At 42.5% G+C, this 143,726-nt stretch overlaps 3 protein-coding genes and 1 non-coding gene across 5 annotated transcripts; 3 read left to right on the top strand and 1 right to left on the bottom strand.

Moving 5' to 3' along the window:
• Positions 1–7,984: 7,984 nt before the first annotated feature.
• Positions 7,985–50,730, top strand: Hat1 (histone acetyltransferase 1). The gene is made up of 11 exons (XM_038337034.1): positions 7,985–8,054; positions 9,676–9,780; positions 27,236–27,311; positions 30,511–30,631; positions 36,038–36,217; positions 36,454–36,575; positions 37,075–37,179; positions 37,523–37,629; positions 41,866–42,017; positions 46,188–46,304; positions 50,382–50,730. Exons 1-11 carry the CDS (start codon positions 8,048–8,050, stop codon positions 50,547–50,549), a joined length of 1,260 nt encoding a protein of 419 aa, XP_038192962.1. The 5' UTR covers positions 7,985–8,047; the 3' UTR covers positions 50,550–50,730.
• Positions 50,731–62,803: 12,073 nt separating this feature from the next.
• LOC119820076 lies at positions 62,804–62,909 on the bottom strand. Its single transcript, XR_005286349.1, has one exon. It is a non-coding gene; the product is annotated as a U6 spliceosomal RNA (small nuclear RNA).
• A 3,359-nt stretch (positions 62,910–66,268) lies between these two features.
• Positions 66,269–134,662, top strand: Metap1d (methionyl aminopeptidase type 1D, mitochondrial). Of its 2 annotated transcripts, XM_038337756.1 has the most exons (10): positions 66,269–66,386; positions 115,761–115,918; positions 118,456–118,605; positions 120,033–120,181; positions 120,739–120,781; positions 124,245–124,408; positions 131,769–131,866; positions 133,116–133,163; positions 134,041–134,119; positions 134,230–134,662. In XM_038337756.1, exons 1-10 carry the CDS (start codon positions 66,347–66,349, stop codon positions 134,306–134,308), a joined length of 1,008 nt encoding a protein of 335 aa, XP_038193684.1. In that variant the 5' UTR covers positions 66,269–66,346; the 3' UTR covers positions 134,309–134,662. The 2 variants fall into 2 exon arrangements, with proteins under 2 accessions (XP_038193684.1, XP_038193685.1); XM_038337757.1 differs by lacking the exons at positions 131,769–131,866; positions 133,116–133,163; positions 134,041–134,119; positions 134,230–134,662 and adding an exon at positions 127,213–128,010.
• A 4,646-nt stretch (positions 134,663–139,308) lies between these two features.
• Dlx1 (distal-less homeobox 1) lies at positions 139,309–141,973 on the top strand. Its single transcript, XM_038338159.1, has 3 exons — positions 139,309–139,654; positions 140,311–140,510; positions 141,719–141,973. Exons 1-3 carry the CDS (start codon positions 139,342–139,344, stop codon positions 141,971–141,973), a joined length of 768 nt encoding a protein of 255 aa, XP_038194087.1. The 5' UTR covers positions 139,309–139,341.
• Positions 141,974–143,726: the final 1,753 nt, after the last annotated feature.

Here is a 143,726-nt window from a genome sequence, read left to right as displayed (position 1 = left end):
AGCATAGGGATAGATTGGCAGGCCTACTGGCCGTGGTCCCCAACCTGTGTCCTTGCTCTAGTTCCGCCATGCCCCATTCCCTCCCAAAATAAGCTCGTTTTCTTTCTTTCCTGTTTTTTTTTAAAGAAGATTTTACTTATTTTTATTTTATATAAATATATGAGTACTTTGCCTGCCTGTGGGGGCTGGAAGAGGTGATGGGATCCCCCGAGAATGGAGTTACTGATGATTGTGAACCACCATGTGGGTTCTGGGAATTGAACCAGGGTTCTTCCAAGAGCAGCCAGTGCTATTTTAACTGCTGGGCAGCGAAGGGGGAAGTTTTTAATTAGTCTAAGCTAGAGTTTAAATAACTTTAAAAACTAGAAAACTGTGCAGTCTATAGGGTGTGTGATTGGGAAGGGATATAGTTATTCAAGATGACGTAGAGGCAGCTCCTCCAAGGGAAAGAAAAACTTGCTCTTTCTGCCTCTACCAAGCTCATGTTCTTTAGTAACCTGGCCACAGAAAAGCAAAAGTAACACCTAGTTTATTAAGTCATGTTAAGTGAATGAATGAATCAGACATTGACATATATTCACGGCAAGTATGTGTGCCCACTAATCTGAATACTTTAGACAAAGCGGAGTCCAGATAATTGGATTATTTCTGAATCACAAATTCATGTGAGGTCATCACTGAGCAGATATCTAGCCAGATGTACTATTTTACTCCTTTCTACCATTTATTTGTTTAAGGTTTACAGTAAGTTCAGCTGATTGATGATTGCTTTTCGTAAACCTACCTCGGATGATAGATTCTTGGCTACCCTCTGTGAACATATAAATTGTGGGTGGGGTTTTTTTTTTGTCACTGTTTTTCAAAGATTAACACTCTAGTATTTCAAAGAAGCAGACTGAATCGTGTTTGCTCAGCTCCTCGCCTTTCCATTAAAAATTGAATATTATGCTTGGCTTTTCCCGTTATTAGCAATCGTCGCAGTTTGCAGGGAGTCCGTGCCTGTAATTGTTAATCGTGCAGATATTTCAGGGAACACGTCTTTGAGCAATCTATCCAGTAAAGATTCTTCTGGCCACCTGATGTGAAATCATCTACCCCAACCTATTCTATTTCCAACTCCAATTTGTGTGTGGTGTGTGTGTGTGTGGTGTGTGACACGTGAGTGCATGTGTGTGGCAGTTGGAATGCACATGCCTGCAGAAACGAGAGGGGAATTTTCTATCACTCTCTACCTCATTCACAGGAGACAGCATCTCTCACGGAACCTGAAGTTCGCTATTTTCGCCTAGGCTGGCTAGCCAGTGCAGCTACCCACCCATCTCTGCCCTCTAATGATGAAGTTATACGCATGCATGACCGTGCATGGCTTTTTAGTTTTTACACGGATGCTAGGGATTAAATTTAGGTTGTCATGCTCAAGCAACAAGCATTTAGAGCATTCTCCCCAACCCTTCCAATTCTCTCTCTCTCTCTCTCTCTCTCTCTCTCTATATATATATATATATATATATATACATATATACACATACATACATATATATACATACATACATATATATTTATATATATATATATATGTTGTAATATTTGGGTGAGGACTCTCATTTGTGAAGTCTTCTTTCCAGGGTGGAAGGTTTAGGACAACAGAACAAGTTAAAATTTTCCTGAAGGTTCTTCATCTTTCCATCCTGGACAGAAAATTAGTTGCCATCTAGAAATCATCCAGACTTTTAGCACCAGACTGACTGCCAAGTCATCCAGATACATGGACTTCTCGGTTCTCAGGTTTTCCAAAATACAGATGGCCATTGTTGGTGTCCTAGCCCCTTTTGAGTATGCCAACCTGTGGTGGTTTGAAAGAAAATGGCCACCCCGCAGGGAGTGGCACTATTAGGAGGTATGGCCTTGTTGGAGTAGGTGTGGTCTGGTTATAGGAAGTGTGCCACCATGGAGGTGGGCTTTGTGTCCCATGTATGCTCTGTGGCACCAGTGCCACAGAACACTTCCTGTCACCTGCACGATGTAGAACGTGCAACTCCAGCACCATGTCTGCCTGCACACTGCCATGTGCCACTATGATGGTAACGGACTAAACCTCTGAAGCTGTAAGCCAGTCCATTAAATGTTTTCCTTCATGAGAGTTGCTGTGATCATGGTGTCTCTTCACAGGAAGAAAATCCCAAGTCCCTGTCTTAATTAGGGTTTCTATTGCCATGATGAGACAGCATGACTGAAAAGCAAGCTGGAGGGGAAAGGATGTGTTTGGCTTACACTTGTACTGTACTCCATCACTGAAGGAAGCCAACAGGAACTCAAAACAGGGCAGAACCTGGACACAGGAGCTGAAGCAGAGACTGTAGAGGGGTGCTGCTTACCGGCTTGCTATTAATGCATTGATCAGTCTGCTATCTTATAGAACCCTGGACCACCAGTACAGACAGCAATGGGCTGGGCTGGGCCCTCCCCCATTAATCTTCCCACCCAACTATTTAAACATCCTACATGCTTGCCTACAGTACAATCTTACGGAGGCATTTTCTTAATTGAGCTTGAATAAAGCCCACCCCCACAGTGACATACTTCCTCCAGCAAGGCCACACCTACTCCAACAAAGCCACACCTCCACCTGTGGGAGCCATTTTTTTTAACCACCATATTCCACTCCCTGACCCCCAACGGGTGATAGCTGTATCATTATGCAAAAATGCGTTCAATCCAACTTCCATGGTCCCCATAGTCTAACAGTCTCAAACTTATTTAAAAGTCAACAGTTCAAAGTCTCTTGAGATTCATACAATCTCTTACCTGTAATCCCCTGTAAAATCAAAATTGAAAAGCAGATCACATAGTTCTAGCATATAATGGCTCAGGATATACATTACCATTTCACAGTGTAGGAAAGGTAGCATAGTGAGAAAATACTGGATCAAACCAAGACCAAAAAAGAGCTGGCCAAACTCCAAATTCTGCATCTCTTGTCTGGTATTAAAATGCTCGTCAGATAACTTTGGCTTGTGTCAAGTTGACAAAAACTATCCAGCACAGTCCTCTTTTATAATTTTTATATAAATTCCATTGGTCCAATTCCTCTAGAGAATTTCGGCTAACACAGGAGTATGTAACTTGAGAGTAGAGAGGGTCATGATTCACAATTAACCTAAGGACTGTAGCACAAGTTCTAATAGGTCTTAATAATAAAAGCCAGCAGTCAGATATAGTGAAAATGCTGATAGATCAGAGACAAAGGAGCAAACCACAGCCACTTTACCTACTCAACTTTCCAGCCAAAAAGTGACCGAGCTCCTGTCTCCTCCCACCTTATCACTTCCTCTCTCCACTTAGCCATATCACTTCCTGTGTCTGTCTGTACAGACCTCCAGACCTCTAAGGTTAACTAGTGGCTAGCTCCACCCTCTGATCTTCAGGCAAGCTTTATTCGTACAAACAAGATATCACCACAAAGGACAGATCAGGAAGATAGGCATTCCTTCTGCGAGCAGCAGACTTTCCTTAATAAATCAAAGCATTAGGTTCTAGAAATAGCTAGCCTCAGTGAAGCCAGCTGTGGAGAAATAGACCACACAAAAGCCTCATGTGAGGTGAAATGTAGCACTGACTTTGGGATATATGGTCTTATCCTTGCTTATGGGAACCCAGAGACAAGAGGGGCAAGAGTCAGGACTGGTAGCTCACACTTTTTGACCCAGCACTCAGGAGGTGGAGGCAGGACTTTACGAGTTTGAAGCCAGTCTGGTCTACAGAGAGAGTTCCAGGACAGTCAGGGTTATGCACAGAAACCCTTTCATGAAAAACAAAACAAAACGAGTAGAAAGAAAAAGAAAGATTATATTCAAAAGAATATAATATTACCTAAGTAAACAGGAAGTACATTGTAAGCAACTTCCAAAACTCTAGAAATGACAGATACATCTTGCTGCCTGGATGGTCACCCAAAGTTCCTCTGTACCGTTGGCCCATAGTATCCAGCCTATTGGCCCATAGTATCCAGCAGACTCTTTCATGAAGTAGAAAATTTCAAAGACACTTCAGCATATATTGGCAGTTTGTCAGTCACTTCTTTTGTGTCCTGCAGAATGTCTGGTAGACTCTTTCATGAAGCAGGAACCCCAAAGGACCATCCCACCACCTTTAGGCAAGTTCAGCAGTCAGTCATTTCTCTGTGGGTCCTGAATGTCCAGTTAAGAGCAGTTTATTGTTCAAATGGCTAACCAACTCCATAAGAAGCTTCTTCAATGCCCGTCTTCCTCTTGAAGTAGTTTGTGCTGCCAGGAGCAGATGTGTCTCACTGTCATAAAAAATCTTAAGTTCTTAAACATTTTAAATGCCATATTCTGAAGGTCTCTGAAAGATTTGAAGAATACCTATCTCACTTAAATATATCTCTATACATCTAGAAAATCTAACTAACATGACTACAAGCTTGACTATTATAGATGATTATGTATTAACCTTTATTTTTAAATTATACATTATATTTTTAATTGAGATACACAAACACGGAAATTAGTGCCCATGTGGCCAACTAAATCTATGTAAAACCTGGGAGGGTTTGAAAAGGAATTCTAGACAAAAAAAAAAAAAACATAGAGTTTAACACAGCTTCTTGCTGTTAGTTGGTGGCGTGCCGAAGCTCCTTTAAGAGAGGTTTTCCTGACTCAGCACCAGCAGCAGAAAAAAAGACTTGCCATATTGAAATGCAGGTTTTCTGTGATATGCTGCCAGTGCAACCTCTGGCTCTTTCAGGAGACCAAGTATTTAGATGGAGTTTGTAAGCAGAGCGCTACAGTTTGTTTGATGGCAACTTAGACTATTTATGTGCCTGGAAGTGGGAAAGTGTGCATGGCTCAGAGGCGCAAGCATCTCCACCACGCTGGACTGGGTGGGGCACACAGGCAGTACCTTATTTGACCTAGTAATGTCGCAGCTTAGATTCTTAAGTGCTTAACATCTTAAGAGGTGCTTCTGCTCAGAAAATAAATTACAGATATGCAGTAAAGACAAATCCAGATAAAAAAAAGACCTCTAAATGGGCCATAGTGTTGGGTAAATGTATGTAGGCTTGGGAGAGAGAAGAAAAAGGGCATAGAGAGTTGGAAAAGAAGTAAATCATTTAAATAAAGTCTTTAAAGAGACAGAGTACTGACAGTCATAGATTAAAAGGAGTAAAGAAAAATAAGCCATGTAAAGATGGAATATATAAAGAGAGTCTGAATTATGTATATTATTGTGTTTTCTTTGAATATTTTTGACTGTGAAGGAGCTAAGTACAGAGAGACATTTCATTGTATGGGCTGCTAAGCTAAACCAGCATGTATATTATAAAGGTTTCTTGACTTCAGAATTTGGGTCTAAGGATATGGTGTTTTGGAAAAGAGGTTCTTTTGTCTCCACAGAGGATGAAAACCTGTGGATTCATTCCAGGCTAATATGGTTTGATGTACCGAGACCCCCCTGAAAGGTTGCTGTGAACACCCCCACAAAGAAAATACTTCACCCAATAAACAGCAGGAAGCAGTTTGGAGAGAAACAACTATGCCCATATTCCCAAATATTATTTATAATTGTTTGTTTACATTTAAAGGGGGATATGCTATAGAGATTTGCATTGGTATTGATACAATTTTAAGGTCAATCTTGTTATATGTATATTTCTGCTCTTAATTAAGGTATTGTGATTGTGTAGTTCATTTAAAAATGTAATATATAATTAAAAACTGTAATTCTTGCTTGATAACTGTTTTGTTATATGCAATTTTAATATGTTAAAAGTTAAAGTCCTCTTTTTTATTTAAACAGAAAAGGGGAGGTGATGTGAGAGTCCCCTCTATGTGCTGTGATTACCATTAATGGATAAAGAAACTGCCTTGGCCTGTTGACAGGGCAGAACTTAGGCAGACAGAAACAACTGAACTGAAAACTGGGAGGAAGAAGGCAGAGTCAGAGAGGGATGCCATAGATCTGCCACCAAATACTGACATGCTGAAACTTTGCTAGTAGGCCATGACCTTGTAGCGATGTACATATTAATAGAGATGGGTTAAATTAAGATGTAAGAGTTAGTCAATAAGAAGTTAGAGCTAATGGGTCAAGCAGTGTTTTAATTAATACAGTTTCTGTGTGATTATTTCGGTTCCGGGTGGCTGGGAACAAACAAGCGGCCTCCTTCTACACACATGCACACAAAAAGAAAAATGCTTTTGACAGATGTTTTACTATATTCAATGCCATGTTATCAGTTCATATTTACATGGCATGTCAGAGTTTACAAGGCTCCGCTATAAATATCCATTTGGTTTTCCAAAGAACTCAGTGTGGTGGCTGGGAAGGTATTATTATCTCTGTATAGTAAAAGAAACAAGGTCAACCAGAAAATAGGAGTAGAACTGGACTCATAGGTCACTGAACATTCTACTTGGCTCCATGATCTTGCTCACATACAACACAACAGCATAGGTTTTTTTTTTTTTTTTTTTTTTTGTAGAAACTCATTCTGCAGTTTTATCAATCATATTCTCTTTTTTTTTCTTTTCTTTTTCTTTCTTTTTTGATTTTTTGAGACAGGATTTCTAGCTCTTGTAAACCAGGCTGGCTTCAATCTCACAGAGATCCACCTGCTTCTGCCTCCTGGCGTGCTAGGATTAAAGGCGTGTGCCACTACCACCCGGCTCAATCATATTCTCAAATCCTCTTTAGGCTATGGTAATATATACATTATTATATATAGACCAAAATTAATAATTCATGAAATTAATAACTATCAATATATTACCTTGTTCTAAGATATGGAAGATGATAAATCTTGTCATTTTGAAAAAAACATTTTAGAATTTTTTGTTTTTTTAACTTTTAATGAAATTTATTTCTTTGTGTGTTATGTATCAGAGAGGTCAGAGGACAACTTACAGGCGTGGATTCCCTTTTTCCACTATGTGGGACCTGGGGATCAAACTCAGGGTGTCAGGCTTGGCAACAGGTACCCTTACCTGCTGAGTGATTTCATGGGTCCTCTCTCTATCCTGGGTTCTGATTTACAATTAATAGCATCGACTTCAGTTTTCTATCTGAACATTATGACTGAAAAGGTGTTATCACCACCTTTTCTGATCTTCATCTTTAGGAAGGGCATCTTTATAAAGCGTTTAACATTAATACGAGGTCTGAGTATCTGGAGAATTGGGCTCTTCAGAGACTGTAGAAAACTGAGAATGAATTTGGCAATTTTGCTTCCTTGGTCTGATTCTCTTTCTTTCCTTTCCTTCTTTTTCTTTTCTTTCTTATTTTGGTTTTTTTTCGGACAGGATTTCTCAGTGTGGCCTTGCTGTACTGGAACTCACTGGTAGACCAGGCTCCCCTTGTACTCACTAAGATCATCCTGCCTCTGCCTGAGTGCTGGGATTAAAGGCGCGCGCCACCACCGCCCTCTCTGAGTTCTTTAACACGACACTCTTACCATACTGAAATCATAAGGGAGTTTGTAATAGGCCAGTGTCAAAACGTTTTGCCCAGCATAAACATGACTGGACTGAATACCCAGCTCCGAAATACGAATAAAATACACAGAGAAAACGTGTATTTAAAATGGGCTTATGGCAAAAGTGGAAACAAGTAAAAAGTTTAATAAAACTTCGGAATGAAACCTCCACCTAAAAACTTGCGTTCGGGTCAAAGGGAAGGCTTTTCAACCTCTGCGAGGGCGTGGGCAAAACCGCCTTAAGCTGTCCGAGAGTTAACGCTCATTCCCACGACAGTCTCCAGCCGCTGGCGAGAGCGCCGGCTTGGGTGCCGAACACCCGAGCGGTGATCTGCGCATTCGCGGTGGCTAGGCAACCGCTCGCGCCTTCTCACGGTCCCGGCCCCGCCCCCCGAGGCACTTCCGCCGCCGCACGCCCCGAGTTTCCTCTCCTCATTGGCTCGTGCCTCGCCGAGGATGGGCGGGAGGAATGCGTCAGTCGCTGCGGTCACTTCCGGCCCGGGAGCGCGCGGGTTGATTTGTCCTTCCTCAGCCGCGGGCGCTCACAGCTCGGAAATGGCGGGTAAGTTCTAGGGAAAAGTTTAGCCGGGGGAGGCGGCGGGCGGTTCTGGGGAAGAACGTCTAGGCGACTGTGACAGTGGCCGCTTGGAACTTTCGCGCTTTCGCCAGAGTTCTAGAAGGCCTCTCCGTGTCGCGGGGCACCGAGCGTCCGAGGCTGACCCCCGGTGGGCCGCGCTCGGCGCCGCCGCCCCCAGTGCTTGCCCTCCGCGCCTTCCGTGGCCCGCTGGGCCCTGCCCGAGGGTAGGCGAGCCCGGGGCGGAGCACGGGCCTCCTCGGGGCCTGTTTTGCTCCGTTCCACTTTGCCCACTGCTGTCCCGTTCCCGCCAGCTGATCCTCCCAGGGCCCTGCCCACCTCCGCCGCGGTCAGCTTCTGGGCCAGCGCAGTACTGCACTGATATGGTGCTGGGCATAGTCTGGGTCTCTCACCCGTTAGGATCCCCGAGGTCATTTCTGGATATCCTGTGGGAAAGACGTTTCTGCACTGCCACACTTCTCTTTGCGAGTGGGACTTCTGTACTGTATGTAGTATTGTCTTATTCTGGTTCATTCGCTTGAGTCTTCCAGTCTTCAGGGTTTAAGAATGTTTAAGTTGCCAGGCCTTGGTGGCGCACGCCTTTGATCCCAGCAGCCAGGAGGCAGAGGCAGGAGGATCTCTGTGAGTTTGAGGCCAGTCTGGTCCCCCAGAGTGAATTTCAGGACAGCCAAGGCTACACAGTGAAACCCTTGTCTTTATAAAACAACCAAATGGGGCTGGAGAGATAGATGGCTCAGTGATAAAGAGCACTGACTGTTCTACCAGAGGACCCGGGTTCAATTCCCGGCACCCACATGGCAACTTAGAACTGTCTGTAACTTCACTTCTAGTGAACCTAATACCCTCACACAGACATACAAGTAGGCAAAACACCAATTCACATAAAATAAAAATTAATTTAAAACAAACAAACAAAAAGTTTGAATTGCCATTGAAGTGTTTTGATGGAGTTTCCCTTTTACAGTTAGCTATCTTTTGAAATAATGGGTAGATTCTTGTCATTTTCCCCAAGTGCCTTCACACTTTGTCACTCCATTGTTAAGCACCCCTCTTTTATAGTTAGGCAGTATTAGTAAACTGTGTAGTTTGAAATTTGCACGTGTTTAAGGCAGGATTGTTCCACCGGATGAAGTTGTCCAGTAGGGTATTGGGGTACCCTGGGACCAAAGAAGAGTTGCTGTATAATGAGAATTACGTAAAATTCAAATTTGAGCTCCACCACTGCCTAGTTTGGTGCCCATCAATTAAACCCCTTCCTTAGCCTGAGTTATTGAATGAGAAATGGGGCGGATGCAGTACATAGTTACAGGTAGTTTCTACAGCAGAGATTACTTGGAATAGATTTATAATCATTATGCAGGTTACACTGGCCTCCTGCTCAGTCCTGTCTTAGCCTCCTGCATGGTGGGATTAGTCTTGTTTTCGTTTTATGAGGTATTCATATGCAGTATATTTGTTGAAAGGTTCATGGAGAGTGATCTGTACTGTTGTAGCCTGTTTCCCAGCTCATCCTTAGACCACTTCAGATAAAAATCCTGCTTGTAGGTATTTAAGTCACTTTCAACCAACCTTTCAACACCTCTTCTAGGATTTGGTGCCATGGAGAAATTTCTGGTAGAGTATAAGAGTGCGGTGGAGAAGAAGTTGGCCGAGTACAAATGTAATACCAACACAGCGATTGAACTGAAGTTAGGTATGTAAGTCATTCAGAATGCCTTCATGTGTGCAACTGAGTGTGTATATAACAGCCTTTTAAATTTGAAATAAAGTTTTATGTTAAGAATAATGATTTAACTGGAATTTCCTGCGTTTGTGAAATTGAGATTTTCGGCAGTCTCGAGTTACACTGTGGAATGGGTAGGCAGAAGATGGCAGTTTAGCACACGGGAAAGATACTGTGGCAAAGTCACAGGTATATGTAGTCTCAGCTTCTTAAAAATAATCGCTTGCTTGCTTTCAAAAATGATAAACACCAAAATTACACAGAGAAATCTGGTCTCAAAAAACCAAAGAAAAGAAGAGAAGAAAGTGATAGACAATAACAGGTGTTGGTGAGGATGTGAAAAAAATCATGCATTAGTGGTCAGTATAAGATAATAACTTAGTTTGGTAGATCTTTAAAAAACAAGCAAAAATTACGTATATGAGCCAGCAGTTCTCTTAAGTGTCTGTTCAAGAGAAGCGAAGATGTTGTTCATCTATAAGCACATGAGTACTTGGTAGGTGTATTATTCCCAATAGCCAAATGGTGTGAACAGCTCAGATCAAACACCAGTTGATAAGAAAAAGTGTGCTATAGCTAGTCAATGGAATACTCTGACAGTAAAAGGGAATGACGTCCTGATTCCTGCTACAATGTGGAGAACATGCTAAGTAAAAGAAGCCAGGAAAAGTCAACAGAGTGTATGATTCCATTTGTATGAAATGTTTAGAAAGGACATCCATAAAGACCAACAGTAGAGAATCATTGCCTAGGCTAAATGTAGGGACAGTAGGCGTAGAATTTCTTTTGGGGCACAGTGGAAATGTTTGAAAATTAGTTTGTGGGCCGGGCGGTGGTGGCGCACGCCTTTAATCCCAGCCCTCGGGAGGCAGAGGCAGGCGGATCTCTGAGTTCGAGGCCAGCCTGGTCTACAAGAGCTAGTTCCAGGACAGGCTCTAGAAACTACAGGGAAACCCTGTCTCGAAAAACCAAAAAAAAAAAAAAAAAAAAAGAAAGAAAATTAGTTTGTGGCAAAACTAAGTTTACTAAAATCATGTACTTCAGTAGAAAAAAAATAATGTTTGTGAATCCTGAATATTACATTGCTTTCCATATCTTAGTTTCCTCCTCTCTAAAATGTAGTTATAAAGTTAGGAACTTTAGTTATGAAATTCAGTGCAAATACACTTAACATGTAGGAAATACTTAGTAATTGCTAAGTTGCTCATCTTTTTTGTTTTTTGTTTGTTTTGTTTTGGTTTTTTGAGATAGGGTTTTTCTGTCCTGGAACTCACTCTGTAGACCAGGCTATCCTCGAACTCAGAGTGCTGGGTTTAAAGGTGCATTCTATTTCAGTATTTGTGATTTTTAAAGGAACTGCCATAACTGTTTTCCATAGCTACTGTACCATTTTAAATACTACAAATAATGAACACAGTTCTAATTTCTTCATATCCTTGTCAACATTGATTTTGGTTTAATTATACTTTTGCTATTGTGTAGTGGGGTGTAATCAGAAGTCTTTATGTTTGTACATATACACATGTGTGTCTATGGATGCACATGGAGGATGTTTATGGAATGTTCTACCCTCATTGCTCTCTAACATTCCTTTGAGGCAGGGTATATCTCTATGTGTGGAACTCTCATTTTTTTCTGCTAACCTGGCAGCCAGCAAGCCCAGTTATCTTCCTGCCTCCATTTTCCAAAACGCTGAGGTCACAGGTACATGTAGACCACACAGCTTGTTTTGAGGGCTCTAGCATCCAAGTTCAGGTCTTCATAGTCCTGAATTAACATCTCTCCAAAGAGCCCTAGTATTCATTACATGTGTACGTGGTGCCCTTGGAGATCAGAAGAGAGGGTTCGATTTCCTGAAATAGATGGTTGTGAGCTACCATGTGGATTCTGGGAAGCTACCTAGGTCCTCTACAAGATCAACACATTGTCTTAGCTGCTGAGCCATCTCTCCAGCCACATGTTAATCTTGATAATTTGTATTCCTCCTATTGCTGAGCTACATCTTCTAATCCAGTGATTCTCAACCTGTAGGTCACAGCCCCTTTGGGGAGGTTGAATGACCCTTTCACAAGGTCAAATATCAGATACCCTGCATATCAGATATTTAAATTGTGATTCATAATAGTAGCAAAATTATATTTATGAAATAGCAACAAAGATAATTTTATGGGGCTGGAGAGATGGCTCAGTGGTTAAGAGCACTGACTGCTACTTCAGAGGCCCCAGGTTCAATTTCCAACACCCACAAGGCAGCTCACAGCTGTAACTCTAGTTCCAGGGGATCTCACAGTCATATCAATGCACATAAAATTAATTTTAAAAAAGATTATTTAAAAAATTTTATGGTATTAACTGTACTATTGTAACTGTATTAAAGGATTGCAGCATTAGGAAGGTTGAGAACCAGCGCTCTAATAATCCTTAGGTTGACACTTGTGTATTATTGGGATTATAGGTGTGTGAAGCCATGTCCAGTTTCTGTGGTACTAGAAATCAAAGCCAGAGCCTTACACATGGTAGGCAGTCTACCAACTGAGCTGCATCGCTATCCTTGAGTTTATAACTGTTATAAAATATTTCTCCTCCATCTGTAGTCATAAGGACATCTCATCTTTGTTGTCCCCTCTGTAGCTCATCTTGCTTTATATTAACATCTACTTTATCAGATACTAATCTTATCAGAAGATATTTTTTTTTTTTGAGACGGGTTTTTCTTTGTAGCTCTAGCTGTGCTGAAACTTGCTCTGTAGATCAGGCTCCCTGAACTCACAGAGATCCATCTGCCCCTGTGATACTAGGATTAAAGGTGTGTGCCACTACTGCTTGCTCCCTGTAAGATAATTTTTAAAAAGATTTTTATTTACATGGATCTACGCATCTGAGCACATGGAGGCCAAAGAAGGGTGATTCCCTGGAGCTGGATTTACAAGCAGTTGTAAGCAGCCTGATGTGGTGTGCTGGGACCAAACTGCTTAAGAGCAATAAGCTCTTAACTGGCCTCTCTAGTGGGACAAGATTTAAAAGGTTGGAGGAAAGGATAATGGTATGCTCATATGTTGATACCAAGAATATCAGACAAGGGAAAATTACTGGGAGAAACGGGTACTTAAAGATTTGATGTCTTTGCGCATATAAGGGGAAAGTACTCCCATTTGTCAGTGGATTAGTCTGCCTTAGGTAGTATCTTAGTTACTGCACTCGTATAGCTGGAAAGAGGCACCATGACCAAGGCAATTTGTAAGAGAAAACATTTAATTGGTGGCTTGCTACAGTTGCATGGTGTTAGTCCATGATCATCATGCTGGGGATCATGCCAGCAGGCGGGAAAGTATGATGCTGGAACAGTAGCTGAGCACTTACATCTGATCCACAAGCAAGGGTCAGAGACAGACTGGGCCTGGCATAGACTTTTGAAATCCCAGAACCTACCTCTGCTGACATACCTCCTCCAACAAGGTCACACTGATTCCTTCCTAAACAATCCCTAAACTAGGAACCAAGCATTCAAATATATGTGCCTGTGGAGGCCATTCTCACTCAAATAATTAAATTCCACTCCCTGGCCCCTATAGGCTTGTAGCCATAGCATAATGCAAAATGTATTAGAGTCTAACTGCAAAAGTGCCCATCATTTTTTACAGCCTCAACCCTAAAGAGTCCCAAAATTGTATCTTTTTAGACTCAAGGCAGTGTCTTATAGTTCCCTGTAAAATCAAAATACTTAAATTACATATTTTCAGCATACAGTGGCACAGAATATATTTTACAAAAGGGAGGGTTGGGTAGGTATAGTGAGGAAATACTGGGCCAAAGAAAAAGTGAAATCTAGCAAGGCAAACTCCAAATCCTAACGTGTTTGATGTCACAGGGTTCTTGAGATCTCCCACTCTTTTCAGCTTTGTTGACTGCAACAAATGTCTGTCTTTTGGGCTGGTTCAACATCCTCTGTGCAACTCTCCTTAGCAGAAGATATCTCATGGCTTTTGCATCTCCAACATCTTGGGGTCTTCAACATAATCCAGGCTTCATTTTTATAACTTTCGTACAATGACCTTTCTGGGTCTCAGCAGTATTCTTTAACCTTTAAGGACGTTCCATTCCACAGCTTTTATATTTTTGTTGAGGAAGCCAGAACACTTCACTAAAGCTGCTAAGTTCTGCTGCCAGGCTGGAACTTGCCCCCCTCCTTGAATTATATTTGTATAAGCTTTGACTTGGTGCTTTCCTTTGTTGACTAACATGTTGGAAGCTTAGCTGGGTGGGGTCTTGTCCTGGGTGCATGTTTTAGCTAGGGTATCTATTCCTGTGAAGAGACATAATGACCATGACAACTCTTATAAAGAAAGCATTTAATTGGGGTGGCTTGCTTACAGTTTCAAAGGTTTTAGTCCATGATCATCATGGTGGGGGGTGTGGCAGTATACAGGGCAGACATGGTGCTGGCTCCATTTTGGCTTGCAAGCAACAGGAAGTCAACTGAGACACTGGGCAGTATCCTGAACATAGGAAACCTTAAAGCCCACCCCCACAATGACACACTTCCTCCAACAAGACCCACTCCAGCACAGCCATACCTCCTAATTGTGCCACTCCCTATGAGATTATGGAGGCCGATTACATTCAGACTACCACAGGGCACCACTTCTTCATTCCATTTCTCCTTAAACCCTTTCTTAAAGTTCATATATCTCTGAGCACAGGATTTGACTCCAACATTAAAATTTCATGGTATTCTTTTCCCCCTCAAACTACATTTTTTTTGTCCCATTTTCTCTTTTTCATTGTAGATCTGCATAATCATCACTAATAACCATGCGACATAGCCAATACTAGGCTGTCTTGAAATCTCTGCTATTGCCATTAATCAAAAACCTCTTCAATTTAGCCTCCAGCAATCTTAAGACAATGGCAAAATGAAGCCACGTTTCTTTGCCAAAATATTACAAGAATAGTCTCTAGCCAAGTTGCTAATGTTGGTCCCTTCAGAAACCTCTTGAACTGGGGCCTCCATATTCTACATTGCTCTCAGCACCGCTTTCTTCCAACTCTTCCGTTAGGATGCTCCATTTAGCCCTGCTTAAAGCAGTCAACAACTTTCTTAGTTCAAAGTCCCAGAGTCCGCATTGTTCCAGCAAGCAGCATGGTCAGGCCTGTCACAGGAATATCTCAGGCTCTGATATCAACTTCTGTTTTAGTTTCTTTTCTTTTGCTAAGAGACATCATAACCAATGTTAGGCAGCTGTGGAGATGCTGGATGTTTTAAGAGGCTTAGTCTGACCTTAGGGGACCATGTTTATTCACAGTGAGGAAATACTGTCACCCATGTGTATGGATGGCCAAGATAGCAACAGAGGAAGATGGGATGGGCAGAAATGATTTCTATAGTCTGCAAGGGAAACTGGGAAATGTCTTTCAATGGGAAACTATCATTTCTAACTCAGAAGATATTGAGAATGTCTGGCAGGGGGCAGGGGTGTTGTAGCTGTTTTTTTTTTTTTTTTCGCTGAGGAGGGTCTTTGTCAGTGGTGGGAATAGATCTGAGTCCATTGAAGAAGGGATCCTCTGGTAATGTACTGGGGGTTAACTTGATCGGTTGCAGTGTGCCATCTGTCTGTGAAGAGATTTGGAAAGTTATTATTAGAGAACTATAAGCGGATGATTTGGTTACAGCGTACAAATGAGATTTGCCAGGAAGGTTAAGGAATGGGAGGAACAGGTGGGAGAAAGTAGGCAGAGTTGACTCGGAATGACAGTGGCTGCTCCTATTGCCAGGTGAGCTATGGAAGTAGTAGGGAGCTACAGAACGTTAAAGGAAGGGAACAGGAGAAAATAGAGGACTAATCAAAGAATTGCATCTGGCCTGAGGTGAAAGGGATGAAGGACCCTTTCAGCTAGAGTTTCCCTATAGCATCTACAAGATCTTTTTGCTGGTGTATTAAAAACATGGAACTGTTGAGGGGTACAAGCTATTGGAAAAACTTGGATGGAACATTTTGCTTGTTTTCTTTTAACCACCCAGCTCCCAAATAAATATACACGAAGTCTTATTATTACTTAGAAATGGCTGGCCTTAGCTCGACTTGTCCCATCCCGTCTCCCTTGTTCTCCCACTCCCCGTTTTTCAAGACAGGGTTTCCCTGCATAACAGCCCTAGTTGTCCTGGAACTAGCTCTTTAGACCAGGCTGGTCTCAAACTCAGAGATCCGCCTGCCTCTGCCTCGTGTGCTGGGATTAAAGGCTTGCTCCACCACAGCCTGGCCTGCTTGACTTGTTTCTAGCCAGTTTTTCTTATCTTAAATTACCGCACCTACCTTTTGGCTCTGGGCTTTTCCTTTTCTTACTTGGTAGGTGGCTGGCCCCTGACATCCTACTCTCTTGCTTTTTTGCTCCTCCTTTTTTCCAGAGTTCTCCTTCTACTTATACTCTCTGCCAGTCAGCCCTGTCTATCCTTGCTCCTGCCCTGCTATTCTTTATTAGACCATCAAGTGTTTTTTTTTTTTTATTTATTTATTATGTATATAACATTCTGCCTCGATGTATGCCCGCACGCCAGAGGAGGGCGCCAGATCTCAGTACAGATGGTTGTGAGCTACCATGTGGTTGCTGGGAATTGAACTCAGGACCTCCAGAAGAGCAGCCAGTGCTCTTAACCTCTGAGCCATCTCTCCAGCCCCCGACCATCAAGTGTTTTAAACAGGCAAAGAATCACAGCTTCATAGAGTTAAACAAATACAGCGTAAACAAAAGCAACACATCTTTACATTGTTAAACAAATGTTCCAGAGCATAAACAAATGTAACACACCTTAAAATTATACTCTACAACAGGTAGAGGATGTAGTTCAGTAAGTAAAACATTTAAAAGACAGAGTAAAAATGTAAGTATGAGGATAATGAGGAGGAAAGGAGTGAGCAAGAGGATGAACCAAAATGGGAGAGAACCAGAGCCCATACATAGGAGACTTGTGGTTGAAATCTGGTCCCTGTCTGTAGGCCCCATTTCAAACCAGTTAGGATGTGTTGGTTTGGAAGCAGCATGTTCATGGAGGAGAGCACAAATCCCATCCCAGGAGTTATATCTGGTCCTTTTTAATTGTGGAGTGCTGCAGCAGTCAAGGAGTTGAGCTGGTCCTGAAAGATGTTAAGCTGATCTGAGCTGGTGAGGGGAGTAATTGATGCAAAGAAGGCTTCTGTCCAGCTGTTTTAGTTCTGAGTCCCCAAAACAGTGTCCAGAGAGGCAAGAAAAGGGATGAGTTGGATGGCCCATTAGTCCCCTTTTAGAGGTCACCCAAATTGCTTTTAAGGGTTTGGGAGCATTTCAATAACTGCTTCAAGGCTGACGGAAGAGTGATGGGAGCAGCAGTTAAGAGTACTTCAAAAGAGGGTCCATCAAGGGCCATGATGAAAGTTAACAGTTGGCAAGGATCCAGAGCATAAGTCAGGCGGTAATAACTGTACAACTTTGTGGAGACACAAAGTTACACGAGGAAAACTTTTCCGTCAGATTAGCATGAGTTAAATGCAGTTAGTAGAACTGGCCGGGCCAGGCGGCTGTGGTGCACACATTTAATCCTAGCACTCGGGAGATAGAGACAAGAGGATCTCTGTGAGTTTGAGGCCAGTGTGGTCTACAAGAACTACTTCCAGGGGCTGGAGACATGGCTCAGTGGTTAAGAGCATTGCCTGCTCTTCCAAAGGTCCTGAGTTCAATTCCCGGCAACCACATGGTGGCTCACAACCATCTGTAAATGAGGTCTGCTGCCTTCTTCTGGCCTGCAGGCATACAGACAGAATATTGTATATATAATAAATAAATAAATATTTTTTTAAAAAAAAGAACTACTTCCAGTCCAGGCCAGGCCAACCCTGTCTCCAAAACAAAACAAAACAAAAAAAAAGAACTGGCTGGACCATGCACCAGAATTCTGTAGGTAGTAGGGTAGCTAATTAGCTGTTTGTTTACGTCAGACTTATGCCTAAGTAACAAGCACGTGGAAGCATTTGTACAAAGTCAAACTAGCAGCATTCAAGGAATGAATCTGAACAGAAAGTATCTAAATGATATTCTTTGCTTTTACATATGATATACTTTGTATATTTGTCTTAAATATTAACAGTACTATTTAATAAAAACATCTTAAGTAAAACAAAATTTTTTGGTTAGAAACAATTTGATAAGGTTAAAATTTTTTGAAATTGGGATTACTACTTTAAATGACCATATCTACTATTTGAAAACATGACAATACATTTTTGTTAACATCAAATTGTTATATTCCAAGAGACAATGTAATTGTAGTTGTACTTCCCAAAAAAGAAATGATTTTTAATTTTCAGTTTAAAAAGTATACTTCTAGAGATAGTGTCTGCTTTATCAAGAATAAATGATTCGCTTTACAAAATTTTCTAAAATTAGCCCTATTTAAAAGAACCTTTAAAAAAATCTTTACATTTCTATTCTAAGCACTCAACCAGCAGTTGAAAGATGGAAGCAGTCATGTTAAATTTGTTTTTGTTTTCCTGAGACAGGGTTTTGCTTTGTGACCCTGACTGTCCTGGAACTCACTTGTAGACCAGGCTGACCTCGAATTTAGAGATCCGCCTGCTTCTGCCTTCTGAGTGCTGGGATTAAAGGTGTGTGCTACCACCACCAGGCTTTCATGTCAAATTTGTAGTAAGTAAGATACGTCATAGATTGAATTAACAAAGAAGGCTAAAGCCAACTCTTTACTCCTGCAAATGGACAAATCGGTCACCACATACCATCAGCAGTAAGCATATTTCTTAACATCATTCTATTTAAAAATTGTTTAGAGTCATAATTTATAAAGCAAGATAACCAAATTAAATGAGCTTTAATAAATATTGGTTTTTGGAATGTCTTAGAAAACATCCACGGACATCACTACTAAGGCCTGTGTACTTCTTGTAGGCTTTAAGGTCCTAGAGTGCTGTCTGGGTAAAAAGTAGATTATAGTCTTGATCACCACGGGTGAGCTCAGGTTGGAGAGAATCTCCAAGTCATCTCCTCCTGAAGAACACAAAGGCTTGGGATATCAATAGACTCTTTTGTTGATTCTACAGATACAAAACCAACTGTAAAAGACATTGCTTGGATATTCTGAATAACTTTCCAAAGCTGTAAGTTTAATGATAGAGTATCTGGCATCCTCCCTTAATGAGGGAACATGGATGGTTGGGGTATAGACCCTGGAATTAGTTTTTGCTGAGAGGAAGAATTATGACAGGGTAAAGGGCATGACTAATTGAACTAGTATGCAGGTCTTATAAGGTTCCCCTGTTCACAGCATGTTCTCATGTCAGTTCAGAAGACATTGATGGCAGAATAGTTGCTTCTTGCCTCTCTGAGATACGCAGGATATGGGTGTAGACTCTGAGATCCTCTATTAGGCAAGAGAATCCATCCCTCTTGTCATATGAGACACATAAGGAAGATGTTTGTTTTGATTGTTTGGCCTTTAAAGCCAGAGATGGTCAGGCCTTGCAATTGGAGCTGGTCAGGCAGCCAGAGGCAGAAGCCCCTACTTCAGGCAGGTCTTACTTCCTGTGCATGATGTAAGGAGACTAACCTGCAACTTAACTCTAGTGGGATGCTGCTCTATCCAGAGAAACTTGTCCTCTATCCAAGGGAACTACTTGAGCCTGGGGAATTTCCTGCCATGCAAGTTGAATGAAAAAAAAAAAAATAACAAGGAAAAGAAAGGACATGACTGTTCCTAGGTATGGTGAAGGAGAAAGTATATTGTAGAGAAAAGGGAGAGAGCATAACCAGAGGCAGAGACAGGGACATCTGAGAAAGCCCAGAGTAGACATGACCAGACTGAAATAGGCTATGAGGGGAGAAAGGAGAGAGGGGAACCAGGTGTAGCAACCAGGAGCCTAAAGGTACAAAAGGGGCGGGTAACCAAAATGTCTGGATAGTATAGGAAACAGCCTCTGGGGAGGGCAGCCTAGCCTCTAGGTTGGAGAGTTCAGGAGTAGAGGGCAGGCTATGTCAGCCATAGCCTGTAATAGATAGCACTGAGGGGTATAGGAAAACCTGGAGGCGAGGTCTGCTTTGATATGTTAAATAGGCACCTCAGCCATTTGTCCTGGGTTTGAAACTTTTTAAGTAATACTTTATTTAAATTTTATGTGCATTGGTGCAAGGGTGTCACATTCCCTGGAACTGAGTTACAGATAGGTGTGAGCTGCTGTGAGTGTTAGGAATTGAACCCAGGTCCTCTGGAAGGGCAGCAGTGATCTTAACTGCTTAGCAATCTCCCTAGTCCCCTGGGTTTGAAACTTAACACAAGTATATTGTAAATTTAACTCATTTTACTCAAGCATTCAATCTTTTATAACCAATTTTTAAAATTATACATGATTTTGAACATTATTTTACATTAAATTTTTAAATTTAAACTTGTTTTGATTTACTTGTGTCAGGCTTAATTTTGACAACATATACAGAATGTTGTATGACAGGAGGTAACAGAAAACTATATGATGGGAAATAAAAAATTGGTCTCTCATTCCAAGCTTGTCCCTGTAAATAAATTACATTTATATGTAGCATGACTGCAAACAGTTCTGAGTACATTAAATATTTTGATCATTTATACAGTGACTGACCACCATTAACTTGCATGTCTTGATTATCTTTAACAGTTTATAACAAGTTGTTCCTTCTTTTTTGGTGGGGGTGGGTATTTCAAGACAGGGTTTTTCTGTGTAACTGGCTGTCCTGGAACTCGCTCTGTAGACCAGGCTGGCCTCAAACTCAGAGATTTGTCTACCTCTGCCTCCCAATTGCTAGGTTTAAAGGTGTGTGCCACCACCTTTGGCCAAGTTGGTGCATTTTATAAAATTAGGAATTTATAGTTTTTATTCTTACTAAGTTTGGAGCCTTAAAAATACTTGAATTAGCCAGTTGGTGATTGCACACATCTTTAATCCTAGGACTTGGGAGGTAGAGGCAGGCATATCTCTGAGTTCTAAGCCAGCCTGGTCTACAGAGTGAGTTCCAGAACAAGTAGGCTGTTACACAGAGAAACCCTGTCTTGAAAAACTGAAAACAAACACAAAATAAAAATTCCTGAATTAAAAATCCTTTAGTATCAAAATAAACTTAAAATCATAACATAAATACTGTCCACAGAGAGCCTGGGAACCTCATTTTTCTGATTCTTTTATAAGTGCTTGTACTAAATGCCAGTTTTTTAATGACAGCTTCAAAACAAACCATCTTGGAAGCCTGGTGTTGCTCCTTAGGCTAATAAAAGAGAGATACAAGGATAAACAGAGGATTCAGTGGATCTAGTTGTTTTATGGGTATTGCTTTAGTTGATTTATATATAGCATATGGTCATTTTAACCAAGATGGTGGTGAAGTCACATGGCATGCCCTTTTTCTAACCTAAGAGAAGGGATGGTTGAGTCACATGGATACCAAGATGGCAACAAGATACATGGTTGTTACTTCAAGATGGACCTAGGTCATCAGCCACATGGTACTCCAAGGTGAGGCCATTAGGCCCTCTTGTCTTTTTTTAAATTATTTTTTTTAAAGATTTATTTATTTATTACATATACAGTGTTCTGCTTGCATGTATACTTGCACCAGAGCTCATTACAGATGGTTGTGAGCCACCATGTGGTTGCTGGGAATTGAACTCAGGACCTCTGGAAGAGCAGTCAGTGCTCTTAACTGCTGAGCCATCTCTCCAGCCCTAGGCCCTCTTCTTAAACAAGTGTTGAATCTAAGTTACAAACATGGTAATTTATAGCTAATTAAGTTATCTATACATTCTTTTAAAATTACACTCAGTGAACTTAATAATTCTAACAAAAGCTTTAAAGATAATGAACAAAACCAAGAAAAGGGGGGGGACTCAAAGAGTTGTTGACAGAGATTTCTGTCCCACCCTGTCCCACAGCCATCAGTCCCAAAGAAACAAACAGAGGTCTACATTAATTACAAATTGGTTGACCTATTAGATCAGGCTTCTTATTAACTAATTCTTACATCTGACATTAGTCCATAATTCATGTCTGTGTTAGCCATGTGGCTTGGTACCTTTTATCAGTGTGGCAGGCTCATCTTGCTTCCTCTTGGTTTGGTGACAACTGCAGACTCAGTCTTTCCTCTTCCCAGAATTCTCCTGTTTTCGTCGCCCTGCCTCTACTTCCTGCCCGGTCACCCCACTATACTTCCTGTATTGCTACTGGCCAATCAGTGTTTCATTAAAACACTACAAGTGACAGGGTACAGACCATTGTCCCACAGCACAGAGTTACCTTGCCATTTGTAACCTCTATGAGAAGTAGAGTAGTTCTCAGCTCTCATGCACAAAGTGTTTGTCCCTGGGCTGCTCTGTTTTGCTCTCCTCCCTGTCACAGAGTCAGGTGGCCTGCCTCACTCAGGTCAGAGACTTTGGAGGAAGCTTTTAAACAAACATGCTTGGGTCTGGGTCAGATGGTCCAAAATCCTATTCTAGAGCCAGCCTTCCCAGTAGAATAGGAGCAGCATGAAACAATTTTTTGATAGTATCTATACCCAAAAGACATTAAATCACTGTAGACTGAACCCAGTGACCTACGTATCTGTAACCAGTTTGTTTCTGTCTGTAGATAGGAGCAGACAACCCAAAGTATTTTTACCTCTTGGCTGTTAAAGTACATGCAGGATTTTTTTAGGTTTGGAGAGGTAGAAACACAAGTAGGCAAAAAGCATAAGGTAAAAGTTTTATTAAGATACAAGTTTGGGTTCCCAGTATAACAGCAGCAGGGATTTTGGCTCTAGGTATGGCTTTAAACCAGAGCCTTGAAAAAAGTTAGTGAACTGTGACTTAATATGGGGGAGGGGACTTGGACCAGGCAACCATTCTATCTTACGTGGTTATCTAAATCAGTTTAGGTAATTGAATGTTCTGAATTGGGGCCAGCAGTGGCCATTTATCCAGTGTATATTGAAGCCAGATATACATTGAAAGGTTTTAGTTCTAATTTGAGCTCCTTTAAATTTACCCTCAAATAGGCCAAAGGAGTTTCTTTTGGTACAGAAAATTTGGAACCTGTGGCTGTGCTCAGGACCAAGGGACAGACAGGGTCCAGTGCCTGGCTGTTCATAGCATCCTCTAAGTCTGGAAATGGCCAAATGCACCTGGAAAGTAAGGGAGTGTCCCCACCTATACAACTCTAAGGAGCTGCAGAGCTAGTGAAAGGTTATCAGCTTTTGGTTGATTGAGTAGTAGGCCAGTGGAAATTCAGGATTCTCAGCTAAACTTTTCCAGCTGGTAGAAACTCTGTTGTGCCTTCTACAGAGCAGACCTTAAGAAAGCTCCAGTGATCCCAGAACCTAAGTAAGTACCTCTGAATGAGGTCTACGACTGCCTTGTCCCAGCATTTTAGGTTGTGTGTGTTCTGCTCAAATGCAGTGTGGCCTACCACCTGAGTCAGACTGTCAAGATGAGAGATAAAGGGTAGAGACACAGTGAAAAGGGCGGGCTGTGGGAGAGAAAGGGTGCTCCTACCTGGCCTGCTCCCAGCGTGGAAGTGTATGAGAGAGCCAGACGGTTTGTCCATGAGTGGACTTGAGCCATTAGTAGGCACAGATTTACTATCCCAGGTCTTTGACACCATATGTTAGATTATTAAAAGGCATCTGTAAAGAGAGGATTTGTTTGACCTTAGGCTGGGACCTTGTTTGTTCACTGTGAGGGGTACTTTGTCACTCAGTGTGTATGGATGATGAAAAATGCTTACAGAGGAAGATGTGATGTGGCCCCTTACAGGGGCAGAAATAACTTCTGTATGTAGTCCACAAGGAAGCTGGAAAATGTAGTCTTTCAGCAGGAAACTATCAACCCAGGCAACTTGAAAAAGAACACAGTTAATTGGAGGCTTGCTTACAGTTTCAGAGTTAGTCCATGGTCATCGTGGCGGGAATCATGGTGGCAGGCAGGTAAGCAGGCATGGCGTTGGAACAGTAGCTGAGAGCTTATACTTTATCTAAAAGGTGGAGGCAGAGGGAAACCGTCTGGTATGGGCTTCTGCAACCTCTGAACCCACCCTCAGTTATTTATACCTCGAACAAGGCCATGCCTCCTAGTCCTTCCTAAAACAGCTCCACCAACTAGGGTCCAAGCATTCAAGTGTAAGATTCTTCCTTATGTCGCCGTAGTCATTAAAATTTAAAAGTTGACTAAGTTCATGTTTTGATAATTCCTTAGTTTTGAAGTAGGGGTACATGTAGACTGGCCTGGACATCAATATGTAGCCACACCTAGCATTGAATTTCTAATCTTCTTGCTTCCATCTCCTAAGTGTTGGGATTATAAGGAGATGTGCCACAATTCCCAGCTTAATTTTTCTGTGGCTAATAAGAAGATAAGGTATATCTTTTCTGCATTTTTTCTAAAATTACAGGTGAGGGGTTAGTATTGTTTTGCTTTGAGACAGGCCTTATGGCATAGCCAAGGCTGATCTAGAACTGTGTGGCCCAGCCTGTCCATGGACTTGCACTACTTCTGCCTCAGTCTCCACTGTGCTGGGAAACTTGCCACACCAGGCTTATTTCAACATCTTACTAACTTTCTGCCTGTTGGAGTAATATGTTCTGCTGAAATTCTGGAAAGGGCAAAACAAAGAGTAAAAATAAAAGTTACTCATAGTTCATCACTAAATAACTCCTTTTATATTATAATTTAGGTATTTTTATCATGCATCACTTACATTTATTCTTCCTCTTTTATAAATTGAGTCTATAGTGTCATGGACAGCTTATTTGGGTTTGATTGCTTGCTGTGCTACCATAACTGCATTTAAAGACTTAAAAATACTAATGTTTCTGTTATCCTAGAGTTTGTCCATGTGTGTTCATTCATGTCATACTCAACCTTAAACTTGTTTGTTTTTTTTTGAGCCAAATTAAAGCAAGCTTTATTAAAATATTAAATACTGACTACCCAAATGGACTTTAGCCAGGACCTTTCCTGGAACTCTTCCAGCTGACTGGCCCCGAGACATGCATTGTTGGGCTTTTATGAACCAACCTTAAACTTCTTACTGATTAAGCTACATCCCCAGCCCTTTTCTGATTTGAACATGACTCTACGTGCTTTATTGTGTATTTATGGTGAATTATTTGAAATTAGTTTTTTGTACATACTTGTCATGCTTGTTATAGTATGTCTCCTACAAACGTCTTATGTTCATGTAATCATGCCATTATCAGAGCTAATATGTAATTTCTAGGTTTCTCTGGCTGTCCTCAAGTTCCTTTATTAATTAAAAAAAATGGACTGGAGAGGTGGCTTAGCTGTTAAAAACTGGGCTCACAACCAGAACGTCAGAAAAGTTTTTTAAAGCAGGGTCTAGTCAAGGGTACTTTATTTATTTGCATTTATTTTTCTTTGTGTGATGCTGAGAACTGAAGTAAGACCTTGCTCCTAATAGATAACACTTTAGCTCTGAGCTGCACTCTTAGTCCCCTGCTCTGCATTGGGTTGTAATTTAATCTCCTTTTTCTTAGAACTGTCGGTCTTTCCTATGTACAGGGTCATTAGTTTATTTATCTGGGTCATTAAGTTTATTTGGGGGAATAAAGTCACTGTATAGAATTACTAGACAAATCTACATTCTGAATTTGCCTTACCTGTGTTTTCTTGAAACTTCTCTGTCCTGTATTTTCTTTAAGTTATAAATTTTAAAAATTGAAGCTGGGCAGTAGTGGTGCATGCCCTGTATTTGGGAGGCAGAAGCAGGTGGATCTCTCTTGAGTTTGTGGTCATCCTGGTCTACAGAGTGAATTCCAGGACAGCCAGGACTGTTACATAGAGAAACCCTGTCTCAAAAAACACAAACAATCTTTTTTAATTGAGTAGGTTTAGGAAAAGGTAAGAAAGCTTCATGAGTCATCAATGATGTTGGTCTTTCTCACAGTGAGTGATGTTAATCCCTTGAAAAGACAGCTATCAGAGTTAAAGTTCCCTCTTCTGTAAAGTGGTGATCTTCTAGGTGACAGTTTGCATGCAGTGAATGACTTTGACCCTGAAGACTGCCTGCTTAATAGGCAGAGGCAGGTGGAGCTCTGAGTTTGGGGTCAGTCTGGTCTACAGAGTGAGTTCCAGGACAACTGGGGCTACATACACAGAGAAACCCTCTAAGGGGAAAAAAAAGGAAAAGAAGGAAAGAATAAAGAAACATCAGTGCTGGCCGGGCGGTGGTGGCGCACGCCTTTAATCCCAGCACTCGGGAGGCAGAGGCAGGCGGATCTCTGAGTTCGAGGCCAGCCTGGTCTACAAGAGCTAGTTCCAGGACAGGCTCTAGAAACTACAGGGAAACCCTGTCTCGAAAAACAAAAAAACAAAAAAACAAAAAAAAAAAAAGAAACATCAGTGCTGTTACTCTTCTACCAAATATTTTCCCTCTTACATATGCATAAAAGTGCTAGAGATGTATAAGAGTATCGTCCCAACATTTTATTTGCCTGCTTGTTTTGCAGTGTAGGGACTGTACTCAGGATCTCTTGGTCATACTAGGCACTGAGCTGTGTCTCTAGGCTCATGCAGCATAATTTTTAATTTAATTTTAAAAATAATTTTTATTTGTATGATTGTATTACCTTCATGTATATATATATGTACCACATGTGTGCTTGGTTCCTGAAGAAGGGATAGGATTCCCTGTAGTTGGAGTTAGCAGACAGTTGTAATCTACTCTCTTGTTGCTGGGAATTGAACCCAAGTTCTCTAGAAGGACAGCAAGTCTTAAATGATAAGACATCTTTCCAGCCTCCAAGCAGTATTATTTTTAAGAGGGGAAGGCAACAATAAAAAATTAAATGTCATCTCACAGTCAAAAAACAATGATGGTGGCTGATGAAATGGCTTAAACTGGATAAACCTGATATCTGAGTTCAAGCCTTACAAGTCAAATAAAGAGGAAGGAGATAACCAACTGTGTAGTGGTCTCTGACAGCAGTACACGCACGGTGATAGCTTTCTCTCTCTAATGATGGTATGTTGGGGACATCAAGCTTAGGTTGTCCTTGTTAGACTGTGTTGTACAGTATTGTTTTTTATTTCCTATGTGCTGTGGTTTTCCTTATCTCAGTATCCTTTTGAATTTGTTTTCCTCTTATATTTTTCATTGTGTTTAAATATAGAAAAAATAAAATCTAACTCATATGTTTTTATTGTACCGTGTCTCTCAATTTTAGAATAAATAGGGTTTTGATGCTGAAGTTTTAGTATCATCAAGCTTTCAGGGTTCAACAGTCTCTTGAGAATCTAGTGTAATCATGTAAAGAGGAGAAATATTTTAAGTAAGAACAATATTAGTAGTTTCCTAACTATAGTACAATTCTTGAAATAGAAATGTTTGTCACCTTTAATGTCTATTTATTTTATTCTTTTGAACAGTTCGTTTTCCTGAAGATCTTGAGAATGATATTAGAACTTTCTTTCCTGAATATACCCATCAGCTCTTTGGGGATGAGTAAGTAACATATTTGCTAAATTAATGTGTCTAAAAGCAAGAAACTATTTTGTCTTTTAGATTTTATTTTTTTACTCTCATTTTATCATGTAGTTTATCTTAAAATATATGTATATATTAAAACAATAGTTTATGCATTGAGCACTATGTATGTAATATCTACTGTTTACTGCTATAAACTTGTATTTTTAATTCTCACTGTATTATATTTGCTACTTTGTGTTTTGGTGGGATTGAATAGTTGCCTAAGGACATAAAAAATGCTGGAGTTCTGAGTCAGATAATCCAGGACTCAAATTTATCATTATTATTTTTTAGTTTTACCTCTTGTGATACTACTTCCAGTATAGCATAACCCCCCAAATTTACAAAGTTCCAGGTATTACTCGATGATTAAGTAAACAATTCAAGAAAATTATGTGTGTATGTTTGTGCGTGCACACACATGTACATAGGAGTGCACAGACGAGGAGGATGTTGGTATTCTACTCTTGTCACTCTCTACCTCATTCCTTTGAGACAGGGTCTCTAATGAAACCTGGAGCTAGGCCAATGACGGCAAGTGCCGGCTGTTCTCCTTTGTCTACTCCCCACAACACTGGAGTTACAGGCACGTGCACGGAGACCTGGCTTTTTATGTGGGTGCTGTGATTTAAGCGTAGCTCATTAAGCTTATGCAACAAGTGCTCTTTCCCATTAAGCCATCATCTCAGACCTTAAAAACAACTTTAAAGATATGTCCTTGTGCTAGGCAGTGGTAGCGCACACCTTTAATGCCAGCACTCTGGAGGCAGAGACAGGTGGGTCTCTGTGAGTTTGAGGCCAGCCTGGTCTACAAATTCAATTCCAGGATGACCAGGGCTACACAGAGAAACCCCATCTCGAACCCCCCCCCCCAAAAAAAAAACAAAAGAGGAAAAAAGAAAAAAAGATAAGTCCTGGGATATTCAGCACATTCTTTGATTCCCTAAATCTTATATCTGTTGTTAATGTAGTCAGTTATTTTTTTTCCTTATTTAGAAAGTTGAAATAAATAATTTAATGAACACTGATTTTTTTTTCATTTGGATTCAGCTTTTAACTAGTTTTGTTTTTTGTTTTTTGTTTTAAGGTAGACTCTCATGTAGCCCATGTTGTCCTCAAACTTGCTCTGTAGTAGTGGCCAGCCTTGAACTCATTGTTCCCCAAGGAGCTATTTTGTTGGAGCCAGGAAGGATATTTGAACACAGTTAATATTTAAAATATTTTTGTTCATGGCATTTTCCTTTATATATCATTGATATTTATTTGATGCATTCATTTTATTTAATTCTTTTTGTTGTTTTGTTATTTGAGACAGTTTCTTCTTTAGCCCTGGCTGTTTTGGAACTAGCTCTATAGACCAGGCTAGCCTTGAATTCAGATCCACCTGTTTGTGCTGGATTAAAAGTGTGTGCCATCGCCAGGCTCTTAATTCTTAATTAAATGTTTTGTTTGTTTCTTTTTTCGAGACAGGGTTTCGCTTTTGTTTTAGAGCCTGTCTTGGAACTAACTCTTGTAGACCAGGCTGGCCTCGAACTCAGAGATCTGCCTGCCTCTGCCTCCCGAGTGCTGGGATTAAAGGCGTGCACCACTATCGCCTGGCCAATTAAATAAATGTATTTTTAAATTGAAAAATGTCTCTCTGTGGAGCAAATTTTAGTATATTTTTAGTTAATGTATCAGATTAGGCATTTTATGAACTTTTAAATAGCAATAACCAAATCTTATTATATATAGACTCTAAAATATCAATGTTTCTTATTTTTAACAGGTTTTTATTATAAAAATATTTTCCTTTGGATTTTTTAAAGCGAGATTTTTATTTTACTTTTACCTTTTTTCTATTAAAAAATTATCTCTTCTAGGGCTGAGAGTATAGTTCAGTGGTAGACTGATTCCTGTCCAGAAAACAAACTCTCTTTAGTTATAGCTCAGTGGATGAAATCTAGTTTCTAAATATTGCTTCTTAATGGCTTTCACATTCATCTATTTGATTTGTGTAGTGTCACTGCAAGTGGTGTGCTCATAAAGCATTATTCTAAGTTGGACAGGTAGCAGTCATGATGGTGATGATCCTGTTCTTATGACCCATGCATGGCACAGTCCTCGTGCTAGACTCATTGCCACTCCTTTCTTCTACTCGGAAAATCGCTGGAATGAACATATTTTGATAGCCTAGGCAGAATTCTGGCTAGGATTGTTTCTTATAAGTACTTTTTTTTTTTTTTTAAGAATTTGTTTTTTAGGGGCTGAGGTGATGGCTCAGCGGTTGAGCTCTTTCAAAGAACCCAGTGTAAGTTCACTTTCCAACACTTAATGTTGGCAGACTCTAACTCCAGCTTCAAGGCACCCAATGTCTTCTCCTGGCCTTTTGGGGTACTATACTCACAGCCATGTATGTACACATAGCTACACACAAATAAAAAAATAAGTCAACCTAAAAAAAAGTAAAAGAATTCATTTAAAAAATAGAAATAAAAGCCAGCTTTACTGTGATAAATTGCATCCGTATCATCAATTTTAGATGTCTTTATTACTCTAACCAAAAAACCCCTTTCCACTTTGAGACTCTGCAGTCTCAGACAAAAAGTAACTACCCTCTGTTTATAGATTCATTTGATCCAGATATTTAGAATTCAGTTTCTCTTCCCCAAGATTCTTCAAAGGGAGTATCATCAGTGCTTTATGATAGTAGAGATCAGAGTTGGAATTCACAGAAGGGGTGGGTGTTATCACGACTTTGAACAACTGTGCAAACTAGAGATAAAGCAAGTGGTAAGCTGAAAGGACCTGCCCACGGCTGTTTGCCTAGCGAGGTCTTGGTTTAATGCTACTTACCTCATCTGAAATGCCTTCTAGTTAATAACAGCAGCTGTAGCAGGCATAGTAACAGTGGGAGTAATGTCTGACAGTCCTTAGGGTGTGCCAGTTACTTAACATGCTCATTGAACCCAACAGCTTTCCTGAGTTAGGCACCTTGATTCTCTTCTTTTACATGAAGGTGAGTCCAGTATCGTGAATGTTCATTTTCTTTAATTTTTAAACAAGCAAATATAGTTTAACTTCACAGGCAATTTTAAGATTTTAAATTTGTTTATATGTGTATAGGTAATACATTTTGATAATTTGGCAAAAATTCATTTTGGCTCAGTGGTTTTGTTTTTGCTTTTCATTTCAGTGAAACTGCTTTTGGTTACAAGGGTCTGAAGATCCTGCTGTACTATATTGCTGGTAGCCTGTCAACAATGTTCCGTGTTGAATATGCATCTAAAGTTGATGAGAACTTTGACTGTGTGGAGGTAAGAAGAGAAATACATATATTTTAACTTTTCCACTTGAGTATAAGAGAGGTCTTAAGTGTGAAGGCTCTAAAGAGGAGAAATTGCAATGCCATCGCTTCAGAATCAGCCTTTCAGGTACAGGTGTTTGCTGGTCTCTTCTCTAACCTTTTGGCTATACCCCTGAGTCCACTCATCTCATGCGTGAACCTTCTCTAAGAAAACCTTTAGTTCGATGAGCAGAGCTTTCTTTACTGGCTTTTGTTTTGATTGTAAACGTGCAAGTTAACAGCTTTCTGAAGGCCTTTAATTTATTTTAACTTTTGGTTTTTATTTATTCATTTACTTTTGTATAATGTTGGCAGTCCTAGAACTTGATCTGTAAACCAGGCTGGCCTCAAATCAAACTCATAGCTATCCACCTGCCTCTGCCTCCTGAGTGCTGGGATTAAAGGCATGCACTACACCACCCAGCTTAATTTCTGGTTTTTAGCCTGTTGATTATATTATATGTTTTTCTCTTTCTCCCATGTTCTTTGCTCTTTAGCTGTCAATTAAGTATTATTAACAACTACATAAAAATAGTATATTGGTGTGTTTAATGAAATGATGTATAATATCTATACAGCATGAAAGAAACCTGAAATAGATAATTTTTAGAAAATCTTTGATTGACACATATTTGTTTTATATATTTATGGGGTACAGCATAGTATTTCAGTACATGCATACAAACAATGGGTAGTGGTCAGTGCAGAATAACTGATATATCACCTCAAATACCTATCAAGAAATAGTCACAGGCTGGACATATGACTTAGAGGTTAAGAGCACTGGCTGCTATTTCAGAAGACTGGTGTTGCATTCCTGTCACTCTCAAGGCAGCTCAGGATGATCTGTAACTATAGTTCGAAGAGATCTGAAACTAATTTCTCTCTGAGAGCAGGCACACACTGTATACATACATACATACATACATACATACATACATACATACATACACACACACATACATGCAGACAAAACACCCATATGCAGAACAATAAAATAATTATCTTTAAAAGGAAAGGTCATAAATATTCAATATTAGTATTAGAAATATTTTGAGTACTACTTGTTCGTTTTCTTGTACTTCTCAATCATGCGTAAAATTACCAAGCTTGACAGATAAATAATATGTAATTGTACTTAGTATTTGTTTTTTCTAGTTGTTTGTATATCTTGAAATTTTCTTTTAATTTTATTGATAGAAAGATGATTGAATAATGCTGTAGTTGTGATAAGTGAATGTTTCCAACTAAATTCCATCTAAACCAGCATTGGATAAGTTATTAAAATAGAGGTTTTCAGTAATGAGATTTTTCCTATTAGATAAGGTTAAATTTCTCCAGAATCTAAGTATTTCATACGAAGTATTCTGATTTCAATACAGCTACTGTTTTCCTTTGTGCAGTACAAAATTCACTGTTATTTGAGGTGTGTGTATGTTTAATATAATGTTGCAGCTGATAGTGCTAAATTGATATCTTCCAAAGGAATTATTGACTTAGTTATTGATAAATCTTTCATATACTGTGTGTAGTGAAAATAGCTATCTATTTGCACTAACTTCTAATTGTTCTATTTTTGAAAACCAGGGTTTCTATTTAGAAGTACTATGTGAAGTATAAGAAATCAATCAATCTTGTATACTATTTTTGTAGGGTTACTTATTTGCTTCATGGTCAAATATCATTTTTTCAGTGTTAAGGAAAGATCCCCCTCCCCCTTTTTAAAGAATGGTAGTTGATAACAGGCATAGTGGTCTGGCTTCTTCTGTTTTAGTTTGTAGCACTAATGCTCTCCCCATAGTTTCCTGTGTCCTTTTTCCTCTCCGTTAATAATGTGTATTTTTATATTTGGGTATGGCGTGTGAATGTGGTTACCCAAAGAGGCCAGAAGAGGGCTTTGGATCCCTTGGAGCTGGAGTTACAAGCAGTTGTGAACCACCCAGTATGGGTGATGGGAACCAAACTTGGGTCTTCTGCTTTTAATTTCTGAGTCATCTCTCTAGACTAGCTTCTTTTTTTCTTAATGCCAGGAATATAGTAAATAAAACATTCTCTGTTCTTGGAGAATTTACCATAAACAAATCATAAATTCTGAGAGTGTTAGAAATATTTTGCTGGGATATTTGAAGAAAGCAGCAAATCCAGATTATGCAGAGCCTTGGGATTTTTTTGTGCCAGGATAAGGTACTGCTAAGAGGCAAGAATAGTTAGTAGCCTTTATAGGTTTTAAGCATGTGGTGAGTTATATACGTATAATTCACATTTTAAAAAGGTAGGCTGGTATGTGTGCATGCTTGTAATCCCAGTATCCTGGAAGTGGGGAAACTGTAGAAAGACCTAGAGTTAAAAAAAAACCAGATTTAGCTATGTGGCAAGTTTGGGGCCTGCCTGGACAGTTTGAGACTTTGTCTCAAAATTAAACAAAACTGGTGTGCAGAGGACCTGCTGTAGTGGGTAAAAGTGAAAGAAGTGAGACCAGAAGCCAGACATTGCAGTATTAGTTGTCAGATTGAGAATATTATTTATTGGCAGAACCAGTATGTTTGTGGTTGAAGTAGATGTTGATGGTTGAGGGAGAGAAATAAGTAGGGGAAAAGGCATCGCTGCAGGTTGTGTGGCGCACGCTTTAATCCCAGCTCTTCAGAGGCAGAGGCAGGCGGATCTCTGAGTTCCAGGACAGCCAGGACTACACAGAGAAACTTTTTCTCAAAACAGAGGAAACAGAGGAGAAAGCAAATCAAGAAAAAACAACTTCTTTTCCTCTTTGTAGCATATCTTAGATATTCTTAGAATTACAGTAATGCTAAATCTTGAGACACTTTTCTTACTTAACATGCCATTAATTGCATCCTCAAAAATAACTCACCAGGGACAAACTTAGACTAACAGTGCTGCTTAAGGTACTAGAAAGGTTCTTGTCCTTCCAAATACAATAACTAAATAGCGGTACTGTATTACTAGCTTTTGTCAGGCACATTGCGTTGCGCAGTGTTGAAGAAAAACAAAAATTGTTCCATAGGAAAATTTTCTCATGTAACAAAGCACAGACATTGGGACTCTAAATGGCCATGGTGAGAAAGTATGTCCTTTAAGATATTTCAAGGGGGTTGATAGATGGCTCAGTGCTCAAGAGTGCTAGCTGCTCTTGTAGAGGACTCAAGTTCTATTCCCATCATCAACACAGCAACTCAAAACCACCAGTAGCTAGTTCCAGGGCATCTGTTCCAGGGCATCAGACCTCCCTCTTCTGGCCTCCACAGGCACTGGGTGCACACATGGTGCACAGACATAAGATTTTATATAAAGGTGTTTATTGAGTAAATATCTTTGAATACTGAAAGTTATATAGTCTTTCAACTTGTTTAAGGTCAGATTTGAGGGTAGTTTGCCTTTCAGCAGAAGTATGACTTGAAATCTACCAGTTACAGAGATCTTTGAAGTTGGTTTCTAAGTGCAAGACAGGTAAAGTGACTCATCATGCTTCTATAGTTCCTGTCTTGCTTAGGAGATATGACATTAGGAAAGTTAAAGGTTAAAATCACAATGTTGAGATTGCCCTGTAGTGATTTTTTTTAATTGTGTTTTTTTCTGACATTTAAAAACCAGAACTACCATTATACTGTGCTATTTTACCCATCACTATTTTTTTTAAAAAAAATTACCACGTAACAAATCTATTGTAGTTACTCCTCTTTTTAAATACTTTCTCATGCAATTATTGAAAATTGGGTGTCTCTTCACATTCACAGTTTCAGGGAAAATATTTATAAAATAGTATGTATTTTTAAAATAAAGTAGATTTATCAAATTTATTTGCAATTGAGGATAACTTGCAAGTCCTGATGTACACATTAGCAATAAAGTGTCAGCCAGAATGCTGAAAATCCATATTTTGAGTAATAAATTATTTTTATGACCATAAATAAATCATATATGTATATAAATGTTGGTACCAAAGCATTGAAAAATAAAACTTATTTGTGATAAGCTCCTCCTTGTATCTCTATCCTAAAATGTAACTCGGTAATAAAGTACTATTCATCTGCAGGTGCATTGCTCCTACTTAGTTAAAAGATGGTTGAAAGGACAGGAATTAGTAGCATGTTGTATTAGCCTTTTGTAGTGTATTTTGTCCTAAGCATCTTAATTTCCCTGTTTTGAATGCTAAGTAGCAAGGGTCTTGGTTTTGAACTAATACCCATCATGCATGTAAACGGTATGAAAGAGCTGCTTAGTAAGTTAACACAAAGTGTTCTTGTGTCAGTCCTTGTGGAAATAGATACAATACAAACATTACAGCTGAACTCACGGCAAACTCCATTAAGTAAAAACCTGGCCTCATTGTTGAGGAAAAAGTTTGAATAGAATGCAAGCTCATTTTGTTGAATGTAATGTCAGGCTTTTAGGGACTGTATTGAAGGATAAGGTTTTGTTAAGTTGAGACCAATTCATTAAGTTTTATTGCCTGGTGAGAAGCAGTAATACTTTATTGTAAGACTTCATCAAATATTCATGGTTAAAGAGAAGTAGTAAATGTATTCAATCAAGTGGTCTTTGGGGTTTTGAAAAGGATTATGAAGTCTGCTCAGCTGATAGTTTTCATTCATTGAGGTTGTTTAACAAGGGTAACTTTAATCTCTGAGTTTAATTTTGTTGTTCAGTCTTTTCTCTTTTATACGATCACAAATCCAAGTCTATGAAAGTTGTCACATTGTGGAGATGAGTGGATAATAGAACCATTCATATGATTTTTGTATTTCCTGAGTGGAGATACTTTAGAATTTATTATCTTAGTTTAGCATATGAGGATCTTATCTATCTACTTTGCTATTTATTCATTTGGTCAGACTATCTAGCCTTACCACTTACTGCTGCTGATCTTTTCATGTCTGGGATAATATGGTTTCTTTGGCATGTGTATAATAATAATCAGCCTTTTGTTTTGGCTTGTTAAGATTGTCCTGACGGGTGGTAGGTAATAATCATTTTACTCTTGCACTAGGTATTAGGCTACCTTCCTTTTCTAATTTGTTTTTATGTTAATGCTCATCTCAAACTTGTGTGAGAGTAGTTTGTTTATATAAAACTTACCTTTTTTCATTTTACTGCATTGCTTACTTCTTTAGCTTAATTGTGAAATTTTGTGGTAGTTGTTGATTAAGAAATTTTTTGTTTTGTTTTGAAGTATGGGGTCTCTCCCTGGGTAACCTAGAACTTGTTATGTAGAACAGACTGGCCTCAAACTCAGAGATCCACCTGCCTCTGCTTCCTGAGTGCTGGGATTAATGACTACCTCTAAACCCTTTTAGAGAAATTAAACATTTTCAGCTAAAAACTACATTTGTTAATTTTTTCTTCTTTATCCTCTATTCCTCAGGCAGATGACGTTGAAGGGAAAATCAGACAAATCATTCCGCCTGGGTTTTGCACAAACACAAATGATTTTCTTTCTTTGCTGGAAAAGGAAGCTGATTTCAAGCCGTTTGGAACCCTACTCCATACATACTCAGTTCCTTGTCCAACGGGAGGAGAAAACTTTACCTTTCAGATATACAAGGTAAAAAGAAGTCTTTCCCTTTGCCTGGAACCTATACAGGATCATATATTCAGTATTTCTAGCATGAGAAAAATGGTTTTTATTGGCACTAAAACCAGCTCTGTTTTGACTGTGTGTTTGTATACATATTTAATCTGAGACTTGTAAACGTTTCCCACAGGATAGTTTTGTGTTCTGCAGGCTTTTACTTACCTCAGTGATGAGTTTCACCTGACTTTTCCTGGCTTTTTCCCTAGGCTGACATGACATGTAGAGGCTTTCGAGAATATCATGAAAGGCTTCAGACCTTTTTGATGTGGTTTATTGAGACTGCTAGCTTTATTGACGTGGATGATGAAAGATGGCACTACTTTCTAGTGTAAGTACAGTTCTAAAGCAACAGTGGACCTTATTACCTCCACAAAGCAGCATTTTAATTGTGGCAGCCCAATTATTGGGGACAGTATAATGATATTTTTCCCAGGAAAGAAAAACTATTGTTTATGGGGCTTGAGTTTGCCTTCATTATGCTTTGGGGGACTTGAGAATAGAGCTGAATTAAATGCTGTTGTCTGTTAGGGCCCTGAATGTAGGCTTAAACAGTAAAATGAGCTTTGCCTGTGTTTTCTTTTACTTGCCACCTATTCATCTTTATAATAGGCAAGTGCACTGAAGTGATGTAAAGAGGTCTGATTTGTCCAAGTTGCTGCACACCAATTAAGTGAATTGTACATTCAGAACATAGCAGGTGTACCCATTGGGCCCTCACAGAGTAGCTTGCTGACACTGAAAATTCAGTCAGAGAATGGAAAAGAAAATGGACACTGCATGGGAGCGCGACTGTAATTGACCTGCTTGGCTTTCTGTTTTATCTGCAGATTTGAGAAGTATAATAAGGATGGAGCTACGCTCTTTGCGACTGTAGGCTACATGACAGTCTATAATTACTATGTGTACCCAGACAAAACCCGGCCACGTGTAAGGTAATTGGCAGTATAACACGTGCCTTGTCTTTTATTTCAGAAGAAACTGCTGAAGTTTCCAATACTTGTTATAGTAGTGTTGATTTGTTTAAAAAAAAAAAAAATCACCATTCATTGGTTATGTACTGATTCATTTTATTGTGTTCTTTAAAACTGTCTGGCAGACAGTTTCAAATTTTCAATTCAAATTTCAAATTTCAAACCAATTTTGAGTATGTTAATAATTTTTTGGTTTCTTGACATTTAATTTTTAAAAAGGACCAACACTCATACTATCATAATTTGATTTTTTTTAACTGGTCATGTTGTGATGTTTTAATTTAGAATAATTTCTTTATTATAGTCAGATGCTGATACTGACTCCATTTCAAGGTCAGGGCCATGGTGCTCAACTTCTTGAAACAGTTCATAGATACTACATTGCATCTCCTTCAGTTCTTGATATTACAGGTATGTAACATTTTATATTACTAAAATAGCCTTTCTCAAACATACCTTAGTAGTTTTATTTCTATTCTAAGTGTTAGCATTCTCCTGGGATCTTTACGGAACTAAAGGTTGCTTTTAGGTTACATTTTAGATCTTAAACTCTTATAGAAATTGAACTGCATCCCTAACTGAAGTGAAAAAATTAAAAATAATGGACAAAATATGTATTATTTGGCAAAGTCCTATTCAGACATACGTGCATCGCAAGTATGGTATAACTTATCCATTCAGTTTATTTGGCAAACATTTTTTATCATTTAGAAGATACCTGTGCATTAATTTTAAACCATAGTGTGGTGGGGAATACTAATTCCTAAATAGGAGGCTTTTTTTTTTTTTTTTTTTTTTTTTTTTTTTTGGACACAGGGTTTTACTGTATAGCTCTGGCTGTCCTGGAACTCACTCTGTAGACCAGGTTGGCTTCAGCCTTCCAGAGATCCACCTGCGTCTGCCATCCAAGTGCTGGGGTTAAAGGCGTGCAGCCCTACCACACAGCAGATGTCCTTTTCTTATCCTGAGTAATGTTCAGATTTGCTGTTCATTAAGTTGCTGATTAAACTGGGAGTCACTGCCAGGTGTTATGGCACATATACCTGTAATCCCAGCACTAAAGAGGCTGAGGCAGGAGGATTGAGGTCAGCCTGGACTACATAGGGAGACTCTGTCTCAAAATAAAACACAAATTTAAAAAAACAAAAACCTGGAGTCCCTTTTTTTTCCTTTTGTGTGTAGTGTATAATAGGGTTGTATATCTTCAGTCTGAAAATCTGAAGTCCAAAACTTAGGACTATTTTAGTGTGTGTGTGGCCAAAACAGGGTATTGGACCCCTGGAGCTGGAGTTAGAAGCAGCTGTGAGCCATTTGATATGGGTGCTGGGACGGAATTCAGATTGTTTAGAAGAGCACGCTCCCCTAGCCTTTGAGCCATTTCTCCAGCAAACCCCCATCTCCACACACACCAAGCCTTTTGTTTTGTTTTTAATTTCAAAATGCAAGATTTTTTTGAGTGCCAATGTGATACTCAAATTTCAGATTTCTAAAAAGATTTAGATTTTCAAATCAAGAATTCCAACTGATAAACTATAAAAATACTCCAAAACAACAACAGAAATCTCAAAAACATGAAACATTTTTGGTCTCACCTATTTCAGTTAAAGTTGCTCATCCTGTATAAGATATTCAGCTCCAAGGTAAATATTTAATATTTATTTTATAAAGGCTTGAATATGGAGCTGAAGAGTAGAAGAACTCAGTGGTAAGATGCTCACCTAAGATGCATGAAGCCTAGGGGATTCGATCCCTGATGCCTCAAAATAAGTAACTAAATAAGAATATATATTTTGGATTATTTGAGCTGATTGCTGTGTTACCCAGATTTGTTTCCATCATGTAAGTTAGGCAAGCCTTGAGCTAGAGAACCTCTTACCTCAGCCTCAACTGCTGAGATAAGATCTATACCATCACAACTGACTTAACACTAAGATTGTTTCTAAAATTCATATTTTGATGTGCACTAAAATGGTAACTTGTTTTAAAATGATTTTCCAAAATTTTATCAAATTGTTTAAAGAAACAGAGGAATAAAAAATTGTTGACTATGGGACTGGAAAGCTTATAAAATAAGCTAATGGGCAGGCTCTTTTTTTCATATAGTATGCTGATTTTGCTTGCCCAAGAAGAAAAAAAATAGAGCTGCCAGAATATGAATTGTCTTCTTTTAACAAATACTTAACCTTTTCCCCTAAGTATGGTCTAGATAATTCCACTTTACATGAAAATTAATGCATGGGTGGTATTTAAATACTTTAAACAATAAACTAGAGGGAAGCATGTTAGGTTTTTTGGTTTGTTTTTGCTGTGGTGAGAATCAAACCTAGGGCCTTGTACACCCTAGGAAACATTTACCACTGAGCTATAACCCAGCTCAGCATTTTTAAAAGGGAGTTCCACATTTATAGTATTGCAATATCTTTTCCTCTGACTCACTGCTGTTAAAAGGAGTTGAAACTTCAACGATAAGAAAGTAATTACTCAGCTTACTTTATATCAGAAGTTACAGATGGACAGACACATTCACTACTTTTCGTGACCTGTAATATTATCAAGACCGTACAGCTAGCTCTGTCACTCCTTTGAGCTGAGCCAAAGTTGCTGGCTTCTGTTCACTGACAGCTTGGGCTTGGTGCTACATGAGGGGCATTTTTGGTGATTTTAATGTGGAGCTCACATAAGTAGTCTTCGTCTACTCTAGTGGGTAATGTGCCAGCAGGGGTTGTTTCTCTGAAGCCTCTCAACTACTTTTTTCTGTCTATTCTAGCCAATAAAGTCCTTGATACTTAGCACCAATTAGCAGATAAAGAATTTTCTTTCTTAAATCTCAGTGAAGAGTCATTAATAATAGTACCCTTTATTCATTGCTATGATTCATTAGAAACTGAAGTCTTTAAAGAGAAAGGCTAAACATGCTAAAAGGACATCTGAATTTGACAACTGAGTATCAACCTTTATTTTCAGCATTCACGTTTCTTGGCATTACAAAATGCTAAAAATACTTTGTTAGCTGCTCTCATTAATTTATTTCTCTTAGCTTTCATACCATGTCCTTAAAAAGCATTAAAAAAAACTTTACTGAATTTTGTACTCTAGTCATTTAGTTATCTATTTTTCCATTATTTTATGTTTTTTAACTTAATGGATCTTCTGCAGGGCTTTGGGTCTCCCTTTGAAATTCAGGCTGTTAGTATTGAGGTGGCCTTTGCTTCCTTGACATTTTGGCAGAAATAATTATAATTAATACTTAATCATTGGTAGCTTAGGTTCTGTTCTCACTAGATACATGTTTGGGGTGCAGTTTCTTCCACTTTATTTCTTTTAGCTTCAGTTTTATCAGCAGACAGTTCTTATCATATACACTGTCTTCATTTTGAGGCTGTCAGTTTCTCATGGATAGCATTTGAATACTTCTCAGACTATAGATAGAATCAACAGTTTGTTTCATTGGACAATAGAAATTGATTCTGGCTAGAGTGTATATATTAGCATTATTTAATCTACCAATAGTATATTAACAACTAATATATTTGCCCTTTAAAGCCCCTTGTTCTGAGATATGTTACACAATTTTTAAAAATGTTAATGTGTACTTTTTACACACGTGATTTGTGTTATTTCATTAAATTATTTTTAATAATGTACTATATTAATACAGAGAGGCTTTTAAACATGGTAGAATACTTAATGCTATAAGCTGGGATTTTTGTTTGGTTGTTTTTTTAGTTTTGCAAGACAGGGGTTTCTCTATATGACAGTCCTGGATGTCCTAGAACTCACTTTGTAGAACAGGCTGGCCTCGAACTCAGAGATCCCCAGCTTCTGCCTCTATAGTGCTGGAATTAAAGGCACCGCCACCACTGTCCAGCAAGCTGATATATTTAATTCAGAACAAACTCTAGTTTTATACTTCAGCAGATTTTATCTTCAGATATATTTATTTTATCTTCAGATATATACTTATATCTATATATAATATAATATTTATATACAATATTTATTTTATCTTCAGATATATTACTTTATGTGAATGTGGTCAGTGTATTTATGGTGTATACACATGTATGTATTCTAGGTACATTTGCGTTCAGAGGCTAGAGGAGGGTGTTGAATGCCCTGTTTCATCATTCCTTACCTTATTCCCTTGAGACAGTCTCTTACTGAACCTCTGGAGCTAAATGGACAGTTAGCAAGCCCCAGTGATGGTCTTCTTGCTTTTGCTTTCCATTCCAAAGCATTGGAGTTATAGGAGCACATGGCCAAAACCGGGTTTTAAATGAGTGATGTGGTCTAAACTCAGGTTTTCATGCAGCAAGTTCTTTTCCATTGAGACTCTCCAAGTCCCTTACCCCTGTTTTGAGACAAGGCCTTGAACTTGTAATGTAGCCCAAGATTACCTTGGAGTTCCTTGTTTCCTTTGACTGCAGTTAAAATGAATATGCATGTGGTGGCATTCCAGTCAAACAACCGACAGCAAAGTCAGCAGCTCTCATTTCATAAGCATAAATGTCTTCAATAAAAGCATACATCAGGAATGATCTTTAGGTTTATAATTTTCTTTTCAGAAAATTACCTCGTTACTGAGATTACAAATGATGGTGGAATTGTGTTGGGTAAAGGTGGTGTTATTTTTGTTTTGTTTTTTAGCGGAAGATCCATCCAAAAGCTATGTGAAACTAAGAGACTTTGTGCTTGTAAAGCTTTGTCAAGATTTGCCCTGTTTCTCCCGGGAAAGATTAATGCAAGGATTCCATGAAGATATGGCCATACAAGCACAACAGAAGTTCAAAATAAATAAGGTATTTTTAAAATTTTTATTTTGTAGGAGGAAAACATCTATTTTTTTAAGTACTTAACTATTGTAAGGACATTAAGATGTGTGGGAAGCAACAGTGGTTACATTGTAGGTTCTAAAGACATACTACCAGGTTCAAGCCTATATCTAGAACTTGGCTCTGTCATCTAGAGCAGTTTAGTTTATGGTTTTGTACTTCAGTTTCCTTATTGACAGAATGATGAGGGAATACATACTACACTGTACTAAGTATTCATTTTCCTTTTTGATAGAATAAGAAGAAAATACATTTTATGTTGTACTAAGTATAATAAATAGATCAAAGATGAGTAAAAAGATAAACAGTGCTGGCAGAATATCTTAGTGGGGGTAAAGGAGTTTGCTGCCAATCCTAATGACCTGACTTCAGTCCCCAAGACCCACAAGGAGAAAGCCAACTCCAGAAAGTTGTTCTGACCTCTAACATGCTCCTTGTTGTGGCACCACCACCCCCATATAAAAATGCAGTAAAGCCTTTTTAAAATTAAGCTTTTTGGATGGAAAATTTATTATATGTGTATGGATGTTTTTGCCTGCATGTATGTCTGTGCTATGTGCCTGGTACTGAGGAGACTGGAAGGTATCTGATCCCCTGGAACTAACAGTTGTGAGCCACCATGTAGGAACCCAGGCCTTCTAAAAGAGTAGCCAGTGCTCTTAATTTATAAACCGCCTCTGTAGTCCTAAAACACTTAAGCCATGAAGTGGCTCTACCCCAGGAGACGTATGAGTAGAAAGGTGCTAAGACAATGTGTAATTTTCAGTTTCTATACTTTAATTTTTATTTGTTTGTGTTTGGGTCTGGGGCATGCATATGCATTCCTCTGTGCAAGTGTGAAGGTCAGAGGACAACTCCCTAGGGTTGGTTCGTTCCTTCTACCGTAGGCTTCAGGGATTAAACTCAGGTAGTCAGGCTTGACTACACATATCTTTACCTACTGAGCCATCATTTTTGTATGCTCTATTTGTTTAAATTTTAAAGTAGTAAATAAAGGAGTAGGAAAAACATGGGATGTCAAAGAAGTTCTGTATGCTAGTACATATTCATGAATGAGAGTCAGGGCACTTCATGAGAGGGACAGTGCTTTTTCACATTTAAATGAATTTTAGTGTGAAAATTCATATTGTAACTAATAAAATTAAACGTCCTTTTGGGGGAGTGTTTCAAGACAGGGTTTCTATGTGTAGTCCTGGCTGTCCTGAATTTGCTCTGTAGACCAGGCTAGATCTCACAGAGATCTGCCTGCCTCTGCCTTCCAAGTGCTGGGATTAAAAACCACCACTGCCCAGTGAAATTTTCTTGAAGCATTCAACTCTTGAAATTCTTTTTCTAATTTGTCTTGACAGGATAACCTTTAGTAAAATCTCTGAAGAGTGGGTAGGGATTGGATTATGAATTCGGGAGCTTCAGAGTGTTCCTGATAAAGACAAGCCATTTGATACTGTTGGCCACCTTGGCTTTGAGAGCTTCATGGTTCCTAGATTTCCCTGTACCATTTTAACCCTAATTGTAACACTTCTACTAGTTTGTATTCTTTCAGATGCTTCTTAAATGTAACTCTTCTTCAGACTTCTTTAAACTCATTTTTTTTTTTTTCTCATTCTGCTTGGGAGATTTCATCTAAACTGTCAAATCTAGATTTTTCTCCTTGAGCTTCAGAACTATAGCCAAAAACCTGCTGATTAGTTTTTACAATACAATGTGAACTCTTCTGCCCTTAATAGCTTAATAGCTCCCTATTTAAAATAAAAAATATATATTTAGAAATAATTTATATCTTTTTACTATATCAAACCTATATTAAGTAATTAATAGCTCAGCTTCTAAAGTGTATATGAACACATTTTTTAACAAATGATGGTTTAACAAAAAAAAAGGAAACTCTAAGTAGGGCATGCTGAGCTCATTGTGTCTGATCTGCACCTTGATAATTTCAGCTTCCTTCCAACTTTGTGCATATTCTTGGCTTTGCTGAGTTTCTTAAAATTTCTCACGAATGCCAAATCTTGCTACTCCTTTATCAAGAACATGTCTGTCTTTTTAACTGTTCCTGGGCACAGTCAGACCTCTTACATATATGCTGAACTGTTGAAATCCTTAACATTTAGACCTGAGTTAGATGGTCACCTGTCTGTCTGTCTGTCCTCTGCTCTGTAAAAATCCAATCATTTCAAAGTTCTTACTTCTTACACATCTCTAGAGGCCTTGTCTTAGTATTCTTTTTTTAAAATATTTATTTATTTTTATTTATTTATTATTATATATACAATATTCTGTCTGTGTGTATGCCTGCACGGCAGAAGAGGGCACCAGACCCCATTACAGATGGTTGTGAGCCACCATGTGGTTGCTGGGAATTGAACTCAGGACCTTTGGAAGAGCAGGCAATGCTCTTAACCTCTGAACCATCTCTCCAGCCCCTGTCTTAGTATTCTTACTTACGCTGTTTTAGTTCGTATTTTCATTGTGTTCATGGCATTTATTTATTTATTTATTTATTTATTTGTTTTTTGAGACAGGGTTTCTCTGTGGCTTTGGAGCCTGTCCTGGAACTAGCTCTTGTAGACCAGGCTGGTCTCGAACTCACAGAGACCCGCCTGCCTCTGCCTCCCGAGTGCTGGGATTAAAGGCGTGCGCCACCACCGCCCAGCCATGGCTTTTATTTTTTAAGGGAAAGAGAAGATTGCCTAATTTAATAACTTAGCTTTTAAAAAATATTTTCTTTTTCTGTGTATGTGTATATACCTGATCACACGTGTGCAGGAACCTGTAGAGGACATTAGAGGCCATTAGATTTCCTGGAACTAGAGTTATAGGTGGTTTTTAGCCTCCATGTAGGTGCTGGGAATTGATCCCAAGTCTTTGGTGGGGGAGCTGGTTCAAGACAGGGTTTCTCAGTAGTTAAGGAGTCAGTCCTGGAATTAACTCTGTAGACCAGGCTGGCCTTGAGCTCAAAGAGATCTGCCTGCCTCTGCCTCCTGAGTGCAGGGATTAAAGGTATGTACCATCATCGCCTGACCATCCCAGGTCTTTTTATTTTCCCTATCTCGTAATTTAGCTTCTTCCCCACTTGTTCTTCCCTCCGTCTCTACATCTACCCCTCTCTTCTTTCTTTTAGGACCTCGTGTATGCTGGGCTAGTGTTCCACCACTAAGGTACAGCCCTTAGTGGTTTATTGATCTCTCTATCCTTATTTTTGCACCACTCGTATTCAGCTTTAAAATTATTCACTTAAGCCGGGTGATGGCACACGCCTTTAATCCCAGCATTTAGGAGGCAGAAGTAGGCGGATCTCTGTGAGTACGAGGCCAGCCTGGTCTACAGAGCGAGTTCCAGGATAGTAAGATTGTTACACAGAGAAACCCTGTCTCGAAAAGAGAAGAAGAAAAACAAAAATTACTTCAAATAGAAATTTGGGTACATTACTTTTCTTCCTATAGAAAAACTTGATAGTGACTAGGTTGGGGTCTGTTTTTTTGACCCTGTGTGTCAGTTCTCTTCCCTGGTGTCTTCCTGTTGCTTTTTTTTCCTCCAGCAATAACATGCGGCTTGTTCTATGTGTATATGCATGTGCATAAATTTACATACAATGTGCTCCCATTTCTAGGATAATGCTTTCTTTTTCAGATTCAGCTTAAAGGCTGGGGATATTAGCTCATTAATAGAGCACTTAGGTTTGTGAGTCTTTGGGGTAGATGCCCAGATACACACGCGTTCACAGGAACGAGGGAGAAAGACTGAGCAAGAACACTCGGATTTTATTTTTCATTTTCACAAGACTCCTCAGTCATTTGTTACTTGCAAAGGTACTAACCTCTTGAGAGCAAAGACTATCTTTTATTTTTCCTCTACCAGTCATTATAATTTTTTGTCCATTATAGATGTTAACTATGTTCTGTGCTCTTTTAGAAAAACTGTCATTTTTTTTTTGTTTGTTTTTCGAGACAGGGTTTCTCTGCAGCTTTAGAGCCTGTCCTGGAACTAGCTCTTGTAGACCAGGCTGGCCTCGAACTCACAGAGATCCGCCTGCCTCTGCCTCCCGAGTGCTGGGATTAAAGGCGTGCGCCACCACCGCCTGGCAAAACTGTCATTTTAATATGAAAATGTTACGTTTTTCTTGTTTCATTTGTTTAGCAACATGCTAGAAGAGTTTATGAAATTCTTCGGCTGTTGGTAACTGACATGAGTGATGCTGAGCAGTACAGGAACTACAGACTGGACATTAAAAGAAGACTCATTAGTCCTTATAAGGTAAGACTTTCGAGTCTCTTTAGCATCGGAGAGAGATTTTTATTTAATGTTTATGTATGAGTGGCAGCATGTATGTGTGTGCACTGCATGCATGCCTGGTGCCAGCAAAGACAATAGTAGGGCATCCCCAGAACTGGAGTTACGGGCAGTTGTGAGCTGTCGTTTGGCTGCTGAGAACTGAATCTGGGTCCTTTGGAAGAGCAACAAGTGCCCTTAACCACTGAGCATCTCTCCAGCCCTTTCACCATTATATTCTTGTCAGTGTTTAAGAGGAGCTAGACAGTGACAGATATGGGAAAGTGCAAATCATTCTGCTATATTGAAGAAAATATTCTTCCATTAGTTATAGGACTTGAGCTATAAATGTTTTTATACCATTTAAAAACTGACGTTAGGGGGTTGTTTTACACACACACCATTTAAAAACCTGAATGCCCAGACTCATCCCATTATTTTACTTGTTCTTTTCACATTTCTTGTTCAATTTGTCAGATATTTTTGCATGCTTTTTCTTTTAAAAAAATTATTTATTTATTTATTTAGTGTGCAATGTTCTGTCTGTGTGTATGCCTGCAGGCCAGAAGAGGGCACCAGACCCCATTACAGATGGTTGTGAGCCACCATGTGGTTGCTGGGAATTGAACTCAGGACCTTTGGAAGAGCAGGCAATGCTCTTAACCTCTGAGCCATCTCTCTAGCCCCCTGCATGCTTTTTTAAAAAAATCTCTTCAGAAGTTGTTTTTTGCACATTTTTTAAAACCTTGATGTGTACAGGGTAGGAAATGGCTGTCCATAAAACCTTACAAGCGTGAGAACCTGAGATTAACTCCAGAACCCACTAAAAATGCTAGTGTGGTGTTCTCTGCTTATTAATAGGAGATCTGGGGGCAATTGGAGACAAGAGGAACCCTGGGGCTTTCTGGTTGGCCATTCTAGTATAACTGGTGAGCTCTAGGACCGCGAGAAACTCTTGTCTCAAAAGGAAGTGGATACATTTCTGAGGAGTATTCCATGTTATCTTGGGCATACTCACATACAAATACGCACATAGAACACGCTTTAGAAGAACAAAACAACATTTGTAAGCTGGGTGTAGTGGCACATACCTGTGATGTCAGTGCTAAAGAAGTGGAAGCAGGATGGGCCAAGAGTTCAGAGTTTGGTTGGGGGTGTAGCTCAGTTGATAAAGTGCATCTCTAGCAGGCAGCCCTATGTTTGTCACCAGCACCACATAAATTGTGAGTAGTGGTGCACAGTTGTGATCTAAGCACTCAGAGACAAGGAGGATCAGAAATTCGAGCTAATCCTCAGCTACACAGTAAATTTGAGGTTAGCCTGGGCTGAGACCATATTTTAAAATCTTAATTTGCGACACATTTATATACACATACAAAGTAGAATATGTATGGTTTCTGTTTGCTTGTTCTTTTGGATTTTGGTTTTGTTTTCAAGGCAGTGTTTCTCTGTGTGGTTCTGGCACTCAGAGGTTCGCCTGCCTCTGCCTCCCAAGCGCTGGGAGTAAAGGTGTGCGGCACCAATGCCTACTAGAATATGTAGTTTAAGGAATATTAAAAATGCTGTTTACAATAATTTTGATACATTTAAAAATATTAAAATGAAGTTTAAAGCATCAAATTTGTTTTTTGTGTGGTGTGAGATAAAAAGCTTATCTCTGAGAGAGCATGGTGTTCATGCCTTTGATCCCAGCTGTTAGGAGGTAAAGGCAGGTAGTAGTTCTAAGTTCAGCCAGACAGAACCTATCTCAGGTAGATATGTGGGTACATACATACTTATCTCTAGTACTTTATTGTATTGTCTTATATTAGTACAGATTTGTTTAAAAGTAATGAGCATGGCACATTTGCCTGGTATTCCAGAGTTATAAATAGGTTCACTTTAAGAGAACATATATAAAATCTGATCTGTATGAAGTCAGTTTTGTTTGTTTTTTAAAGCCCAGGCTGGCCTTGAATTAATTGTGTAACTGAGCATGACCTCAGCCTTGTGATCCTCCTGTCTCCACATCACGGGTGCTGGATTTTAGGAGTTTATCTCACCCAGGACTTCATTCATGTTAGATGAGCACCAACTCTTTAGCACCTGCTGCAGTGAACAACTGATTGGTAATCCAGAACACCTTGTCCAAAACACGAGCTGCTCATGTACTGGAAGTAAGTAGGCGTGCCAGCAGTACTTATTCTTTCCCCGTTACCTAGTGCTTCCTTCTTGCATCTGCCCTCACATGCCTTTAATCCCTGTACTAAAGGGGAACATAAGACAGGAGGAGACAGTCTGCAGTTTCCTAGCCTTGGTAGAGTTAAGACTTCTCTAGTGGCTTGGCTGTTAAGTTTTTCTGATATTCAGCTTGAACCACAATATCTGTCTCTGGGTTTTTATTAATCATGCTACATTTGGCACCCAACAGGGGCTTGAACCCATGACCCTGAGATTAAGAGTCTCATGCTCTACCTACTGTAGTAGCTACTAACTTAGTCCTGGTGTTGCCCATCCTGAAGAGCACTGCCAGGGTTAGCCTGACACTGGTGTCTTACATAAAATTGTTACCAGCTACTTCTTGCAACTCCTCAGCATAGTGATTTCAATTTTTACAAAATGAGGAAGACTTAATACAGTATCTGTCATGAGCTAGTAGACACAATAGCAAATACAGTTAATATGTTGTATTAAGTAGAAGAGTATAAATATATTTAGTTAGAAGACCTAGAAATGAGCACAGTGGCAGGAAACTGTCATTTTGGAACTGAAAACTAATATAATTAGTGTTGAGGGTTTGATCTCCAGCATCACAAAACAACAAAACTCTTAAAATTAGTGGTTTTACAAATGTGTATGTATAACATGAAAATACAAGTAAGACCATCTAAGACAGAGGTAACTAACTGGAAGGTGGAGTGAGTGCCTCACATGCAGTGTATACATGTAGCTGAAGGGGAGTTGTGCCTAAGAGAACTGGCTGTTTTTCTAGACGACCCTACTTGGATTCCCAGCACCCACATGGCAGCTTATAACCATGGAGTCTAAAACTCCAGCTCCAGGGGATCCGACACCTCTTCTGATCTCCCTGGGTACCACACTAGTTCATAAAATTAAACAACAAAAAACTATATGTATGTGATTTTTGTTTTTTAAAAAAGGATTGTTGGCAGGTATGTGGCATGTGTCTATAGTTCTGGCACTTGGGCTGTTGATGCAAGAGGATTGCAGGTTCCGGGCTAACCTTGGCTTCATAGCAAGATCTATTCTTTATTGGGCTAGAATTTCATTCATTATATTAATAGAATCTCTCAGACAAGCCTAGGTTCCTGAAATAAATTCTACTTGATCATGATATTTTAAACTTTTATTACTGAATAGTCAAATAAAAAGTAATCATTTTGCAGTAAAATAAGAATAGTTGTGCATCATGTCAGTTATCTTCAGTTAATGATTTTATTTATTTAAGAAATGTTTGCATGTCTCCACTGAGTAAGACACTCTAATGCTGAGTTAATACCCAGCCCTGGCAACTTGTTATTGCTTAATAGTTTTTGTTTCTAATGACTTTTTTGAAATAGGTCTTATGTAGCTCAGGATAGCATTGAGTACCAACTACGTCTGCGTGCTGGAATTGTAAGTGTGCCCTATCAGTCCTAGGTCAGAGCTGGTTACCAGCCATATGTATGTGTTTGCCACCATTTGACACGAGTATAGGTCTTAACTCTTCGGAAACTTTATGATTTTTGTGTTTCCTAATGAAGAACCTGCATAGGATAAAACTGAGCACATTGCCACTGTTATTTTTTAAATTTATTTATTTTCTGTGTGTGTGCCTGGGTTTATGTAGAAGCCTGCAGTTTCAGAAAAGTGTATTGGATCCCCTGGAACTGGAGTTACAGGTGGTTGTGAGCTGCCATGTGGGTACTGGAAATTGAACCCAGGCCCTCTCTGAGCAGTCAGTACTTTTAACTGCTGAGCCATCTCTAGCATCTACTATTATTTTTAATACATAAAGCTTAAAATTGTAGCTATATAAGCAAATGCTTTGTCTAAATAAAAAAAAGTAATTGTTTTTCTTAGAAAAAGCAGAGAGATCTTGCCAAGATGAAGAAATGCCTGAGACCGGAAGAGCTGACCAACCAGATGAACCAGATAGAAATTAGCGTGCAGCACGAGCAGCTGGAAGAGCGCTTTCAGGAGTTGGTAGAGGACTACCGGCGTGTCATTGAGCGACTCGCTCAAGAGTGAAGCTCCTGCTCCCCAGAACACCTGCAGATTTCTGTGCGTTGTGCTGTGAAACCTCTGATGACCCTAAAGTTATCTATTGTCCTCCTTAGTGAAATATTCCGTTTGAGAGATTGTATATTTTAAAATACTGTCTAGAGTTTATGAACATATATTGCATTAATAAAAGATGGCTGGTGAAACAGCAGTGCGCTCTTCTTTAATATAGTACGTGATTGGTTGTGGTAATATACCTCAATACGAGTTAGGATGTAGTGCTTTAAGGCTTTAAGATAAATATTTTTAGTTTTATTAAAACCTTACATTTTAGTTGTGTTGGTGGTGGACACTTGTAATCCAGCATTTAAGGCAGAAGCAGGAGGATTTCCTTTAGTTCAAGGGCAGCCTAGGTTTCTGTGTGAGACTCTGTCTCAAACAAAACCTAAAAATAAGCTGGAGGGAAGGCTCAAAGATTGAGTGCTCACTGTGCAGCCATGATTGGAATTCAGATAGACTTTAGAATTTTTCTGAGGCTTGTAATCTTTTCTTTGACAGTCATATAGAGATCAGTTACTGAAGAATATAATAATACTTAAGCCAAACTTTCTATGTGGTGGTATACACCTTTAATAAGCACTCAGAAGCAGAGGCAGGCTGAACTCTGTGAGTTCCAGGAAGTTTAATCTATGTAACAAGTTCAAAGACAGCCAGGGGTACCTGGTGAGACCTGTCTCAAAACCAAAGAAAGAAAAAGTTTTATTACTATCAAAGGAACATGGATATAGTATGTACTTATATTTTAAATGGACTCATCATCTTCCAAGGCTTACGATGAAAAGCAATGGTTTCCTGTCCTGTGCTTCCCCAGTCTGACTCGCCTCAACCACTTAGAACCATTTCTTTTCAATTACTGCCCCAAACCATGCAGCTAGTTTATGGCATTTGCACTTTTATGTGAGGGTGTACAACAGTTAATATTTCTTCAGATTTCACAAACAGCTGAATTCACCAAGAGATAGTGAAGAAACTTACTACAGCCGGATGTGATGGCACATACCTTCCTTTATGTCTAGCATTCGGAGGCAGCCCAGAGAATGTCTGAGTCCACAGGCAGCTTGGTCTACACAGTTAGTTCCAGGCAAGGCAGGGATACATAGTAAAAAATAAAATAAAATAAGACAGTAACACAGAAACAACACTAATGATGATGATTTTCTTTGATCCTCAAATGAATCAGTTTATCATGTACTTTTGATGTGGGATTCCCCTCTGTATGTTGTGAATACCATCGGTTAATAAACTGTCTTGAGTCCGTGATAGGGTAGAATAGAGGTAGGCAGGGAAAACTAAAAAATGCTGGGGAAAAGGAGGTGGAGTCAGAGAGAAACCATAGAGCTGCCAACAGACAGGCTGGTAGGCCACAAGCCTTGTGGTAAAATATAAAATACTGGAAATTCGGGCAGTGGTGGTGGCGCATGCCTTTAATCCCAGCACTCAGGTGGCAGAGGCAGGCGGATCTCTGTGAGTTCGAGGCCAGCCTGGTCTACAAGAGCTAGTTCCAGTACAAGCTCTAAAGCTACAGAGAAACCCTGTCTTGAAAAACCTTTTTAAAAAAAAATAAAATAGGGGCTGGAGAGATGGCTCAGAGATTAAGAGCATTGCCTGCTCTTCCAAAGGTCCTGAGTTCAATTCCCAGCAACCACATGGTGGCTCACAACCATCTGTAATGGGGTCTGGTGCCTTCTTCTGGCCTGCAGGCATACACACAGACTGAATATTGTATACATAATAAATAAATATTAAAAAATACTGGAAATGGGTTAATACTAGATGTAAGAGCTAGCTAGCAATACACTTAAGTGATTGGCCAAGCAGTGATTTAAATAATACAGTTTCTGTGTAAATATTTCAGGAGTCTGGGCAGCCAGGAAAACAAACAAGTGACTTCCTACAACATACTTTGTTGGTAAACATTTTAATGGGAAAATTTTTCTACTTAAGAGGTGGATCAGTGGGTAATGCTCCTTGGCACAAAGTAAGATGACCTGAACTCATTATCAGGGACCCCACACGATAAAAAGGAGAGAACTGACCAACACACACACACACACACACACACACACACACACAATGTTGGAGAGACAGCTCAGTAGTTAAGAGCACTGGCTGCTCTTCTGGAGGACCCAAGTTCAATTCCAACAATCACAGGTGCTCATAACCATCTGTCACGCTAGTTCCAGAGAACTGATGCCTTCTTCTGGCCTCCTTGGGCACCAGGCACACACATGGTGCACAGATAGGCAAGCAAAACACCCAAACACCTAAAAAATGGAAAAATAAGCAAAAATGTAATTGAAAAATTAGAAGAAACACTGTTTCCATCCTTGACACTCTGGTAGTATGAACAGAGGACACTAGAAGTACAGTTAAAGCTCTAAAAGTTAGCAATTTGGTGACTTTTCATGAACACTGGCAAAACGGACAGCAGCAGGAATGAAACTGAGTCATGTCTGACGGATTACTGTACGACTACAGGAGTACAGGAGTGCCTTATAAATACTGCTACACTATTTTTCAAAATTCAGTTTTATTGACACAGCCTTTACTATAGCCAAGACACAGAACCAGCCTGGATGCCCCTTTTTAGATGAATAACGACACATAGGTACACATGATGGAGTTTTATTCAGCCATAAAGAAAAATGAAATTGGTTCATTTGAAAAAAAAAAAAAAAAGAACTGAGGAGCATGATGTTAGGTGAAACAAGTCATGTTCAGGGCCAGGCGTAACAGTGCACAGCAGAAACCCCAGCACTCATGAGGCAGACAGATCTCTTTGAGTTCGAGGCCAGCCTGATCTACAGAGTGAGTTCCAGCACAGCCAGGGCTACACAAAGAGAAACCCTGTCATGAAGAACAAACAAAACCAAAAAAACAAATATTGCATGTTTTCTCCCATATTCAGAATCTAGATTTTATACATACTCATATAAATTTATTTTATATAAATATATTTACATGTGATAGGAAAAATCTTAAGGAACAAGAAAGGTTAACAAGTGGGAAAAAGACAAATGCATATTCTTTCTCATGCGTGAAACCGAGATTTAACAGTACACACACGACAGCCTAGTCTACAGAGCGAGTTCCAGGACAACCAAGGCTACACAGAGAAAACCAAACAAAGTAGTATTAATATTATTAAAAGGAAACACCTCCCAGTTATCTCACAGCTACACAGCTTGGGAAAGGGCTGCCTCTTTTCTCCCGCCATCTTCCTGGCCCTTGTGCTCTGGGAATGAGGTGGGGTAGGGCTGCAGTCGGTGACCTTTGCAGCAATCTCCAGTTCTTTTGTTTTTTTGACACGGGTTTCTTTTTGTAGTTCTGGCTCTCCAGGAACTAGCTCTGCAGACCAGGCTGGCCTCGAACTGAGAGATCTGCCTGCCTTTGCTGGGCTTCAAGCTGTGCGCCCCCACCATCCAACCCCACCCCTATCTCAGTTCTTCATCTGCATTCTGCTGTCTGTCTTAATGAAAGGCCAGTTGGAAATATGCTCTGGTCACCTAGCCGGTCCTTTAAATGTGCAATTAACACTGGGGCAGGTGACCGTGCTGAAGACTTCAGCTGCTCCATTTGTCTGCGAGCCTCTGAATCGGCCTTTGTGAAGGCTGGGGTGCCCAGCGAGGCTTGTTTTCGGTCTGCTCCTGCGGCAGCTGCCACTTGTCTTTCTTTATTCTTTACCAAGCGAAAGCAAGTGTGAGTGCTTGTGCATCAGATGCGGAGGAGAAACTCCAGGCAGGGTACTTCCTCGGCTGAAGCTGCTGGCAGCGCCGAGGCGCTTGCAGGGTATGCCTTCTACTTTGCAGCCACAGTCTCCGTCTTGAATATAGAATGGCCAAGGGAGGGAGCAGGTCTTAAAGCCGGGGGTTGGGGGCTGGGAGCTGGGAGCTGGGGGGTTTTAAGGCACCACACCACTTAGATTTGCAGCCAATGTGTATGTGTGGCTGGAGTGGGTGGGGGGGGAGGGGTGGTGGTGGGGTGGCTTAGTTTTCTATTATCAAATCCTTATTTTGAAATTTGCATGGTGCAGCTCCCAGGCCCTTTCCTTTTCTGAGACAGGGTCTGTTGTATAGCCAGCCCAGGCTGGCCTTGAACTGCTAATCCTCCTGCCTCAGCAGATCAAGTGCTGCTTACTGAAGTTTTTGATTAACCGATCAACGACTACAGTGTTTTGTGCTTTTAAGAAGGAAATATTGAAAACCACACACAGCCGGGGGGGGCGGGGGTGTGTGTGCACACATTTTATCCCAGCACTGCTGAGCAGAGGCAGATGGATCTCGGAGTTTGAGGCCAGCCTGGTCTACAGAGCTGGTTACAGGACAGCTAGGGGTATACAAAGAAACCCTGTCTTGGGGGGAAAAAAAAGGAAGGAAGGAAGAAAGGAAAGAAAGAAGGAAGAAAAGCAAATCGCACACACAACCTTTGATATTAATGGCCAAATGAATTTCCTCACACTGTCCTTTGGGACCATATGTTTCAAATCAGGCACACTAAAATTTAACAACAAACACAACCATACATAAACAAGAGAATAAGCCACGATGGGAAAATACACATGTGATATGCATAGAAAACGGTCTTGATGGATAAACAACATTAACTGTCATTGCCTGGCAAACAAGTTGGGAGGTTTTTTATTATTATTACTATTGTACATTCCTGTAATTTTGCAATTTGTTTTTAAGAGCAGATATTATACATGTGAACAGAGAAGAAAAACACAAATGACCTTTTACAAACTTCCAACCAGGTGATCAAGAGAACACATCTGCTCTATTCTTTTACACGGATGGCTTAGGGACACTAAAGGAAGCATTCGCGTCCTTCTTGCCCTTCTTTCCCCTTTATCTCTGCAGGCGGTGAAGGAGATCCATCGGGTACAATTTCCTGCAACCTGTGCCTTTAAAGTTCCAAATTTTTCTCAGCTCTTGTCTGCCAGGGATGGCTACAATTTGCAACATCCTTACATTTAACACTGATCAGGGGAGCTTATTACTTAGTCTTTGTGATGGATGGTCTAGGGACCACATGAGTCTCAGCTTCCCAGTAATGTCAGGAAGGAAAACAACATTATACCTCTTTGGGGCCTAGGGTGAGCATTTGTGTTCGGTCATCAATAACTCAGTTTTCCTGGAAGCCACCCCCTACTATAAATGGAAATTTCTTTTCTCCAAAAATAAATATATAAGCATAGATATAGATGCAGATATAGATATATAGATATATATCTCCCAGGAGTTATCAGTTGGGGAATATAGCAAATCTAATGATTCATACTTTCATTTAGAGCTCCTTGGATAAATGCATAGTTTTTTGCCTGTTTGTGTGAGGCAGGATCTCATATAGCCCATGTTGCTAGAGATCTGTTTGTGTTGTTGTTCTGAGACAGCCACTGGAGTGGACCATAGGGTTTTATGGCTGACTCAAAGGAAGATAGAGGGACACAGAGGAAGAAGGAGGTGAGTCTTTTTGATCTGGAAAGGTGGAGAAGAGGTTCAGGTGCTCATTTCTCCATCACTCCATGGATCTATTAGATTTATTCACTAATATTTGACTCCCAAGCTTTAATTTTAATAAAACAATAAAAGAAGCCATAGTATCTGTTGTCCAATTTGTGGAAAGATCACTTGGGGGCTTTTAAAGTTGCCACTTCCCCACTGCTGTGGGTCACCAGCTTCTCCCACCAGGGGTTTTTTCTGTTATGATCGCCCCACAACAGCAGCATCCTGGACCCCAAACATGCAGTCGCCTGCAGGTTCTGTTGCTGTGGGACAATGGTCTTTTATCCTCTCACTTGTATTATTTTAATAAAATGCTGATTGGCTAGTAGCCAGACAGGAAGTATAGTATAGGTGGGACGACCAGACAGGAAGTAGAGCCTGGGCGATGAGGAACACCAATTTCTGAAGTCTCTACATTCTATACTAATGCAAATAAATCAGGAGAGGCAGGTTATAAGTCAGGGAAAATAAGTGGATCAAAGTCCCTATTTTTCTGTTCAAATGTCAAAATTATATACTATTCTCATGATATTATTAGATTTTTCAGAAACTCTTAATATAGTTACGGACTATTGATATACAAAAAAGTTGTTTTACATATTGAAACTGCTGAACTTATTCCAGATGATTCTGAATTAACTTTGTTATTTATCAATTACAAGAAATAACCAAAAATAAAAATCATACCTTATATATAAAACATATCAGATCCCATAAAGCCTACCAGGCCCTCTAGCATAAGGTAGTAATGAAATTGATTAGCTATTGGTAGGAAGAAGTCTCAGAATTTCATAAGAAACATCATGTTAGCACTTGGCAACAAGCCAATAAAATAATAATAAAAAAAAAGTCCTACTTGGTCTTTGTATAACCAAACTCTACTACCTGCAGGAAGTATCCTAAATTTAGGGTATTCCAAAAAATGAAAATTGACAAATGGATGTGTTTAATTTTATGGAGTTTGAAAATTAAAGTATGTGCACTATACCACAGATACATATTCAGGATTTAAATGGGCAAATGCTTTGAGTTCTGAAAAGGCTGACTCTTATTACACATTTATTAGAGGTATACCTATAAAAATTAAGACAGACAATGCTCCAGCATATGTCTCTAGTAAAAGAAAAAGTTTTTTTACATATTATAATAGAAAGCATATTATAGGTATATCACACAATCCTACAGAACAGGCAGTTGATGTGGGATGCCCTTCTGTATGCTGTGACTATGTTTTATTACCATTGGTTAATAGAGAAACTTCTTTGGCCTATGGCAGGACAATATAGCTAGGTAGAAAAGCTAAGCAGAGAGATGGGGAAAGAAGAGGTCCTGTGGGAGAGACACCAGGAGCCGCTGAGGAGTAAGATGCCAGAGCATTACTGGTAAGTCACGGGACACATGGCAGTACACAGATATTTAGAAATGGTTTAATTTATATGTAGAGCTAGCCAGTAAGAAGCCTGAGCCATTGGCCAAACATTAAGCCTCAGAGTGGTTATTCGGGAATGGACAGGCAGAGAGAAACCTCTCATTACAGACAGTTATAGAAGGATCTAGTCAGACTTTAAAAGATATGCTTATAAAACAGAAAGGGGTAATAATGACCCCCAGAGATAGATTAGACAATCCTCTATTAACTGTAAATTTTTTGAATGCTAATGAGAAAGGAGTGATCCCTGTGGAGAGACATTAGATAATGAAAAATGCTGAATTAAATTAGCCTGTATACTTCAAAGGTATGTTAACCTCAGAATGGAAACCAGAATATGTGTTACACTGAAGAGGTTTTGCTTTTGTTTCTACAGGGAGAAAAAAAAAAGCTATAGATACCATCAAGATTAATTATGATTAGATTCAAACAAAAGAGATCTCTTGATGATTAGGAGAGGCAATAGTTCATCAAACAGCTTGGTAATTTGATCCAAACTAACTCATAAGGCTAACAATGTTTTTCATTTGATCAGACATAACCTGCCAAAAAGGGAAAGTCCCCAAAGTTAGGGTTGGAGTAGGGTTTTGATTTTGTCTTTCCAGAAAAATAAAAACATCCAACTAAAAAAAAACTAAAGACCAACTAAAAAATCTAAAGACCACTGGACAAATAAAACATCTAAAAAAGAAGGACAAATCATCCAGGAAAAAATGTCCCAAGAAAAAGAGTAAATTTGCTTAATGGTACATGCCCATATTATTAAGAGTTGGGGTGGGTGGTTTTTGGTCATTTGGTGGATATATGTAATCATTTAGGGGGGTTGGTTACCTGTTGTGGTTATGATCAGGGAAAAAACTAAGAACAGAAGATTAGATTCAAAGATCTTGTTCTGAAAAGAAAAAGGGGGGATATAGAAATGATAGGATAGAAAGGTAGATTATTGAATCTACTTTCAAACTAAAAGAGCAACTACTAGTCTGAAATAGTTTACACTGGAATGGGTTTTTGTAAATTGATACAAATTTAAGATTATTTTTGTTATGCTGTATATACATTTCTTCTCTTATTTAAGATATTTTTGTATATTGATACAAATTTAAGGTTATTTTTGTTATACTGTATATATATATATATGTTTCTACTCTTCTTTAAGGTATTGTATCTTTGCAGCTTATTTTAAAATGTAATATAAAATTTTAGTACTCAAAAGCTATTAAGGTTAATAAAGAAAGATAAATTAATAGTTAATCAAATTTATAGTCATGTTAGGTATGTTTTCAAAGTCAAATAAATATATTTTAAATAGATATATGGTCTTCAAACACTTCAGAAACCTACAAATTATGGCATTTAAAATTTTTTAATAACATAAGGCTTTTCATGTCAAAGAGACTTGTCTGCTCCTGGGAGCACCAATTTACTTACTGTCTTTGCCTTCAAAGGTGACTGCCAAACTTTGCCAAGCCAAGGTTGGATGGTCCTTCAAAAGTTTCTGCTTCCCCAAAAAACTCTTTCAGATATTCTAGGCCTGTAGACCAATGATGGATGCCCCAATGTTACAAAGGAACCTTGGAGGAACTGTCCAGACAGCCAGATGTCTGACATTCCTATAGTTTTAGAAGTTGTTTTCACTTCCTAATTATTCAGGTCTCTGACAGGGTTGAAGACTAGATAGTTATAGTTATAGTTTTCCTTAGTTATGATAGAAAGTAAATTAGGTATAAAACTTTGGATTCACCAAGAGAGGATAGATAATGGTGTATTTTCTTGGAATTTGCCAAATACAAATGGACTGGTTATTGTAAATGCAATTTTTACTTGATAATTGTTTTTATTTTATATAGTTTCATTTTATTGTAATGTCAATACCTTTCCTTTTTGCTAAACAATAACTGATCATTGTTCTAGTTGTATATAATTTTACTATGTTAAAGTTAAAACCTTCCCTTTTTATTTAGACAAAAAGGGGGAAATGTTGTGGAAGATTTATTTGTGTTGTTGCTCTGAGATAAGCACTGAGTTTTCTGGACAACTCAGAGGAATATAGAGGGACACAGAGAGGAGTAAGGAGGGGTTTAAAAGATGCATGGTCTTTTTGGCCTGATAAGTTGGAGAAGAGGGTCAGGTGATCATTTCTCCATCACTCCATGAACCTATCAGGTTTATTCCCTAATATTTGACTCCCAAACTGTTTTAAAGATCTTTATTAGCGAGCCGCGCGGTGGCTCATTGTGTAGGGCGCTCGCGAGTGAGTGCGTGAGCGTGCCTGTGTCTGCGAGTTCGAATCCCGTGTGTCTGTGTGCTGCTTGTGCGAACTGTGTGTGCCTCCCACGGCTTCTTGTGGGAAAAAAAACCAGATCTTCTTTATTCTGATTTCATATGTATGAGTGTTTTGCCTGCATGTATGCAAATGTATCTCATAAGTACAATGCCTATAGAGGCCAGAAGAGGGTGTCAGATTCCTTAGAATTGGAGTTAAAAGTTGTGAGTCACCATGTGGGTGCTAGAAATCGAACCCAGTACCTCTGGGAAAGCAGCTGCTGCTCGTAACCACTGAGCCATCTCTCCAGCCCCCCGCCAGTTTTATTTTTTAATAAACAACAAAAGAAGCTGCAATAACACCAGGTTGGCATTGAACTTGCTATGTAGCAGAGAACGGCCTTGACTTGACTTTCACACCCTTCTGTCATGTTGGGATTATAGACCTGGACCACTTTTTATGAACCGAGGCAATCATTCTACCCCAGCTTGAGAAAATGCACAGCTCTGCTTAAATCTAAACAGCCTTAAGAGATGAGGAGGTCTAGGAAAGCCTTGTGCTGAAGGTTTTGTGGGTTTTTTTTTTTTTTTTTTTTTTTGCTTTTTTTGTTTGCTTTTGTTTTTCTGAGACAGGGTAGCTTTGTAGCTATCCTGGAACTTGCTCTGTAGACCAGGCTGGGCCTCAAACTAACAGAGATCCACCTGTCTCTGCCTCCCAGGTGCTGGGATTAAAGGTGTGCGCCACCACTGTCTGGCTCAAGCTGAAACTTTAAATCAGCATGAAGAGAATACTTCCCTTGGAGTGCCTGGCACCAACTCCTTCAGGACAATGTTTTATTTAAGTCACCCCTATCTGGTTCCATTCTGCTCCCTTTCCTCTAAAGAATGCTCAGAAAGCCCGGCAATGGTGGTGTGAGCCTTTAATTGCAGCACTCAGGAGGCAGAGGCAGGCAGAGCTCTGAGGCCAGCCTGGTCTACAGAGCTAGGACAGCCAGGGGCTATAATAAATAAACAAAATAAATAAATAAAAGGAACAAGGGAAAGAAAAAAAAAAAGAATGCTCGAGAGAAGACAGCAAGGTGCTGGTCCCGTGTCTATAAATGTCTAGATTCTGAAACTCTCTGAATTCCACAGGGTTGCTTGAGTAGAATAGGCACCTGGGGCTTCATCTGCATAGGAATTCTAGGGCTGAGACGACGTCAGGAAAGAAGAGGAGGGTGGTTGTGTCACTACAACCCTTTTCTCCTCCTGCCTGGCACCCAGTCTTGGTCCTGCAGGCCACACAGCAGTAACAAAGAGAAACCCACTTCACAACCGCCTCCTGCTGCACACGTGGCATTGCTTCCCTTATGCAACGTGGAGAATTTATCTATATTCTCTAAAAGTACTTCTAGATGATTCAGTAACATATACATGATTATCTCAAGTATCTGATGGGGGACACATCACATTCTGCCCTCAAGCTTGTTAAAAGAGTACCTCAGAGACCACCCACCTGCCCAAACATATAAGAACAAGAGGTCCAGTCAGCACTGAGACAGGTCTCTGAGTGTACAAAGAGTATGTTTATGCACAGTCCTGGTTCATGGAAAGAAACGCTCATTTGGCTTAAAACACATAAATAAATAAAGCATTTCTTCATCCTAAAACTGGGCAAATTAAAGGATAGGATTGGAAATGTTCTTCTCAAGCCACAGAGTAAAAGGTTAAGAAATTAACCTGAAATCAAATCAGAAGGCTAAGTTTCCAGGAGGAAATTCAGAGGGCAAAACTGAGAAGCAGGGTCGGGAAGAGAGAATGAAGGTGGCTAAATCTAGACAATAAGCCCCAGGAAGCTGTGCGGGTCCCTAGCCACCAGTTCCCCTCAGTGGACCAGGGGACCAACTTTGTACCCAGTATTAGTTCGCACTGCATCGGGTCCAGTTAGCTTGACAATGTGTCCCTATGTGACAAATGCTCCCATAAACCTTGTCCTAGTTCGCTTTCTATTCCTGTGAAAAGCATCAGGACCAAAAGCAACTTGGGTTGGAAAGGGTGGATTTCAGCATACAGCTGTAGTCCATCATGAGGGGAAGTCAGGGAAGGAACTCAGGGGTAAGGATCTGGAGGCAGGAATTGAAGCAGGGGTCATGGAGAAATGCTGCCTACTGGCTTGCTCAGTCTGCTTCTTTAGAGCACCCAGGACCACCAGCCCAGGGGTAGCAACCACCCACCATAAGATGGGCCATCCCACGGCAATCACTAATCAAGAAAACGTCCCCACAGACTTGCCTACAGATAATTTGAGGTGGCATTTTCTCAACTGAGATGCCTCTTCCTAGGCAACTCTAGCATGAGTCTAGTTAACAAAAAAACAAACAGGACAAATACCTTTGCCCCTGTGGTGGTCTGAATGACAAATGTCCCCCACTTACTTGAGTATTTGAACACCTGGTTCCCAGCTGGTGGCGCTGTTGGGGAGGTTTAGGTGATGCAGCTTTGCTAGAGGAAGTAGTAGGGCTCTGAGATTGTAAAGCCTCCCCCACTTCCGGTCCACTCTGTCCGCTCCATCCTAGATGGAAGACGTGAACACCCATCTTCCTGCCCTAGACACCAGGCCTGCTCGCTTGCTTGCTGCCACACTTCCCCACCATGGCGGACTCTAATCTCCCTGGAACTATGAACCCAAATACACTCTTCCTTCTTGTAATTTGCCTTGGTTGTGATGTTCTATAAGATCAACAGAAACATCACTAATACAGGCCCTTTTTACAGTCCAGGTTTGAAAAGAAATAGCTTCATTATGGGTGATCCTAGAAAAATATGTAAATCTCAAAACTGCGGCCTTCAGAGGTTTACTCACAGCCCCTACTGCATTTAAAACAATATCAAGGAAACCAGAGTAGTTAAAAATTATTACAAATTACACACAACTTTAGAAAACCTTGTGTGGGATACATTTTTTATGTTATTTATTTATTGCTGATTTTTCTTTTAAATTCTTTTCATACAATATATTTTACACATGTTCTCTTCTTTTCCCAATTAAAAATATGGCATACTTCATGAATTTGCATATCATGTGCACAGGGGCCATGCTAACCTTTATATCATTCTAATATTGGTATATATATGAGGCCAAAGAGAGCATGCATCAACCTTTAATATTAAGTAAAGGAAAAGTTTGGAATGTTTAGCTTTTCAAAAGCATGCATAGAGGAATTTCTGATTTATTTCTTAGATAAGTAATCACTAACAAGTCCATGTGTTTTGTTTTGTTTTAGACAGGGCCTCACTTTGTAGCCCTGGATAGCCTCTAGCTAGCTATTGTAGATCATGTGGCCTTAGGCTCAGAGATCCGCCTGCCTCTGCCTTCCAAGTACTGGGATTAAAGGTGTGTGCCACAATGCCCAGCCAGTCTTTTGTGTGTGTGATATATACATGCATTCATGCACATGCATGTGTGTGTACATGTCAGAGATTGTCATATGTCCCTTTATGTCACTTTCCAGTATCTCTTATCCAACCTGGAGCCTATCACTTTGCTAGACTGGGTGCAAACTTCAATAAGTTCACCGGACAAATTCCCTTATATTTCATCTCTAGATACCCATTGCTCCGAACTACTTTTTTTAAAGATAAGATCTCATGCATCTGGCCTTGATGCATCTTAGCTACTTGCCAAGTAGCTAAGGATGATCTTGAACTTTAAAGGTTACTCAGACAATTTCAACCATTCATCCACACACTGTATCCTGATCATATCCACTCCAACTCCTTGACCAGGGACTTCTGACCTTCCTGTCTCTACCTCCTGAGTGTTGGGACTGCGCCATGTACCACTATGGCCTTTTTGTGTGGTGTACTGGGGGACTGAATTCAGGACTAGACAAGCGCCGTGTGGGCTGAGCTAACCTCTAACCCCTCCGTACTGAACTTGTTGTGGACTTCCTCCATCAGAACACACCACAGATCATGCATCTGTTTTCCAAGGGCTGGCTAAGCTACACTGCATGAACACATCTTCTGTTTCAGACGTCAGAACTGGGCTTCACGCCTTCTGATGCTTCACTAGGGATCCCAAGTTTCTTCTGCAAACTTCCTACTTCAGTACTCAACTGTCAGGCTCCTTTGCTCCCCTTTGGGGTTTCAGTTACACAGAGGACTGATATTCAGAAATCCTCTCTGCTGAAGTGATCAGAGTTTGTAAGTAAAGGAGTCTGAAGGAAAGCTACGAGAATCTATTTCCCTCAGAGTGCCAGAGGGTGTGATGCGAGCTATGGGGGGGGGGGGGGGGGGAGAAGAGGAACCAGCAGTCTTACTCAGCTGTGAACTCTGTAAAAACCATAGAAACTGGCGTGGCTGACAAGGCAGACGGCTGGTGCAATAATGCCGTGAACATTATGGGAGCGACCAATCACTTTCTCATTGGATTCAAGGCCCACTCCACAGAACTCTTGTATGGTACTGTTATCTAGGCCAAGTGACCACAGCTGTGTAGGTCATAGACTCTAGGGGAAAATATACTCTGCTCAATAGACGTGATATTAAACTGCACCCTAAGTTCTTATTTTTCCTCTGTGTATCCCTGGCTGTCCTGGAACTCACGCTATAGACCAGGCTGGCCTCAAACTCAGAGATCCACCTGCCTCTGCCTCCTGAGTGCTGGGATTAAAGGTGTGCGCTACCAATGCCCAGCTCTATATCTCTATACCTGCACATTAGTGCATTTCTGAACCTTCGTGGGAGAAGTTTCTTTTTGCAGTAGCTGGAGATTAATATAAAGACTTACAACTAGTCAACATGCAAGACTGTGCTCACCCCTAAATGGGGCATATATATTAAAGATTCTCTTACTCCAAGGCTCATAAGAAGGGAGTTATAGAAAGATTCTGAGAGCCAGAGGTAGTGGGTTAACTGCTATGAAACTGGGTTTTCTTGACTCAACAGGGCCAATGCATGCATGAATTCATAGTGGATATGACTACATGCACAAGACCTAGCTAGCCAAGATCTCAACAGGGACCAGGAGGAGGTCATGAAGCCCCACCCCTAGCTGAGGGTTGGCAATTGATGGCTACTGGGGAAGGGAGGGTCAGTTTTCTTCAGGGTTTCTGGCCCTGATCTGATATCTGTGCTCTAATTGATGACCCTTACATACATGTGCATGCTAGCAGGATTAAGTGGGCTCAAACTCATGTGTTAAAAAAACCACATGAACTTGGGAGGGGAAAGTGGTGGGAGAGATGGGGTGGAGTAGGAGGACAGGGATGGGCTCGTGGGAGGGCACAGGAGTAGATTGAACAAAACATGTTATGTGTATCCTCAAAAAGAACGAGCTTGGATTAAGTGTTCTTGGATTTGAGCTTCAGGAGGAGTAGAAGGGTAAAATTTATGAGCATGTGACTTCACTTAAAGGTAAGGCTGAGGTCTGGACTTGAGGGCCTGTGGCGCTGTGGCAAGGAAGGCCTTGTGTTTTCCCTTTGAGTCATCTCTGAATGGTCTAACTTTTCACTGAGGCTGTGAATCCTTTTCTGTTTTTGTTTGTTGTTTTGTCTTGGGGCAGGGTCAAGACAGGCTGCCTTTGAACTCACAGAGATCCTCCGGACTCTGCCTCCAGAGTTCTGGGATTAAAGGTATGCACTACCACGCTCCCCTCAGCATGGCGTCTTTAAAGTCAATTAGAAGACGCCCACACCTTCACAGAGAATCCTTACTGATCTTGACTGCATTCAAAGTCCAGCAACTGCTACACCCATAGTTTGCGCTGCTTCACCATACACACCTGGGGATATCATGTTCTCTGCTGAGCACCAGAGGCTACCAAGATGGGTACCACATGGTCCATGACCGGCTGGAATCCGCACCAGAACAAGGGCAGAAGACGGTTAAAAACTGGGCAACAGTATCATCGAGGATACACCTCGCTTGACTCAAACTTGGCTTTCCATGGGGTTCACCTGTGGGCTATGCATACTGACAGGGTCATCCTTTAAATGTCTAAAGGAACCAGTAAATAAACTGCCAAGCAGGAAGCATAACTGGGGAAAGAGAAAACCCCTGAAGAGACCCACTGGGGCACACAGGTGTCCTAGCTATTCTATTCGGGAGTCTCTGCTGGGTTCCAACACAGCAAAGGGCAGCTGATCAGTTTGAACCACATTCTACCTTTCAACTAACTGCCGGGAAATAATTTGTAACGAGAGTGTGGAAAACGATGCAAAGTGCTATGTTGCACACTAAATTGTGTTCTATTTCCCGCCCAACTTCATTGTTTCCATGCACCGAAACGTTGATGCTGTAAATACTGGCGGCCACACTTACCTGACAGTTTTCTTCCATCCCAGAAGGGCGCCTCGCCGAGCAAGAGCTGCGGCCGGAGCCAGCCTCTCGTGCCGAGAGCGTGCTGGCCGCAGGCGGAGCTGCTGGCGGTGCCACCAGAGCCACTAGCGAGCCCGAGCTCCCGCAGACAGCCTCACGCGCACGCGCACTCCCCTTCGGCGGCAGCAACGCCTGTGGGCTTGGGTAGCGCGGCAACTCCAGTGGGCGGAGCTGCGAGGTGCTCTCCTGGCCACGTGACCGGAGCCAACATGGCGGCGCCCATCGGCGTCCACCTGTTCGTCCGTGGAGGTAAGCGATCGGCATACGACCGCTCCAGGGCTCCACGCCCAGAGATAAAACCGCGTGTGGACGCTGCACGCACGTGCGTGCTTTCAGTCAGACCCCCACACACGATACACACTGGCACGCTGCAGAAACACAGATACACGTTTGTCCACTCCTTTCCTGGATCATGTCGCTAAGTGATTAGTCCTTGAAATTTGCGGGTCGTTGTCTAAAGTTTTCTTACCCCAATTTACTTGTGTGATTAGTGTTACAGACATACATACCGGCGACGTCTGTGAAAATGCGCTTTTGTATTAGCATGTCTTCTCTTTGAGGAACTTGTAAAATGTGATTACTCTCATGATGACTTAAGAGAACTTATGATGCCCAAGTCATTCCAAACAGGTACGATTGCGGTGAATCATTGTTGAGTTGGTTCAAGGACGAGGAAAACGTAGCACCAACGACTTAAGGGACTACTTAAGTGCCAGGCAGATAGGAACGGTTTTAGGAGGTACATATTTTCATAGTGATACCCAGCGCTTATTATATGCCTTCCGAGCCACCTCACCAGCTCAGGTTAACTTAATACAGTCTTGTGTGAAATCAGATATACTGACATCTTTGTGTGTTTATGTGTATCTAAGGATACACAAAAAGGTTGACTTTGACATGGAACGGTACCCTCAAAATATAATTGTTTGGAAAAATCAAGTTGTAGGACAATTAGTTTATGTTTAAAATTACATGTATTTGTCTGTTTATTGTGTAAGTGTGTGCTCAAGCAAGTGACAAGTTGTGTATATGAAGGTCTTAGGAGAACTTCGGGGAGTTCTCTTTCCATCGTCTGGGTTTTAGAGGTTGAGCTCAGGTCATCAGGTTTAGTGGTAAGTGCCTTTACCAGCGAGCCATCTCACCTGTCCAGTTTAGCTTAAAACAACTCCTTCTTGTGAAGTCAGATACCTGTATTTGTGTGCATCTAAGTTTATAATACATACAGGGAATGGCATACCTTCAGTTTCGTGAAATAAAACACTCAGCTTTTATGAAATTCTTATCTTCTCCGAAGCATTCAAAAATTGTGAAAATATGCAGTGTCTAACATTTAAATTTTAGAGATTTGGGCAAGGGTGAGTCAATCATATGTACACAGAGCATCACTTGAATAATCTTTTACACTTAAAACAACTTGTTATTGTGAAGAATAGATTTTCTTTCTTTTTTTAAAAGCCTTTCAAATGTTCTTAATGTGAGAAGTTTCAATCACACAGAAGACAGAGAACAAAGCAGCAGACTCTGCGTATGCATCATCTACCTGCAGGCCACACATTTCGAGACACCTGTTCTCCTCCTCCCCAGCCACATTGCCTTCCCCAACTGTATTATTTTAAACTATGTCCTGGGTATATATCACTTCATTTATAGATTCTTTTCATTGTGTATCTCTCAAGAATAAGCCTAGGGGCTGGGAGTGTAGCTCAGTGGCAAAACTCTTGGTTAATACCCATGAGGCCCAGGTTTGGGGTTCCAACTCCAGCCCCACAAGAGGAAATAAAAGTCAAAAAAAGATAGAAAATCCCACTCCACCTCATATATATTGTACTTATTTCTAGAATTGCCATTTAGCTATTTAAGACAGTCTCTTATAGTCCAAGGTGTCCTTGAACTCCTGATCCTCCTGCCTCTACCTCCTGTATGCTGAGATTAGAGGTGTGAACCACAGTACTGGGCATTTCCCCCTCTGTTTCTCTGTTCAGATTTCCCAGCCCTTCACTTATTAGTAGACGTTTCTAACAGCTGTCCTAACAAGTGTCTTCTGCAGATGGCCCTGAATTTTTGGTCTTCCTGCCTTCTCCAAAGAATTGAGATTACATACATGTGCCACCACACCCAGTAAACATAACAACTTAAAAAAAGATTTAGTTTTTATTTATTTATGTGCATGTGTGTGTTCCTGCATGAATTTACATGTACCACATATGTGCAGGTACCTGAGGAGGCCAGAGGGAGTCAGATCCCCTGGAACTGGAGTTAGAGGCAGTTGTGAGTCACAAGATATGCGTTATAGCAACCCAACTGGCAAGATCTTCTGCAAGAGCAGTAAGTGTTCTTAGCTACTGAGCCATCTCTCCAGCCCATAACAACAATTTTAAACACTTGAAATCTGGGTTACTCATAGTCTGTTTTATTTTATTTATTTATTTTTATTCCAGACAGGGTTTCCCTGTGTAACAGTCCTAGCTGTCCTGGAACTAGCTCTTGTAGATCAGACTGTCCTTGAACTCACAGGGATTCACCTGCCTCTGCCTCCCAAGTGCTGCTGGGATTAAAGGCGTGTGCCACCACCGCTTGGCCTTTTATTATTATTTACATTTTCATGCTTCATATCTCATGTAATATTTTAAAAATTTATTTATTTTTATTTTATATGCATTGGTATTTTGCCATGGGTGTTGGGTCCCCTGGAACTGGAGTTACAGAAAGTTGTGAGCTGCCATCTGAGTGCTGGGAATTGAACTCAGACGAGCTCTTAACCACTGAGTCATCCTCCATCTCCCTCATGTGATGTTTAATTTAATTGTGTGTGTCTCACAATGGATATCTATTTTTTCTTGGCTTTTTGAGACAGGATTTCTCTGTATAACAGCCCTAGTTATACTGGAACTCACTATGCAGACCAGGCTGGCTTCGAACTCACAGCAATCTGACTGCCTCTGTTTCCTGAGTGCTGGAATTAAAGGCATGCACCACCATGCCCAGCCACAATGGATATCTTTTAGAGATGTAAACAATTTTCTTTACAGTATGTTGAGTATTAGGCAGTAGTTTGATTCTGCCAGGTGTTACTCTTTGTTAGAACAAATCTTTTTGGGTTTTGCCCTTATTCCTCGGGGAAATACAAAGAGCCTTACTCCAAAGTAGAGTTCAGTAAAGGCCAGGTAGTATCTTAGGCATTTATGAGCAATTACTATCTGTTACAACTTCTCAACTCTGCCAGGTGCAAGTGAGCATAGCTATGTTCCAATAAAACTTTATTTACAAAGACAGGCAGCCAGTTAGATGGAATTGGTCCACTCTTACTCTGTTAGCAGCAGTGATTCTTAACTCCTAAGCCATAGACTTTCTGGGGTCTCAGCTGAAGGCTGTTGGGGTTGGGGAGGCTTTGTGAGGTTTCCTCAGGGAAGTGCGTGGTTGGCTCTGGGACTTAAGCTGGGCACTGCAAACTCTGGAATTGGTTCAGCTCTCAGTCAGCAGCAGCTTAGTCTTAATAACCTTGTGGAGTGCCATGCCTCTTTTCCAGCTGCTTTTGAACCAAAACCTCTATTCTCTGACTTAGCCAAGCCTCAGATGGTTCATGGCTTCACTTCCCAGTGCCACATTTGGGAAGGTTTTGCAGAGCAGAACTGGGTGGTGATTAATTAGTTTTCTTTTAAGGCTCACTGTCCTCTGCATTACTTCACTGTGTAGTTCCAACAACTGGTTGGTCCACATGTTTGCCTGGTTGCTTAATACAGAGGAATTCTTACAGCGGTGATGCTGCCATTAATAGAAGAAGGTTTGTTTTGGTTTTAGACAGGATCTCGTGTATTCTAGACTAATGGAGAACTCACTATAGTTTATTGGGCTTACACTTCCGTAGCTTTGTTCCTTTTTTTTTTTTTTTTTGGTTTTTCGAGACAGGGTTTCTCTGCAGCTTTAGAGCCTCTCCTGGAACTAGCTCTTGTAGACCAGGCTGGCCTCGAACTCACAGAGATCCGCCTGCCTCTGCCTCCCGAGTGCTGGGATTAAAGGCGTGCGCCACCACCGCCCGGCAGCTTTGTTCATCATTAAAGGAAGTCAGGACAGGAATTCAAACAGGGCAGAATCCCGGAGGCAGGAGCTGAATGAGAGGCCATAGAGGGGTGTTGCTTACTTGCTTGCTCCTCATGGCTTGCTCAGCCTGCTTTCTTATAGAACCCTGGACCATCAGCCCTGGGGTGTCCCCACCCTCAATGGCCCAAGCTCCAAACAATCACTAATTAAGAAGATGCCCTACAGTTTTGCTTGTAGATTGATCTTATGGTGACATTTTCTTAACTGAGGCCCTGCCTCTCAGATGAGGTAGCATGTATCAAATTGACATAAAACTAGCCAGCACAGTCGCTTCCAGCACAAATTGTGTTGCTGGGTGTCAAGCTGACATCACACCTTTACCAGGTTTCCAGGACTGAGCTAGAAGGCAAAGCTTGTTCACAGAGAAGAATCCATTGTGAAAAGCAAGGCATCAGTTTTAACACTGAGCAGATTATAAGTAGTTTGCAGACTGTCTGGACTCACCAGCCCCTCAATAATGTCATTAAGATTGTGACTCTAAACAACATCCACCAAGCTGTAGGATTCCAGGGGTTACTGATACCAGTAAGGGGTGGTATCTACTGCCTACTGAACATTTTCACTTAATATACACCTCAAAATCAACATGTCAAAAATATATATAAATTATTATATAAAATTATATATATATGTGTGTGTGTGTTCTCTTTTAAAAAGTCAATATGTTTATGTTTACATACCCGAGACTGGATTTGTAGTAGATACTCTTCCCCGCCATTCTCACCTTAGTTGTTAATAAATTTTGTTTGTGTTATTTTGTTTCTCAAGCGGGGTCTTGCTTTGTAGCCCATACAGTCCTCCTGAGTGCTGAGATTATATCTTTGTGCCGCCATGCTCAGCCTAACTGATAGCAATTAAAAAAAAAAGCCCAGCGTATTTGACATACAGTTCACTATATAAAGTATACAGTGTAGCTTTTTACAAATTTTGTGTTTATGTGTGATTTACATGTACATGGATATGTGTGGGGTGTGCTGTGTGTGAGCCTGTGGAGGCCAGAGGTTCACAATGAGAGTCATTCCTTTATTACTGTCCACCTTTTTCTTTAAGACAGGGTCCCTTACCGGGCTGTGTTGGCACACACCACCCAGCACTTGGGAGGCAGAGGCAGGTGCATCTCTGTGAGTTCGAGGCCAGCCTCGCCTACAAGAGCTAGTTCCAGGACAGCTAGGACAGTTACAAAAGAGACCCTGTCGTAAAACAAAAAAGATAGGGTTTCACTATGTGTAGACCTGGCTGGCCTGGACTTCTCTATATAGACCAGGCTGGCCTAGCACTCAGGGAGTTGTTTGCTTCTGCTTTCCAAGTGCTAAAACTGAAGGTGTTAGCCACCACACCTGGTTCCACCTTCCTGTTTTGAGAAGGGGTCTCTCACTGCTTCTGTTTGCCACTCCCACCTTCTGCCAGTGCCCTGGGATTACAGGCACACACCCTAGAGCTCAGCTTTTTTACTTGGGTGTAGGATCAAGTGCACATCCTCATGTTTGGATAACTAGACCTTTACCTGCTGAACCAACTCCCCAGCCCCAGTGTGATTTCTTATCAACCTTCAATCACCTTCATTTCTTTCTTTTTTTTTCTTCTTCAGTGTTTAGTCTCTCAAGAAATCCACTTAATAAACTCATTGGGCCCAGCGGTAGTGGCGCACGCCTTTAATTCCAGCACTCAGAAGGAAGGCAGAGGCAAGTGAATCTCTGAGTTCAAGGCCAGCCTTGGTCTACAAGGCGAGTTCCCGGACAGCCAGGGCTACACAGAGAAATCCTGTCTAATTAACAATAACGTCGAAAACAAACAAATGATAAATAAATGAAAAGATACATCCAGAAACCAAACTTTTTTTTTAATCTCGCTTCCACTGTTACGACCTGATTTTAACCAGTATCAGTTCTTCCTTGGATTAATGCAGTTGTTCTGGCCTCTGTGTCTCTGTCCTTCCTTGCCCTCTGTATTCTATTGTGAACATCAGCAGACTGACTGATCTTATGAAAATGTAAATCAGATCATGTCATTCTTTTGCTAAAAACCCCCAGAGTAAAAGTCAAACCCTTGCAAGGCCTCAGAAGGCCCTGCACTGCACTGTACAGCGTAGTTCCTTGTCAGGCTGATCGCCTGGCACCCGTCTCCAGCGGAATGCAAGAGCTGCGAGGATTCCTGTTTCTTTTGTTCTCCCAATGTATGTCAAGCACCTCAAATAATGTCTGACATATAAAATTCAGTGAAGAATGTTCTTGAATGACTGAATGGAAAGTGACTAGTTAATTATGCTACGATAAAGTTATTAATAATGAATCAAATAATGTGTTGAGATACATGAGGCAGGAGCTATTAGAAATAAAAGGAAAAATTGATGAAAACCACAGTCACGCTGGGGATTGAGAGTTGACAAGTAGATACAATAAGGTTATTGAAGTTCAGAATGTATAATTAGTAATTTTGACTTAATTAAATTTGATGCTTTGGATTTAATATTACCTTTATCTTTATTTTTACAAATATGTGTAAAGCAACAACCAAAAAAAATCCCAGGTACTTATGAAATAGGATAAAACTTGATAACTCATGCCAATATAAGCCTTAATAGTTCTAAAAGCAACAACACCAAAAATTTTAAGCTATATTTTCTGACCATAAAGTATTACTGCACAAGTTAAAGAGAAAAGGGGAAAGGTTTGGTCTACATGTTGTGGAAACACAAAAGGAGCCTAGGTACTGGAGATGCCGGTAATGGTGTCCTGAACTTGAAATGTATGGTTCTTGTCCTCACAAGAACTCAGTCCTTGAGGGACTCAGACATGTCAGTCAGTTGCTGCAGCGGAGAAGCCTGATGCCGAGACACCCTAACTGGCACAGTGGACCATTCGGTAGAGATTGGAGAGTGAGCATTGCTGTGCCGGCTAGCCTGGAGCTGAGGTTGCCAGTACAAAGAAAGCTTTGTCAGGGCAGGAGGAGAGACGGAGAGCTTCTTGCCTAAAACCCTAGAATTGCTGCTGGATTAACATGCCAGGCAGGTTGAGGAAGCGCTCAGAAGCAGCCAAAGCAGAGTTGGGTGGGGGGTTGAGGACCACCTGGGTGGGATGCCAGGATGAGCCTAGCTGAGCTGAGGCATGCATATGAGATATAGGGAAGACAGGCTGACTCCTGTTCTCTGAGGGAGTCAGGAAATGATACAAGGAATAGATAACACAGAAAACTGAGGAGACCCTTGTCTTCATTGATTTACATTTCATTGTTTTAAAGTTTACAGGTGAAATGAGGTGGAGGATTGGGAGGTACTGTAAGAAACTGGCAACCAATAAGGAGGAGGATTGCCTAACAGAACTGAGACTCACTGAAATGACAGTGACCTCAGTGGCCCATCTGTTGATCCTGTGTGATGTCACCTTGTACGTCTGAGTACCGAGGGGGAAGGGCTGGGTGTGGTGCTGTACACCGTGTGCAGATCTCTGTGAGTTCAAGGCCAGCCAGGCTAAGTGTCTGTGGGATGCTGGGCAGGGATGAGGTGGAGGGCTAGATAGAACGGGGATTTTCCAGGTGGGTACTGGAGAAAGAACAGGAAAGAGGAGGCATGAGTTTGGCAAGGGGAAGGGGGTAGGGAGCTGGAGTTGTTACTTCATCAGATGCAAGAATTGAACTAGGTCCTGATGGAAGATTAGGGCAATCAGCAGTTTAGGGAGAAGGGCATTCCAAAGGCGTTAAGGCAGCGTGGTGGAAACACACTTCCAGGACACAGAAGCACTCAGGACGTGTTTAGGATAGAGGATTTGTGTAATGGATTCATGGGTGATGAAGACAGGTCAGGATCTGGTCATGGGAAACTCTGATGGCCAACTCAGGTGTCATCAGCTAGGCAGCAGTGAGCAGGGAGACAGGGAAATGAGAGGGTGTCTCCATTTTAATCTACTGTTCAAGAACTCAGAATGTACTGAGAAGGCCTTTGCAGTCCGCTCAACAGCAGTGCAGAATCAGAGAGGAATGGTGCATAGTCACGGGGAGATGGATACAAACAGAGCCCCAAGAGCAGCTGGGTTTGTGGGAAGATGGGTACAAAAGGAGCCCCGAGAGCAGCAGAGTCTGGTGGCTTCCTGAAAAGGCCCAGGAGAGGAGCCACCAGAGCAGCCAAGAAGCGGTTGACAGATATGATGGAGAGCTGAGTCCAGAAGAGATTCAGGAGGAAGTTGGGCTAACTACTAAAAGTGAATGAATTTGCCCATGAAGAGGTAGACAAAGATGTGGTGCAAATTTTTAGACAGGAAAGAAACTAAAAAAAAGAAAGAAAAAGAGGAATGACTGATAGTCATTGCAGAGAACTGGAGGGGGGAAGTTTTTGTTTGGTTGGTTTTTTTTTTGTTGTTGTTGTTGTTTGTCAAAAGATGGAGACTTCCTTTTGTTAAAAATAGAATTTTCTAGAGATGTCATTGATAACCATCACCATTCACATATTTAGAGAGTATAATGCAGTGGTTTTTAAACATGTTCACCAAATTGTACAACAATCACTAAGACCAATTATATTTTCATCCCAAGAATCTTTTATCATAGCCGTTGGTCCTCAGCCTGCCTGTCCTCTGTAGCCTCAAAACCACTAGCCTTCTGTTCTGTTTTAGAGCCTCGTATGTGGTCCTGACTGACCCCAGACTCGCTCAATATGTAGCTAAAGATGACCTAGCACTTCTAGTCTTCCTGTGCCCACCTCCCAAAGGCTGGGATTACAAGTGTGAGTTACCATGCCTGCTTTGTGTGATGCTAAGGATCAAGTCCAGGGCTTTGTGTATGCTAGGACAGCAGTTTACCAACTGAGCACATCCCTGGTCTTTGGACATGTCGTGTACATGGGATTACGTAATATGCAGTCTTGTGTGATTGGCCTCTTACACTTAGCATGATGTTTTCAGGCATTTGGAAGAACTTTTTATTGAATTATACATATTTCTATATATAGGATATGTTTATTAGAATATGTAGAGAGATTATGTTTTGTTTATCCCTTTAACTGCTGATGGACATTTGTGTTGTTTCTGCTTTTGACAATGACGAATAATGATGCTTGGGATATTGGTGTATATGATTTATGCATGTGGTTTTTGTGGGCATAAGTGTGTTTTGTTTATTAAGACAGGCTCTCACTGTTGAACCCAGGCTGGTCTTGAACTTGTGATTCTCTTGTTTTGGTCTCTTGAGAGCTAGATTACAGGTATGCCCCACCAGCACTGGCACTCTCTCTTTCTGTGAGTGTGTGTGTGTGTTCACTTGTATTTGTGCGTCTGTGTGTGTGGCCACGCGGAGGCCAGAGGTAGATGTTGGCTGTCTTCCCCAGCTGTTCTTCACTTTAGTTCTTGAGACGGGGTCTCTCACTGAACTTGGTGCTGACCAGTATGGCTAGGAAGAACAGCTGATACGCTCCAGGGATCTGCCCAACTCCGCATGTCCAGCACTAACATTGCAAATGTAACACTACGCCCAGCTTTTGATGGAGGCGCTGGGGAACCGAACTCCGGTCCTCACACTTGTGCAGCGAGCTGTCTTTCCAGCCCTTGCATTAATTAATTAATTAATTATGTGTGTGGATGTTTTGCTGGCCTATATATCTGTGTACCACATGTATTCAATGCCCATGGAGCCCAAAAGAGGGCATCAAGTCATCTGGGAGTGGGTTTACAGTTGTGAGCTGCCATGTGGGTCCTCTGGAAGCAGCCAGTGCTCTTAACTGCTGAGTCATGGCTCCAGCCCTTGCTTTGTTGTTGAAACAGAGAATGCATAGAAGTGGGAAGGAAAGGAAATGGTAAGGAGGCAGGGTCACTGGAGGTCTCAGGATCAGGAGGCCTCCTAGGAAGAAGAGAAGCCCTGAAAGAGGTGAGAAAGAGCTAAGGAAAGTCCTCGGAAGTGGGGAGGGAGCCTCTGCCTCTGAGACAGCGAAGGACGAGTGAAAGCACTGTAATTTCTGATTGTAAAAGTATGAAAGCTATGGATGTGTGTTGCCCAGTGGTAGAGCATTTACCTAATATGTATGAGGTTATGGATTTGATCCCTAATACCACACACGAAATAGGCAGGCTTTAAACAATAGCTAAAAGTGTGGGTTCTCAAATCCTCAGCTTCCTGCCTGTGCTAGTTATGTATTGGGGTGCATTAGTTCACCTCTGTGAGTTATTTGTAAAACGGTGGCGAAAGCTCACTGCCTTACTGGGGTACCGGAAGTGTTTAAAGAGGTCATGCCTGGGTTAGCTAGGATGTAACTCAGTTAGAAGAGTACTCACCTACCATGAAGTTCTGGCCTCCACCCCAGCATCAGGGACACTGGGTGCTGGATTGACCAAGCCTGAGGTCTTAGCACTCTGTTCTTACTTGGCTACATAGCCAAGTTGGAGGTCAGCCTGGGCTACATGAGGCCCTGTATTTAAAAGGAAAATAGGGCTGGATAGATGACTCCATGGTTAAGGGTACTGGCTGTTATTCCAGAGGTCCTGAGTTCAATTCCCAGCACTCATGTGGCAGCTTACAACTGTCTGGAGCATCTTTCCTGACAGGTGGGCGGCTCCTCACCCCAGCAAGTGCTCACTGCTTGTGCAAACTTTGAAGGGGCCTGGGAACCTGCAACCTTGAGAGCTTCCTGAGCCTCAGGCCTTTTCAGTTAGGATGAAAGCCTTAGGGAGCTTTTCAGTTAGGATGCTGTTCTTCAGGAGGCATTTCTAAAACTGCCTTTGTCCTTATGGAAACCACTGATAGAGACTATGGTCTTTAGACATTTCTCCTGTGGAGCTGGGAATGGTGGTTCTCATCCAGTCCCAGCACTCGGGAGGCAGAGTCAGAAGCAGGCAAATCTCTGAGTGTGGAGTTGTGGCTAGCCTGATCTACAGTGAGTTCTAGAATGGCCAGGACTATGTAGAGACCCCTGTCTCATTTAAAAAAAAAAAAAAAAAAAAAAAAAAACAACCCACGTAGAGTCTATGTAACAAGCTCAGTTCTCAGTTCAGCCTGTGATCTCTGCCTTTGGGGCCTCGCATGTCCGCCTGTATCATAGGTAAGATTATGATTTTCCTGTAATATGAAACAGAACTAAATGAGGGTGAAGGGACACCTGGCCAGACTCGCTGCCAGCCGGCTGACACTGTGCAGGGCTGACCCGTCCCAGAATGGCTGCCTCAAGAAACAGCTCCGTCACCCTCGGTCATTTCCCCCCACTTCGTGCTCTGTGCCTAGCAGCTGTTCAGGGGATTACAGAGGGCAATGCGGGGCACCGCAAACGGAAAAATAGTGAGGGCCACAGCAGGAGAAAGCTTCGTGGGCCCACGGAACACTGGGAGGCAATGCAGACAGCTTTCACCGTGGGGGTTATCTGTTAACTAGGCTAGAGGAAGAGGAAGAAGGTCTCAAGTGCTTGTCACCAGTTAGTTTGGCCAAGCCTTCCCGCTAAGGAGGAGACAGTGTGCTAATGAAGAGTTGCATCTGAGGAGGAAGGCTCATGGTTAGTGCTTGATGGTAGCTTCTTTTGTAAGGGCCAGATTAATTTTCTAATGCTGTTTTCTACTTTAATGTTATTGCTTTAATCATTAGAATACCACTCTGTTCCTTCAGGCAATAGGAAGCTATTGAAGATTTAATGAGATTCATATTGCTTCAATGTTGATGACTTCCTGTGTGTATATTAATCACTCCTGACCTTGATCTTAAATTCCTTCCCAGTGCAGATCCTCATCAAGCAGACCTACTAGATTCCCCCGCGCTCGCCAAATACCTGGGTCATTTCCAAAAGCTCATAAAAGAATTCATTAGAAGGTTCTGTATGTCACAATTTTCAGTACCTGGTCAGATTTGCCTCTCAGTTCTTACCGTGTCTGCGAATCCAGAAAACTTAGGAGTAAAATCTGTAAGGGTGAGATTCAGTCTTCTCTGAAACTGTCTTGTTCTGTGCAGCAGACCTTGAACGTGACCTAATTATTGTCTAGGTCAGTCTGTCCAACTGGCAACTCTCAGAGCATATCCAGGCCACCCCTGTGTGGGCACTCCGGCTGTTGAGCAGCAGGACTGGGCTTCTGGCAGAGGCTTCCCTGGCCCCATCCTTTAGTTCAGGCCCACCCCCTCCCGCCACGGAGGCCTGGGAACCCTGGGTTGGCCACCTGGTCTCCGCATGTCCTGCATTTATGCATCTGCCCCAATTGTTTCCTTGGGCCACCTTAACAGATTTCCTAAGCAACGGTTCAAATTAGGACCCAGGTCAGGAGGTAGAGAATGTGAAAGAAAAGGAGACACGTCTCAAGAGTCTGAGAAGAAAGTGCAGGAAGGCAGGCAGCAAGGGCCCCATTAGGCAGAGAGGAAGAATTAACGTGGTAGGCCTGGAGGGTGAGGAGGCAATTCTGAGAGACAGGATGAGAGTAGGAAGGAGTGGGTGAAGAGGGGAAGGAGCTAGCATGTGGCCGGTCCTCTCGGATATGAGGAGCAGAAGAGACATGTTTGCCTGTGAGAGAGGCCACATGTGCGAAAGGGGGAAGCGGCCATTCACCTCGAGGCTGACCGCGGGATGGAGGCGTAGCCATGGAGCAGGATGTCCTGACTTGTAAATGTATTTACAGCAAGGACGAGAGTGGATCTCAGTAGCAAAGTGCTTATCTAGTGTACATGATGCCATAGGGCCAATCCGCAGCTCCATTAAAATAAAAATACAGACAAACCACAAAGAACAGATCGTATTACAGTGAGATTATTTTAGGATGCCCCAAAGGATTCATATTTGCTGAGTAGGTTCTGTTTGGTTTTGTGTGGTGGGAAAATTGAACCCAGGGTCTCATGTATGCAAAGCAAGCACGCTCCCAAGCAAGCTACATCCTCAGTCCCAGGTTGAATATTTTAAACATGACATGCCCCAACTGTGATGCTGGAAAGTATTGCTCTTGGTGACTTTTGGTGCTTGCCACTTACTTTTAAAAATTAGGGTATTGTGGGTTGAAGACCTGGCTCAACGGTTAAGAGCACTGGCTGCTCTTCCAGAGGATCCATACTCAATTCCCGGCACCCACATGGTGGCTCACAGGTGTTTGTAACTCCAGTTCCAGGTGATCTGATACCCTTTACTGGCCTCCATGGGCTCTGCATACATGTGGTGCACAAACACATTCTGAGTCTGATCTCTGAGTCTGAGGCCCACCTGGTCCTCAGAGTGAGTTCCAGGACAGCCAGGGCTACACAAAGAAACCCTGTCTTTAAACAAAAAAAAGGTCAAAGGGTAATGTCTCACTCCCTTTGTATCATATGAGGTCTGGGGACCTCTATGTTTTAAACTCTTCTATCTGCCTGTCATTTTCATGTCACTTTCTTCTATGTGTGGAATTCTGGTGGCACCAGTCGGCTCCTGAGAATTCACACCTCGCTGTACCACAGAGACTCCGCTCCATTTCCTTGGTCCTCTGAGTCATTTCCCAGCTGTCATGAGCTCTTCAGCTCCTGATCTTTCCCTTAACCTCTTGTCTCCTCTCCTGTCTTCTGATCTTGGGGGCTCCTGCCTTAATCTGTAAGGGAGGCAGGGCTGGGGTGTGGCTCAGTGGTAGAGCACTTGCCTAGTTTATGTCTGGGTTCATTCCCCAGCACCATGAAGGTAAATAATTAAATACATTAGCAGTGAAAGCAGATATGTGTTTGAGCCACCATCTCTTTGCCGTCTGAAATGAGTTTTGCTGCATCTCGGGCAGAGGTGTTGTTCTTGGGGACCTTCTGTCTTCTTCACTTTTCTCTGGTTTTATCATTGCTTTTGTGGGGTAACCTTGATCTAATTTGCCGTCTTTTTACTGTACCCAGTGACAGATGTCCAGTAGTTCTCAGGGCTGTAACTGCTTCTGAGGTAGGAACTGCAACTCCTCAAGTCACCCTGCAGCTCCCTCACCTGTTAAATCATGGGCAAAGGAACATCGTTAGTCCCTGATGACTGTTAACCCGTAGACCATACTTAGGTGATCTTTACTCATCTGTTCCCTTAATCTACTTCATACCTGGTTGTTTTATTTGTAAGAGATTTCTAACTTCTCAAACATTATATGCAGTGATAAAATAGTCACATTCCTTGTTCCGAGGGAGTTGCATCTAGAGGAAGGTTCAGAAGGTTCGGAGTAGGAAGACAACGGCAGTGATAACAGCGCATGTGTTAAGGGCTCTTCAGTCAGGCACTCACAGCGAATGTGGGTCCCAGAGAGAGGCCACCTACTGAGGTCTTAAAGGATCAGAGGAGGTGACAATTTAGAAGACCTAAAGGTTGAAGAACAAGGTTATTGAAGTTAGAGGAACAATGTACCAAAATCCTAAAGTGGTGAGAACGTGTACACCGAAGGCCTGGGGCAAAGGTCAGGTCTTAAGGGAGGAAGCCCAAGAGGTCTTCAGGGTTAGTCCATGACCGTCATGGCAGCAAGCTTGGCGGTGGCACACATGCAGGCAGGGTGCTAGGGCAGAAGCTGAGAGCTTATGGGTTGAGACATCAACCACAAGGCAGAGAGAGGGAGGGGGAGGGAGGGAGGAATGAAGGGAGTGCTGGCTGGGAATGACGTGGACTGTTGAAACCTCAGAGCTCACTTCCGAGACAAACCTCCAACAAGACCATACCTCCTAATCCTTCCCAAACAGTTCCATGAACTGCAGACCAAACATTCCATTATATCAGTAGCCTATGGGGGCCATTCTAATTCAGAGTACCGCAGGTCCCAACATCCCATTTAAGCACACAACTTCAATATAACCAAACATCTTTCCACTTCTTATAGATTCTACTACTTCCCAGTAGCACCACAGGCTGATAACTATTCCTTCAACACATGGGCATACGAGCAACATTTCCAAACCACAGTGTACTATGGAGAAAATAGACTAGCAGAGGAGGCTTTCTTTATTTGTCAGTATTTAGTAATGTGTCACTAGAGAGCTAGGTGTCTTAGTTACTTTCCTATTGCTGTGACCAAAAGCGACTTGAGAAGGAAAGGGTTTATTTCATTTTACAGCCTACAGTATCATCCAAGGGAGTCAGGGCAGGAACATAGAGGCAGGAACTGACACAGGGACCATGCATGGGTGGGTGCTGCTTTCTGGCTTACTCCTCATGACTTGTTCAACCTGCTTTCTTTCTTCCCCCCTCCTCTGAGACAGGGTTTTACTATATAGCCCTGGCTGTCCTGGAACTCACTTTGTAGACCAGTCTGGCCTTGAACCCACAGAGATCTACCTGCCTCTGCCTCCTGTGTGCTGAGATTAAAGGCATACGCCACTGTAACATGAGGGCCTGCTTGTTGGGGTTTCTGTCCTGCCCAGTTCCCACAGCCAGTAAGCCCCAAAGAAATTCACACAAGGGTATCTATTAATGATAAACTGAATGGCCCATTAGCTTAGGCTTCATATTAGCTCTTATAACTTATATTAATCCATTATTCTTATCTATGTTAGCCACACGGCTCAGTACCTTTTTCAGTGGGGCAGGTCACATTCTGCTTCTTTAGTGTCTGGACAGGACTGGGGAGGAATGGGCTTCCTTCTTCCCAGAATTCTCCTGTTCTCATTGACCTGCCTCTACTTCCTGTCTGGTTGTCCCACCTATACTTCCTGCCTGGCTACTGGCCAATCAATGTTTATTTAAAACATAATTGATAGAATACAGAATTGTCCCACACCATGCCACAACTGCCTGGCTCAGCCTGCTTGCTTGCACCACCCAGAACTACCTGCACAGCGGTGGCACCACAATGGGCTGGGCCTACCCACATCAATTACCAGCAAGAAAATCTACCACAGACTTGCCTACAGGCCAAACTTAGAGACATTTTCTCAATTAAGATTCTCTCTTCCCAGATATATCTCTAACTTGTGTTGAGTTGACATAAAATTAGCCACCATACCAGACTTTGTGGTAGAGGACTATAATCCCAGTTTCTTAGAGGCTAAGGTGAAAGGATCACAGGTTCAAGTCCTGCCTGGGCTACAGTGTAAGTTCAAGACTAGGATAAGCAATTTAGTACAAACCTTTTTTCCACTGGGACTGACCAGTGCCTGAGTGCCCGCAGCATGCATAGTCCCCAGTGTCTCAGCAAACGCAACACAAACCGCCAGAGAGAATTATTTCATTTGAGCTGTTTAAATAAATCATTTTAAATGGCAGAAATTAGCCTATACTCAATCAGAAGAGAACTTGAGATTTGCAAAATTGAGGTCTGGTTGCCTTTTGTAAAATTGACAACAAATGGCTTTCCCGTTTTGTCGGTAGGAAAGTAATAATTTAGTGGCTCTGAGAATTGCTTCCAGGGAGTCAAAAAATTATGTTGATATAAATGTATACACACACACATATGAAGCCACAAACTATGAAAATATATTTTGTTCTTGTCTGCAAGACTGAATTGATCTGCTGCTTAAAAACAACAGGGCAGGCAAGATGACTCAGTGGGTAAGAGAGCTTGCCTCGCAGGCCTGATAACCTGAGTTCAGTTCCCACAGCCCTTGGTGGGAGGAGAGAGCTGATCCTTGGAAGTTGTCCTCTGACCTGCACAGATGTACCGTGGTGCATGCCTGCCCACATCCACATACATGTATCATACATACGTCTATACACAAATAATACCATATGAAAATTTTATAAATTAACAACAACAGGGGTCTGGGGATGTAACTTGGCTGGTAGAGTGTTTGCCTAGCCTTGCACAAAACTCTGGGTGCAACCCCCAACATCACACAAACCAGCTGTGGCGGTGCTTGCTGGTAATGCGGGTGTTTGGGAGGTGGAGGCAAGCAAATCAGAAATTCAAGGTCATTTGTAGCTATGCAGAAGTCTGAAGTGTAACCGGGGTTCTGTGAGACTCTGCCTCAAGCCTCAACAACATAAACCTTTACTCCAGAACTCACCTCCACTCCCCCTTTGAACTTTTTTGCTCGTTTGCGTGTTCATGTGTAGTTAAGAAGTACACGAATCCCCACAGAATTTGTAGCAGGGTCTCTTGGAATTGAATGAGACACGAAACTGTGGGGTGCTTAAAGAAAAGCAGTTTGGTTCGGGGGTGGAGGGATCACTTTTCCATCTTTACTCTCAAACAACTTAATCAAAAGATTTAATGTTTCATTGTAAACAATCTTAAAAGTCAAAATTGATGTCACCTGCAGAGCAAGCCAGAGAGCCTTGAGTATTGTTCCGCACAGCGGTTGAAATCATTTTTTCAGAGTCCCACCATAATGAAAGACTTTGCTTGTACTTCTTAAAAACTAGAACTGAGTGCTAATTCCGATGACTGTCGGTTCCTGTGGGGTGTTTACACAAAGGTACTTTTAAATGAAGAGTCATTTTTAGAGCAATTATAGAAGCAGCTAGACAGGGAAGAGGCAGCTCGGGGGCCCGAGGGTAGGGGTTAAGGTTTATTGACAGGACAGGGTCAGGCTGTTGCTCCCGCAACATTGCCCCCATGTACCTGCCCTCCGGATACACCCAAGACCTCCCTGGCCTCAGCTCCTGCCACAGGCCCAAGTGTCCAGAGTGTGGGGAGGAAGGGAGAAAGGGAGGGCAGGCCAGCTGACATATCTTAGTTCCATATTGAAATCCAAGTGGGAAAATATTTGTGTCTATTTTTCTGGCCCAGATGTTGTGTTAGGTTAAGAAGAAGCCTTAAAAACACACAAAGCATTGTCTGTTCTTCCCACTTTGTAGCTCGCAATTATTGCATCCCGAAGAAAGAAATTGCCTGCCTGAGTCGTCCTTTAATTTCATTTTTTAGTTTTGAGTTACAGGTCCCTGGCAAGCTCCGTGACCACTACTGTTACCTGGTGGCGCCTATATTTCATCAAATTTAGACCCGCAGACTCCCTGGACCCCGGCCCAGCTGAACTGTTGTGACTGATAAACATGATCCCACCCTGCCCCCATGCACACTCCTGCTTTTCCCTTTAAGGGAATCCAAGACTCGGAGTCACAGGATCCCCAAGGGAGCCAAAGAAAAATGTGTTCCGGCATTCACATTTGCTCTGTGGTTTTCTCCCGGCTTCTCTGCTTGCCCAGAGGCTGCTGAACATCCCAGCAGTGCCCCCACTTCGTCAGGGTTGGTAATTACGGGAGGGAACATTTTTGTTTTGTTTTGTTTTTAATAAAAACAAGCAGAGGCATCTATCAGTGCGCACAGCAAAGGCAGAATTTGTTTGACATCTTCTGATTGCTGCTTATAGAAAGAGTGACAGCAGATATTAAACAAATAAGAGAAAAGATGGCGTTCACTGGTAGTTTTCAGATAGCCTAAGAATATCCCGGATAATCTTCCTGCTTTGCTTGCATGCCAGAGAAATAATAGTCATTAATTTCTGAAACCTGGATTGTGTTACATTTGAAGTCATGAAAATCCAGATATTAAGCAAATATATGGTTTTTAGCTGTGTAATCGACTAGGGCTTTTCCTTGCATAGAGTATATTTCAAACACTTTTTTTTTAAGATTGCAGGGTGAATATTACCAGCCAATGTAATTAAACATAATTGCATTTCCTATGTGAATTATTTTTAGTCTCTTTTAAATGCATTCATGATTATTTTCCTCTATACTAACTATTCTTGTAGGTTTCGCCTTTGATAAAAGGTTACAGGGGAAAAAATGTCTACTTGCTTGGAACCAGTCAGAAGTCATTTCAGTTTAACTCAGAAGTTTTGAAATGAAAACTTGGTACCCAGTCAAGAGGGAAAGCAGGGCCTGGAGGTTTTGTTTCCGTGTTGTGTAGATGTGATCTGAGAAAAAGCGCGAACCTCTCCCTGCCCTGAGTTATCCCCCTGGGGAAATGTCACCATCGTTCCAGGCCCTGCCTTCACCCATGGACGTGGCAGCATCCGAGCACCTCTTCTATGGGTGCTGTGTGAGGTGGTGTTTGCTGGGATGCAGCGACCCTGGGAGGAGCTGGTATCTCTGTAGGTGTTTGGACACATCCGAAGTCCGCAGATGGTGCACCGAGGGTTTGTGCACGCACGTGCTGTGAAGACTGTTCCTCCCACCGCCCAGCCCTGATCTGTAAGTGCTCAGTGAAGTCTTACAGACAGGTCAAGGGTGTGGGTGCTGAGACGTGGCAAGCTGCTCCGGAGCCTTCCTGTTACTTTGAAATGCACTCTGAAAGAAAAGGAAAAGAAGAGCTGGGTGTGGTTGCGATTACACCTGTAATCCTAGCTCTCGGGAAACAGGAGGGTCAAGAGTTCAAGGACAGAGCAACTGAAAAGATGGGTTGATGCTGGGGTGTTTAGAAATGCCCCAAAGGTCAAGTACAGTGAAATATAATAGAGCCCAGGAAGTAAATGTGGGTGCTCACTGTAAAATTCCCCCAGTCTACGGATGGTTGACATTTTCTGTAATAAAACGTTGGTGCAGAAGCTGTGGCAGAGCACCTGCCTGGCAGACATAAAGCCCCAAGTGCCATCCACAGCACGTGGCTGCGCTCACAAGGACCTGTGTGTCTCTGCTTTAATCACCCTTAATTCAATTATGAACACTTGGGTTAATACTAAAAAAGGGAAGACATGAATGTAGCAAGAAAAGACACCCACCTCCTCCATTCCCTGGCTACCTGCTGAGACCATCGCCAGTGGTGGATGCCAAGGACGTCTTACAAATAAGAGGAATTCTGAGAAACCAAAGCTGCAAAGCCCAGCCAGTGACCCCTCTGGTCAGAGAAAAGTTGTCCTGTAAACCCTCACCGTGGCAGAAGGTGGTGGCTTCTGATACCAGTCTTCACCAACGGCGAGCAGGTGACTCCCTTCTATATTCCTATACTAAGGTCCTATCAAATGAAAAGTGACTCTCAGTTTTCAGCCAGACCCAGAGATTTGGCCATAAACACCTCCACTTTTATCAGAATGCCAAGCTATCTTTTATACTCCAATACAACTCGTTTTAAGATATGCTGGACCCACAAACACTTGTGTGTGTGTGTGTGTGTGTGTGTGTGTGTGTTGAAGCATTCAAAGGGTAAGTTTGGTTCTGGAAGAATTTGAAGCAAACTTTTGAAAGCTAACGATCATGTATCCCTTCTCCATAAATAATGTGTGCATTCAGTGTTAGTTGTGTCATATCTGTAAATATTTTAGTAGGCACCTCTAATATATTAGAGTATAAGTACTTTAAAATATATACTGTAACCAGGCATGAGGGTATACACGCCTTTAATCTCAGCACCCAGGAGACAGAGGCAGGTGGAGCTCTGACTTCAAGGCCAGTCTGGTTTACGGAGTGAGTTCCAGGACCACAAGAGCGCTACATAGAGAGACCCTGTCTCGAAAACAACAGCAAACAACAAACAGGTTTTTTTTTGATTGCCAGGCAAACACTCTAGTACTAAGTTCGAAGCCTGTTCTTTCCTTAAGAATAGACACTGTATCCTGGTAGCTCATGGACCTGTCCCTCTATCAGATTTTTTTTTTAATTAAGCTTTTTAAAACATTTACAGTTATGTCTCTGGAGCCTTAGCTGCCTCCTTAGATCTACTTTTTGCTACAGAAAGCAGAAATGCTTTTTGCTTTCATATCATAGTTCCATTTGTGTATCTGTGGTATTGTATGTATATGTGTGTATAGTGTCTGTACATGCTCATGTGGGTGTGTGCCTGTGCATGTGTGTGCATGCGTGTAAAAGCTAGAAATCAATGTCAGAAGTCTTCCGCAATCATTCTCCACCTTATTATTATAAGAGGCAGGCGGGTCTCTGTGAGTTTAAGTCCCCACTGGTCTACATACTGAGTTCTTGACCAGCCAGGAAAATATACAGTGAGATCCTGTCTCAACTGAAACCAAACCAAACCTACCGTTGTCTCTGGGCGTGTGGATAGTTCTTTTTAATAAGAAAGTAAAGCACAAAATTTTAAAGTAAGACTCTAAAAGAAGAAAATCCAGGTACATTGTTTTAAGGATTTTACGTGACTAGATAGTCTTAAAGAAAGAGAGGGTCAGATCCCAGAAGCTGCACCCCTGAAGTGCTTAGCGGGGCGCAGCATGCTGCTGGGAGCCAGTGAGACACACTTGGGCAAATAAACATAACTGAAAATGGGTGAAAGGCTTCGAGGGAGATAGAATGAAGGGGGTAAGAATAACTGGGAAGACCACTTTAGTGAGCCATCCAGAAGGCCTCCCTGATGACGTGACATTTGAGCCGAGGCCTGAAAGATGCCAGTGAGCCAGGGATGTGAGGAGCTGGTGAAAGGGCAGACGCGGAGACAGAGGGGCTTAGTGTGTCTGAGGATCTGAAAGGGGGCCTCCGATAGCTGGAGGGCAGAGAGAGACTGCAGAATGGAGCCCTTGCAGGCGGCAGAGGTGGGGCCAGACTTTGCAGCCCTTGTGGGCCATTGTGAAAATCTGGAGCTCAGGTCAAGAGGCTGTGGACAAACGCTTAGAGCTCTAAGCAGGAAACTTCGTGATTATCCTCAAGCAGACTTTACCCTACAGATATGCAAGCTCAAGCCCTCCCCGCTCCGCCTTGGGGTGTGTGTGTGTGTGTGTGTGTGTGTGTGTGTGTGTGTGTGTGTGTGTGTGTGTGTGTGTGTGTGATGACCCCATCCTGTCTGTGATCTGCAGTCTGGTCCTTGTTTTATCATTAATATCATGGGTATCTCTGAAAGGAAGATTTATAGAGAAAAATGAGTTTATTTTGCTGCAAACTACTGGACAGATGGATATGTAAACATTAAATGTTATGACGGACAATTAATTTCTTTGGAGTTAAAAGGGAAGGACTACCTGTTTTTAATTTCATTGTAAGCATGAATTCAGTCATATACTCATGTCTATAGTCTCAGTGCTTGGGAAATGGAGGCAGGAGGAATATTATAATTTGAGGTCAGCATGGCCTACATAATGAATTCTAGGCAAGCATGTGTTACAAAATGAGACATTGTCTCTTATATTTTTGGTTGTTCGCCTAGCCTTTAATGGCTGAGCCATCTCTCCAGCTCAAGACATTGTCTCAAAAAAAAAAGTTTAAGAGCACTAAAAATGTATTTTGAAGGGCAGGAGGTGGTGGTGAATTCCTTTAATTTCAACACTTGGGAAACAGAGGCAAGCAGATCTCTGAATTCAAGGCCAGCCTGGTTTATAAAGCGAGTTGTAGGACAGCCAAAGCTGTTACACAGAGCAACCTTGTATGGAAACACACACACACACACACACACACACACACACACACACACATTGAGCCAGGTGTGGTGATGAAAGCCCTTAATCCCAGCACTGAGGAGGCAGAAGCAGGTGGATCTCTGAGTTCAAAGTCAGCCTGGTCTACAGAACGAGTTTCAGGACAGCCTACAGCCAGGGCTACATAGAGAAACCCTGTTTGAAACAGGAGGGAGTCCCCTCTGTGTGCTGTGATTACCATTAATGAATAAAGAAACTGCTTTGGAGCTATAGCAATGCAGATCTTAGGTAGGCAGGGAAAGCTGGACTGAATGCTGGAAGAAAGACAGAGAGACGCCATGGGGCCGCCACCGGACGTGCTGAAACTTTGCTGGTAGGCCACGACCTCGTGGTGATGTACAGATGAATAGAAATTGGTTAAATTAATATGAATTAGCCAATAAGAAGCTAGAGCTAATGGGCCAAGCAGTGTTTTAATTAATATAGTTTCTGTGTGGTTATTTTGTATCTGGGTGGCCGGGACGAACAAGCAGCTCCTTCTTACTACAACCACCACATACACACACACACACACTCACACACACGGTAAGAGAGAGGGGGAGAGAGAGAGGGTGTAACTTAGTAGTGAAGCACTGCTCAATTCCCCAGCACTGAAAAAAATATTTAATTTTCTAATTTAATCATAATCAGTATGTGACTTTAATCATGTTTATTATTGTAATAACTTTACAGACAACTTGTAGTCTAGATTCAATATAGTCTGAATTTCAACAAAGTTGAAAATAGAAAGACAACAGGCCAAGTGTGTCCAGCCCTTACTAGGCTAGGAATGCTTGCCAGACTCACGCTTTACAACTGCTAAGAATTATAAATAGCTACCCCCTTTCTTTTAAAATATGTTTATGTTTGGGGGAAATACATACCTAAAAAACTTGAACTATAAACCTCTAGTGTCTTTTCATTCTTGCTTATTTATTTATAAAACCTAGGCAGAAGGGAAACTAGGAGACACTGACTGTATCGCAGTGAAACCTGCTTATTTGTTTTTTATTTTTCGTTTTCTGAGACAGGGTCTCACAATGCAGCCTTGTTTGACCTGAAACTCACTATGTAGCTAGACTAGTCCGAACTCCTGGAGATCCACCTGCCTCTGCCTCCTGCGTGCTGGGATCAAAGGCATGCGCCACCACACCTGGCTTTTCTTTTTTTTTAGTTGAAGAGTGGAAATGAACCAATGTAGATATAAATAAGATGGTCCAAGAATATGTGAACAAAATATTGCTACCATGTCACAGGAAGGATATTCTTCCCCAACCCCCTGATGTTGAGTGTCTACCTCCATTGCTTTCCAGGTTATTCTTCGAGACAGGGAACTGACTCACTCTGAACCAGGCTGGCCAGTGGCCACTAGGATCTGCCTGTCTCTACCCTCCCTTCCCCAGCACTTGGTTACAGATGTGGGCAGCTGCTCTTGGCTTCTCCAAGGGAGCTGGGAATCTGGATTCAGGCACCGATTGTTTGAGTAGCGAGCACATTACCCACTGAGCCATCTCCTCAGCCTGGAGGTGTCTGTCGAATTCAACTCCTGACTCTGCTTTGAGTTTTGTAATAAAGTCGTGAGCCATAGTAATGAAGTCAGCAATTACCTTTCTGCCTTTGATCTTAATTTAGATGCAAGAGAGCAACATCAATTAAGAGGAAGCAATTCTCTTCCTTAAGCAAGTTCTCATTCCATTTTCTTTTATACTTAAAAACGAAAATGTGTTTAGCTTTTCCAAATATTTAACTGTATGTGCTCCATTTGCTAAAGAATGTCTTCATTCTGCAATTAGACACACTCACCTGCATGCATGTGTGTATGTGTGTGCATCGAATATTAAAAGCACATTTCTATTGTGCAGTTTAAGAAATTGTGCTAAAGAGTAAAGATTGACGATTTAGGCAAGCTTTGCCTTAAGTCGTCATTTTCAAAGCTTCATAATTCATAAATATTCCACCAAAGGGGAAGACTAGGACTCTCCATAGCCACCTCCCAGCGTCGTGTGTATAAAGTTAGGTTTGCTAACAGTTGTGATGATGAATTAAAATAATTGAGAAGCTCCACAAGCCGGCTCCCCTCCAGCCTGCGTGAGCCCAACTCTCCTCCGGGTGAAGCAGTACCCCGGAAAGCCTTAGTGTATTATAATCACGCCTGTGCAGCAAAGGTTGCTCTAGAAGGAGTGGGTTGGATGTGTTTGCGGCTGTCTTGGTGGAGAACAGGAGCCATTGCCCACATGAAGTTCTAAAAGAAGGCTTTCGGCTTCGGAAAGGCAGCCCGGGTCTGTTTAGAGTTCTAATTATGAAATGCTCACTTAGGCGAGAGCCATATTTAAAGCTGTAGCACGATGCTCATTTAAGTTGTAAAATGATTGTAAGTAGAAGATGCCATTCCTGGGTGCTATTTCCCCCTTTTTTTAAAAAAATAGAAATCTAAAATTTATAATGTTTTCAGTATAATCTGGTACCTTTATGCCTTCCACAGTCTGGGAGTCCAGTCCAGACAGCAGCATAGTTGCGTTTCTGGATGGGTTTTTGGCAAGAATACAAGGGAGCTTTATGTAGCTCCTCTCTGGTGCTTTTCACTGAGAATCTGAAAGAAAAAGGAGGATGTGTGGACCTGATAAAAACCAGGAAGTTACCCAGTGACTTAAACAGGCTTGCTGCAGACTGTGGGTGCTGCAACAAGGCCCCCCGCCAAGGAGTGCTCAGCCATGGGAATAACCAGTTGGTTCCTGTGTGTGTGTTGTCAGCCTGTGCCTTTTGCAGGCCTGATGGTTACCTGCTGTCTCTTTTTGTTGCCTCTGTGTGCTTTGTTGTTCCCGGGCTGGTCAGACATGTGTAGCCGTGCCCTAGGGCACCAAGCATGCCCCGGGGAGGCTAAGTGCTGCCAGATGTAGGGGCAAGGGTTGATTCACAGGGCCATAATTTCAATGGCTAATTTCACCTGTTTTCTTTGGGTTTGGGTTTCATTCTTTAAGACAAATGCATTTGGAGTTGGGTTCCCCCCACTTTAAATTGCAATCTTGTCTTGTTACCTCTAATCGCCCAGCCCATCCTGCCCCCAGAATGAAAGTGTAAGAATAAAAGAATGGAAAAGACAAGCGATGTATTAAATCTGGGTAATTAATGTTCTTACGTGATAATAAAAGTTAAAGCTACAGGGCTGAGAGAGAACTCAGCTGTTACAGGCTAAGGCTCACAACCAAAATGTCAGAAGTTAAAGCTTCAGAGAATTCTGGAATGGAAGAAATATAAGGGACAAATTGATAAATGTTCTAAACAAATAAACTACTGGGAAAGGGGGAAAAAGAAGAATTTGCTTAAAAGAGCGTGTGAAACAAGCCAAGCAAATGCAGCAGACCTTATCTGGATCTTATTTTACTGTAAGTTTTTTTGTTGAATTTTTAAAGAAACAAATGGATGGGTCTGTAGAGGTGGCTCAGTGGCTAAGAGCACTGGCTGTCCTTCCAGAGGACCTGGGTTCAATTCCCAGCACCCACATGGCAGCTCACAACTGTCTGTAACTCCAGTTCCAGGGAATCCATCCAATACCCTCACACAGACATGCAGGCAAAAGACCAATGCACATAAAATAAAAATAAATAAATTATAATCTTTTTTTAAAAAGAAACAAATGGACAATATCTAAGGATCAGCCAATTATTTAGCTAAACTAAGGGATCATTATTAATTTTTAGTATGCTAGTGTTATATGTTATATACATAAATATATGTATAAACCATTAAGAATAACCTTTGCCACTTAGATATGCCTCCTAAAATAAATACTGACGAGTGAATTCATACTGTATTTAGGATTATCTTTAAAATAACTAAATGATTTTAACTTAAAATTGGTCAGAGTCATCTACTGAAACTTCATGTTGGCTACATAGTGTTTGTTGTACTAATGCACCTGCTCCTGTCTCTGTGTGTGTGTGTCTGTGTGTGTATGTCTGTGTGTGTGTGTCTGTGTGTGTGTCTGTGTGTGTCTGTGTGTGTCTGTCTGTGTGTCTGTCTGTGTGTGTGTCTGTCTGTGTGTGTCTGTGTGTGTGTGTGTCTGTGTGTGTGTGTCTGTGTGTGTGTGTTTGTGTGTGTCTGTCTGTGTGTGTGTGTCTGTGTGTGTGTCTGTCTGTGTGTGTCTGTGTGTCTGTCTGTGTGTGTCTGTCTGTGTGTCTGTCTGTGTGTGTGTCTGTGTGTGTGTGTCTGTCTGTGTGTGTGTCTGTGTGTGTCTGTCTGTGTGTGTCTGTGTGTGTCTATGTGTGTGTGTGTCTGTGTCTGTGTGTCTGTGTGTGTGTCTGTCTGTGTGTGTCTGTCTGTGTGTGTGTGTCTTTGTGTGTCTGTGTGTGAAATTTCTGTAATAGAAAGTGTTTGCAAAATCGGCTGAGGGCTCTGTGTGGTGTCTCACATCTGTAATCCCTACACTTAAGAGTCTGAGGCAAGAGAGAATGCCAAACGTTTGGGGCCTGTCTGGACAACATATTGAGTTACAAGCCAGACGGGGCTACAGTGAGACAGAGAGAGAGAGAGAGAGAGAGAGAGAGAGAGAGAGAGAGAGAGAGAGAGAGAGAGAGAGAGAGAGGAGGGTGAGGGACGGAGGGAAGGAAAAGAAGACTCAGTTATGTTTGCTACTTGTAACGTGACTTTGATAGATTCCTTAAATTCTGTTGCCTCCCCTTTGGGTTTGGAGTTTTTGTTTGGGTTTTGGGTTTGGGGGAGATTTTTTCCTTCTGTAAAATAGGTACATCTCAATTTTCCTTGTACAAATTGTTAGACCAAATTAGTTTTTCGAGACAGGGTTTCTCTGTGGCTTTGGAGCCTGTTCTGGAACTAGCTCTTGTAGACCAGGCTGGTCTCGAACTCACAGAGATCCGCCTGCCTCTGCCTCCCGAGTGCTGGGATTAAAGGCGTGCGCCACCACCGCCCGGCTTGTTAGACCAAATTAAAGGCTACATATAAGATTTCTTCATTAATAACTACAAATATGCCAGCTGTATTATTATTTAGTACTCAAGGATACAGAAGGTTGATTTATTTTTGGTGAAGGGGAGAGCAAGGTGTTTAGTGTGATTTAGTCTTTGAACTGGGATCTTCACAATCCAGGCTAGCCTCGAACTCTCCATCTTCCTGCCTCTGCCTTCCAAGGACTAGGATTACAGACATTCACAAAAGGATAGTTTTCCTGTTAAGAAAATGTAACAACTTCTTTTCTGTGGTCACAGCAGCTGGATTGTCTGAGGTATCGATGAACTAAAATTGAAAGGCTCTGGGATAAGAATAGGTCCCTAGCCATTTATGGCTGTTTATTAGCTGCTATGTAGTAATAGAACAATTCCAAAAACTTCATTCTTAAATTTGCAAATAGACTTTCTCACAGTCTAGCATATGTATATATGATAGGCCATTGCACTGTAAATGCTCTCTCTGTAAGCTGGCATACATATATACGTGTGTGTGTGTGTGTGTGTGTGTGTGTGTGTATGTGTGTGTATGTATGTATGTATATCCTGCAGTTAATGCCAGCACCTCAAACTGAAGCAGGAGGACAGAGAATTTGAGGCTAGCCTGGGCTATACAAGGAAACTCCAGGGGGAGAGGGAGGGAGAGAGAGAGAGAGAGAGAGAGAGAGAGAGAGAGAGAGAGAATGGATTATGAATGGATGATTTTTTACCTGATATTCTCCTTGACTTGAAAATTGTTTGAGCAGGGTAGTGGTGGCACATGCCTTTAATCCCAGCACTCAGGAGACAGAGGCAGGCAGATCTCTGTGAGTTCGAGGCCAGCCTGGTCTACAGAGTGAGTTCCAGGATAGCAAGGGCTACACAGAGAACCGGGGCAGCCAGGGCAGTTACACAGAGAAACCCTGTCTCGGGGGCGGGGAGGAGAGAGAGAGAGAGAGAGAGAGAGAGAGAGAGAGAGAGAGAGAGAGAGAGAGAGAGAGAGAGAGATAACTGCTCTTCCAGAGGACCAAGCTCAGGTCCCAGCACCCACATGGCAGTTCACAACCCTCTATTACTCAGTTCCTGGGGACCCCGTGTCTTTTTCTGGTCCCCACCAGCTCTTACATGCACAAAAGCACACATACACAGTTTTTTCTTAATCTTAAAAAAGAAAAGGGAAAAATCCTTCCTGGTTTGTTTTGACGTCTAGTTCTAGCCTTTTTCCCTCCCTGCCTTCCTTCCTTCTTCCCTCCCAGCATTTTGTAAAAGATGACATATAGAGAGAAATGTAGAGAACAAATGTGTAGTTTAATGAGTTATTATTAATGACTACCAGTGCAACTATCTATTTGTTGTGGTTTTTTTTTTCAAAATTACACTGTTGCCAGGAGCTCATTCAACCCCCGTGTCTTCCTTGTCCATCCTGAAGTTTACAGAATTAAAATTTTTCTTTTCTTTTTAATATGGAATCTCACTGTGCAGCCCTAGTGGCCTGGAGCCTGCTGTGTAGCTCAGGCTAGCCTCAAACTTGGAATAGACTTGGAATAGTCCTCCTGCTTCTGCTTCTCGATTGATGGGATTGCAGGCTTTACTTTTTTTTTTTTTTTTTTTGGTTTTCAAGACAGGGTTTCTCTGTAGCTTTGGAGCCTGTCCTGGAACTAGCTCTTGTAGACCAGCCTGGCCTCGAACTCACAGAGATCCGCCTGCCTCGTGTGCGTGCATGTATGCCTGGGTACAATGTGTGTATATGGTCTTGCACATGGTGAAGGTCAGAGGTCAACACTGTGGAATTGATCCATTCCTTCTCTTTATGTTCTGGGCTTGGGGACTGGACTCAGGTTGTCATAGTTGGACAGCCAGTGCCTTTGCCCACTGAGCTACCTTGTGATAAAGAGTAGTTTGTTTATTGCTTTCCTTTATAATTATCTCATACTCCTATAGACTGCCAAACTGTCACTTTCTCTTTTTACAATCTGTTCATTCTATTCTATAATTGTAGTTCCTTCATGTTGGTCCTTCAAGGTCTCTCTTTTTAGGAATTTACCATAATATATCCATCCTATTGTTGATGGACACTGAGTTAATGCTACTTTAATTTTTTGTCTGTTTGATTGTTTTTGTTTTTTGTTTATTTATTTATTTGTTTATTTTGAGAGAGGGTTTCTCTGCATAACAGCCTTGGCTGTCCTGGAACTCAGTGTGTAGACCAGGCTGGCCTCGAGCTCACTGTGATCCGCCTGCTGTTGCTTCCCGAGTGCTGGGATTAAAGGGGTGTAACCATCACAGCCTGGCAAAGATTTATCTATTTTTCTTTTTTGTGTATGGGTGTTTTGCCTGCAGGCTGTGTGCCACATTTGCAGCACCCTCAGAGGCCAGAAGAGGGTGTTGGGTTCCCCGGAACTGGAGTTTCAGACTGTTGTGAGCTGCCACATAGGGGCAAGAACCGAACCCAAGACCTCTAGAAGAGCAGCCAGTGCTCTTAACCCCTGAGCCATCTCTCCAGTTGTCGCTTTAATTTTTTTTTTAGTTTTAGATTTTTTTTTAATGTGTGTGTGAGTGGTTTGCTTGCATGTATGTATGTGCACTATGTACATATCTGTACATGGCTGTAAGCCACCATGTAGGCGTAGGGAACTGAGCTCGGGTCAAACAAGGAAAGCAAGGGCTCTTGACGGCTGAGTCAGTTAAGAACTGGGGCTCAAACTCAGGTTGCCACGCATGGCAGCAAGTACCCGCCCCTGCTGAACCACTGGCCAGCCCCTATTTACATTCTGCTTGCCCACACAACCTCTCTATATTTGGCGTTATTAGACTTCTAACGCTGTCTTTTAAAATATTATTGGGAAAGTGACACAGATAAATAGGTTACTGCTGTCTGCTCCTTACACCTATAATTTGAAAGCCTGTGCTTTATTTGAGGAGTTTGAGTGTGCATGTGTGGGTGGGTGGGTGGGTGAGTATGGGTTAGTTTAGAAGCACTGCAGAGACACTTCTGAACTCTTCTGGGCGATGCGAGTTTCTATTCATTGTGGTATTCAACCTATAATGTATGCTAACTCAGTTCATTGACTCTTCTCTGCTAGCCAGGTCTCTGCAAGTGAGCATGTAATGAGTAAATTTTTTTTGCTTTTAAAGTAAGGCTTTTTTTTTTTTTTTTTTTTTTTTTTTTTGCAAGTAAGGCTTTGGCTTTTACATCACCCTGCCTTCTGGATGCTTGGATTACAAGCATGTGCCACCATGTTTTCTTTTTCTTTTCTCTTTCCTTCCTTCTTTCTTCTCTCTCTCTCTCTCTCTCTCTCTCTCTCTCTCTCTCTCTCTCTCTCTCTCTCTCTCTCTCTCTGTAGAATAAGAAACTGGGGGAAGAAGTAGTTAAGTGACTTGCCAAAGGTAGCATGAAGCCAGACAGCCCGATCCCACTGCTCCAATCAGATGTCCACACTTAACATCTCTAGCTGCAGCCATGTCAGAGACTCAGTCATCAGAGACACCGTGTTTCTTCTGAGGTGACTGCACCGGGGCTTGCCATGTCCTTTGTGATGGGAAGAGTTAGGTGAATGGGGCTGCCTGAACTTGCTTCTTCTCGCTCGCTGTGTAGAAGCTGGAGGAAAATCAAAGAGGCAGCTTTGGCCAGGTGTGGTGGTGGTGCACCCCTTTAATCTCGGGACTTGAGAAGCAGATGCTGGGGAATGTGTGGGTTTGAGACCAGCCTGGTCTAGATGGTGAGTTCCAGGCCATTGTTACCAACCCCCCCGCTTCCCCATAAGGGCACGGAGATGAACCCCTCTGGAGACGGTTTTGGGGAACAGTATCTGCCTCTTGGTATGTGAGCAGCTACTTCATAGTGGAAGCTGGTCACTGTGATCGGTCAGCGTTTTACCCTGGATAAACCTTGGGCGGTGAACGCTCATAACACCAGGGTCTCTCTGTGGAAGGAGCACATCTGAGGAGACACTCAGAGTGCAGCTGCTCTGCAGGCCAGCCACCAGCTACTCGGGCTGCCCCAGAGTTCAGTGTCTTGACGTCTGGGAATACATGGTGTGCCAACTTTGAATGCGTTACCTTCCCACATATAAACGGCATCCCAGGTTGACAATAACTCTCAACGTTTCCTTCCCTTTCTAGAAGTCTTTGGGAGAGAGATTTGGGCTGGAGGCCTGCTGGGGCAAGTCTTTTAAACTTCGTATTATTGAAAATTTCAAATATTGGTAAGAGCTGAGAAAAAGGGATGCCAAACCCTTCCATGCTATTGTCCATGGCGTGTCCCTGTGGTGTGAGACAGGCTAACCTCAAACTCGCTGTGCAGATGAAGTTGAGCTTGAGCCTCTGGTCCTCGTTTCCTCCATTTTCTGAGGATTACAGATGTGCAACACCATGCCCAGTTTACTGTAGAAATGTGGCGGGGGGGGGGGGGGAGCCGCATCTGGTGTTTGTGTGTTTGAGTGTGTGTGGCAGCACAGTAAATAAAATGGAGAATGGCCAAGGGAGACAACTAGTGCCAGTCTTTGGCTTCCACACATACCTGCAAGGTCTTTCACTGAGTCTGGAGCATGCCAGTTTGGCTAGTTCAGCTAGCTAACCAGTTTTCTCCAGGCATCCTCTCTGTCTGCCTTCCAGGCAGGGATTACACACATGCGTGCCTTTGTCAGGGAGGGGATATTTTAAAACATTTCCAAAAGAATCCTGTCTGTAAGGCAGTACTGTATTATACTGCTGAGATTGTAAACTATCTTGTACCTGCTTCTGATAGTTAATGACTGCGCTTTCTTTATCGGTGCCGTTTCCTATTACGTCAGTAGAGAATGGTTTCTTTTCAGATGGTGCCAGGTAGCACAATAGAAACAGAATTTAGCCCTGGCTGAACTGGAACTCCCAGTGTAGAACAGGCTGTCCTGGAACTCACAGAGATCTGCCTGCCTCTGCCTCCTGAGTGCTGGGATTAAAGCCAAGCGCCACCATATCCAGTTATTTTCACTTTTTAAAAATGGACAATACTGGATATCTTGCATTTTTGTTCAGATGACAGCAGAACCGGGACAAGTGGTTGATGTGTAACCTGTCACCACGGCTGATAGACACATGTAGTTATAATGGCTGATAGACACATGTAGTTATAGACATAGACGGAACTTGAATCTTTGTTTAACGTTACTGTGTGTGTATGATCTGTGTGGTATGTGTCTACTATACATATGTGATAGGTAGATGATAGATAGATAGATAGATAGATAGATATAGACAGACAGATGATAGATAGATAGATAGATAGATATAGACAGACAGATGATAGATAGATAGATAGATAGATAGATAGATAGATAGATAGATAGATAGACAGACAGACAGACAGGTAGATAGATAGATAGATAGATAGATAGATAGATAGATAGATAGATGATAGACAGATGATAGACAGGTAGATAGATAGATAGATAGATAGATACATAGATAGATAGAGACAGACAGATGATAGATAAATAGATAGATGATAGATAGATAGATAGATAGATAGATAGATAGACAGACAGACAGGTAGATAGATAGATAGATGATAGATAGATAGCTAGATAGAGACAAACAGATGATAGATAGATAGATAGATGATAGATAGATAGATAGACGATAGACAGGTGATAGACAGGTAGATAGATAGATGTTAGATAGACAGATAGACAGAGAAATAGGTGCTATATAGGTGTATGGAGATTAGAGGACAGCCTTAGGAAGTCAGTTCTCTCCTACAGATCAGTTCTAGAGACCCAGCTCCAGTCCTCAGGCTTGGCAGCAAGTGCCTTTACCACTGAATTATCTTGCTAGTACTATAACTTGAATTTTTGCAAACTTTTCTGTGCTTTCAACTGGGGGGGGGGGGAGGGAGAAAGTAACGTAATTTATCATGTTGAGTTGACATTGTACAGAAATCATAGTCATTAAACAATTTTTTAAAATTTTTACAGGGTTAAAGCATAGTGTTAAATGTGTAAGATCGCCAGGTGGTGGTGGCACACACCTTTAATCCCAGCACTCGGGAGGTAGAGGCAGGTGAATCTCTGTGAGTTTAGGACCAGCATGGTCTACAGAGTTAGTTCTAAGACAGGCTCCAGAGCTACAGAGAAACCCCATTTCGAAAAACCAAAAAGTAAAACAAAACAAAACCAAAAATATGTAAGATCTTATCTACATGGGTTTGATTAAAAAACTAAGCTGGGTGTGGTGGCACGCACTTTAATCCCAACTTAAGGAGGCAGAGGCAGGTAAACATCTGTGAGTTTGAGGCCAGTCTGGTCTACAGAGTGAGTTGCAGGAAAGCCAGAGCTACATTGTAAGACCCCGTCTTTAAGAAAAAAAAAAAAAAGGAAAAAGAAAGGAAGCCCCAAGATGCACTACTTTCAAAATAGCTGCTTATAAAATTATAAGCATGTAAAATATGAGAGGAGAAGGATGACAAATTTAAACCCAGTTTGGACTACTACATAGGAAAAAGAAACAGAGGCTGGATAGATGACTCAGCAGTTAACAGCACTGGCTGTTCTTCCAGAGGACCCAGGTTCAATTCCCAGCACCCACACGGCAGCTCACAACTGTCTGTAACTCCAGTTCCAGGGAATCCAACACCCTCTCACAGACACGACTACAATGCTCAGAAAATAAAATAAATAACTAAAAAGAAAGAAAAAAAAACAGACATAAAGAATGAAATAGTCAGTAGATACTGTTTTCTTCAAAGATGTCACAGCCCTATGAAAAGACTCTTGGGCAAAACGACTGTGGCATGTACTTGCCGTTACAAAGTACCTTCTTCCTATGGAACAAGGTGGTGGTATGATTGTCTTCTAGAGTGTTCTGGCACAGTTACTAGCATTGTGAGCCAAACCCACTCTTCGTCAGCCAATACCAAGGTCAGCCATGAGGTGGAAGGAAAAGAGAATAGGATTGCTATGTGAAAATTCATACCTCAACCTTTCCTTGCCCCTCCTCGAATACTTCCTTTTGACTCAGGACTGGGCAAGATGATCCTAGGACACCTTCATTTCTCCCTTGCCCTGTCCCTTCTTCACTTCCCAGAACCCCACAGCAGGTGAAGATGGGCTTATCATCCATGGTAAGGGCTCTGTGCCTGCTGTGTGTCTCCATCTGGGGCCCTGCCCCCTCAGAACTCACTCTCACTTGGAACTCGGCATCTTACAATATAATTGTTCTTGAATGGAAAAAGTTTACATAGATTTTCATCAAACACTTTTTTAAAAAAGAATTACAATATGATGCCTCAGCAATCTGTCTCTGTGGGTGTTCGCTTGAATTCTGGAAGTAGAGCTAGGGTTTCTGAATAAATAATACAACATGTGTTCAAAGTCTGTAACTCTTCCTTCTCCTTAACCACATCCTAGATAGCCTGCCAATAGTGAGCGTCATTTGTGTGACTAGATTCTCTAGTTTTCGTCTTCGTGGTCCCCTACTAGCTGTCTGGATGATTAATGTGACCAGGATACTATTGTTGACCCATTTAAATCATGCCAAACAACACCCATTGCTCATCTGCATAATGACATACACCCCAAACGTGGCATCTTCAGTGTGGGAGCTAGCGAACTATGCCGTAAGGCTCTAGTCATTAGATTATGAAACAAAAATACAAGACATTAGGAATGATTATAGCATCAAATGCTGTTATTCAAATGGTAATAGTTAGCGAATAGCAATTCCTAACCAAGACTAATAGCATTCCTCCTCTAGTCATTCATAAGACGAAGAAGGGAGGTGGTTGCATGCAACAGTGTGCGTCTATGAAAAATCTGTCAAAGCGTGTTTTAATATTACTTGACTATTATGGGATTTATTGCAAATAGTTGAGGGTTTTCAATTGCTAATCAGTGATTATGGAAATAACACTTCTGAAATTTTTGAAAAAAAAAGTTGGCTGACATTTTTATCATAGTTTTATTAAACTGGTATTTGAATAATTTTCGAGACAACTAATTTACCGCGGAAACTATTTTGATGAATGATCTGATAACAGAGATCAGCGCTGACAGCCCTTGAAACATTTACATTTTGTAAGGGCATCCTTTGCACAGTGTTTGAAGTCAATGCAAAATCTAAAGGCACCAGATTTAGGCTAGCAGGTTTCCATGGTTGCACTTTTCCAAGTTATTTTTTGTGTGTAGTGTAAATGGGTCTGTGAGTCACTGATAATTACTTGTTGTTTTGTTTGTTCTGTTGGTAATTCTGTGTTTAGCTGAATTTAATATAGTTCACACAGCGTGCTTTGGTTTATGTATATTTTAGTGTTCATGATTGACAGTGATTGAGCATTTCTTATGGAGTGCTTGCCTTTTTTGTCATAAATGATGTATGTTGCTAGTCCTTGAAATGTAAATAAGTTCTTCCTGTATCACTGTTTAATAAACAGGAATTTTTATGCAAAGAAGACTTCTTGGTACATTTTAAACAATAGGGTTGGAGACATCTAGATGTTTTTGTTCAGCGGAGTATACACCAATACAAATATATTTGAATTGTAACAAACTAGGTTACCAAAGACAACATAAAGGCTTATGGCTAAGCCTACCTTGACTGGATACAGTTAAGTAATGGGTTAAAATAGCAGTGTTCTAGACAAGGGTGTTGGGCAGGGTGGAGCGCCTGCCTCACCTGCAGCGCACAAGGCTCTAGGTTCAATCCTCAGCATAGGAAAGAAAAAAATTAATTAAACAAATACATTTGAAAGAGCACCCTGGCAAAAATGCTGGCACTGTGATAGCGACCTTTCCAGGGACTGTTCCTGCAGACGCTGTCTCCTCCCGCCCTGTGCACAGTGCAAGAGTAGTCCTGTGCACTGTGTTCAGAAGGACCTGGGACTTGAAAAGAGGGAGGGTCTCTCCCACCTCTGCATGGACGAAGAGAGCTTCCGTAGACCTTGCCATTAACCACCAAGCTCGCAAGGATCCACCAGAAAGACATCAGCGGTAAAGCACACAACTCTTCCTTGTAAGTTCAAGTCTTCTTTCGGTACAGCCCAGTCATGCTGTCTGAGGGTCTTGGTACATCTGCAGTCAGGTTTGGTGATCAAAGTTGTGATGTTGGGAGAGGCTGTGTGCTTTAGGCTCTTGCTTTAAGCCCCGGCAGCTCTGGGGCCCCATGTAGGATCTCAGAGTCCTTTGTGAATCACTGGCTCTTCCTAGAACACGTTTCCAAATTGAGGGTTTATCCTGCGCTTCTCTCTATCTGTCATCACACAGTTACCATAGCAACCTGCCGAGGAAGATTCCTTCCTTCCGATTAAAGCAGGAAACTAAGGGGTTAGGGAATTTAGCCTGTTCCAGTAAACCAATGAATACTCAGGAGAAAGGAGTTGGTTTTAAACAAGAATCCAAACATAGTGCTTACTTCAGTGACAAACAGTAGAATTGGAATGAACAGAGGTTAGTACAGCCACTGCACAAAGGTAGCACAAAAATTTGTGAGATGTTCCATAAAAAGAGAGAAAGAACTAATTATAGAATTAGAAAGACACTTCTTTTAGAAGACCATACAATAAAACAAAATATCTTAATTTCTATATTTTTTCCTCTTGAGTCACAAATCACATCTTATATTGGGTGTTTGGGAATTGGCGTTCCTTTTGTGACATTCTGGCAGAATTAAACCTCAAAAAGTATTCAGTATATGTAACAGACAGTAAATAGTTTTCAGATATTTTATACATCAGACACTCCATTAATCTTTTAAAAAAGACATTATGAATCTATCATTCCACTAAATGTGAGCAATATCTCCAATATTTTCAGCTGAGGTTCTCAAGTGACATGCTTTCAGATGTGAGAGGCAGCCAGCCATATACAGATAAGGAGTACACATTTTATTGGTAGTGATTTTGTTGGTTGTTTTAACTTTTATTCTTTAAAAAAAAAAACCAACATTGTTAAGCATCTTTTAAAATAGGAAGAAGGGCTGAGTGGTGGTGGCGCACGCCTTTAATCCCAGCCTACGGGAGGCAGAGGCAGGTGCCTCTGTGAGTTTAGGCCAGTCTGGCCTACAGAACAGATTCCAGTACAGCCAGGGCTACACAGAGAAACCCTATCTTGGGAAAAGGAGGAGGGAAGGAAGAAGAATAAGCAGCAGCAACAACAGCAACAGCACTAGGTTGGAAGCGACTACATTGAATTTTTGATGTTAATGCTTAAAACTGTCCAGTGCTTCTTTATTTATATGGTCAACTGAGTCTACCCAGTTAAATTAAAGATTAAAAATTATCTGTGGCATCTTAGTTAGGGTTTCAGTTGTTGTGAAGAGATACCATGACCACGGCAGCTTTTATAAAGGAAAACATTTAATTGGGTGCCTTACAGTGTCAAAGGTTTAGGCCATTATTATCATCATGGTAGGACATTGCAGCATCTAGCAAATATGGTGCTGGAGTTAATACATCTGTAGGCAACAGGAAGTGAACTGAACTAGGCATAGCTTGAGCATAGACCTCAAAGCCCAGTCCCATAGTGACCACTTCCTCCAACAAGACCACACCTACTTCAATAAGGCCACACCTCCTAATAGTGCCACTCCCTATGAGTTTATGAGGACCAATTACATTCAGACTTCCATGTTTGGCAACATAGTTCTACCAAATTCAAAGCCATTTTCAAAAAATTGCATTTTTTTTGTACTAAAAAAGACTTCTCTTTATTTTTCTTGTTGAAAATAACTCCTTGAGCACACTTTTAATCCTAGCACTGGGGAGGCAGAGGCAGGCGGATCTCTGTGAGTTCAAGGCCAGCCTGGTCTACAGAGCGAGTTCCAGGTTCAAAAGTTACACAGAGAAACTGTCTCGGAAAACAAAACAAACAAACAGAAGGCCTCCTTGATGAGTGATCTTGGCTTCTGTTGTCTTGAGTCTGTGTGCTCTCAGCCGTGGAAGCCTGGAGATGTGTCTTTTTCCTCTGGCTTTGGCGCTTTTCCATCTTGGGATTATTGACATCGCTTCTCTCCATCTCTACTGTCATGGGATGCTGCAGAGACAATTCCCAAGACGGTCAAAGATTTCCATTTCAATGTTTTCTTTCATGTGGCATTGTACAGTGAAGACATCATCAAGCATGAATTAAGGAGACTTTGGTGGAAATTTTTGTATGTGTGTTGATATTGTTGCTATAGTTTTTTCTTGGTTTTTTTTTTGAGACAGCTTTAGAGCCTGTCCTGGAGCTAGCTCTTGTAGACCAGGCTGGTCTCGAACTCACAGAGATCCGCCTGCCTCTGCCTTGTTGCTATAGTTTTAATCAAAGGTCCAAGCTGTTTTAGAACAATTATTTGATTGTGCAACAATAACTTTACGTAATGTATCAAGAAAGAAAGAGAGGGAGGGAGGGGAGAGGGAGGGAGGGAGGGAGAGAGAGAGAGAGAGAGAGAGAGAGAGAGAGAGAGAGAGAGAGAGAGAGAGAGAGAGAGAGATCCAAAGGTAGAATGGAGTTGACATTGTTATAAAATGAAGACTAAAATTATGCTCTTCAAATGCTTTAATACAATTTAAAAATATTCTTATCAGAGCTGTGCTTTTGATCACATCTTCTGTTATTAGGTATTTTAATTCAAAATGACTAGCACGTTTATTTTACACGACAATTGTATTTATGAAGTCTTTTTTTTCTAAATTAAAGGACTTTCTTACTATCTCATTTAAAAAAAACCTGATATTTTTGTAAGATCATTCTCTAAAATTGAATTCCACATGTGATTTCTGTGAAATTGCCCTTTCTGTTTCCTATTTGTGTGCTCTAGTATGAAGTTGTTCTGTCTCTGCCTTGTTTAGTTGAGGTGTATGAGGTAACCGGACCGTTCCTCTGGACTTTGGAAAGCTGAAAGTTGCCAGATGTTCTCACTAGCCCAGAAGCGTGTGCTCCCTGGGTCCCAGGACTGGGTGAAATTCCTTCCTGCTGTTTTGACAGCTACTTGCTTTGGTTTCTTTTTCTATTATGCTTCTACTCTGGTCAGAGATCTTTTTTTAAAAAAAAATCTGTATTTAGATGATACTACGGCATCCCGAAAATCTGGCAAAGAAAATGATATTTTGATGACATTTTTCACAGGGCTCAACTGGAATGAATTATTACATTTTAACAAGGCTCTAATAAACAGCTCCTTTATTCCTCCCTCGAAGGGCACAGTATTTCTTTGTCCAACAAGTTGCCTGAGTGTATGTATTGTCGAACTTTGAAAAAGCTTCTTTTCTCTAAACTTCAGCCGAGAGACAATGGCTTTGCTCAGCGAATACTGCTTCCCTGTGACTCAGTATTTTCTGATCTGTGGTCTGTAGAAGATGAACTTAGATTTTGACTTGAAGTAAATATTTTTTATCTGAAGTGAAGACATTACATACAGTAGCTGTATTTCCCTGAAGAAATGAATCATTTCTGTGTAACTTTCCCTGGTCTGTCAAATGATGGACTTTTGATTTTTGCCAAAATGTTTGGCAACCTTCCCTCAACAGGGCTTAAGCTAACCTAAAAGAACCCTCCCCCCCCCACACACACACAGGCACAAACATGGGTCCCCATTAAGTAAATGTGAGTGTTTATTGATTTGTATTTATAATATAGGTTGGAGGGGAGTCTGTTTCCCAGGAGGAGGACAAAGCTTCTTGTTGAGATCCTTAGTTTTGGTGGTAGGTACTCGTAAATAATCCCATTATCAAATTGAATTCTTTATACTTACGGTATTTGGCTTGCATGTATGTCTGTGCACCATGTAAGTACCTGAGGCCCACAGAGGCCAGAAGAAGGTGTCAAATTGCCTGGGACTGGAGCCACAGATGATTGTGAGCCACCATGTAGGCACTGGGAATTGAACCAGGGTCCTTGGGAAGAGCAGCCAGTGCTCTCAACGTCTCTCCATTCTCAAACTTGATTTTTCTAAAGAAGCAAGTTGAAGTCTTTTCCTAAATAGTTTCCGTCAGTAGTGTTATTGCCTTTAGTACATTTTTTTTAAAAAAAGGAAGCAGGATGTCGCATAGAACTAACATCCTGAGGGATCCTTGGGGAGGGTCCTGTTTTGCTTTGAGCCATTCTTGACTGTTACTATTGAACTAGGGTTCCCCAAGCTGCCACCCCTGCTTTCCTCAGAAGTGCTCTCTGTGTGACTGAGTCTAGCTTGTCTTCTCCAGAACCAGGACCCCCAGACTTTGAGGGATGGCTCTGACATCCACAGACGAGTGTCTGCCTCACCTTCACCCACCACTTATTTTCTTATAATAAACAATAGCCAACCCCATTGTAGTGTTCAAACAATGCCTCCTTACAGAAGAGTGTGAGCAACCAGAGTGGACACTCACATTTCCTGATAAATGGGAGTTTCTGGGCCTGGAGAGATGGCTCAGCCAACTAAGGCACTGGCTGCTCTTCCAGAGGACTAGAGTCCAGTTCCCAGCACCCACATGGCAGCTTCCAGCTGTGTGTAACATCAGTTCCAGGGGGTCTGGTGCTCTCTTCCATCTTCCATGAATATGAGATATGCACGTGGTGCAAGGACATACGCGCAGGCAAAAGCCCCTGACACATATAAATAAACGTTCTTTTCAAAAGTGAGTTTCCACATTTGTCTCTTAGCATGTGGCATATTTCCTCTTTGTCCTGTGGGATCTTCATGGCTGTAGTCATGGTTTTAGCTATAAATAACTGCAAGGACAGCCCTGCTGGACGTCAGCTAGAACCTTTATTTCACACAAGTACTTGTAGCAATCCATTACACCCTTTATGTGCTTTCTTTCGGACATTGCAGAAAATGAGCAGTTTCCCAACACCTGCATACCAACTGGGCCTGTGCCCTCTTTAGAAGTGTTTAACAAACGCTCTGTCTTTACCGTTTGGAGGCCGTTTCCAAATGCTGCTAATTAGCGCACCCCCCCCCCCCCCCCCAGTGATCCTTCTAGGTTTGTGAAACAGATCCACTCTTCTCTCTGCAAGGGCATCTCAGCTTGAAATCCAGGAAGCAGTGGTGGATGGTGTCCATATCCATGGCTTCCTGAGATGGAGGGAAAGTGTGGACAGCATCTGGGGGACAGGGGCTCTATTCCAGCTTGTTTCCTGTAAGTTCAATTGGAAGACCTTGTCTGCGCAAATAGATTTCAAAATAGAGCCTGCCCTTTGACTGTCTCCATAATTACATGGCTCGCTCTGTATTTTATTTGGCAGCCAGAGCAGTTAACCCCTGGAAGGAAGGGGCTGATGGCATGCCCAGCTTGCCTTCCCAGACATGTCCATGGGAATGAATAAACCAGTGTTTGGCAAGGCCGACAGCTAAAAACACACCAGAATCATCTCTAACTGAACTGGAGTTCTCTGGGAGCAGATTTAATAATGTTTATTATGACTGATTAAAAAACTTAACTCTGTCCTCAATGTGTGGATTGTGGAAAGGTACTAATTGTTTTTAAAAAATTGGGAGTCAGGGGAGTTCCTCGTTGCTTTGATGTAAGCAACATCTGTCAGCAGGATGAATTTGCTGTTGTTTAGTTTCAAGAGCCCTTGTCCATCAGCTTTGCCCAGTCAGTTTTGCTTCAGCCTGGGGCAGTCCCTCCATGTGTGTATGTGTTTTTCCTTCAACAAGCGCACAGGTTATTTCTTGTGAAACATGAGCTTCTCTTCTGCTTTATAGCTGCCTGGAAATGGGAAGGACCCACCATGCCCTCCCTTCTTTTTCAAACAAGTACATCCTCGTCCTAGATAACAGAAGCATCATAGGGAGTGACTCAGACTTTTTCGTTTTTCTTCCGCAACCTTTTTGGAGTTAGGAAACCTTTTACACGGAGAACAGTGAGTGCTTTAGGTCAAGAGATGGGGGCAGATGCTCCTGCAGCCTTCTCCTGGATCCAGGCACATGACGCTCTGAGAGCTGTGGCTTCTGCTCAGAATGAGTGGTTGGAGTCGGTGGAAGTCTCATCTTTCTGTGGTTCTAAATCTGCGTTTCAAAAATGTGTTCCTAGGGGATGGTATTTTCTAAGCCTACTGGAGGAGCATTTTTTTGAGCAGTAAAACAAAACCAAACCCTGTCAGTTGCTGACACAAAGTAAGTTGCCTTTTTTTTTCAAGTTGAAGTTAATGTCTTATTTAAGCAAATCATTTGGTTAAAATTAAAATTATCAATGACTGCAAGAGCCACAGTTGAAAATGAATTAGTAAAACATTGTTGTTTTCTCTCTTGGTAATCATAAATCATTTAAATCTGGCAGACAGTCCTGCCTTCATCCAAAATAATTGCCTCCATTTGTAAAATCAATTAGATGTTAATATGCTATAAATAATAGTTTTGTTACTAGACTTTGGCATTTGCTGATCATTATGAAGAAATATATTCAGCAAGACATTTTACAGGGTGTCTTTTCAATCCCGTATTATCTCTGGTTGACATTGTTAGCGAGCGTAAGGTCATGCCAGGCTGCTTTAGCGTGTTGTTCTCTACCCAGATGTTTGATCCTCCTGAATGTAGCGTAAGTGCGGATGCGTGGCCTGCTGCCGAGTGGAAGTCTGTAATGGAAGATCGAGGTGCTGGTAGCCACCCTAGAGTACAAGTGCACTTGTTCACTTTTACAACTGCTTAAAATAATGAACACTTTATAGGCCCCTTTGAAAGTTCATTCAGCCCTCACCCCTAAGAATACTTGTTGACCAAAAGAAAACTCACATTTTCAAGGGTAAAATTGGCTTAATAAAGGGTCATTAGTAAAGGTACGCATGAAAACCCAGGCACGGTGGGGCGAAATGGAAGCATTTCATTAAGTGGTATAGAATGCACGAGCGGATAACAATTAAAATGGACCCTGAGTTAAAAGGCCAATAAATATGGGGCAGGCTGTGCGCAGTGACATTAGTCATGGGAGACACAGCCCTCCCTCCAGCATGCAGGGTTCCACAGCCCTACCTCTCGGGCAGAGTTTAGAAACTGATGTTATTACCAAATATGAAAATATTTAAACCCATACCCTAGACTTATTATATCCCATGTATAAATTTAAAATGACATTGAGCCCACACAGCATGCTACCCCACGGAGGGGAAGAAACGGGTGTCTGTCAGTTTCAGAATTCAGCTTCAGACTCTGATAGGAGTTTTGTGACACTGAATGTCATTTGTGTCATTGCCTTTGACAACAGTAAATATTCAGCTCCCACAACGTGTGGATTTGCTGCCTGTAGACCCTTCTAGCTCTTCTGCCAGGGGGTCAGCAGTAACGATACTCTGATGAAGCCAAAAGGAAGGGGCTCCTTGCTGCTCTGGGCTCCCTCTTCTGAGGTGCTTGATGATTTCCACCGGTGCATCCTAAACATCACAGAGGTCCATTTGCCCCTGCAGTAATTAGCATCCTCCTGCATCTTCCTCCAGAGCAGCTTCACCGGAGGAGTATGCGCAGTGCGTCTGGTGCGCCGTACCGCCCAGAGGACCAGGACCAGGCAGTGTTCTCGTCTCTGAAGATGGCCACTGAGCGCCACATTAATAGCAACTTGGGAGTTAGATATCGTTATAGGTATCGTAAGACAGAACTATATAGGAAACAGACTTCTTATCAGATACTATGGTTGAGTATGTTCCTAGAACCCTGATTATATTAATAAAGATTGGGATTTTAATTTTGCCAAGTCTGCTTTTGGATTTGTTTATTTATTTGTATGGTTGGTTAGGATTTTTTTGTTTTTGTTTTTAAATTTGAGATGGGGTTCCTCTGTGTAGCCCTGGCTGTCCTGGAACTTGCTCTGTAGTCTTGACTGTCCTGGAACTTGGAGATCCGCCTGCCTCTGCCTCCCGAGTGCTGGGATTAAAGGCGTGCGCCACCACTGCCTCGCCTTTTGGATTTGGAATTTTGACTATTACTGATTGATGGAAATATGATAGAGCTGGGGAGGTGGCTCTTTGGTCAGAATGCTTCCATGGGGACCTGGCTTCGAAATTTGAGCACCCATGTTTAAAAACTGGGCATGGGCCTGCTTACAGCTCCCAGAACTGGGAGAGGAAAACCAGAGCTATCGGGTTGCTGGGGATCGCCAGACAAGTCCAGATTTAGTAAGAGATCTTGTTTCAAAAGAATAAGGCAGAGAAGAGTTAGAGCAGGACCCCTAGAGAGTCCTCCCCAGACCTCCACACCAGAGAGAGAGAGAGAGAGAGAGAGAGAGAGAGGCATCTTATACACCAAAAAATAAAAGTTTTAAAAATTACCATTTACAGGGTGATTAGAAGACCAATCAATGTCTTCCAAGGTACCAAGACTTAAACCCATGTTCATGTCATCTGTGAAAACACTTTTTTTTTTTCCTGGTCAGTAGTGAATAGTTAGTAGAAAAATATATAATAGTATGTGAAAATCATGTTACTTTATGGTAGCATGTATAGGGTAACGTTTATTAAACTGAAGGAAAATACTTTACTTCAAATGTAAAGGTTAAGTGGATTTGATTAGAGCCACTGCTGTCAACAGATTAACTGTGTCTGGCTGAGCTTCCAGTGTTTGGTGTTTGTCCCTACAGTTGCTGGGGTGGGGGGCATGCTTGTTTCTTTCTGGCAGTGAGATTGCCATTTGGCAGGACAGATACATTAGCCACATTGTTCGCCCAGAAAGTGAATACCTCACAAGCCTTACCCAGGCGTCCCAGTGGAGACCTGACGGTTTCATAATTCAAGTTTAAGTACATAAAAAGGATTCCCCTGTAATGCCTGTGTACTTGAACTTGATATTACTGATAAAGATGGCCTCTCTTTCATGTAATCAGCCACACTGAAAATAATCCTGTGTGATAAAATTGATCTGAGTCTATATCACCTGCTGTCTGGCTGTAGCAGGGCAGTTAAGTGTTGCTGAACGCGGGCCAGTGCTAAGCCTCCTATCTCAGAAACACCTGGGAGCCACTCAACAAGGTGTTGGCACAGGAAATGCTCTGTGGGTCAGAGTTCACTGTCACCGCACTTGCTAGACAACTGTCACTCCACTCCCTGAGGACCAAGAGTGGACTCCGCAGTACCGCTCACTGCCGTCTCTCCAGCCTGGCTTTCATCCCTCCTTCCATTTTGTTGACTTAATATTTGCCTCCCCTACAGGAATGTACTTCCCATGAAAGCTGGGACCACTGTATTTCCTGGATCCAGGCTGTGGGAACACGAGAGTGGAAACAGTAAACGCAGTGTTGAGCAAAGGGATAAAGCTGGGTGTCCCACAGAAAACTATTAAAGAGTGGAAGTGGAGGGGAGAGCGGTCATGTGCGGAGCAGCTGTTCTTTGGAGATCGTTTCCACACCTCGTGTCTTACCTCCCTCCTCACCTCATGGGAGGAAGAGCACCCTTACTCCCCTTAAAGCTTAGAACGTGGGGCGCAGAAGTTTTGGTAACTCAGATCTATCTGACTTCATTAGCATATGCCTCCCAGTTCCTCTAAGAATTTCCATGAAAAAGATGTCTTCGTTCTAAATGTTAACTGAGCACAGGGCATATTTTTCAAGATTAAACAAACAAGCAAAACTTCCTTCAAAATCCAAATCATGAAAACGTTGCGGTTTTCGGCCAGGCATGTTTGGACTTTCAGAGTTCCAGCATACTGTTAGATGGCAGCGTGGTGGTCGCAGCCCTAGGCTTGGAAATGGGGAGCTGGAGGCGGGTGCTGGTTGTTGATTCTGAGAGTGTGTGTTTCATCTTTAAACAGTGGCATGAACAACTGCTGCCTACCTAACAGTCAGTAAGGGCCAATAGGGATAAAATGAACATCTAGCCGTGAAGGTCATCAAAAAGGAGTTGTTAAATCTGAATCACTACATTCTGTTTGCTTGTTTGTTGTTTTTGAGACAGGGTCTCTCTATGAATGTAGTCCTGAAACTTGATATGTAGACCAGGCTGACCTCAAATTCACAGAGATCCACCTGCCTCTGCCTCCCAAGTGCTGGGATTAAAGGTATATGCTACCACTTCCTGGCAATGTTTTGCTTTATAAGAGTTGCCATGGTTCCTTTGCTGGCCCTGGGAAAGCTGGCCTTGCCTTTCACTGAACACTACAGCAAGAGAGCTGGCCCCTCCACTCTAGAGAGACAGCCCTACCCCTCACCACAGGTGATGGTGAACTGACTCTGAGGGCATTGACTAGGTGAGTTGGCTCCACCCCCCTCTCCTGAGGTGGGTGACCCCAGTGGTCTGGACTGACCAGCTCAGCCACCACTCAGACCCACAGCTGGCCAGGCCTTTGGCCACCCTAGCATCTACCTATCTAAGGCCTGCTGGAGCTCATGTAGGGACTGGTCCTGTGGAACGATACCAGCAGGATCTCCAAGACTCGGGGCAGCCACGAGACATCCCAGAGCAGTTCTGGCGAGGATCCAGTTTGATGGTGGGTACCAGAAACAGAGGCCTTGAGCCAGACCGGTGACCCATGGCAATGATCATTCATTAGTAAAGCTGACAGGACAGAAGGGTCTACTGTGTGACACACCGAGGCCCCCAGTGCCACCAGGACGAATGAAGAGGTGTTGGAGAGGCAGGAAAGAAGGAGAAGGGAAGAGGGTTTTTGTTGTTTTTGTTTTATTTTGGGTTTTTTGTTAGTTTTGTTCTTGGTTTTGTTTGCTTGCTTGCTTGCTTACTGTGTTTTATTTCCTTTTGGGGGGTGCTACAGGGATAAGGGGAAGATATGGGGGGACTGGGAGGTGAGTAGAATTGGGGTGCATGATGTGAAACTCCCAAAGAACCAATTAAAATAGTTAAATTTAAAAAAGTTGTTGTTGTGTTCATGTGTCTTTTCACATAAAAACCTTTCACCTGCCTCTGCCTCCCAAGTGCTAGAATTAAAAGTGTGAGCCACCACTGCCCGGCTTACACATGACTTTTTAATGTTGGTTGGGGGAGGGGGGGTCAAACTCAGGTTTTCATGTTTACCTACTAGAATATCTCCTCTCCACATTAGAAAAAGTTCATACCTTAAAAAAACAAGAAAAATATGCCGTCTGTTTCAAGTCCTTTTAGAGCTGAGTGTGATGGCTTGTGAATTCTCCACCTCTCAAAGGCTGAGATCGGAAAATACATTGAGCCCCGGAGTTCAGGATCATCCTGGTCAACAGACCAGGCCCCATTTCAAAAAATAAAAATAAAAGCAGTAAACGATTAAAAAAAAAGAAAATAAATGGTTTTCTGGCCTTTTGTCTGGTATTTGGAATTGTCTAAAATAATACTAGGGCCCAGTGTGGTTGGGGATTTTTAGTTCTGTGAGGGTATGAACCTATCTGTCTACAGGGCCCTGGGTTGGGTCCCCAGCAGTGCAGAAAAGTAAAAACATAACGAACATATATTAATATATGCCACTCAGCACTATTTATGTCCCACACTAGTACACGTATTACCCCAAACCCCTCTGTGTGTCTGATTTAACAGTACTGAGTTCAAGCTGAGAGAAAAACATAACTGAATGAAACTTTGAACGTTGAATCTCACGCCTATTCCAATTCCCGAGCGACGCTGACCTTGGGGATCAATCCTCCGCCAGTTCTCACTGCTGAGATGTGCCAGCAGTTCCCAGGCACAGAGCTCTTGTGGCTTACTGAGCCCCTGAAAGCCCGCTGCCCTCATCCCATGGAGGAGGGTCTACCGAGAATCTCTCCTTTCCCTCGTGGCTGATTCTCCTGGCCTGGGCGACTCAGTGAGAACAGCGGTGACATCAGCTGCGGCTGGGCAGGGCTGAGAGATAAATGGTTTAGGCTCTGTCACAGCTAATCAACTCTGCCTTAACTGAGACACAGTCCTGACCAGCTGTAAATAACTCAGGGTCGGTATGGGCACCAAAATCTGAATTTTGCCTTACAAGATACTGTTGCTTCTGATTTTTTTTCCCCAACCACTTATAAATGTAAAAACCCATTTTTTGGTGTTAAGCTGTATAAAGACAGGCAGCAGGCCAGATCTGGCCCTTAGGCTGGAGTTTGCCAGCCTGTCTTATAGTGACCTGTGGGGGGTTGTTCTAAACGATTGCTTTTATTGTAATAGTAATGGAAGTCGATTTTTTTTTTGAGATGTAGATGGTTTTTAAAAGCTAACAGTATAGAAGAAAATAAAATGAACCAAAGTCTTCCCTCCTCCTGCCCTAATTACACACTCTAGAAATTCCCACTGTTGATGAATATTAATATTGGCAATGTATAGATGTATACAAGCCTTAAATGTGTAAGCTTCCTTTACACTAATGGGTTTCTTTTCTGGACATGATTTTTTAATTTATTCCTTATGACTTTCTTACATGTACACAAAGTATTTTGACCATGCCTACCCCCACCCCCGCCTAACAGTTACTCAGTGTGTGCTTTCCCAGCACAGTACCTTGTGGTCTCCGCCTGTCAGTGCACAGAGACCACTTAGCGCCTTTCACTCTCCTGAAGAGTCCTGTGTGGCTCAGGATGATGTCACACTGTGCATCTGAGGATGACTGTGAACTGAGCCTTCCGTCTCTGTCCCAAATCATGATGCACACTGCCATAGTTAGCTTCATTCTTCTTAATGGTTTCTGAATTTTCTGTTGTGTCGATGGACTTCATTATATATGTAGCCCATCCTCTGTTGATGCTTCCCATTTGAAATCAGGCCGCTTCACAATTTTCTACCCAAACAATCCCTAAGTAAAGGTGTGGCTCCATACATCCACGATTACATATTATCTGTGGGCTAGATATTATGGTGGTGCACGCCTTTAATCCCAGCACTTGGGAGGCAGAGGCAGGAGGATCTCAGTGAGTTTGAGGCCAGCCTGGTCTACAAAGCAAGTTCCAGGACAGGCAGGACTGGTACACAGAGAAACTCTGTCTCAAAAAAACCAAAACAACAACAACAACAAAAAAAAAAGTCTAAGGAGATAAATTGCTGACTCAAAAGATGTGCTTTTAGTATTTTAATTAATGTCTCTAAATGCCTACGCTTGTTTTCTTTGGTTTCACCGACATTTTTGCTATTTGGTCCACCTCGAGCCTTCATCGCAGTGAATTTTGGTATAATGCCTTCATGTGCAAGAACTTAACACACAGTCGCGATCCTATGCAGGCCAAAAGTGCAGCTGGCAATTTGTCTGTGGCTTTTGAAGAGAAAATGGTTTTAAAGAGTGTAGAGCCGCCAAAGTAGTGCCCTGAATTCTAGGGTTATCTGGACATCGTCACACAAGGTACCGAAGCAGAAATTGTTCTTTTCCATACCTGCTGCAGGGCAGATCTTTCCATATGTTTATTTCCTATTAGAGTAAAGCTCTCCACTGTCAGAAATTTATGTAAACAGTGCCAGTTAGTCAATATGCTGTGCTACTGTTGTACCAGAATACTGCTGGCCCCTTTCTCTCTGGGGCTTTCTCTTTTGAGTCAGTAAAGAATGAGACTAATGATTTAATAGGTATAGCACCTTCAGGGGCAACACCGTTAATGTCTTTTCTTTCTGTCTGTCTTCTTAACCTGAACTACATCTATTTCTGCTCATAGGTTGTCAGAGAATTTTGTCTTCTCCACTCAATCATCTCTGCTTATACAAGCGGTCAGGCAGTCAACAAAGAAGAAATTTCTTTTTCTGGAGACAAAGGGATCTCTCCCACAGTATAGTTTGGCCGGCTGCGGTTTCTCCTGCACATCCTGTTCCCGAGGTACTGTACTGATGCAGGCTGCTGCTCTTTCTGGCGGGCAGAGGTGAACTTAAAACTCGGCTTGTGATTTCAAATTGTGACAGAAGACATTTTATTTTAACGTCCTGCAGTGCGAGGCTGTCTATTAAAACAAAAATAAAGGTCTGGGCAAACAACTGCTTAGCTTATCTGGAATTTCAACTTTTAATTATGATAATTTTTATTGTTAAATTTCAATATGTAACGAAAACTGTGTATATAGTTTGTGACTTTTTTTTGGGAAAATGACTGTAAAATTGGAATGATTCAAGAGAAATTAATGGAAATTAGCATACTGGATGTTTTTAATCCCTTCAACTTTCTGTGTTACTAATCCTACTGTCTTTGAGTAAATTTTTTTTAGAGTAAATTAAATAAAAGCCAAAGCATTCTTGATTCTCCCCACCAAAGGTTTCAGTATTGTGGAAAGACAATCTCTCTGTCTTTGAAAATGCAAAGACAGTGTAAGGCGTCATTTAGGAAGAAGGAAAATAGCTACAAGAAATACAGACTTGTCCCGAACGTCACCTGCTCTCTTCCTTGTACACTCTTTTTCTTTATTGTGAATCACACTGAGCATAGTAGCTCCCAGAGGCGAGTAGTCCATTTTTATAGCAAGGGTTGAGAGACAGAGGAGCTAAAAGCTCTATCTTGGCTTAAATTTGACCATTGTAGAGGGAGCCAGCATTTGGTACGAGTCAAAAAATTGACATTATTTTTCTTCAGTAAAAACAAAAAGAAATCTCCATGGCCGGGGAGATGGCTCATTCATTAGAGCGTTTGTTCTGTAAACATGAGGGCCTGCACTCATCCCCAGCACCCACATAAAACCAGGACTGCAGCATATGCCTATAATCCCAGATCTGGGGAGGGGAGGCAGAGACAGGTAGAACCCTAGGGTTCACCTGCCAGTCAGTCTAGTCAAGTCAGCAAGCTCCAGATTTAGTGAGAGACTCTGTCTCAAAAAATCAGGTAGAGAGCAATTAAGGAAGACATCAGATATCATCCTGTGGTTTCCACACCTCTGCACCTATGCATATTTGTATCCATATGAATGCATAGTAATCCATACATGCATATACACACACACACACACACACACACACACCTACACCTCTAGTTAAAAGAAATGTGTTGTATTGTGCATTTTAGCCAGTTTCAGAGACAACCCAGCAGCCCCCAGCCTATATCTATAACCAAGACAGCTCACAGAGCAGAAATAAGAACATAGGCTTGTTGGGGAGAGACCTGGTAATCTGAGGGAGTTGGTGGGGGTGACTATAGGAGAGGAGAGGCTTCTTCAGGGCTCAGCTTGACAAACCAGGCCATTCTATTACCTGAATAACAAAACCCCTTCCAGCTGGAGAAATGGCTTAGTGCCTACGTGTTTGCTGCACAAGTGTAAGAACTTGAGCTCAGATCCCCTGCACTCAGATAAACCCCAGCTGCTGCTGGTGTGTGCTTGTAATTCTAGTGCTGAGGAGTGGGGATGTGGACGCACGTGGATCCCTGGAGCTTTTGGCTACCTATGAGCTCCAGGTTCAATGAGAGACCCTGTCTCAAATGCAAACAGATAAGGGAAAGCAAAAGCCCTTCTGAACAGTGGAATAAGAAAAGATCCTAAGGTCTGACCTGGCGCTTTTCACAAACACAAGAGCCCCAACCTCTCGGCCTTGCAGAGCTTTGAGTACGACTCCCGGTCCAAACTAATGTGTGGCCTTACTGTGTGGTGGTCAGGGGTCTTACTACTATTGCTATAAATAGCTCAGGAAGGGCCCTGCAGACCCTGGGGCAGACAGAAGCTGTGTATAAGATACTGGTACCTCCCAAAGCCACCAGTGGGTTTCAGTGCTGGAGAACCAGCCGCAGGAGGCATCAGGCTTGGGTGTTTGACTTTGGGTTAGGTGCAGGCTCTTCGTTCTTCTTGATAAATGGTGGGAACATTCTAGGTAATTTATTGTCCTTGGAGAAGACATGAAGGAAATCAGCTGTTTTGTCTAATGTTCGGGTGTCATGTTACCCAGTGTAAAGACTGTGTATGTGGCAGGTCCCATGAACTTAATACCCTTCTACCTGGACTCGTTGGGGAGGGTGTTGAGAGCTGTCCTTTGCCTACATTTTAGCATTGCTTGAAGAAGATGAGAGTGTTTAATTAAGCATTGTGCAGATTGGAAACTTGGCGCTTTTTCATCCAGGGACCTTGTGTCTAATGGGCTCGGGTGGAGTAGAGAACAGAAAACCGCCGTTTGTTTTGACCAGAAGTCTACTTCAGCAGAACCCGACTCAAAGCCTGCTGAGGTTAACAGCCCATCCAGAGAAGCATCGCCAAGCGATGTTAAGTTCAAAAGGGCAGGGGGAAGGAACTGGGGGTAGCCTGGAGGTCTGTTGTGCTGGCCATGGAGGTCGGTGCATCGGCAGGAAGGGCAGAACTCCATGAAGCAGGAGGCTGTGTCCGAAAAAAATGATGCCATTGTCGTGTGCTGGGTTCTGATCTCCACGTTCAATCCTTTTTCCCGAAGCACATAAAGAAGCCAGACTATGTGACGACAGGCGTTGTGCCCGACTGGGGAGACAGCATAGAAGTTAAGACTGAAGATCAGATCCGAGGGCTCCGGGAGGCTTGTCAGCTGGCCCGGCACATCCTCCTCCTGGCTGGGAAGAGCTTGAAGGTGGTACCAAGCCAGCGTAACTTCCATACTTCCTCTCCCTTTCTCCTTAACCCCCTCTTTGCTCTCATCTATTAGTAATTTGGTTTTTCAAAGTAAAGCCTTAAGACGGGAAAGGGGGATTTTACTATTTCATGTGTTTGCTCAAGAAAATAATGTAAACTTCTAAATTCAGTTGTAACCGGCAGAGTTCTAGGGATGCTCAGCTGACTCGGCCTCTCCATGGTGCTCTGTGGCAGAGGACTTCGGCTTTGCTACCTTTCCTCTGCCTGTGCTCTGCTTATTTCCCACATCACCTCCATGTGTTCAAAGTGTTGGCCCTACCTTGTAGTCAGCCTCTTCTTTTCTTGAATGTTCCTTTACAAAGAAAGGGTAGGCCCAATACAAAAACCACAGTAGCATGGTGATATACATACATACATACATGCATACATACATACAGATAGATACTGCTACAGGAGTCAGTCCTTTTAGAATCACCCCAAACATCTTGTTGTCCCTAGTTCATAAAGAAATATAAACGTAGTTTCAAAGTGGGACTCAGTGGTGAATTTGCTTACTGTGTCACCTGGGTAATTGACTCTTACAGCGACATAACCACGGATGAGGTGGATATCAACCAAGACAGGAAATTATTGAGGAAGTAGTTAGCATCTCCTGAGTAGTTTTACTTGGTTGTAGAATTTTATTTGTAGTGTATCTCATGGAGATAGTCTTCGTGTGTTTGTGAAACTCAGTTTCTGGAGTTGGGGTATAGCTAAACCGCAGAACACTTGCCTAGCGTAATTGAGGCCCCGGGTTCAATCCCCAGCAGGTGCAAAACAGAACAAAGCAAGACCCCTCAATTTCAGTTCTCTTCGTTGGAAAATAATTGGATATTCTCTAGTATGGGAAACATTAAAACATACTTATCTGGGCATGAAAGAAATCAAGCTTATAGAGAATAAAATCTCTGTGAAAGGCGTTAGAGACTGAGTTTTTAAAATAACAGGCCATCACCTCCCTGCCGATGTTGCAAAGCTCGCCCATGCGGCGTTTCAACAAGATAAAAAAGGTATAGGTGAAGCTCTTCTAAGCCAGCATTCTATTCTGTTTGCACACTTATTTGTATGCTTCCTTTAGCCAGAGCTCTGACCCTCGAGGAAAAGGAAGGAACTGATGAAAGACGTACTGTTGAAATCATCAGGCTAACAGGAATCATCATTTAATGACTCGCTGAATTTCCTGATGGTTTATGACACCATCATGATCCCAAATGATCAAGAGAGCACAGTTGAGTGTGGTGGCAGGAGTCAGGAACAATTACTGCTACACCCTGAATTCATCATGGTGAATTTATCCTCACCTTGGCAGTGCTGTTGTTGTAGACACAGTCAATAAATACAGGAAATGTCTCCAACTGTCGCTGCACACTTTATTTAATATTTCAGGTTGACATGACAACAGAAGAGATTGATGCTCTGGTTCATCGGGAAATCATCAGTCACGATGCCTATCCCTCACCTCTGGGCTATGGACGCTTTCCAAAATCTGTTTGCACCTCTGTAAACAACGTGCTCTGCCATGGCATTCCTGACAGGTACTCATTTTTCAATAATGTATTGTTCCTTTGGAAACTAAGATCCGTAGCACGTATTGAAAAATCCTGTGGTTCACTTGAAACCTACCTGCATACACGCTTCTGAAACTGATAAAATAAAAATGTTGAGGTGTTTTACTTCTACGTGGATTGAACACCACCATTTGATGTTTCTTAAAGCAGCGTGCGAGCCACAGAAATATTTGTACATTGCCTATTTCCTTCAACTTTCTCAATTTTTACCACGTGGTAATGGAGGCAGATTTTATTGACAGCTATTGTCTTGGCTGTTTGCAAACTTAAGGTAATTAGGAAGTCTATCTCTTTAAAGAATCATGAAATCTTAAGGCAGCAATGCTTGTTTCCTGTATTTCTCATAAACTGTGGCGTGATTAACGACAGACAAAGGTCAGATCTGGCTACTCCAGCCGCCCCTGCTCCATGCGGTTTATCACCGCAGCACACTGGGTCTGCAGTAGTGGTCGGTGGGCATTCATTTTCACATTTCTCTTTATTGAGATCTGTCTATCACCATTTGTTCTCTGTTTATGTTCCAGCCGACCTCTTCAGGATGGGGATATTATCAACATTGATGTCACGGTGAGTAAATCATATAAAAAAAAAATCATCTTTGATCAACTTCAGAATTGCTGGTAGCAACAGGAAGGAGAGCGACTTGAAAATGTGAACCGCGCCCGCTCGGGGAGCGCTGTTTACTTCCAGCCCCGGACACCAGCAGCTGGCTTCCCTTTTTGTCTTTAACTCCGTGTTTATTCCAAGTCAAGCCAGGCCTGCCTTGAATTTCGGGCTGGAATCAGATGCACTGAGATCAATGTTGGCCTAAGTGAAATGTCAGCCCAATCCTGCTATGTGTCATGTTTTTGAGAAGGTGTAATTGTTATTGATCCACTGTGTAGTTAATGCAGAACACCGCCGCACTGGGCAGCTGCCGAAGCTAGATATGTGTGAGATGAGCTAACGCGAAGAAAGCCAGCATTTTTCCTTCACTCTGCCAAGATTGATCTTCCTCTTCCTGCTGATTTTGAGTGGGGCCTGTCATTATCCTACTCTGTCATTAGGGGCTACATTGGCCTGTGTGTCAGTCTATTTGGACAGCAACTCTTTTGCTAGCAGTGTTCCCTAGATTTATTAAAATCCCCGAAGGTAACGTTGTGCTCCATCTCTGGCATAGAGAGGTCTGAGCTCAGAGCACACAAGCAGAGTGGTTTTTCAGTCTGAATTTAAGTTTTCACCAAATGGTTGATGGCCTTTCTTTTTAAATAACAAGCCTAAGTGATTTAACTTAGGGGCTGAAAATTGTCCAAGGGTAACCGTTTCTGATTTCCTGAGCCTCTCGCCATCCTCGGACTTGGATTATTTGTGCTCATTTCATTTCAGATTGTTTGTCGTGATGCCTTTTGCATTGTAAAAAGGACAAATAAAATCTGCACGGCTCTAACTAATTAATAACTTCTAGATAAATAAAATGTGAGCACCTAGCAGGGACTCTTAGGGATGGGTGCCATTCAAAAAACACATTCTCTATTAGAGAGTAAATACTTGTAATAATAGTTATTTCACATCCAGACGAAAAGTCAGGTAGCAGTGGGAATGCGATGGAAATGGGCATCAGTAGATTGTGTTAGATTTTTTTTTTTTTTTAGCTGTTTAAGTTAATCCAGCCTTGTTTCTTCCGTCTCTGCACAGGAATAGCCAGACAATTCTGGCTCATGTTACTTCCCATGTCATTGTGTCTTAGGATGCTTGATTGTCGTTCCACACTTTCTGGGAGGGTGTCTCCCACTCAGAATTGTGTGGGAGGTGGCTTGGTGAAGTGCACCTGACGTCAAGTCTCTCTTGTGAGCCGTTTTATCTTGGATTGGACCTGATTTTAGGGTTTCACCTTTATTACCTCACCTAATCACCCACTAATAAAATATTGCTGCTCGAGTGAGATGGGACGTCTCCCATGGTGTTCCCAACATGCCCAGAGAGAACGTATTATTCCTTTCTGGGCTTTTAATAAAGAATTTCATTTCTGAAGCTTAAACTATTCCAACAATTCTTAAGCTCACTTGAAACACTTTCCAGTGTCTAGAAATGTAAAGGAGCCTAAGAGACATATTTGTCAGTATCAAAAAATTGTATTTCTTATGAAATATTTTATTAACTGAAGAACTGCATTTCCAGCTCCTATGCTTTTGTCTGGAATGCCCATTTTCTCTTACGTCTACTATGTACCACAAGAAAATGAGTTGCTTTTTCTCTTGAAAGTTAATTTTTTTATGACAGTGTGGTGTTCATAGTAGTTGCTCAGTTAATACTTGCTAGATGAAGCCTTAGAATGGTTTGTGGGGACAAACTGTAGCTATAATTGACTGCCCATCTTTCAAGAGCATCTTCTTCCTGCCACACCTGTGCAAAGCCTTGGGTTCAGTCCCCAGGAACACACACAAGCGTTGTGTAGTCTGTGTGTAGTGAGTCCCTTAAATAGTTATTTTAAGAGTTATTAAAAAGTAATAGGGATGATGAAATGGATCAGCAAGCAAAAGCACTGTTGCCAGAATCGACAACCGGAGTTCAATCCCTGGGACCCACGTGGTGGAAGGGGAGAACCGACTCCTACAAGTTGTCTTCTGGTCTCCACACATACACGCCACGGCATGTGTACACACGTACACACATATACATATGTACACACAAAATAAATAATTTTAATAGATTTTCATTTTAGAGTATTACAAAACAGCAAGTTAAATGAATTTAAACGGTACACTTTTACTTAAAAACCACAGTTACACATTTTCTTGAATAATTACAATTATATTAGCAAATTCTGTATTCTCACATATGAAAAATGCTTACATCTTCTGTAAAGGAATACGAGTGGGAATAAATTAGAAAACACTACTGTGAGAGCCTTCGGAGGGTCTGCTGGCAGAAGCTATCAGTCTATCAGACTGGTGGAGGCGTACTCTGCCAGTAACTTAACTAGTCGTTTGTGCCTCAGTTTCCTGACGTGAAAGCCAGAGATCTCTGTGGCGACTTCTCATCTCCTTGCTGTCTAAAAGAGCTTCTTCCGTGTGTGCCATTGTATGGGCGTGGCATTAATTCAGACGGATGTCATAAATAAACAGCCTTTCTCTGAAGAGTCTCTGCACTCTACCTTAGGGAAAGGAGAACTATGAAGACAATTAGGATAAATTCATGCAAAATAGGAAATGCCGTGTTACACCCAAGGATCAATAGTCAACTAGTCTCCTGCCTTCTGCATGTGTTCTAGTGTTTGCTAACTATTGACTTTTCATGATGAACCTGATATTGTTCAAGATCACATGGAGCTCCCGAGTCATTGAAGACTGATAGAATTATCTTTCTGTGATTTTACTCCTAAGCTTGCTTTGATATGTTCTAATTTTTTAAAAATCCACATGGAGTGTTTCCCGTTCTCATCGTGCTGTCTGGAACATTTGATTCAAATTTCATTTCTAGACGTCGAATTTTCCCACCATATTTCATTTACTGTACTGAGCCTCTTCAGTTCTTAGCGTGAGATTCTACTGCCGGCCGTCACAGCGGCTGACGTGTCTGTCTTGTTTCTTCCTGTCGTTATGCATCGTTTCTGAGTAGAGAGCTAGTAAATAGAGAGCATGTAAATCCTCATGACACTGAGGACATGTTTTACTATGCTAAATACTTCATTTTCTAAACCTACTGTGGTAATTGCAGGGCAATGTATCTGGTAACTAATTTTTCCAAGCATAGCTTCGCTTTCTCAGAACTGAAATGAGGGATCACAATGCTACAATAGTACTATTAATCACCAGGCTGAAGTAACTGAGCTGGCCATTTGTTCGTTTTTAGGTTTTGCAGGATCATCGCATGGTTTAGTTTTTAAATCTCACAATGGTTTTAGTACATCTGTTTTTTCTTTAATATGTGAGCTTGAAACTAACTCTGAGAAGATAATGAATTTACTAAATACATAAACAAACAGTGTATATACTGTAGGCGAATAGGATTCCAGACAAGGACGTACCTTAAAATCTGTGCCTGTGTTTAGGTCTATTACAATGGCTACCATGGAGATACCTCTGAGACCTTTCTGGTGGGCAATGTGGATGAATGTGGTAAAAAGTTAGTAGAGGTGGCCAGGAGGTGTAGAGATGAAGCAATTGCAGCTTGCAGAACTGGGGCCCCCTTCTCTGTAATTGGAAACACAATCAGGTAAGCCTTGCACTGACAGGTAAAAGGAGGGTTGGCGAACGCTACAAAGGTTATTGGTGGCTTCGTAGAAAGCTGATGACATGTTTTATGATTCACAGCCATCATTTCGGTCTGATATCAGTATGTGAACTGCCAGGCTGCAATATTGTTCCCTGAGTTAAAAAAAAAAAAAAATGGTTTAAAAAAGTGAATTTGACCAGGATCAGCAAGGAAACTTAGTGGAGCGGCGAGCAGTATTTACATGGCTGCTTTTGTTTTAGCTTGACCCACTGGTCTGTGATGTTCCTTTATTCAAGTGTGGAAGAAGGTACCTAAGAAAGGAGCTGATCGTCCCAGCCCTTAGCTGGTGAGAAAGGAGAAAACTCCATTTTATAAAGAAATGGGGGGAAGCGTTCCAGTGCTGCCAGGATCAGAAGTGTGAGCTCGCAGCAGCCTGAAAGGCCATTCTGTGTCCCTTTTTATCTGAGCCATTTTCCCTATAAAACATTGTTTACTTTCCCCAGAGTTTTTCCTGGGCTTGCTTTTTGACTGTAAGCGTATTTTCTGAACTCGAGGCTTTTCTTTGTGATCTGTTTGTTTCCCACTTTCAGAGCTTTTTTTTTTTCCTCCCTAAATGTTTTGGAGTAGACATGCAGAATATGTGTTTTCATTTAAAAGTAACACATTTTGTTAAAGATGATCGGCCAGGCCCCTTTAGAGTGCTGTTCTCATTAATATGAGCCCGGGCCTCTGAGCACTCCCGTTTGTCCAAAGGATGGAAAGCTCAGTCACCTTGAAAAGATGCTGCTTTTTTCTCTGAGCATGCCTTCAAATACTTTAAGAAAAAAGGCAGTAAAATATCAGTTAAATGTATTTATGGCTTTAAAAATATTGTAACAGTGTCTGAATCAAACTTTAGTAAAATCTCTTTGGGTTATATCTGAGAAGCTTTTATTGAAGACTTTGAACAAAATTGTGTTTTTGACAGTTTTAAATTATAGGCTAACCAGCCTGGGAAAAAAGGATAGTGTCTCTCTGTTCTTTCATAGGAAATGTTGAATCAGACCCCTACTGGGAAAAGAAATTTAATGCATATCTCACTATCTTACTGTCCATGAATATAATAGAAATGAATTCAAAATGCAGTTTTATTTTTGCAAATGGGATGAGGCAATAGGTGCACCTCATATTTTTGAACACCTAGGGTTCAACAAATTTACTGGTGGCGCTCTTGCATTTTAACAAAATTTATTCTTCAGTCGAAGGGGGCAGAGAACACTGGATTCTTATTCAGGCATTCTGTGGAGCTCTGCATTCATGGCTGTGTCTAAAGGGCATGTCAGCCTTTGATTCTCTCTGAGAGGTAATTATCCTTTTCCTGTCAGGGAACAACAAATGATAGCTAACTACAGAGGCACATTTGCGGTAGTCACATTCATCAACTGCAGAAAAAAAAATTCAATTTAATTGTGCAACACAGCTGCACGCGGGCTTTTGAGCCCTCTGTTGTTCTCCTTGTCTCGCTATTCCTCCCTCCAGATCTATTTTTTAAACTTTTTTTTTCTGGTTATTTTTTCCCCCTTTTTGTCTCTTCTTCCATTTTTACTCTCTGTACTTTCTTGTTAAAGTAATTTTCCTTTGTGGCTCTCATTCTTTTTTCCCCATTGAAGGCTATGAATGTAGAAAATTATCACAATTACTCATATAATTGAGCCTCTTTGTAGCAAGTGCAACTCCAGTAGCCTTTCTCCATCATGAAAATGGTTTCATTATAGGGTTTTTCATATTCTCTGACACCATCTACACAGAGGAACAGGCGTGCAGATGAGATGTACTAGGAACAGGCTAGATCAGTAAGGTCACAGTAGGAATAATTAGCTCTGCTATGGAAAGAGCATCCAGGCCTTTTACTGCTACATAAATGTACTGTCCGTGGCTTTTAGTCGCAAAAAAACTTACTAACAAATGGAGCTCCCGCCTACTACTTTGAAAAAAAGATTTGTATCAACACTACAATTTTCCATCATTAAGACTAATAACACAGAGCCTAGTATACATCAAGGGGAATAAAAAGAAAAATCTCACATTCAAGTGGTGGCTGGGCGCTGACCTTTGTTCCCTCTTTTTGTATACGACTTAACTCTTTACAAAAAAGAGCCACACGCCACACCAACATGCAGGTGAACTCCAGCTAGTACTTGCAAAGCCCAGCGTTCAGTTGGAAAATCTGATAAATCTCCATGCAGGATAATGCATTTCATTACATATTCACTACATTAATTCCAGCTACATAAAAAAAAAAAAAAGGCGACATAAAAAAGCTGCAGAGAAACCCTGTCTTGAAAAACCAAAAAAAAAAAAAAAAAAAAAGAAAAGAAAAAAAAGGCGACAGCAGAGGAAGAGTGGACTCCAAAGTGGCATTGGATGTAGCTGTCCGGATACGTAGGCCAGTTTGGGCAGAGTGGGAATCTGCATGAGCAGGCTCCTTTGAAAACCAGATCAGCCCCAACAACTGCACACAGAAAACTACGTGGAAAATGACAGACAGTGAACTTTTTACTCTTACCCTAATGCATTTCATTATTTAAAGAGTTTATGTCTGCCATTGGCGAGGAAACCAGCCCCAAGTCTGACAAATGTTTTGTCCTGGTGCATTAAAGCAGTATTTCTGAGCATCTATTGTTTTGCCTTTTTTTTTTTTATTCAGGAAAAATATTTAGGGAGTAAATAAACAAACGAGATCCACCTTTGAGCCAAAAAGTACTTGAAATCTTTACGGACCAAAGGCTTACAAACATTTTTTAACTTGGTCTCCTTTCTTTAAGACAGTCTGTCGCCATCTGCCATGTCCTCCCTCGTCTGAAACACTCCGGCCACCCAGGCAGCTTGCACTTCTTGTATGCTCCCCCAAACCTTGAGGTCACTACCAGAGAGAGAACTTGAAATCCTGCTCAGAAGCAAAAAGAATAGGAGGGTGTCTCTGAAGAAATGTCAGATAAAATGATTTCACAAAGACGGTTTTCTCTGTGCCCTTTGGCTTCATGAGCGACACCCAGTGATCTCTAGGCCTTGGTGCTATTACACCCGCTCTCTGGCCGCGTTTGCTCTGCAGTCATCTCTGTATGATCCATACGTGTGAGGAGAACACGAATATGCAGCCAGCTACATCACTAATCTATGACAGTTCACTGAAAAATAATTTAAACTTACAGTTGGAGATGTCATGAGGAAACTCTCAATAAATGGTTTTTGAATGTTTAATTCATAAGTATATGTTTTAATATTAATTTAGAACAATACGAAGCAGATTTTTTTTTAAAAAATAATCTCTTTCTATTAGATTATGCACATTTAAACAATAAGTGGCTCAGGCAAAATAAGTCATTTTAATGTCATCTGTGATGGATTTTCTTTGACAGCTATAGTAAATTACAATTACACTGCATCTCTCTGCACAGGAGAGTAAGCATTGCAACAAATTATCTTTTATTTCAATCCATCATGTCTGCTTTTCAGAAATAGAGAACCTCAAATAAAAGTTCAGCTCTATTGTAAGAAAAATACAGTAATTTGTGATCCAGCTTGAAACAAAAAATAAAGTGTCCCACTCTATTGGAAAAACAGTCGTTGGCTTTCAAAACTATGACTAATTGTACTTAAACATTCTCGTCATTAGAGCGGATGGATCCCCGGCTCCGTGCATTCCTCCATTCAGAGGCTACTGTCGGGACTGAAAACCTAGAGAGATTAAAAAGTAAAATTCCCTAATTTCTCAAATCAGCGGCCTTTCGAGGTCCCCCTCTATTCAGGGACGTGGCCCTTTGGAGCTCAGTGTGAAAGGGGTAATCCAGCATTCCCACGTGCATGCTTACTTCCTTATGTTCTTAAACACGGTACTCCTCTGCCCTCTTGGGGAATGCCGTTTTAGTCACATAAATTACTTTGAAATGTTCTTAAGAAATTGTATTTATTTAGACAAGACGTAAGTAGAGTCTAACTGCTTCATGGGAAGGATTTAAACTGAAGAAAGAGGTCCCGAGAAGGCCCTTAAATGAAAGTTCCCTTCCACCTGTGAACTGTTAAGCTGAGCCCTGGACAGTCGTGATGCAGTGTGGTTAGACGGTGAGTTTGAAAGCTGCCTTCACACAGTCTCTCCAGTATCCCCTCTGAAATCCAGTTATGACTGTGAGGGTCTCGAGACAGGCACCGTCCTGTCTTAAAGGATTTTTAGCTAGAGAAAGTCAGAGCAGAAGACCTAACACCAGGAGAGTTGTTTTCAGTAGATTTCAACAAGAAAAAAAGGTTTCATCTGGGAAATGTTCAGGGCAAGAAACCCCTGGTGCTGGGAGACAGCTGTGGTTCTGCGGTGGACTGGTGTCAGAGAGCAAGAGCCTCACTCCTCAGCGTCCGCCTGCCCCTCCAGATCCCACCCCCAAACATTGCTGTAAAGAGGTAGATGCACACCCCACCCTCCCATGCCGCCTCGGGGTGACGGGGTGACCGGCGTCTGCTTTCCCAGTGAAGGAGTGGAATCTGATTTGCTAAGTCATCAGACTTGAGTCCCACAGCCAGAAGAGTCTGTGCTCACGGTGCGCTCCAAACCAGTTGAAAGTGCGAGTTTCCCAGCCGCGATGGAGAACATTAATGGAATTTCATTGCGCTTAAGTGTGCGTTGAAAACTGCACATTCAAAAAGGAAACACTCTGAACAGAAGTGCATCTTTAGCTCCTGGGAGCCAGGCGTGTTCACCAGGCAACTGAGGGAAATGTGTCCAGTTCTTTCCCCTCCCCCAACTGCGAAGTCCTCTAATCCCTGAATACATGATGCAGATTCTAGAATACCATAGCCGGAAGTTCCATCCGGACCCAGAGAGCAAACCGTGGCAGGAGAAGGCACTCAAATATCTTTGGTTACTTCTTAGTCGTACAGCAGCCTCTTTTATGAAGAGGCATGAGAGGTATGGGGGGGACCCCGAGGGGCTTTCAGAGCGGCCTTTCTTCTCCTCTCATTGGAAATTAAAATGAAGATTACCATTGTACCACACATGTAAGATGGAGCTGCGAACCTGCCCATCACTTGAATCACTGAAGGAAAGAAATTCTTTTTCAAGAAAATGCTAGAATATTGAATGCTTTTCGAATTATTGGGACTGAACTGACCTAACGTACAGGTGTTGGGAAAACTTGTTTTTAGGTAAACAAACAAACAACCTAAGCTTTAGCGGATCATTTAGTTACCTCTCTTCCAGCCTCTATTTCTGCCTCATCCTCAGTTTTAGTCAGAAGTTGTGTGTGGAAGTAGGAGAAACCCCTTAGGAGAGATGTTAGGCCTCCTGACCGAAGCACAAGGACCCACAGTGCAGCCTGGACTCTAAGGTGCAGCTTTGGAGAAGAGGCCTTTGGCTTAGCCCAACCTCGGCACTTGTTCGCCCTTTCCTGCCCTGCTGGTTCCGCCAAAGTGCTGCCTCTCGGCTGGCTACAGGGACATCCATGTCTAAGTGAAGATTCTTACAAATCTAGGAGTGTTTTTAAATGTTCTTAAAAATTAAACCGGGTGTGCTGGCTCATGCCTCTAGTTCCAGCACTTGGATACATAGGCAGGTGGGTGGTGAGTTCAAAGTCATCCTGGCACACAAACCGAGACCTTGTTCAAAATAGAAAGAAGAAACACTTTCCAAAAGTGTGCGCTGATGTGATGGTTTATAGACATTAGCCAAAAGGGTGTGTGTGAAATTTAACTAGAATCTGTGAGAAGTGAGATTGAAGCTGGGAGTGGTAGCAGATGCCCTAACCCCAGCGCTCCAGAAGCAGACAGACAGATCTCTGTGAGATTGAAGCTGGGAGTGGTAGCAGATGCCCTAACCCCAGCGCTCCAGAAGCAGACAGACAGATCTCTGTGAGATTGAAGCTGGGAGTGGTAGCAGATGCCCTAACCCCAGCGCTCCAGAAGCAGACAGACAGATCTCTGTGAGATTGAAGCTGGGAGTGGTAGCAGATGCCCTAATCCCAGCGCTCCAGAAGCAGACAGACAGATCTCTGTGAGTCCGAGGCCAGCCTGGTCTACAGACTGAGTTCCAGGACAGCCAGGACTTTGTTATACAGAGAAACCCTGTCTCAAAAACCAACCCCTCATGTCCCCCTCCCCCAAGAAAGACAAGAAATGAGTCTGAGACTAAAATGTTTGGCTTTGTTAGGGACTGTAGTCGTGGTTTCTTAAATACCTGCCCATTGCAGTGGGTAAGGTTGGAGGCATTGTACCCTTTGCCCACATGAAAATATGATCGTTGGTGGTGTACATTTTTTTTTATCAGTCTGGCACCCCCCTAAAATAACCACGCCCACCTGACCTGAATATCAGACCCTTCCATCCTTGCAGGTAAAGTTTGGATTCTGTATGAAGCTAGGTTCCATTGATAAGGGATAGATAGAGCCCAAGATGTCTGCATTTACTATTAGGGCCAATATTAACTCCTCCTAAATATCATTGTGATTAAAAAATAAGTTTTTATGAACTTTACTAATGATGTGTATCTTATGTGGAACCCGAAAATGGTCACCAATTTTGAAAGAAAATGGGCAAAACAGACAATGTTTTGTGCCTGTTTATAAAGTGGTTAGCACTTTAATTAGATGAGAGTACAGGAAATCATAAGGATAGAAAGTTATACTTGGAGATTATAATTTTCTTTGTTTAATGCCTGAATTCGTGTAACTTTTCATAAAGCCATCAAAACCAGATAAGTTTTTTGTGACCTTGTTACAGACGTGTGTGTATGTGTGTACCTTCCTTGTGTGTGTGTACCTTCCTTATGTGTGTGTGTATCTTCCTTATGTGTGTGTGTACCTTTTGTGTGTGTGTACCTTCCTTATGTGTGTGTACCTTCCTTATGTGTGTATACCTTCCTTATGTGTGTGTACCTTCCTTATGTGTGTGTGTATCTTCCTTGTGTGTGTGTGTACCTTCCTTATGTGTGTGATCAGTTACATTTGTGTGCATGCATGTTTACTTCTTGCCTAAAAATAACCTTTATTAGATGTACTGTTGTGGATAACTCAGACGGGTCTCATATGTATACCTTCTGTCTTATGTCCAAAAGAGCTGTTGACACTAAAATTATTCCAGAATAAAGGAAACATTCATGCTATCATCAGACTAGAAATAGAACTGATTTTTTATCAATTAAATTTTTTCATGTATTTTACATCCCCGACTGCAGTTCCCCCTCCCCTCCTCCTCTTTTCCTCCCCTGCTTCCCCTCTCTCCCCCCATCCACAGAACTGATTTTTTTCTTTCTCAGAGACTATTTTAAGTGATTTTATTTTTCATCTTAATATGCATTAAAACATTTGACTAAATCAGATGTCTTTTGGTTATCTTAAAGCCGCATAACTCATCAGCATGGGCTGCAAGTCTGCCCACATTTTGTGGGACATGGGATAGGATCATACTTTCATGGACATCCAGAAATTTGGCATCATGGTAAGAGTTATTTTGGAAGCTATTTATTGAACGACATCAGTTTTTCTCCAAGTCCTTTTTGCTTTGAATCCACATTGTCACCACCCCCCTCCCCCCACTTCCCACCCCACACCCCCGCCACCGCCACCGTCTTGGGAGTGTGAGGTTATCTACTTCATTTTAACCAGGAAGTTACTGTGCTTAGAGGGTCACAGGTCAGCACATTTCCCAAATGAAGTTCATTTTGGCTTTGGTCCTCTCCTGAAGGATGCATGGCTGGCAGGCCTGAGGGATGTTTGTCTAGAAAAAGTTACTGCAAACAAAACCCCACTGCACTGTATCCCAGCAGCATGCACACGTGACTGTTTTCTGTTTTTCTCCCCCCCCCTTCCCTAACCGCTGACTGTTGTGGTTAAACTTCGTTACATCCTACACAGCGTTGACAGCTGATGCATTTAGCAGCATGTACTCTTTCGTGTTTTCTGGATTATGCCCACCCTGGTGTTCCTTCCTCAGAATCCAGTTTCCCCCCATCTGGGTGTGTACCCTACAGAGAGAAGGCAGCAACCACCAGGAGGGGTGGGAGGACTTGGGTAAGCAGCTGTCTGTAGGAGAGTCTCGAGGGGGTGCACATTTGAACAAGGGCTAAGAGAAAGTTAGTCCTGAGTCTGCTGGCCCTGTGTACTTGAGACAGGACAAGTCCCTGGGAGAAATGACTAGAAACCACCCTAGGATCCATGGAGGCCCAGCAGAACAGTGCCCCACCTGAGGCAGCTCAGAAGAGGTACCCATCAGCATGGAAAAATCCTGTCTTCCCATGCCCCACCGATGCCAATGCATGCAGATGTCTGGGGATGGAGCCCTCTCCTCCTGCTCCATCCTCCAGGCCAGGTGTTGGCCTTTAGCATCTTTCCCCCAAGACTCATTTTGGCCTTGGGGAGACCAAGGGGCATAGCATCAGGTGGTATGGGGAACAGTAGACACGAAGAAGAAAAGGAATTGTACTGGCATCTGAACACCCTAGCTGCCCCCACCAGGCCAACTGCTGAAGAGTGGGCGGAGTCTGAGAACACAGATACCACAAAGAGTGAGACTCCCCCACCTCCTGCAAGCCCAGTGTTTAACCTCAGGGGCTCAACCAGATATCTAGAACCCTCTACCCTTTCCAAAAGCAAAATGGCCAAGTGTTTTAATGGAGCCCAGCTCCCCCGCTTGTGTTTCTTTCTCTCCATGGTTCCTTTTCTCATACCTCCCTGTGTTTGTTTTGCAGCAAATGACAATGACCTGCCCATGGAGGAGGGCATGGCTTTCACCATAGGTAAATGCTGGTCTCCTCTTCGGAGAGCTGGGGCCCCTGGACGGAAAACTGGCCTTTGCCTAGACTTGAAGTCCTGCAAAGGACTAATGAAGCTAATCAGCATAATGAAATAATTTGGATGCATAGTAAATGTGATTAAATAATATCCTCTAGCCCCGGCTTCCTAAATCAGATACTTACCGACACATTTAGGAGGCTGCAGCCATCCAACCTCTAATTCCGTTACCGGCATAATGTGCTGTTTGTTTTTTTGTTTTGTTTTTTCATTAACACCCAGTAACTAGAGACGATTAAGTCCCTTGCTCTCTGTCAGCAAGTGGCATGTGCTGTGTGGCGGCCCATTCCTGGCTGATGGCGTGATTGGTGTCACCACCAAATTCCAATCACCTAGGGCCACCAAGGCCTCCTAGCTCTGACTGTAGGACTTAATGGAGAAGCAATTAGGGTGAAATAAGAAAATTGTTATTTGCTGATTAATGAACATTTTGAGCGTGTTTTTAAAATTCAAATATTTTAAAAATCTGACTGATATTTATAAGAGGGACTGGTGTTTGGGTGGTTATTATCCACAGGGTCCTAATTAAGGCTTGATTAAAATGCCCTTCTTTCTCTAAAAAAAAATCTATGAACCAGGCAACTTCATACATTTAAAAAAAAATGCTGTTGCGTTTCCTCTTCCTACTGTTTAGTTTGTAGTATACTATGTAAGCAGCACCAATTATCAGCCCTTGCAAGATGGCAACAAGAGCTGTGGGTGGAACACTCAGGGGGAGGGAGAGCGTCCTTATCCTCTCTCTCTCTCTCTCTCTCTCTCTCTCTCTCTCTCATCACAGACTGGAAACAATATCTACTATGCTCAATGTTTTCTCTCTTACAGAGCCAATCATCACTGAGGGGTCCCCAGAATTTAAAGTCCTGGAGGATGAGTGGACTGTGGTCTCCCTAGACAACCAAAGGTCTTGGCCCCATTATGTTTGAACTGCTGGGCTAGGGAGGTTGCTCAGCGGCACCCAGCGCTGCTAGTGCACACCACATCCTGACTGCCGCCCCCTCCCCTGTGTTTCAGGTCCGCACAGTTCGAGCACACAGTCCTCATCACAGCAAGAGGTGTGGAGATCCTGACCAAACTGCCCCAAGAAGCCTAAGACTCTACCCGCAAGGCCACCGAGGCCCCGCACCTGTCTTCTTAAGGAGACCTTTGAAAACTGAGGAGCCAGCCACAGGCCATGTGGGAGTCTGCAGTGTCTCAGGGGAAAATACAGTGTGGACAGGACTTTGGGGACTGAGGTCTGCGGCCTACAGGGGCCTCTGGAGAACCACCTTCCTGGGCAAGTGGTTTGCCCTGATTCTAATTCTGGTTTCACTGAAATCCATTCCAGATTCTAACCAAGAAAAAAAAAAAAAAAAAAAAACTCTTAACTCCACAAGGGACAGTTACAAAGGTGAGGGGCAGGTGGTTAGTTTTGGAATCTCCAAACTTTTAACATGCACACAGGAAAAAAAAAAAAAAAAACAGAACCTGTTATCCGAAAAACTGTCTTAATCTTCTTTTCCCCTTGTGGGTCTTAAATTGGCTACGCCTAGGGGCACTTCCAGAGGCGGCACCTGCTTCCACCCCTGCCCAGTTTCCTCTTCACCAAGGTTTGGCCTAGAGAAGATGAGCCAGGAAGCATTGGCTGCAAATGTTTTCTTGGCTGTGGACCATAGTGTAGCTTTTCTGAAGACTACGGACCCCTGAGCCTCTTCATCAGCAACCAGCCACACTTGATCCCCTCCCAGCCTGAGACCACCCCCACACTAGATCATTCATTTTGCTAGAAATTTGAGCTGCAACCCCATACCCGTCTTGAGTTTAGAACCCAACTAGTCCTTAAACTGTCCTCCCCCTGGCTACCCGCCTGGGACAGGCACCCCCCCCCCCCCCGTTCCCTGGGCTATACAAATCAGGTATTCCTGAGACCTCCCTGAGAGAGGAGACACCAGACACTTTTCAGAAAAGGCCCTAGCTGGCCTGCTCTGGAGCTGTCCGCGCTAACTATGAATCTATGTGCCTGCAGCACCTACCTGCCGCTTCCAGAGCAGAGGTCCATTCCTGCCCAGAGCACTCTGCTTTCCCTTGCTGTCCCAGGATCTGTTCACACCTAGCTCCAGGTGGGTCAGGCTGAGTTTTACAGGAAGCCAGTCCCCTCTGGGCATGTTAGAAAGAGCACTGTCTAGAGAGGCCCAGACCATCAGTGGCCCTGCTAACTCTAGTTTGTGTTCCCCTGGATGGCAGAGTGGCCACAGTCTAAATAGAGCTTGGGCTGTCAGAGAGCCAAGGCCATGCCTTCTGTTTGCCAGGATAGATGGCATCAGAGGGAGTTAGCTTGTCTCTCAGACACCCAGAGCCGTGGACAAGGAGATGGGATACTGAGGAAAAGTGGTAAATCCCAGCTCCTCTCCAAACTTGGGAGTCTCTCCATGGTCCCCAACCCTCCAGATCAGTTTATCTACATCTAGAGATTACAGTTGTTTGTGGAGGGGATTCTAAATCTAATCTCTGTGAGAGTAAGAAGGAATGAAGATTTGTAAGATGAACTGGCTAACTTTGGAGGTGTTCTGGAATTAGCCAGGCAGAGGCTGGAGCTGTGGCCACGGACAATCCACATTCCCCAGAGAGGACCAGGGCCCAGCTGGCCTTAGGAGCTGTTTGCCAGAGAATGACTTCACTTCTGCCCTAGAGCAATCAGATTAGCTTATAGTGTCTTTATCTGCAGATCAGTTTACTCCCAGTCCCCCTAAGGATAGTTTTATTAGGACCACAGGATTTTACCAACCACTGGGGGCAATTATTGCAGGTGAAGGTATTTATGGGGACAATATATAATCTGATTTGGTAATCTAGCCTACCCTGCTAAACTCTGCAGCTCTGTAGGAGACAAACTTGAGTTAAAGGAATTTTGTGTAAACAGTCTTTGAAGTTGAGATTAGGAGGTAGGTTTTTAAAAAAGAGCAGCATCTTGTTCACTTCCACATTAGTTAGCCAGCTGAACTGACCGGACACCTAACCCTAAACGACAGGGATTCCAGCCAGGAGTAAACTGGCTACTGGGTCCCCAGGTGATTCCATTGAGTTCTGCTTCCCGTATGAAACCTTCAGAAACATGTGAGGTTCTAACTTCCTTTCATGCTTGGGCAGGAAAAGGTCTAGGCCTTTTAGAACAGGTGTTGCCTTAGAGTCGGGACAGTTGGAGGAATGCATTCTGGGCTCACAAAGTAGAGATAAGATCTCCCTTGGTGAAGCTAGGTGAGGCCTGGCTCAGCTTCTCCCTAGACTTGCTTCTTCCTCGGTTTAGGAAGTAACTCTGGAGTGTCCGTCCTCACAATTCAGTTCTAAATTATGCCAGTCTCTGAAACCCTATCGAGCCAGTCGGTCGTTTGTTCCCAGAAGCCACCCTGGTCTCCTGCTCCGCTAAGTGGAAAGGCAGAGTATCTTGGAGTAGTCCTGCGGTCACTCGCTGGTTCCCCAACCCAGAAAATCTCTGGGATAAACTGGCCCTAGGCAGTCCATCGGACCCTGGCACTAAATTCCAAGAGACAATAGTCCAGTTTTCCCTAGTCCCAACCTCAACCCCGGCACACACCGCAGCGATCACTTACGTGGGCAAGGCCCGCAAGGCGAAGAGACCTCGGGTTCAGACGGCATCCAAGCGGCTGCATTAGGCGCCCAGTACCGCAGTTCACACCCCAAAACAGGCGCTAAGAAGGAGCAATTAAAATCACGAATACGACAGGAAAATCAGGGCCAGCCGAGTGGCTCCGGAGTTGTGGTGGAGTCATTAGTTGGTTGTTGCTACAAAGCCTCACCGTGGGTTCGGTGATTAAGGAAAAAAAATCTTTTAGGCGTTGATAAACCCTTTATTGGTTTACAGAATTTGGACGGCTAGCGCTCTCTCTCTCTCTCTCTCTCTCTCTCTCTCTCTCTCTCTCTCTCTCTCTCTCTCTCTCTCTCTCTCTCTCTCTCTCTCTCTCTCTCTCTCTCTCTCTCTCTCTCTCTCTCCTCTCTCGCTTTTCTCTTGCTTCAACCACCATGCTGCATGAAATATTTCTGCCCTCAGCTTCATGCCCTTAAACCAAAGAGGAATTCCCGAAGGCGGGAGCTGCTGCTGAAGTTAGAGAGATAGAGTAAAAGAGGGAGAGGGTGGGAGGGAGGTAGGAAGGGAGGGAGAGAGAGGAGAGAGAGAGAGAGAGAGAGAGAGACCCTGTACTCATATCTGTAACATCACCGATGTAATTTGTTTTGAATGTTCATTTTTATTGGTGTTCCCCTCTGCCAAAATGTGCTTGATTACAGAGGTCTGTCCTGTGATCACTACGCACTCCAGATAGGGGAAGGTGCCGCGGCGAAGGTTCAGCTCAGGCCAGATCAAATCCCTGGCTGTTTAACGCTGAAAGGCTGCATGTTGCTATTAGTGTTAAATATATGGCTAATTATGCGTATGAAAATTAAACATCAGTGTTATGCTAATGGGGCGCCTTCAGCTGCGGATCTGAGCACTTGAGACTACCATTTAATCAAATGAATCAGTAACTAATACGTGTGCACGTGTGAACTTTCACAAGATCGTTTCCCCGTCCCCCGTCACACCGCTAAATTATGAAAGAAATAATTATCAACACTTTCTAATTACCTAACAAAGTAATTTGGGATTCATCGTGGGGCTGGCGGGATTGGGAACCAACAGTCCCTAGCAACCAGCGTAGTTTGCGCCACGCCGCGCCGCGCGGTTGTGTGGTAGTAGTGGTGGGTGGGGGCGAAAGGGTCTTTTGTGCACTTTTCAATACGGAGGTAGACAGCGCCTTGGCAGCTTTTGCCTGCACCAGCGCCCCTCGACGCACCCCCGGCCTGGAGGCGCCAGCTTTGGCCACTGGAGGTGAGAGACTGGGCGACAAAGAGGGGTATGTCTATACATAAATATTCGAGCCTACCACAGATCTGGATTTGCTGGGGGTTTCGGTGTCTCCCCCCCCCCCCAGGGCTCCCAAACCCCAAGTAGTCTGGCCAGACCCCAGGAGGTTGGAAAATGACCACCTGGCGGGCGTTCGACGCTCCAGCCGCCAGGCGCCCTCAGGTTCCCGGACTTCACGCTGCGCCGCGCCCTCGGGGCGAGTGAGCCCCGGGCGCACGGCTCAGGGGGAGTGGAAAGGGGAGGGGGAGGCAGGAAGGTTGGAGGGGGGAGAGGAGGTGCGGCCGCCTTTCCTGGGAGGAGAAGCGCGGGTTCCTGGCTCTCCACGCGCACTGCTTTCTTTGGTCAGACCCGTGCAGCCTGGAACCGGAGTGGCCAGCCGGGCCTGGAGAGATGCGAGCAAGCCCCTGGGAGCGGTGGCAGCGGCGGGGCGGCGGCCGAGTGAGTGAGTTGGGCCGGAGGGCCCCCAAACCCCGATTCTGGGATGTGGCCGAGAGGACCCCGGCCTAGGAGGCGCGGCCTGGAACGCGCTGAGCTAGGCACAGGACGCTCGGGAGAACCGCTGGCTGCTGGCTGCCTGGGTTGTCTCCCAGTGCACAACCTCGCGATCCAGAGAGACCGCGGCCAGACGGGAGCAGCGCTCCGCACCGGACTGGGTGACCGCGAGAAGTGGTCCGGGGTCCCGGGAGTTGGGGGCGGGAGAAGGGTGGGGACAGCAAGGGGGAGGGCGACGGCAGGGAGCCGCTGGTTGGTTTCTGGGGCGGGAAGCGCTCGAGGGAGGCGGGAGGCTGGAGTCGCGGGCCTCCAAGGTCCCAGCGCTGACGCCGCAGCCCTTTGTGCTTCACGCTCCGCGCGCTCTGTTGCAGAGGAGCCCCGGCCGGGACGTGTGGACCCGACTCTTCCTAGGCCGGGCCGAGTCGCCAGCTCTAGTCCAGCCGAGCCCGAGCTTCTCGGACCAATCCCCGGTGATTATGCAAGAGAGCCGACCAATCAGCTCCACCAGCTCATGAATATTTATGACCTTGGTTGAGTCAAAGCTTTGAACCGAGTTTGGGGAGCTCGGCAGCATCATGCTTAGACTTTTCAAAGAGACAAACTCCATTTTCTTATGAATGGAAAGTGAAAACCCCTGTTCCGCTTAAATTGGGTTCCTTCCTGTCCTGAGAAACATAGAGACCCCCAAAAGGGAAGCAGAGGAGAGAAAGACCCAAACCCAGACCCCGCGAGAAGAGATGACCATGACCACCATGCCAGAAAGTCTCAACAGCCCCGTGTCGGGCAAGGCGGTGTTTATGGAGTTTGGGCCGCCCAACCAGCAAATGTCTCCTTCTCCCATGTCCCACGGGCACTACTCCATGCACTGTTTACACTCGGCGGGCCATTCGCAGCCCGACAGTGCCTACAGTTCGGCCTCGTCCTTCTCCCGACCGCTGGGCTACCCTTACGTCAACTCGGTCAGCAGCCACGCGTCCAGCCCCTACATCAGTTCCGTGCAGTCCTACCCCGGCAGCGCCAGCCTCGCCCAGAGCCGCCTGGAGGACCCAGGTACGTGCGCTTGCCAGGGACAAGGAGAGGAGAGAAGGGAAGGAGAATAGGAGAGAGGGGGAGAAGGGGAGGGGAAAGAGAAAAGATAAGAGAGGAGAGTGGGGTAGAGAGAGGTGGGTGGGGGTGGGGAAGGCGCGGAAGTAGTAGAGGTTTCGGATATCAATCTATGGATCCTTGTCACTGAAAAGAAAAAAATTATAAGTCAATTCAATTTACAACTGTCCAGCAAAGGATAAATCCGAGCGCGTCTCCTGTCACTAGCTGGGCCTCTGGGCCGTTCAGCGCGCCGAGCACACAATGCCCTGCTGGAAAACAGAAACCCACATGTGCACGTATTAGTCTCGGTAATTATTTATTGCGTAGCGCTATAAACAATGTATGCAATTAAGGGTAATTAAACCTCAACTACCGCCTGCAAAAATAGCAAACTTTCCCTGCAAAGGCAATAGCTGCGCTCTTGGGAACGGCCCAATTCTGTCTGCAGCAGCCAGGAACCTGCGCTCGGACCTTGAGGAACCCTTTGCAGTCTTTCAGGGTTTCAGTTCTTTTCAGGACCCTGCCTCTCTACCAACCCGTCCATAGACACTCACTTTCGCCCCTCCGAATTAAAGGCAGTTCAGAATTAACAAGGGTATCTGCTTCTGTTGTCCCTCCAGGGGCGGACTCCGAGAAGAGCACCGTGGTGGAAGGCGGTGAAGTGCGCTTTAATGGCAAAGGGAAAAAGATCCGTAAACCCAGGACAATTTATTCCAGTTTGCAGTTGCAGGCTTTGAACCGGAGGTTCCAACAAACTCAGTACCTAGCTCTCCCTGAGAGGGCGGAGCTCGCGGCCTCCTTGGGACTCACACAGACTCAGGTACCTGGCCGCTGCCTCTCCGCCAAACAGGCTTCCCGCGCTGGCTTAAGCCGCAGGCTTCGAATTTCTTGTTCCCTGGGCCTCTCTGGTTCGAGGTGTCCCTGTGCGTGCCTGTGTGTGTGTGTGTGTGTGTGTGTGTGTGTGTGTGTGCTTGTGCGTGTGTGTGAGTCCATCTTTGACTTTCAGCGGCTCCCCTTCCTCCCACATGCTGTCTGCCCTAGCTGGGACACTACTCTGACCTGCAGACCGCCGGCTCTTCGGTCCCAGGACTTCTGATCAGGGAGCAGAAAGGATTTCTCCACTCGTTTTGTTTGGAGATTCTGAGGTCACACGTGCCGGAACAACTGGAACAATAGAAGGGGGATTTAATCCTCCTTTGCCTTTAAAGTGTGTGGCTAATCACTTGGATCCTGGGCCTAAGCCTAAATCTCCCTGCACCTCCTCCTTCTCACGAGGCGGCAGAGGAGGGTCCTTTCTCCTGCCCTTTCTCAAGTCCCAGATTCTGCAGAGAGAAAAGATATATATGTGTGTGTGTATTTGAGATTTTTTTTCTTCCTGCTTTACTCTAAGACTGTGGGCAGTTCCTAAGCATTCAAACCAGAGTTGACTTGGTTTCCAAAGTCTGTCTCTAGATTTGGATTGGAACTGGGGAAAGCAAATACACTTAAAAAGGAAAAAAAAAAAGTTGGACCGAGTCTAATGAAAAGTTGACCAACTGGCTGTGGCTTCCTCCACCAGTTCTTAAACTTGTCCAAAGGCAGGAAGTTCTGTGCAAAAGGAAGGTGATCTAATTGTACATAGATGTCCTTCATTCCTATCTAGGCTTTAATTTTTCTTTATTGATATTGCATTGTTTTGCATGCAAGAGGTCTTCCATAAACAGCAGCCCCGTTGTCACTGACTTGCAAGCTAAGGCCTGGGTCTCCCCTGCTCTCTTAGCCCACCTCCACCCCGATATTTGAGAGCTGCTCTAAGGGCTCTCAGCAGCTGGGGGAGAGGGGGATAACAGCAACGGCGGCGGCAGGATTGAGACTGGCTCTCAGGGGGATTTCGGGGGCTGGCGGTGGTCTCTGCCCCTTTAACCTGGAGCTGCCAGCCTCGGCAGAGCCAGGAGGGCGGCCATTCTCTTGACCAGTCCCTTCCCCTCGTCCCCAGGCCTGGGTAGGCTCAGTGGTCACAGTACAGTCACGTTGTTGCCCAATTTGCAGGTCAAGATATGGTTCCAGAACAAACGCTCCAAGTTCAAGAAGCTGATGAAGCAAGGCGGGGCAGCTCTGGAGGGCAGCGCGTTGGCGAATGGCAGGGCCTTGTCTGCCGGCTCCCCACCGGTGCCACCCGGCTGGAATCCGAACTCCTCCTCTGGGAAGGGCTCCGGCAGCAGCGCAGGCTCCTACGTCCCCAGCTACACATCTTGGTATCCTTCAGCGCACCAAGAAGCTATGCAGCAGCCTCAACTCATGTGAGATTATCAGTTCGCACTCACACGCCTCCTTCCCGTCTCCCTTGGTCCGGCCCCTCCCGCCTCCAGGTCTATCCACCCGTTCGCGTGCCCTGGGCCAGGAGGAGAAGGACCCCGAGGTGAGGAAGGGAAAAAAGGAAAGAAAAAGGAACTGCGAAGGCAGAGGGTTTGCCGCCTTCTCGGAGCCCCTAAAGGTCTGGCCCAGCGAGTTTCCAACTCTTGGCCCGAACCTGTTTTGGGCCACGCGGTGACAGCGGAGTGGCCTCAAAGCAGGCATGGCCACTGGAGAAGGAGCAACAAGACAACACGCTGGACCCCACCAGACTCTCAGCTTTGTGAGACTATCAGGAAAAAAAAATATGTAGGAGGGGGGAAATGCTCTTTTTTCGGTTCTGTCTGTCTTTGTTTCCTTTTTGCACTGTCTGTGCGCTGAGTCAAGGTCCTCGTGTGTCTGCTGTCCTCATTCTGCGGCCTCTCCAAAAAGTCACCAGGTCTGAGCCACACCGGTCTGCCGGCAGCCCATCATCGAATCCTGGACCGCTTTTTCCTTTAAAGTCTTCTTCCGGGCCCTGCTTGAACACCTGTGTAGCTTGTTTGGGAAATGAGGAAAATCAGAGGGAGGGGGGTTAATTTATTGAAAAACAGACTTTATCTGACACTGAGCGTTGGCCAATTCCAGGTTCTTTGGGGCATGGAGGGGGCACTGTCCAAACACTATTTACCTTACACACACCGGAAAGGAGGGCGAGGAGGGGATAGTGGTTTCTAGGGTGCACAGTCACGTTTGTACTTTACTGGAATGGAGTGGTGGAAGCAGAATGATTTACATTTTACATGCCCCAAATTATTAAAATCGACAACAAAAGAAAGAATGAAGTAACAAAAGAAAGATAAGTGAAGCCATCAGGATTTTGTCAGGAATTCTCGGACCAGAACACCCGGCCAAGAAGAAAACCATACTCTGGGCAGCAAAAGTGAGGACCAATGGTCCTTGGAGAGAAATCAGTCCTGCGAAAGCACCCCCAATTCCAGGTCTCTTTGAAGTAAGACAGGAGCAGCTTTAACCAACCCCCAGTGGCTCGACCACAGAACCCAAGTCATCACCCTGAATGCACAGTCTCTGGTGCAGGAGCTAATTGCTGTACATATTATTATTGTTATTATTATTAATTATTATTATTGTTCTGTAAACATGTTGCACAAGCTTAGCCTCTTTCCGTTCTGTTGTGTGTGGCTGTAAACCCGATGCTTTGTGAAATGAGAATCTTGACATTTTACTTGTGAAATTTGGAAAATGTGACCAATTGAACCCAACCGTGTTTTGTGTTCTCTATGTCAAAGTTTAGTTTTATATTGAGAATGTTAACTTATTGCTTTGTATCTTGGGGGGTAGGGAAACTTTGTAAATAAGTTATAAAGTTTCTTTGAGACAGTAAAATTATGATTTCATGAAAGAGTCATTGTGTCCTGTGCTGTGTGGAGGGAAAGAAGGTGCCCCCCACCTTCTCGCCTTTAGTACATTGCCATAGGCATATCTACTTACTAGGGACAAATTGGGGACTCTTATTATGTCATCAAGATATCTTCCTAAGGTCTGAGAGCAGGGCGGCTCAAAGGCCTAGTTCCCTTACCTCTCCCCTCTCAGTCCCGCCTGGGATCCTTGCCTAGGTAGAAGAAATGGCACGCCTAGAAAGGGTTGGTGAATTCGGCTCAGGAGCAGGTGTTTTAGGACAGAGCCCCAGAGAAAAAACAGAACC

The sequence above is a fragment of the Arvicola amphibius genome, chromosome 7 (genome assembly GCF_903992535.2).
Source record: "Arvicola amphibius chromosome 7, mArvAmp1.2, whole genome shotgun sequence".
NCBI classification, from domain to species: Eukaryota; Metazoa; Chordata; class Mammalia; order Rodentia; family Cricetidae; genus Arvicola; species Arvicola amphibius.
Note: the sequence above shows the minus strand (reverse complement) of the source record. Positions and strands in the feature narration are given on the sequence as shown.

What these genes read in the sequence shown, in the direction of transcription:
- Hat1 (XM_038337034.1), top strand. An exon ending in AGAAGTTCAAAATAAATAAG is followed by an intron (nt 42,018 to 46,187) that starts GTATTTTTAAAA and finishes TCATTTGTTTAG; the next exon opens with CAACATGCTAGAAGAGTTTA. An exon ending in GACTCATTAGTCCTTATAAG is followed by an intron (nt 46,305 to 50,381) that starts GTAAGACTTTCG and finishes TGTTTTTCTTAG; the next exon opens with AAAAAGCAGAGAGATCTTGC.
- Metap1d (XM_038337756.1), top strand. Translation starts at nt 66,347, where the DNA reads ATGGCGGCGCCCATCGGCGTCCACCTGTTCGTCCGTGGAG. An exon ending in TCCAGAAATTTGGCATCATG is followed by an intron (nt 131,867 to 133,115) that starts GTAAGAGTTATT and finishes TTTGTTTTGCAG; the next exon opens with CAAATGACAATGACCTGCCC. An exon ending in GGGCATGGCTTTCACCATAG is followed by an intron (nt 133,164 to 134,040) that starts GTAAATGCTGGT and finishes TCTCTCTTACAG; the next exon opens with AGCCAATCATCACTGAGGGG.
- Dlx1 (XM_038338159.1), top strand. Translation starts at nt 139,342, where the DNA reads ATGACCATGACCACCATGCCAGAAAGTCTCAACAGCCCCGTGTCGGGC. An exon ending in GAGCCGCCTGGAGGACCCAG is followed by an intron (nt 139,655 to 140,310) that starts GTACGTGCGCTT and finishes TTGTCCCTCCAG; the next exon opens with GGGCGGACTCCGAGAAGAGC. An exon ending in TGGGACTCACACAGACTCAG is followed by an intron (nt 140,511 to 141,718) that starts GTACCTGGCCGC and finishes CCCAATTTGCAG; the next exon opens with GTCAAGATATGGTTCCAGAA.